This window comes from Schistocerca cancellata, chromosome 5 (genome assembly GCF_023864275.1).
Source record: "Schistocerca cancellata isolate TAMUIC-IGC-003103 chromosome 5, iqSchCanc2.1, whole genome shotgun sequence".
NCBI classification, from domain to species: Eukaryota; Metazoa; Arthropoda; class Insecta; order Orthoptera; family Acrididae; genus Schistocerca; species Schistocerca cancellata.
Window position 1 is genome coordinate 170549353 of NC_064630.1, and position 144179 is coordinate 170693531.

Genomic DNA, 144179 nt, shown 5'->3' on the forward strand with positions numbered 1-144179 from the left:
GTGAAATGGTCGTACGGGAAAATCCCCAGTTCATCGCCACCTCGGATATGCTGTGCCCCAACGCTCGTGCGCCGACTGCAACACCATATTCAAACTCACATAAATCTTGATAACCTGCCCTTGTAGCAGCAGTAACCGATCTAACAACTGCGCCAGACACTTGTTGTCTTATATAGGCGCTGCGGACCGCAATGCCGTGTTCTGCCGGTTTACATATCTCTGTATTGGAACACGCATCTTACGAAGGAAAAGAGAAACTGCGCTACATACCAGACACAGCTACTGACATATATCGGCAAATAAACGAAGGGGAAAGCGGAAATGCTATGTAGAGGAAATAATTTAAGCGTATTCTTTATTTATTATTTTATTAACTACTGAAATGTCGTGTGGCTAGGGCCTCCCGTCGGGTAGACCGGTCGCTTAGTGCAAGTCTTTTTTTTTTTTTTTTTTTTTAGTTGACGCCGCTTCGGCGACTTGCGCGTTGATGGGGATGATATGATGATGAGGAAGACGACACAACATCCAGTCCCTGAGCGAAGAAAATCTCCGACCCAGACGGTATTCGAACCCGGCCCCCATTGCATGGCATTCCGTCGCACTGACCACATTTTTTTTTTTATTTTATCTGATTTCGTTCGTGATTTTTCGTGCTGTTTGATCGAGGTGGACGTCCCACGGCGCTTGCTCAAGTTGATCGGCGTTCCATTAAGTCAGTTTTTTATTACAGAGGGCGGCGATCCCTCTAACCGAACACGCTGAGTGACCGTGCCGGCTGGATCTTTTCCGGACCCCTCAAATATCGAGGTGGATCTATTAACTACTGATTCTCGTGTACAGTAATAATTTTGAGAAAATCAGTACAAAAAGGTTTCTTATTGTTTCTCAAAGTAAGAAAAGTTTTTTGTCCATGACGAATTGTGCAACGTTATCTAAATTCAATTCATAAGCACACTAAATGCTACACTCCTGGAAATGGAAAAAAGAACACATTGACACCGGTGTGTCAGACCCACCATACTTGCTCCGGACACTGCGAGAGGCCTGTACAAGCAATGATCACACGCACGGCACAGCGGACACACCAGGAACCGCGGTGTTGGCCGTCGAATGGCGCTAGCTGCGCAGCATTTGTGCACTGCCGCCATCAGTGTCAGCCAGTTGCCGTGGCATACGGAGCTCCATCGCAGTCTTTAACACTGGTAGCATGCCGCGACAGCGTGGACGTGAACCGTATGCGCAGTTGACGGACTTTGAGCGAGGGCGTATAGTGGGCATGCGGGAGGCCGGGTGGACGTACCGCCGAATTGCTCAACACGTGGGGCGTGAGGTCTCCACAGTACATCGATGTTGTCGCCAGTGGTCGGCGGAAGGTGCACGTGCCCGTCGACCTGGGACCGGACCGCAGCGACGCACGGATGCACGCCAAGACCGTAGGATCCTACGCAGTGCCGTAGGGGACCGCACCGCCACTTCCCAGCAAATTAGGGACACTGTTGCTCCTAGGGTATCGGCGAGGACCATTCGCAACCGTCTCCATGAAGCTGGGCTACGGTCCCGCACACCGTTAGGCCGTCTTCCGCTCACGCCCCAACATCGTGCACCCCGCCTCCAGTGGTGTCGCGACAGGCGTGAATGGAGGGACGAATGGAGACGTGTCGTCTTCAGCGATGGGAGTCGCTTCTGCCTTGGTGCCAATGATGGTCGTATGCGTGTTTGGCGCCGTGCAGGTGAGCGCCACAATCAGGACTGCATACGACCGAGGCACACAGGGCCAACACCCGGCATCATGGTGTGGGGAGCGATCTCCTACACTGGCCGTACACCACTGGTGATCGTCGAGGGTACACTGAATAGTGCACGGTACATCCAAACCGTCATCGAACCCATCGTTCTACCATTCCTAGACCGGCAAGGGAACTTGCTGTTCCAACAGGACAATGCACGTCCGCATGTATCCCGTGCCACCCAACGTGCTCTAGAAGGTGTAAGTCAACTACCCTGGCCAGCAAGATCTCCGGATCTGTCCCCCATTGAGCATGTTTGGGACTGGATGAAGCGTCGTCTCACGCGGTCTGCACGTCCAGCACGAACGCTGGTCCAACTGAGGCGCCAGGTGGAAATGGCATGGCAAGCCGTTCCACAGGACTACATCCAGCATCTCTACGATCGTCTCCATGGGAGAATAGCAGCCTGCATTGCTGCGAAAGGTGGATATACACTGTACTAGTGCCGACATTGTGCATGCTCTGTTGCCTGTGTCTATGTGCCTGTGGTTCTGTCAGTGTGATCATGTGATGTATCTGACCCCAGGAATGTATCAATAAAGTTTCCCCTTCCTGGGACAATGAATTCACGGTGTTCTCATTTCAGTTTGCAGGAGTGTATTATAAATTTTCTTCTTTTCCTGTCTCATAGGTTGGAATATAGTGAGAATGTCCTCTTTCCTTGTTTCACTCAAGACTTCTACAGTGGCAAGCATGAACATTCTAGTGATCTCACATTATGGTCAGCAGATTCTCGATTGAGCATAAGGTCCTTCCTCCGTTGAAGCAGATACCTACATACCTTTATGTCTTCTCTCCATAAACAACTCCTGGACGTTATAGAAGCTGCGACATGGTTTTTAGTAACGACACTGATCCAGAAAGTATAGTTTTTTCTCTTATTCAGTATAAGCTTATCAATTTCCCATCGCTCCTTACTCACTTTGAACACCTACAAATAACTTGCACCTTCTGCATACTCGACTCCAATAATCCTCTAGTATCCTCTCTCCTTTCCAGTCTTCATCCACTGCCATGCCCCTACTAACACATCCTATCTACCTCACACCTACACACCCTCCAGATACTCTCCCAAATAAATTTCAACCAGCTCTCCCAGACAATGAGATCTGCCCTAATATCTACCCCTCCTACAAACTTCAACTATTCCCCACATATCCCACTCTATAACAGAGCTCCTCCTCCCTATCCCTACATGTCCACCCCTTTCCTCTTAATACCGCTACCCTGCCCAACACCATACTCCTCACACTCTGTCTTCCCCAGACCCGTCTCCCCACTATCAACTCCAACACCTACTTTCGTCCCCACGGCTCTCCATCTAATAGACCCTATCTTTTCTACTGACATTCATTGGGACTGGATGAACATATTCTCTTCTCCTGAAATCCTTCTCTCCCAGCGCAGGTACTCAGATTTTAAGTGAAAGTGCAGTGCTTTTTCTTTGAAGAATTTCATCCGTCTGCAATGAGGTTTTATAACGTAGATATTTTCGCTTTTCAGCTATTTGGTCTTTTGGCCTTTTAATTTTAAAAAGAGAACAGTCTCCTTGTTTTTTCTTTATGTAGTCACCAAAGAGTTTCATCCTGTTTACTGATTTTAAAACTATGTGTAACGTCTTTCCCGTAATAACATTTACTATTACCTTTGTTATAGTTTTAAAAATGCTCACGGCTGAAGAGTGGAATATTGTACCGTTGCAAGCCCATCCCACACCCATATAATATGTAGTCAAGCACTATCCGAAAATATATGGATAAAAGTTAATCAAATATTCGGTCAGATTACAACACAGAGGGATGGTCAACATAAATTTAAATAGTGCAAAGTGTCGACCTAATCTAGCTATGAATGACCTCAAGTGCGTCAAGATTAATGAATAACACGACTGGGGTTCTGAGGAAAAATCAACAAAATTGATATCATACACTCACCCTGTACGTTTACTCAAGCATACAAAAAACAGGTTCAAGGTAACTAAATACGTATATTTACTACAAGTATATGCACCAATTTTGGTGGATAATAAATGTATATGCACCCTGAAATGCTCTCAGTCGCTGGAAATACTTTTGATCGCCAAATCCATCTACTCACATAATACTGTAAACAAACAAACCTGAAACACTTGTACCCCAACCGTCAGACATGAACACAGCGTCTGTTGCAATTCACATCCAATCAGAACAAACACAGTATGCATGCACACCGAATAATGGCGGTTTCTAAATCTGCCCACTTCCCAAATCAAATTACTTACTACGAGAGGAATCAGAGTCTGCGGAAAATGATGGATGAACTCAGTGTATGGGAGCGTGTGTGACTACAATTTTACAGATTAACAGAAAAATTGCAGGAGGGATGTGGAGCAAATACTACATTTTTATGTTAGTATTGTTGAGGCAATTCGAGACAATATAGTGAACCTAAGATAGTATTATTAGTGGATCAACATTTCATTTTGTGAGTCTGATACCATTTAGCAGCTCTTTTGATAAATCTCCGCTTTTTCTGCGTGGCACCTCATTCCAGGCTGGCGAGATAGTGTGACGATGATGGCGCACGATGCTGGTATTTCACGAGTCTGCTTTCAAAAATAACGTCCCCAGATCCGTTATGTATCTCTTCCAGATAACGATACGACTCTCATATTGTGGCAGCTGTTATCGGGAGCCTGATGGCGCGGGATTGCTGTTCCAGAATGCACACTATTTGAAATATGCCGCACTGATATGTGTATTGAGTATGTCCGTCTATACGATGTCCGATTCAGTGGCATGAGCGAAATGGTTGCAGGACGGTGGGTGACACGACACGGTTAAAAGTTTATCCACTTCAAGGCACAGTACTCGAGATGTTCAAACCTGATACTGTGCACATGCTTTGTTCCATCAGCGACCCACCGATTTTCATCCGCTGCGCACTTTCTTCCAGAAAGAAAACAGCAGTAGATAGTTTAATGTAATCACTGTCTTTCTCGTCAAACACCAAAGTCGACATATCAAGCATGCTGGCACGACAACACTCCGCCAGCTATCTTATTCACTCGATTGTTCAGTTTGTCCACAGTCGCAGCAAGCTCTCTTATTGCAGGCAGACATAAACATTCTGAGCGCGTGGGGTTGATCTGTTATTCTGTGCAACGGATTAATCTGAGATGTACCCTTTACCCTGTGGCTCCTGCAAGATGCAATTTCCACCCCCACTCTACTACAGAAGTCAGACAGACGCTCCTAACGTTCTAAAGAGAAATGCTTGAATAACTTTCAGCAATAATTATCTTCTGGAGTCGTCCGCTGTAAGGAAATGACACAAAAATTCACAACATTTCTTACGTAACTAGTGGGATACTTGGTTACTGGAGTAGTGCTAGTTAGTGTAAGAAAAACATGAAACTAACGAAAGTTATTATTTATTTTGCAAAAATTCTGAGAAATCACAATGACACTTTTAGATGTGAACTAAACAAGTTATATCCTGTTTCTTTTCGGAATGTGAAGTTACCTTTCAAGGATAGGATTCGCTAATGAAATTTCTATACAAAGTTTAAGATGCTTGTTGCCTTGGCAGATTGGCTGAGAGGCGCGCCTACTCAACTTGAATAATTATCCTTTAGAATGCTGCTAGGTACGGTCGAGGCTGTCGCGTGTGAAATGCAGTGAAGTGTATGAAATGCAGTGAAGTGTACTGTTGTGGAGGAAATATGGGGCCCGCAATAGCTGTAGCGCACAATACCGTAAGCTGCGATGACTGCTGTCTGCGCCGCTCGCTGCTGACAAATAAGATGACTCTCGTTCTATCTGGATTGACCTTCGCCAATCATACTCTCCTTATGCTTTGATGAAGTCAAGGATTCCTATTCGCCCCTAGTCTAACTATTGGCGTGGTACACTGGTCAGATAACCAGTCCACCGTGATGCCACTCAAAATTCGCTCGCAGGCGTTTAACTATAACTCTGTCCGTTCACACCGCACAATTAGTGTGTCGGCCACAATAAGTGTGTCGGAACAACGCTTAATCGCAAGGACTCAATATAGAGTCGCCCTTTGATTCGCTCCGACAGAGGTGCTCTTCCAGTGAAGTACTGAGGAGAGACTTGTTCCTCGCTCTTTCGAGTACACGTACGAGCGCGCACGCTCTCGTTACGTGTTCTCGCTCCAAGAGCGACAACGGAACGGCGCCTCTCCACGCCAGACGAGAAGGGGTATATCTTTAGGTCTCTTCCATTATTCCTTCAGCTCAAGGCGTCAGAAATATCGTCCGCCAATCAGCATTGCTCTTCTAAAACGGGAGAATGACGTTTCGTTTAAGGCGACCAATCTGGAAACTTGTAGCTTTGGCGTTTGCGGTCTTCCCTGTGAATATCTCTGAAACTGCATGTTATGTGTAAAGAATGCGTAGCCTGGCCGCTCCCACATAATGTAGCGGAATTTGCTTTTAAGCCGAACACGGGGTTGTTCCCCCCTTTCCACCCGGGCCCACGCTGTCCACTACGGGCGGTCACTGGCCGACACGGGCTGGGTCATCCTCTGAAGGGCCTGGCGTTTCGTTGTGCGGCCCCTCTCCCGAACTAAAAGGCTCTGTGACCGTCGTGTCTGGAATGTATATGTGCACGCCAGCCTCGCATATTTCAACCACGGTGCGCTCACTTGTCAATTGCATATCGCTTACATGAATTCATACAACATTGACTTTATCTTATCGAGTCTGGGTTCGAATGAAGCGTCTTGATGTGCGGAACATGATTGTGAGGGCGGAACATGTAAGCAATGAAGGTCAGGAGACCACGACGTCTTACAACATATCATGAAAGCTTCATGTTCAGGTAGCTGTATTCGTAATATTTGAATGTACTGATACTTGTTACTGAATGTAATGAATAAAATAAAGTAATGAAAGGAGGAAAAATTATATAGGCTCCCTAAAGCAATAGCCTTACCAGATCTTTATAGGATTTCGAAGTGTTGCAAAGACTAACAACTTGTTTTAAATGTTCAGTAATGGAAAACTGTGTAATAGTTCCAAATTATTCGCTGAATGCGAATTTTATAACATCAGTTGCCATGGGTATAGTTCTATTATCCGACTGTAACATACGAAAATTTGCACCGGATCGGGACTCGAACCCAGATTCCCCACTTATACAGATTGGTCGCTTTAACGACTTCGACTATACATGCACGCTTCCCAGCCCCACCCAAAGCTTCATATGTCACATTCCACATACATATGTCATAGTCTTATGTAAGTGTCCCTTCAAGCTCACAACTTCCATGATTCCTGCTTACGTAGAATGACACAACCACAAGGAATCGAGACTATTTTTATGGTCGCATGCCCCTTCTTGATTCGATGTGGTGGTGTCATTCACACTAAGCAGGAAACAAGTAATGTCGCGAGCTTAAAGGGAGACGTGCATAAGACTACGATATAAGGACGTAGGCACTGGGATATGGTGGTTTGGGTCAGACCGGAAAGTGCAGATAGCCGAATTCGTTAAGGCGACCACTCAGGACAAGCTGGAAATCTGGTTTCGAGTACCAGTACGGCAATACCCACGGCAGCTGATATCGTGAAATTAGCATTCAGCGAATAATTTGGGATAACATTTCATTCATCTGCTGATCGCCATATCATACATAAGAAAACTGTATACTTAGGAAAACGTAGTATTCCATAACCAAAATATTAGTGACTCATCACACGTAAATATCTGACTGTAACAATTTGTGAGGATATGAAGGAGAATGATCACATAGGCTCTGTTGTATGCAAAGCAGGGGCAGACTTCAGTTCACTTGTAGGGCATTGGGAAAATGCAATAAGTCTACGAAGGAGATTTCTTACATAACTCCCAAGGAGCCCAATCTGGAATATTGCTCAGTTGTTCGGCACCCTACCAAAACCGGCCTAGGGGAATGAAATGTATACAAAGAAGGGAAGGACCAGTCATTACAAGTTCGTTTGACCCATGGCACAGCTACATAAAAAAACGCTGGCACAACTGTACCGACAGTCAGTTTATAATAGATGCCAACTATCCCACGGAAGCTTGCTAATAAAGTTTCAAAGGCCACAACTAACACGAATCGAAGAGAGTGCTACAGCCCCCTAAGCAAGCCTTCCGCAGTGAGCACAAAGACAAGATTAGGCTAATTACACCACACTGTCATTCTTCCTGTTCTCCATATGCGAATGGAACCGGAAGAAACCATAACTGGGAAGTACCCCCACCACACACTCCACAGTGGTTTGGAGAGTATGGATGTGGATGTGTGTTTGGAGTAAGTTTGAGACTCGACTATAAATTAAGATTCCTCCAGTTTTCTGCTCGTTTAGTGCCGTCTAGTCCTCTGTTCTTCACGATCGCTCCAAGAGTCTGTCGCTGTAGTCATGTACCTTCGTCAAATCGCCGAAGGTTACTATTGCTTCTTCGTTATTTAAAGCCCTTCGTTGTATCAGTTGTTTCAGGATAAACACCTATCCTAAGCATTATCTTTCCTTCCTAGATCGTCCCTGATAGTTTCCAACTGTATCTCTGTCATTTTACTCTGTTGAGGAGATATTCATTCATGTAGAAGACACAACGCCGCGAAACCGCACGAATCCTTCTAAGACACATTAAATAACTAAAAAAGACAGTGCGATATTCATTTACTATTCTTGGCGAATAATGCATAAATTGCTTACGAGTAGTAGTATAAGGGCGTTTGTAGCGCAATATTCATATCAAATTGATATGCAAATTAATTAATCCCTCTCCCCTGCCCATCCCCACCCCCGACCACGCCCGCCCCGGCGGCCGGAGTAGCCGAGCGGTTCTAGGCGCTACAGTCTGGAACCGGGCGATCGCTACGGTTGCAGGCTCGAATCCTGCCTCGGGCATGGATGTGAGTGATGTCCTTAGGTTAGTTATGTTTGAGTAGTTCTAAGTTCTAGGGGACTGATGACCTCAGAAGTTAAGTCCCATAGTGCTCAGAGCCATTTGAACCAATTTTGAACGCCCACCCGACCAGGCCGGAATGGTCGTGCGGTTCTAGGCGCTACAGTCTGGAACCGAGCGACCGCTACGGTCGCAGGTTCGAATCCTGCCTCGGGCATGGATGTGTGTGATGTCCTTAGGTTAATTAGGTTTAATTAGTTCTAAGTTCTAGGCGACTGATGACCTCAGAAGTTAAATCGCATAGTGCTCAGAGCCGTTTGAACCATTTGAATGCCCACCCCCACCCCTGATGACGTCAAGTGTTTTCTCAATTGCACGTGTGCCCCAGCCCCCTCCTCCCCCTCTGCCTCCCCACCCCATCCTCCCTCATACCTACCCTATTGGCGGCAATTTGAGAATTTTGGCAGGAATTTCGAATTTTGGAGGGAATTTTGGTGGGAATTTCTTTGTGCGAGGGCTGTGCTGACATCGAACAACCCCCCCCCCCCCCCAAACAGGAATTGAGGGAAATTAAAAATGGTGGTGCCCTTTCTGGGACTCGAACCCTGGGCCTGCTGGGCGAAAAGCCCAATTGTACCCATCTAACACAATTAAACCGCCAGAGGCGCTTGGAGTTGGTAGTAGCCAATAGGAACGCAGCATCCGATCACAACGGGGATATAAGGCAGGCCCAGCAGCTCTGCAGCCTCAGTTGCTGTCAGTCACCCAGAATGAAGCGCCAGTCGAGATCGTCCAGCGACGTCCAGCCACAGCAGCAACGGAATACGAGGAAGCCGCAGAAGAGATAGTACCCCTTGTTAATGTCTGTGTTTACTCCCGTGTGAGGGTCTTTGTGCTTCTATCATCGCTTGTAACGGTTTTTCTTGTTCGATCATCGAGCCTGTCGGGGTCGGCAACAGCGACGTGTCCCAGCCCGTCGGGACCCGCAGCAGCGGCAGCACCCTGGGATCCTGTCGCGCACCTGTTCAGCTTGATGGAGCAGGACAATCAGCTATTATTGTCGGTTGAAGACACCCAGTCAGTCCCAGACTCGCTGAAGTGCACCGGGTGTCCCAATCAGCAAGACGCAGGTCGGTACTGGCCTCCATCACAAGCGCCATCGCAGATTATTCTACTGATACTGCATGGACAGAATGAGGATGTAGTAGATGAGAAGGTACCAGTTAAGCCTTGTGCACAACTACTCTTCTCTTCTGCTAGTGGTTCGAAACGTTTACATATTGATATAGAAGCAACCACAGACAGAGAGTGGCGCATTGTGATACAGATCGAGCATGCAGCTAACAATATTAAAGTGCGGTTTACGGAGGTGGAATGGGATGAACTCTGTCGTGCAAAAGCGTTTATCGTGCAGAAGTTGACTGCCGAGTATCACCCGAGCCGTCCTCCGCCGAACATTTACTGTGCTGCTCTAACTCTATCCATTACAACAGTGTACAATGACTGTGCACTCAGTATGAAATCAGGTAACACATCAATTTATCTACAGCACTCGACCGTTCAAAACTTTTTCCGTCTACAGATGGTACTATCCATTGTATTGGAAAGACTGAGCAGATGGCTGCCTTGTGTCAAAGCTGTGTATAGAGACATTGCAGAGTATCTAAGTATGAACAGTGTGCATCTAGATGGCATCGAACAGTGGGTCAGTATGGTGCCGGCGAAAACTAATGTACTGCCAATGAGTTTGAGAGAAATACATGAATAGTGTGCATGTAGATGGCTTCGAACAGTGGGTCAGTATGGTGCCGGCGAAAACTAATGTACTGCCAATAAGTTTGAGAGAAATACATGCTGAATTCTGTACTTACAAGAAGTTTATATTTTTTATATACTGTACTGTACTGTAAAGAAAGAACCAGTTGATGTAGTGCATCCTGTGTATGATTACTGAATTAAAAAATGTATGTAACCATGTTTTTTTTTATTTCCTACCTCTTATTACATCACAAGTACTAAAGCTATTGCTCCATTATTTTCACTGGAAGCGTGCAACAGCAGAAAATTATGTCATTTAACTAAATTCTCCATAAAAGCCCATTGCACGCCAGGACCTGAAATGGTCGGTATCATGGAAAGGGCAAAGTGTTCATTATTTTCTACAAAAACCCACTGCACGCCAGTATCTGTCGTAGTATGTATCATGGCAGGGTGGGTGAAGTATCAGGACTTTGTTGTAAGCAACTGGTGCACTGTCGTGTTATCTCTGGAGCGACCGCTGATATATCCGGGTCGTCCTCTGTGGGGAGTTCATCCCGGACGCAGCAGCAGTGAAGTCGGGGACGGAGCGCCAGTTGGGACGCAGCGCCAGTGAGGTGCGGACAGTCAGTACTCGCCGACTGCTGGCGACACACATGCACTGTCCGACGGAAGGAGATTGGAGCGGGACAACCGTTGGTTGGTAGTTCGCTTGGTCGTCTCATTGGTCGACGTGTATTTGGTCTTTTGACCATTTCTGGGCCTCGGCAGTTGGTCATCTTGCCAGACGTTTGTCGGTTCCTTCCTTGTGCAGAGATATCGTGGTCAATGGGCAAGAGTTACCTCTGCAAGGTTGGGTCTGAGCCATTGTGCCCGGGTCGCCGTGTCTCCGAGTTCCCAACGGACATGGAGATGAGTCGGGTTGGAGCTGCAATGAGCTCCGGACAGCCAAGACTCGCCCGACCGTTGCCGACACACATAATTTGAGTGGAGGCGACCTTGGTTGGTCGTTCGGTCGGTCGTCTCATCTGAAGATGTGTATTTGGTCCCCGACCCCATATGGAAAGTCTTTGTGTGTGTGACTTTTCACTTCTCCTTGTTGTTCCACGGTGATAGGTTATAGGATTGTCGGAGTTCTTGGTGTAAGTGTTTACGTGGAACTGTGTGAGTAGCTTCTGTGATTTCCGCTGAGCAGATGAATGCTGTCTGCGTACTACAGTACCCAGTCAGTAGGTTGCGAGAGAGTGTCCCTTGACTGTGTTTAGATGACAATTATCAAGACGTAGTGCTGCTGCGATCTTCGTCCTCGCTGATGTTTTCGGTTGTCGTGCCGTTGGTTGGGTGGAAGGGAACTGGTTAGGTTGTTGGTTGTTTCTTCAGCCGTCCCTAGGTCGTACTGCCACCTTGGCTACCTCTCTCACCTAACCTGTTGTTAGAGTTTCCTGCTTAGGCCGACCCTTGGAACACTTCTGAGCACCACTGTTTGTTGTTTGTGATTGTCATTTTATTTGGTCGCAGGTACTGTGCCAGGTATTCAGCCGTGTATTAATGTTGTCTGTTTTATGTTTAGTATATGGCCTACAGCCGAACTTCATAATAAGGTTAGGCCTTCAGCCGTGTTTTATTTAAAATTCTTGTTGCTCTGTATTTAGGCCTTCAGCCGAATTTGTGTCAGAATCAGTGGCTTTGATACGTAAATCCTTGCCTGTAAGGTTTCCCTTTAATTTTCTTGAATTCTTGAAACGGCCTTCAGCCGTGTCCTGTAAATGTTTACCTTAAGGTTGGTTGTTTGGGGGAAGAGACCAAAGAGAGAGGTTATCGGTCTCATAGGATTAGGGGAGGATGGGGAAGGAAGTCGGCCATGCCCTTTCAAAGGAACCACCCTGGCATTTGCCTGGAGTGATTTAGGTAAATCACAGAAAACCCAAATCAGGATGGGCGGACGCGGGAATTGTTTGGGCCTTCAGCCGACAAGATACTTCAAGTTTTCTTAAGATGTTTTTTTGTTGTACTGTGTAAAAGCTTATCTTTAAAGTCTCTCTTTTATTACGTAAAAAAAAAAATTATTGGGCCTTCAGCCGAAGTATTAACTTGAATTTTCCTTCATATGGCCTTTACTCGGAATTTGTAAATGCTTGGCTTTTAAATAATTCCGTAGCTGATCTGAGATTTTAGCTGGTCGTAGGTTGTGTTCCGAAAATGAGCAACATAGAGACAGAAGTGATGACACTTTCTGCAGGTCCTGACCATCATTTTGCAGGACAATGCTCAGGGACGTAAAGTGCAAGCTGTTACTAATTTGTTTGACTGATGGGGCTGCTAAGTGCTACACCACCTACTGCAGTTCCCTGACTTAAGCCCTCGTGAGTTCAAGTCAGTTTCTGCACTGAAGGAAACACTTCACGACATTCGCTTCAGAACTGCTACAAATTCGTCGGGCAAAAGACCGCACCGCTCAAACTGTGAACAAACTGGCACTGCTACGACAACGGGTAATACACAATTCTGGTGACTACTTTGAAGGTCAGTAAAATTTTGAAACACATATCTATTTTGTACGACCTGTAAATAAATAGATGCCACTATTAAATTTCTAATACTCGTACTTCGTGTAAGCAATACTGCCGCCATCTGTATATGTGCATATCACCATCCCATGACTTTTGTCACTTCAGTGAAGATTCACTAAAGTGCGTGACAGGTACAGCTAGCCGGCTGGAATGTGAAACCCTGATTTAAGTTAACTAGCTTCGTATCCCCCAAGGCTCAGTGACCGCATCGATGACTCACGCTTACCACTCTAAGATGGAATGAGTATGGAAGACGGCTGCGGTAGCAGCTGGAAATTCTGTCCAGCACAACCTCAGTACCTTGCTCTGTGAGAGATATTCCTCCTACAGTTCTCTGCAACAACCTCGAGCAGGACTACTCTTCGATGTTCCTGTAGCAAGCGATTTACGACTTGATTTTCGCAAACTTAACTGGTTCTGCCTGCGTAGGAAACTCACCATCCAACTCCATCAGGTCTTGTTAGTTCCAACCAATAATAATTATAATAATTCTATAAACAAGTTCAACAAATTCCTGCTCTCATGGATTCTGTCGTAGTTAGCCAGTAATGGTGTGAGCTGGCAGAAAATCTCTCCAACTACATGACATGTTTCCAATCCTGACCAACCAATGCCTTGCACATAGACATGCATGGAAAAACTTATTCTGAGCGAGTCACAGTCGCCTTTACTCATATTGAAACTAACAGCCACGTGTGGTGTGGCTGTAGACAACGGCTGGTCCTAGATCTCAAGTTGTGTGCGCTTAAACTAGTTTTCGGACCTTTATCTCGCCAAAAACGACTCCTTCTAGCGTCTCGCACATTACAGCTTTATTGAACGCAGGTTGTCCTTCTATACCTGCTGTGTAGAAAAGGGACATGGTGACTTCCATGTTCGTTACCTGCTCGGACGTTACTTCAAGGGCCACGCAGTTTGGGAATAAAGTGTCACTTTGGTCTCCAGAGCCTCGTTAATAGAATAATAATGTAATAGCGATTTATTTGGTTTGTCATCTTATTTACCACTGTTTCTGTGAAAGTACCTCCATAACAGTGAAAAAAGCGTGTAACATACTATTTTTCTAATACGGAAGAGTATGGCTTCTGCTGGGTGTGTATTTATCCCTACATGACATCTATCTGGATTGCATATTTAAGCTGGCAGAGTGCTCATTGAACCACTTTCACACTATTTCTCTACTGTTGTATTTACATGTTTTCTAACGTTTTCAAATGAGGTTTTGAATACACGTTTTCTAAATTTTTGTTGTTAATCCAGTAAATCGTTGTATTCTGTAGGACTCATAATAAAGGATAACTTTCAAGAGAACTGAGGATTGTTGTGGAAGCTAGAAAATAGTTTAGCAATAACGCAGCTCTGATACTAAAGACGTGGAGCACAAATGGAGAAAATACAAAAGCAAAATTTTGAGACCCGTGTTAGGAAACCGTCAGTACAGCAAAGAGAAAATAATTATTGATTGAAGCAAGCTCCGAACTTAATTGACGAAAAAAATTAACAAAACCAATGAGAGCGAAAGAAGCGTTCAGTGAATTTGCTCGCTATATACCGCTCCCGTATACATCACGAACACGTTTTTAGGCAAAATACAGCGCCTGAGCGGTCATTCCATTCGCTCTCTATGCATGAGTGGAACGGGAAGGGGTCTTAATGTTTGGTTCAGTGAAAGTGTCCTCTTCCATGTAACTCAGTGTTTTGTAGAATATGGACGTAGATATAGATGTAACGCTGATGTAGATGTTGATGTATATGTTGATATAAATTTAAATGGAGACGTAGAACACATGTCAAAGGATAGTACTAGAAACTAGAGTTCTTTCTATCGTATGTGTAGCTGATACTTTTGTTGTTTCGTTCATGAAAGTTGGGATTTTAACAGCCTGTTAGAACATGGAATCCAGAGCGCTGCCATTCCTTCCTTGATGTGCTGCTCAAGAGGACAATAGATGGTCCACTAGGGAATAACGTTTATAGGAAGCCAACTCACATTGATTTGTATCTTCAGGTTGACAGCTGTCAACATCAGGCTCGGTTCATACAGCCTATGTCCTCTCAGATCCTGAAAGTTTGCCAGCTGAGCTAGCCCAACTCGAAATCATAATAAATATAGTGTAAGACATATCAGTCACGCGTTAAGCTACTGACTAAACGAGGATAGAGTGAGTGGTGAAAATAAGAAGCTGGCACCCAAGTCTACAGTCTTTTTTTGCTGGTAACACTCCAACATGATTTGTCGTATTCTATGGAAAAAAAGGTTTGAAATGGCACTTTTAATGTCAGTGAAGGATGATCCCGGTTTGCTTAAGGCACGAGTCCACCACGCTCCGGGCAGTTGTGGCATCTCATACACCGATCGTAGCATCAGCACCACAGGCGATTGTTGAGCATAAGCGCTACACACTCTTACAAAAGCCAAACAAATCTATTACTGCAGAACATATACTCTGTACCACTCATCAGTCTTCTTCTTCTTCTTCTTCTTCTTCTTCTTCTTCTTCTTCTTCTTCACTCCATCGATTAGGCATACCTGCCTGTTCCGGCTTCACAGTTGTCTCCAGCGTGTACATTTGGGTCTTCGATCGCCTTTTCCCCTCGGCATGTGATCCAACGCTGCCTTTGCAATTCTGGCTAAAAATGGCTAAATGGCTCTGAGCACTATGGGACTTAACATCTATGGTCATCAGTCCCCTAGAACTTAGAACTACTTAAACCTAACTAACCTAAGGACATCACACAACACCCAGCCATCACGAGGCAGAGAAAATCCCTGACCCCGCCGGGAATCGAACCCGGGACCCCGGGCGTGGGAAGCGAGAACGCTACCGCACGACCACGAGCTGCGGGCTGCAGTTCTGGTATTTTCCATTATTTTCCAGTTCAATTATGTCTCATTCAGTATTTTACTATGTAATTATTATATATTTAATTCTATATGTAGCTCACAGAAGGACAAACAGAAATTGTGAAAGATTGGTTGATGTTTCTGAATCATTTGGAATGAAAATTATGTCCATCCAGTTTAAGAGGGCTCCAAAACAGATGAAAACATGGCGATCGCCCAATCCCATGCTAGGAGAGTTTCAGATTCATCACGTAGCGACCACCAGCCCGAAGTAAATAATGAACGTCAGAGTGCAGAAAGGTGTTAATTTTGATTACGACCATTATCTGACAAGGTCAAAGTGGAACTAACCCATGATAACCGGAGAAGGAAAACCCTCAGAATACAGACGTACAGAATTGAAAAACTGAAAATCAGTGAAAAAATAGTTGTGAAGTATCAGCATGAACTTGACACGTTAAACTCCAACGAGTGGGACAAAATGGCTCAGAGGTTTCAGCAAGCAGCGAAACAAACAATTTTCCCTGCTAAGAAAAACAAACATCCATGGTAGGATGATGAATGTGAAGATGCCTTACGGAAACGTTTTGAAGCTTGAACAAGTGGAATTCTACCAAACAGAATTTTGAAGAATTTAAAACCCAATGGAGGACGACAAACAAAAGTATTTCGGAACACCAAACGAAGGTTGGAAAGAGATCAATTAAAGGAGGTAGAAGAGAATTTCCAGAACAGCAACACCAGAAGCTTCTATCACACATTTAAATCAAAACTTAGAAGTTACTCATCACCCAGCATCTGTTTCAAAAATGATCAGGGAAAATTGATTATGAACAACAAACATAATTGTAAACACTTGGCTAGATACTTCAAAGAATTTCTCAACTGTGACCCACCACCAGAAACGTTAACCTTCCAGAAACCGCAAAACAAACTTCCTAATTCCGCCCCACCATATAAAGAGGAAATACGAGAGATCATGAGGGGTTTGAAATACAACAAAGTGCCTGTGCAAAGATTCAACTGTTTCAGAACTTTTGAAGTACGCAGGATACAGTTTCCTGGAACGACTTGAAAGACTCTTTCAGAATCTTTGGCTCAAGGGATAGATCCCAGAAGAATGGAGAGATGCTGTCATCCACCCACTGCACAAGAAAGGAGACAAAGCCATTGTCAATAATTACAGAGAAATATCACTTCTACCAGTAGCATACAAGATCCTTGCCATTGCTCTCAAACAAAGAATTGAACAACACATAGATCAGCAACTAGGTGAATATCAAGCCGGCTTTAGGACAGGAAGATCGTGTGCAGAGCAAATCTTTACCATCAAAACTTTAATCAAAACAAAGCCACTAGTAGGTGATAAGAAAGTGATCATGACATTTGTGGACTTTAAAAAGGCGTACGACTCCGTAGATAGAGACACATCAATAGAAGTGCTGAAAGAATTTGGGATGGATGATATGACAAAGAGGCTTATTCAGCAGACACTAACAAACAACCGATTGTAAATTAAATCTTTAGGAGACCTGTTAGAGCCCTTTGAAATCAAAACAGGTTTGAGACAAGTAGACAGTCTCTATCCGATCTTGTTGAACTCTGTTGTAGAAAAGTTCTCAGAAAATGGCAAAAAGAAATTAGTCAGTTCAGCTTTGCAAATGGAATTACGCTAGGCCGCAAACAATCTGGGCTTACATTTTAATGTCTCGCGTTTGCAGATGATATAGTGTTTTTTGCAGAGAATCTGCAAATTGCAGGTAAACAGATTAAAAACCGCAAGGAAACAGCAGTGAAAGCAGGACTGAAAATATCTTTTGAGAAGACACAATATATGAACATAAATGCAACTGACCCAGTCTGAACAATGAGGACCAAGTATGGCGACATCAAAAGAGTTCAGAACCACAAGTACCTAGGAGAGATTTTGACTCCAAACAACTATGAAAATTTAGCAATTGAAGAACCGGCAAGAAAAATGGAAATAGCATTCAGATTGTGTCAGAACACATACAAATCTAAATCACTCTCATACCAGGCCAAATTACGACACTATAGCACAGTCGTCAAATCTGAATGTTCATATGCAGGAAGGGATTGTCAGACTTGGAAAAGAAAGAAAGGAAATTCCCTAGAAAGATTCTTGGACCCAGGAAAATATCAAATGAAGTTACGTTCCGCCTAACAACTTTAACAACTGTTTGAAAATATCACCACCACGATGAAGAAAAGAAGACTGTCTTTCTATGGACATATTAAACGAATGGAATCAGAGAGGCTCGCGAAGAAGATTCTTCTCTTACAGGAGAACGGGAAGACACTAGTTCCATGGGTGAAAGAAGTGCATTGGGATCTAGAAAAATGCGGGATAACGGCAAAGGAATTTGTGAACAGGCAGATCCTTAGGAAAAAGGTTGCAGAGGTGAAGGATTTCTTCGAGGAAAAAACGAGTAAGAACAGAGTATTCTCGGCAGAAGAGCGTCCACGGGTGAGCCAACGGATGAAGGAGTACTTGCGAAAGAGCAAGGAAGAGAAGCTTAGAAAGTGAGGGAAGTTGTGTAAACGTAGCCCATAAATGGCTGTAACGAAAATAAATAAATAATAATTTAATTCTTTTCTGACATCTTAATTTCAAATCTTGTCCATCATCTTACATCCTAATACATGTCATAAAAATCTCATTTAAGCCGACTCTATGTCATTCATTTGTTTTAGAATGGACACCAAGGATTATCTGCCATGAAATGTCAGTAAGGCCATTACTGTATAAAATTTCATTTTCATTTCTTTCCTAACTTCATTTTGAAGGTACCTTTAAATGTCCCACATACAGTTTAACTTTGTAAAGTTTCCGGTTAATGTCTCTCTCACTACAAAAACTGATGTCACAATAAAGACATTTAAAATTCGATACCTGTTGTACAGTGTTTCCCTAACACTACTTTTCATCTCACTGGAACTTGGCGTCTAAATGCCATAACTCTCGGTTTGTTAATTGAGATTTTAAAATCATAAGGTAGCTATAGATCATTTAAAACAGACATGGATATCTGGAAGTGTGTCTCATTTACTTTAAATAAGAGTGTATAATAGACGCTGTCTGGTAACTGACTTCCTGGATCTTCTAGGAATGTTAATTTATATATACACTGAAAAGCCAAAGAAATTGGTACACCTGCTTAATATTGTGTAGGGTCCCCGCGAACACGCAGAAGTGCCGCAGGAGGACGTGGCATGGAAGCAGTGCTGGAGGGAACTGACACCATGAATCCTGCGGGGCTGTCCATAAATTCATAAGAGTACGTAGGGGTGGAGATCTCTTCTGAACAGCATGTTGCAAGGCAGCCCAGATATGCTCAATAACGTTCATGTTCGGGGAGTTTGGTGGACAGCGGAAATCTTTAAACTTAGAAGAGTGTTCCTGCAGCCAACTGTAGCAATTCTGGACGTGTGGTGTGTCGCATTGCCCTGCTGGAATATCCCAAGTCCGTCAGAATGCACATTGGACATGAAAGGATGCAGGTGATCAGATAAGATTCTTACGTAGGTTTCACCTGTCAGAATCACATCTAGATGTATCAGGGGTCCCCCACCACTCCAACTGCACACGCCCCACACCTTTTCTCAGCCTCCGCCAGCTTGAACAGTCCCCTGCTGACATGCAGAGTCCATGGATTCACGAGATTGTCTCCATACCCGTACACGTCCATCGGCTCAATACATTTCGAAACGAAACTTGTCCGACCATGCAACATGTTTCCCGTCATCAACACTCCAATGTCGGTGTTGACGGGCCCAGGCGATGCGTAAATCTTTGCGTCGGGCAGTCATCAAGGGCACACGAGTGGACCTTCGGCTTCGAAAGCCCATATCGATGTTGTTTCGCTGAATGGTTCGCACGCTGACACTTATTGATGGCTAGCATTGAAATCGGCAGCAATTTGACATTCTAATGTCATATTTCGTTGTCAGTAGCATTTTCATTGCCTTTGTAGTGTTCAGTGAGAAGGAAATGACATAGTAGGGTGTAGGTGAAGCTACTGAGCGGTCTGGAAATAACTAGCAGAACACAGATATACAAATCCAGAGAATGTTGCTTTTTGAAAATATGATTTAGTAAAGAGTGATTTGAGAAGTGCGAAGATATTCGGGTAATGTTTTCACTGTATTACTTCACCGCACGTAATTATCATGAGTGTTGGAAAGGCAAGTATTAAGCATGATTTTGTCTTCATTAGTTCGAGTTAGTTATTGTCGAGACGTGACCAAACAAAATTATCTGCTCATATAGCTTCGACTCAGATTTACAGCTTCGTCGCTCCTTTACCATTTTATTAACTAATCTCACGGCAGTCATATTTGTTATAAGAAGTGATCTTCATCAAGATGATTGTAATTGTTAATGAATAAGATTGATAATACGGTTTTGAATGCTTTTTTTTTCAGTCATTCAGTAAGTTTAATTTCTTCCAAAGTCTCCTAACGAAAATTTTGTTTAGAAGTTGTGTGTTGCCGCTTTGCACTGAGCGAACACAGTCACTCGAAGTAAAGAATGATGTGCTTAGCACAGGTGTTGTTCCTTGTATTACATTTGCAAGGTTTTTGTTTAGCTGGTTTACTACGGGGATGTATTTTAATACTGAATACTTTCGAGAAGTACCGAGTTTCCATTGCCACAAGGTAAGCCATGGAAAGGCCAGTTTAACACCACTCAGAACACAGTAAAATCGTTCAATCAAGCTTTGCATTTCGAAATTATTATCATTTACAGTTTAGGTAAAGTTCAGTACAGGTTTCATATTTTTGGAAGACATTGTTATTCTTACCGTTTAACGTTAGGTGTTGCGATTGTCCATCTAGAGTTCGGAATTTTATTTAGCCAGTATTGCCACGTAAATTTTCCGGGAAATTTTTACAGGAGCATTTTTGACAGTTAAACTTTCAAAGTTCTGTTAGTAATTTTCAGTCTGTTAGTTCTTGTGTGTTGGAATTTCAAGGCATGTACTCTGACGTCACGCTATGTAGCACTTTTCCTCGCAATGCGCAGTTTGCAATTTTACAGGACAGATTCTTTAAGATACAGTTTCCACGTTTTCTCATTATCTTCGGTACAAGTTACAGGCAATACAGCCACAGTTTGAGATGGCTTTGGCGACTCTTTTTATCAGATGGAGTTTACGTAAGCCCACCACTTGTGTCCTTCAGATTCACATTTCAACACAGGCATACACGATTGATTAAAAAAAGGAAACCAGTTACAGATCGTGACCACAAGATTAATTACAGCGCACACACGAAGGCATTTAAGCAGTCATTCTTCCCGCGCTCCATACGGAAATAGAACTGGAAAAGACCCTAATAACTAGAACAATTGCATGTACTCTCTGCCAGAATCTTTAGTGGTTTGCAGAGTATAGATGATCTGTAGATGTCGATACTATTGTGTAGCTGGTAAGCCGAAAAATTTTAAAGCATTACGATCAGCTGAGTAAAGATAAATAAATAACGTTACACTGTGAAAAGCAGAGAACTTTAACATTAACAAATAAGTTCGCATGTTCCTAGCTTCTTCGATAACAGAGTTACACTTCCTTTTTTTTTGTGATATGTTACAATACAGCATCACCGGTCTATTGCGGTCTAACTGTGTTGCTGAGGCAGTAAATTTATCCACAGGGCAGTGACTGCGTCACTGCAATTCACTTTGGAGGTGTGGCGGTGGGACTTGTAGTCCCGTACCACCCTCTGACGGTGACAGTACTACATGAGTCAGGCAGAAAAATTTAGCCTAACGTGGGCAGGTATGATTGGAAAGTATTGGACGTAGAATGGGGGCTAGTCCCGCCAAATGATGCGTCCGTGGTGGGCGTGCCAGACCTATCGTTAGCCATGGTCGGAATCCGATTCCTCTAGGATGGTTAGGGGAACCGGATGTCGATGCCAGCGGCGTGGAAGTGTGGTCCCAACGTGGCGTAACCCATGGACAGTGTCCCGCAAGGCATCCACTTTCTCATAGAGCCGCCGCGCGTTGTTGCGTATGGTCTTTAGGGGGACGATATCAGCTTCCTCGTGGAGAGTGACAATTCTCGTGAGTGGCGGGGCGTGCAGACTCCACCTGAGCACCTTGTTCTGTAGGCGCTGCAATGTCCGCATCCTGGTGACACTAATCGTGGCCCATGCAGCAGATCCATACGTGAGGGCAGGCAGGATAACTGTTCGGTAAATGCGGAGCTTGGTACGCAGGTTAAGTTCCCTACTGCGAAAGAGCGGATACAAAGCCCTGGTTAGCTTTTGCCCCTTGTTGGTGACATACTCCGCATGACAGTGGAAGAGCAACTTGTGGTCCATCTGGACCCCGAGATAGGTGGTTGTCGGGGACCAGGGCACCTGCACACCTGCAATCGAGATATTGCGGCGGAGGACTGGGCGCCGTTTCGTGAAGTAAACTGCCGTAGTTTTGGCGGCGTTGAAGGGTATTTTGTTTGTCCGGCACCAGGTGATAGTGGCGTCCACCTGTCGCTGGAGGCGGGCGACGACGGCGTCAGTAATGCGGCCAGTGGTGTATAGCGCTGTGTCGTCAGCGTATTGTGCAAGGTGGCACTCGGGGATGACCGGCATATCATTCACATAGATATTAAGCGCCGATCCCTGCGGAGTGCCTGCCAACAATTGGCGAATAATGCGGCCAGTGGTGTATAGCGCTGTGTCGTCAGCGTATTGTGCAAGGTGGCACTCGGGGATGACCGGCATATCATTCACATAGATATTAAGCGCCGATCCCTGCGGAGTGCCTGCCAACAATTGGCGAATGCCAGAGCGCATTCCCCGTTGAGCCACTAGGGGTCCTGCCGCGGAGGAGGTCATCAACGATCTTGACATAAATGTCCGGTATGGGGGTCTGTGTCAGCATCTTGTGTACAAGATTTTCTTGCCAGATTTAGTCGTAGGCATTTGGCCTCAACACTGCCAAGTTACACTTCCTTTTTCTTTGTTTAAATGGACTTGTAGTCCGGGGTGATAGGTTACAATACAGCATCACCGGTCAAACGACTGAAAGAATTTGATGACTCGTGTTTCTAATGTGCCTGCGAGAAACAAATTAAATCCAAAATAAATGTAGAGTCAGTTATGCTACTATGCAATAACGATCGAAAAAATTTCGACGGATGATAAAAACTGCAAAGTAGTAAGCGAAATCTCAAATAGTGAAGTTAAATACTTTTTAGTTTAGACTGCAAGCTTACAGAAAACGGTCGCCAGCACACGGTGTGAGCGAATAATATTGTATAGATGTTAACCAATTTGGAAAAATATTTACGTAATAAGTAATGCAAGATAATCAGGCGGGAACGGGTGCAAGAATACTGTCTCGAGCACAGATTCAAAATTATAGTTAGCAGCATGAACTAAATCTTATCGTGAAATCAGTGAAACAAATTGCGCTAAGCGTATGCAGTTGACTGCTAATTGTTTGGCACTCAGTTTGCTTAATAAACAGATTCGAGCACCCTGCTGTTAATATTTCTACTGTTGTAATTGTTCTTAAATAGATATTTTCTTTTAAGCAAAATATGTCTTATTAGCGCGTAACTTTCATTGAATAACTACCGATTAACTTTCACATAACACTATCACGTAGTTTGGAAATGAGAGCAGAAATTATTGATCATACAAAGAAATTGAACATTCTAATCTTGAAGAACTCACTGAAATTACTTTCCCATAATCACTGAATATCAATACTGATTCTTTTTAAGATTTCGCTGAGCAGCAAAGTCAATTATCTTTAACCACAGTCTCTATTTTTTTTAAGTTTTGGTAACTTTTACTTTTTTAAACAAATTATCGAAATTAAATTAGTTCAGCAATTTTAGTCCTTTTTATCATCAACAGTGACACCCGGTTTTAATTAATAATACAGGATAGGACCTTACTTGGTAACTGTTCATGTTTGAGCACTTGTAACACAGCGTTGACGTTAAGTTGGTAATTACTCATAAAATGAAACTGTTATGCTGGCTAGCCTTGATACACTTCCAAATATTAAAGTTAGTGTGGTCTTGCTTCAGTGAGTAGCTGCTGGTGCTGCGTAAGTTAATAACCACCGGTAGCGCATGGCAACACGCTCTTCTTAGCGTCGCTTTGCAGTAACCAGTTTTGGTCCCACAGTGCTCTTCTTTCACATTAATTCCTCTTGATGATTTTTGCACTATGTACAATTAACGCCGTAATTATGCTGGCCATAACATACAATTCTTCTTGTATGGTTAACTTACATTTTGCTAGCAACCACAGTGACTAAGCGATTCTGTCAGACGCTACTCCACAAGAGTTCGCGCTAGACACAACTGCACAGCCCAGCTACAATGTTCCTTACTTCAAACATACACTTTGACTATTCACAATAGCAAATCGCCCCGACTAGACTAACGTGTCTAGTACATGTTATTACATAATTCTTTTTTAGATATTGCATTTAAATTACATAATCATATTCATTCAAAGAAAATATTTACAAAATAGTGACTAAATATATTACGTAAGATATTACCCAATTATCCAAAATTACAACAGTAAAACTGCGAAAATTTCTTATGTCAGGCATTGTATTTTCGTGTTACATGTCATCGTGTAGAAAACATTAACACCAAGATGACAGTGTGTACTTCCAACTATTGGGACAGTGTTATTAAAGAAACAGTTGAGATTAAATTGCAAGGTGATCTTATACTGGAAATAAATTCGGTAGTGTTCACTTAAAATCTGCTTGCAATCCTGCCCTCTTCTTTGTCAAACAACGGAGGGTAGAGTGAACGTAATTGCTCTCCCGTAGGTAATTAATATTAACTATCGGTAACTTCTCACGTTGGTCATCTTTTGTTCTGCGGCGCCGGTTGCTTACGGTGAGTGTGTGCTACTTTTCTGCATATGCCGTATTAATATCAAAAAGGAAAACACTTCATGTTCTGAAAAGCTATACTTACTAGGTCACGCATCGACTTTCGGCTCCTCAGACCTTTTTAGAAGACAGCCGAATGTCGCAAACCCAGATATACAGGATGTGCAACTTATACAGATATTATTTGTGCAGAAGATACAAAAATGACAATGTTTATTTAGGAAAATATTGCTTTTTTGTCACATAGAAATACGAGGGTCACTCCAAAAGAAATGCACAGTATTTTTGTAAAAATATAGTTTTCATTCTGCATGTGTGAAAGTTCTACAGTTTGTAGATACATCCTTCACGCTTGTTTTCAAACTTAGTTCAACCTGTTCCCGCGAGTATCGCAGTCACAGCATTTCTTCAAGATGGCTGCTACACTTGACGTTTGTCAGAAGCAACGTGCTGTCATAGAATTCCTGTGCTGTGAAAACGAGACAAGGTTGAAAAAGGTACATGGAGATGCTGCTGTCGATCGCAGTACAGTTAGTCGGTGGGCAAGCATGTTACGTGATGATAGCGGGCAAGGCAATATTGAGGATTTTCCTCGCAGCGGCAGGCCTCGTACTGCACACACTCCAGACAACGTGCAGAGAGTTATCGAATTGGTGACTGCTGACAGACGCATCACAGTGAACCAATTGTCACGCTACGTTCGGATAGGGGAAGGAAGTGTTTGCAGAATACTGAAAGTGTTGGCGTTAATAAAGGTTTGTGCCAGGTGGGTTCGCAGGATGTTGACAGTGGCTAACAAAGAAAAAGAAAAACAGTATGCAGCCAACTTTTGGAACAGTACGAGAATGGTGGAGATGAATTTCTTGGAAGAATTGTGACAGGTGATGAAACATGGCTCCATCATTTTTCACCAGAGACGAAGATGCAATGAGTGGAGTGGCATCATGCAAATTTACCCAAGAAAAAAAATTCAAAACCACACCTTCTGCTGGAAAAGTTATGGCTACAGTGTTTTTCGATTCCAAAGGAGTTTTGCTTGTGGACCTCATGCCAAGTGGAACCACAATAAATTCTGATGCATATGTGACGTCACTGAAGAAACTTCAAGCTCGACTGAGTCATGTTCGACCACATCGGCAACATCAGGATGTTTTGCTGTTGCACAACAATGCACGGCCACATGTCAGTCAAACCACCATGGAAGCGATCAGAAAACTCGGATGGACAACACTGAAACACCCGCCTTACAGTCCTGACCTGGCTCCATGTGACCATCATCTCTTTGGGAAACTGAAAGACTCTCTTCGTGGAATAAGGTTTGAAGATGATGACTCCTTTGTACACGCTGCCAAACAGTGGCTCCAACAGGGTGGTCCAGAATTTTACTGTGTGGGTATACAGGTGCTGGTTCCAAGATGGCGTAAGGCAGATGAGAGGGATGGAAATTATGCGGAGAAATGAAAATATTGTTCCTAAAGGATGTATCTACACACTGTAAAACTTTCAAACATGCAGAATAAAAGATGTATTTTAAAAATATAGTAGGCATTTCTTCTGGAGTGACTCTCGTAATTACATTAACTAAAAATGGGGTTAATCGAAGTTTTTATGTTAAGATACATTTAACAATTGGTGAGTAATAAGATGAATTTACAAGTGGAATATAGTAATTGTAACGTAAACTTAACTTAAATAGCGGAAAATGGAAACTGAGTCTGATCGGTTAAAATCAGGATCACATTTTGGGCCATGTGTTTTTGATTTCCAGTAATAATGTAAAGTTTCACATTCTACATCGCATGAATACTCTTCCTCAAAAAGATGATCAGTTCTGGTTGAATCATTCCTCCTTACTCCCTAGTTTCTTTTATGTTCGCATAGCCTAGTTGCCACAGCTCTTCGTAACTGATCAATATGCACTTTTTCATACTGCTTGCAAATGATTTTATATACAGCACTCTGTGACATGGGTTGCAGTTTGTGTTTACTATTGAATAAAAATTTTCATATACCTCTTATCAATTATTAAATGTATTCCACTTAAGATTATCCGGGCTGTTATGCCGTGGTCGGTTGATGAATTCCGTGTCGATTCCCAACGTTTCGTCTCCGACTGCGGGAGACATCTTCAAGGGGCCAGTGGGTGTGTTGGACCTTCAATTGATCTACGGACCCCCTTGAAGATGTCTCCCGCAGTCGGAGACGAAACGTTGGGAATCGACACAGAATTCATCAACCGACCACGGCGTAACAGCCCGGATAATTATAATGGACATGATATTTCCGCCCGTGAAAGTCTACATTTTAGTATCATTCCACTTAAGAACACTTATTTTTGTTGATGTAATTATTTCTATGTGACAGAAAAATGAAATGTTTGCCCATACAAACACTCCGTCATTTTTATCTTCTATAGAAATAATACCTGTGTAAGTAGCACATCATGTTTACCTGAGTTGGTGACATTTCCTTGTTATCTTAAGATTGCCTGAGGAGCCGAAAGCCGGCCGCTGTGACCGTGCGGTTCTAGGCGGTTCAGTCCGGAACCACGCCGCTGCTGCGGTCGTAGGTTTGAATCCTGCATTGGGCATGGATATGTGTGATGTCCTTAGGTTAGTTACGTTTAAGTAGTTCTAAGTCTAGGAGACAGATGACCTTAGATGTTAAGTCCCATAGTGCTAAGAGCCATTTGAATCATTTTGAGTAGCCGAAAGACCGTTCGTAACCAAATAAATATACTTTTGCAGAAAATTAGGAAGTACTGTCCTTTTTAATGTTATTATCAAGTTCTGCCAAGCACGACGGAAAATCCTGTTAACATTCCGTATTATGCCTCTTGACTGGCTTGCCCCGCCTACCGAGGGTTCACATTCCCTCGCTAAGTGCTCTCTCGTTGAATTTTTCCCTTGAAAATGATGGGGTATTCACCTGTCGAATTATCAGTAGTTGTCGAAAACGTCACCCGTTGGCGTTCCCCTATGTTGTTTAGTCATAAGTCACGTACTGATACACACTTCTGATTCTTTGAAGAAATTTTTCTCCCGCAACGCTTGCATTGACTCGAAGTGATTTTCTCGGCTTTCGTTTGTCCCAGTTGCTGACCGTGTGACGGACAAACAGATAAATCGCGCCACACGAGCGAGCGGGCCACTGCCGCGAGAGTTCCGTGTTTGCAGGCGATAGACACGTGTTTCCATCAGTGGCGCGACCCGTGGGCGACTTTACACCTGCCCTGCGCGCTCCAGCGGCCGGTCGATGCGACACGCCCGATGCATTTTCGTGTCGCCTTTTTTTTTTAATGCTGAAATACGGCCGCTGTCCGAGAGAGGCCATTACTGTGAATCTTTTTTGCAGCCTCATTTTTCCCCCACGACGGTCCGCAGGCAACGCAGAAAATTGGGGAGGGGCGTATCTCGACCAGTGACGGGGAGAGGCATAGCACAGCATACTGGTGATTTCCATCCCGCTTCTCTCTCTCTCTCTCTGTCGCAGCTATCGACAGGTTCAGTGCCAGAACCGTATCAGCGGAATAGTCGAACGACAGTCGTTATGCAGCGACTTTCCGACTGCGACTTGCATGAATTATTCAGTCTGACGAGGTTTTTCCAGTGTGTTGTATTTTTTTTTTTGTTTTTTTTTGTTTTTTGCCGGCTGGACAACATACGAAGTCCTCGCTTGGCGAATTCGAAATGAACTGAAGCGCGGAACTGTCCTCTCCACGTGTATCGCCCCTATGCACGGGAAAACATTTACGAGGGTAAGTCAATTATTATCCGTACTTTAGTTATATTTTTGTACTGTCGTTTTACGTTGATGACACATGCTTTGTGTATTTGTTGTTATATCTTGGCAATTTTCAAGCTACTACGTTAGTTTCGTTATCGTTGCCGTGCTTTTAATCATGGCTGCTCCGTTGTCTATTTGCACCAAAGAAGAGAAACTCAGTCCGGAACCGCGCGACTGCTACGGTCGCAGGTTCGAATCCTGCCTCGGGCATGGATGTGTGTGATGTCCTTGGGTTAGTTAGGTTTGGGTAGTTCTACGTTCTAGGGTACTGATGACCACAGATGTTAAGTCCCATAGTGCTCAGAGCCATTTGAACCATTTTTTGAAGAGCAACCATCAGTGATCCGTTTTTTGTGGTCGGAAGGCGTATGAGAGGCCGAAATTCATCGAAGACTTTCGGTACAATACGGGAACAGTGTTTTGCCACAACATAGTGTCTACCATTGGATTGAAAAATTCCGAAATGGTCGCACAAGTGTTACGCACGATAAAGGAGCGGAACGACCGTTTACCGCCACAAATGAAGAAACCATTGAGCGTTCACGAGAAATGATTCTCTTAGACAGACGATTAACTATTGACGAAGTGGCACATCGACAGCAAATTAGTGACAGTTCTGCCTCGGAGGTCCCGGCGGAGGTTCTAGTCCTCCCTCGGGCATGGGTGTGTGTTTGTCCGTAGAATAATTTAGGTTAAGTGGTGTGTAAGCTTAGGGACTGATGACCTTAGCAGTTAAGTCCCATAAGATTTCACACACATTTGAACATTTTCTGCCTAGGAAATCATCCACAACAGACTTGGGTTTCATGAAGTTTGTGCAAGATGGGTCCCAAAAGAACTCACACAGTTGCATGAACAAATGCTCTTGGACATCTGCAAAAACTTTTGGATAGCTATGGTAACGAAGGGGACAGCTTCTTAGACAGGATCCTTTCTGTTGACAGAGTATGGAATGGAAACATCCAAATTCGCAGTGCAAGAAAAAGTTCAAGACCCAACCGTCCACAGGAAAACTGATGCTTACGGTTTCTTGGGACGCACAAGATCCAGTACTGGAACGTTATGGGGAAAGGGGCACAACAACAAACAGTGTACATTACAGTGAGATCCTTACTTCCAGACTAAAGCCTGCAATTCGAAGCAAACGCAGAGGATTTCTGTCAGAAGGTGTTGTGGTGTTGCACGACAGTGCCCGTCCGCATACTGCTACGCACACTGCTGAAGCGCTCCAGAAACTCAAATTTGAAGTTCTGGATCATCCTCCATACAGTCCCGATCTTGCATCTTTTGACTGTCACTCGTTTGGTCCACTCAAAGAGGCATTAAGGGTCCGTCGATTTGCCTTGGATGAAGCAGTGAAAGAAGCGGTGCCTTCCTGGCTCTCAGCCCAACCGAGAACCTTCTTTTATGAGGGCATCAGGAAGTCTGTACAACGATGGAGCAAGTGCGTTGAAACGCAAGGAGACTATGTCGATAGAGGATGTTCTTGGAAGTTTCCTATTTGGTTACAATAAAATTTTATAACTGCTTTGCGGATAATAATTGACTTACCCTCGTATTTAATCACTAGCTTTCTCTCGCATTAAGAGAGACAAACTGATTCTGAGGTTTTCGTTTTAATATAATGTTGTGGCCAGGCGAAACTACAATCGTCAGACCAGATCTGTGGGTTCTTTGGTTGCTCTGGGAGAAAGCTCGTCAAACACGAAATAGCATTTCGGTTTATTACATTAATGAATAAAAGATTTACTTATATTTGACACAGTTCTTTGCCACAGGATTGCTTGATAATTTACAACTGTCATTGACTATGAAATCATCATTTGATTCACAGTTTAACAAACTGATTTCTTTCAGTGCATAAATCAACATTTAAGAAAGTACATTTCAGCAGAAATTTTAATTGGCACCATTCCATATTATGATTTTGGCTGCTGTAGCTGAGGTCTCGAAGTGGACTGAGCTCTTGCATTCTTGACACTGTATTGACCTCAGTCTAAGAGTGTTGCAATGCTGAGGATATAGACCTGGTCATCAGGACGTCGATTAGCCACTGCGGATTGCAGAAAATACTCACTAATGTCTGTGGTATCGATTAGCGTTGCCGGCTTTGGTGTGACACTACGATATCTGAACGACACCACGTGTGCCTGATCTAAATGTTTAGTAAGGCGGATTCTACGAGTAGGAACACTCTTTGTTGTTGTCGTCGTCGTCGTCGTTGTTGTTGTCGTTGTTGTTGTCGCCGTCGTAGTCCTCAGCCCGGAGACCGATCTGATGCAGCTCTCCATGCTAGTCTTCCCCACGTAAGCCTCTTCATAGCTGTTGCATAACTATGGAAACCCACAGCCATTTGAACCTGCTTAATGCGTTCCAGCCTTTTCTTCTGAAGACAACAGCCTTCTGAGTAGCCCACTTCCCAGATATCTGAATGGGGGACTTCTTCACCCATAGGATATTTTACCCTAGAGGATGGAATCACAAGTCATTCAGTTGAATTGTATGCACTCGGGAAGAATATGCCTGTAGGCTCCCCTTGCTTTGAGCTGTTCGCGCAGTACCAACACAGGAAGGCCATGTTGGCTAGAGTTACGAAGGGACTTCAAATTACACATTGTTATGGTAGGCAAAGCGTTTTTATTGAATGTCGCATTACTCTTCTAAGTGACAAAGTCAGGTGACACTGTTTTGCAACTGAAGTCTCTAAATTACGGATGGAACGCTCTACCAATAGTTCAATTCCCCCGAGACAGATATCAGTTTCTTGGTCACGGAGCCATTCGACAACCGCTGCGTGAACGACCTCATCGTTGGAATATGTTTTCCTCTGAGATATTCGTTCACACCGTCGAATAGAAGGGAATCGCATGGTGCAAGATAAAGGCTGTGTGGCGCACCAGCATCAACTACGTACGTTTCTGCGGCCTTGGTTTAATTGTTGACACCATTTGATTACGGCTGGACGCGACATTGCCTTTGGTCCACATACCGCCGGAATTTAACGGTGAACCTGTGTGCAGTTTATGCGTTTTTCCCCACTAGAATCGTACTGCCCCGTGCTGTTAATCTTAAGCGAAAATTTCCAGTTGCCGCGCAAATTCACACCCAAACCGTGATCCACCTGTTATCTCTATCGCAATAGAACGGTGCCTGCAGGAGACTCAGAGCGCATAATCTCCTCTGACAACGCGCTGCTTTTGTTGCGCAATGGTATTACGACATTTCTGAGCTACTTTCTGAAATCCCTACGTGCAAGCCAGATCAGTCAATCATCTTGCACCTTTAACTACTGAAAAAGGCTTGTGTCCCAGTTTAGCAACCAAAGTTACCTCTCGTTGTGATTACACCTGTGGTACGGCTGTCTCTATGGTTGAGGCGCACAAGTGTTAAATCAGTCCTGTACGTCGCTAATTTTAGGAGTTGGTACTTATCAGTTCGCAATTTGTGATATCCCATCATCCAGCAGTGAGGCATTTACACTATGTGATTAAAAGTATCCGGACACTTGGCTGAAAATGACTTAAAAGTTCGTGCCACCCTCCATCGGTAATGCTGGAATTCAATATGGTGTTGGCCCACCATTAGCCTTGATGACAGCTTTCACTCTCGCAGGCATACGTTCAGTCAGGGGCTGGAAGATTTCTTGGGGAATGGCAGCCCATTCATCACGGAGTGCTGCATTGAGGAGAATCGATGTCGGTCGGTGGGGCCTGGCACGAAGTCGGCGTTCCAAAACACCCCAGAGGTGTTCTACATGATTCAGGTCAGGACTCTGTGCAGGCCAATCCATTACAGGGGTATTACTGTCGTGTAACCACTCCGCCACATTTCGTGCACTATGAACAGGTGCTCGATCGTGTTGAAAAGATGCAATCGCCATCCCCGATTGCTCTTCAACAGTGGGAAGCAAGAAGGTGCTTAAGACATCAATGTAGGCCTGTGCTATGACAGTGCCACGCAAAACAACAAGGGGTGCAAGCCCCCTGCAAGAAAAACAAGGCACACCATAACAGCATCACCTCCGAATTTTGCTGTTGGCACTACACACGCTGGCACATGATGTTCACCGGGCATTCGCCATATCCACAGCCTGCCATCGGATCGCCACATTGTGTACCGTGATTCGTCACTCCACACAACGTTTTTCCACCGTTCAGTCGTCCAATGTTTACGCTACTTACACCAAGCGAGGCGTCGTTTGGCATTTATCGGCGTGATGTGTAGCTGATGAGCAGCGGCTCGACCATGAAATCCAAGTTTTCTCACCTCCCGCCTAACTGCCATGGTACTTGCAGTGGATCCTGATGCTGTTTGAAATTCCTGTATGATGGTCTGGATAGATGTTTGCCTATTACACATTACGACCGTCTTCAACTGTCGGTGGTCTCTGTCAGTCAACAGACGAGGTCGGCCTGTATGCTTTTGTGCTGCACGTACCCCTTCGCGTTTCCACTTCACTATCACATCGGAAATAGTAGCCTAGGGTTGTTTAGGAGTGTAGAAATCTCGCGTACAGACGTATGACACACGTGACACCTAATCACCTGATCACAGTCGAAGTCCGTGAGTTCCGCGGAGCGCCCCATTCTGCTGTCTCACGATGTCTAATGACTACTGAGGTCGCTGATATGGAGTACCTGGCAGTAGCTGGCAGCACAATGCACCTAATATGAAAAAACTTATGTTTTGGTGTCTGGATACTTTTGTTCACATAGTGTACATGTACGTACATACTCCGCAAGCCACTGTATGGTGCGTGGCGGAGGGTACAGTGTACCACTCTTAGTCATTTCCTTTCCTGTTCATCTCGCAAACAGAGCGAGGAAAAAACGATTATCTATACGCCTTTGTCTTTTTTTGTCATTATCCTTCTAACTAGTTTAGTGCGACCGCCACGAATTCCTCACCTGTACCAATTTTACAGCCTCTCCATCTCAGATTAGCAATTGTAACATATATCCTCAGTTATTTGCTGGATACACTAATGGCCATTAAAACTGCTACATCAAGAAGAAATGTAGATGATAAACGGGTATTCATTGGACAAGTATATTAAACTAGAACTGACATGTGATTACATTTTCACGCAATTTGGGTGCATAGATCCTGAGAAATCAGTCCCCCGAACAACCACCTCAGGCCGCAATTACGGCCTTGATACGCCTGGGAATTGAGTCAAACAGAGCTTGGATAGCGTTTACAGGTACAGCTGCCCATGCATCTTCAATACGATACCACAGTTCATCAAGAGTAGTGACTGGCGTATTGTAACGATCCATTTGCTCGCCCGCCATTGTTCAGACGTTTTCAGTTGGTTAGAGATCTGGAGAATGTGCTATCCAGGGCAGCAGTCGAACATTTTCTGTATCTAGAAAGGCCCGTACAGGCCTGCAACATGCTGTCGTGTATTATCCTGCTGAAATGTAGGGTTTCGTGGGGATCGGATGAAGGGTAGAGCCACGGGTCGTAACACATCTGTATTGTAACGTGCACTGTTCAAAGTGCCGTCAATGCGAACAAGGGGTGACCGTAACGTGTAACCAATGGCACCCCATACCATCGCGCCGGGTGATACGCCAGTGTGGCGATGACGAATACACGCTTCCAATCTGCGTTCACCGCGATGTCGCCAAACACGGATGCGACCATCATGATGCTGTAAACAGAACCTGGATTCATCCGAAATAATGGCGTTTTGCCATTCGTGCACCCAGGTTGGTCGTTGAGTACACCATCGCAGGCGCTCCTGTAACCGCAGCCATGGTCTCCGAGCTGATAGTCCATGCTGCTGCAAACGTCGTCCAACTGTTCGTGCAGATCGTTGATGTCTTGCAAACGTCCTCATCTGTTGACTCAGGGTTCGAGACGTGGCTGCACGATCCGTTACAGCCTTGCGGATAAGATGCCTGTCATCTCGACTGCTAGTAATACGAGGCCGTTGGGATCCAGCACGGCGTTCCGTATTACCCTCCTAAACCCACCGATTCCATATTCTGCTAACAGTCATTGGACCTCGATCAACGCGAGCAGCAGTGTCGCGATACGAGAAACCGCAATCGCGATTGGCCACAATCCAACCTTTATCAAAGTCGGAAACGTGATGCTACACATTTCTCCTCCTTACACGCGGCATCACAACAACATTTCACCAGGCAACGCCGGTCGACTGCTGTTTGTGTATGAGAAATCGATTGGAAACTTTCCTCATGTCAGCACGATGTAGGTGTCGCCACCGGCGCCAACCTTGTGTGAAAGCTCTCAAAAGGTAATCATTTGCATATCACAGCATCTTCTTCCTGTCGGTTAAATTTCGCGTCTGTAGTACGTCTTCTTCGTGGTGTAGCAATTTTAATGGCCAGTAGTGTATATTCCAAACTCTGTCTTCCTCTTTAGTTTTACCCTCTACAGCTCCCTCTAATTCATGGGAGTTATTCGCTGACGTATTAACAAACGTCCTTTCTTCCTATCCCTTCTTCTAGTCCGTGTTTTCCACTTATTCCTTTCCTTCCCGATTGTGGACACAGGTCTTCGTTCCTTACGTTATCAGTCCATCTAATTTTCAACACCACATCTCAAATCCTTCGATTCTCTTCTGTTCCACGTTCCAGTTTCGCCACAGTCCATGCTTCACTACCATACAATGCACACATAGGTAGCAGAAGTCTTTAACTTCGTCTAACTCATGATCCCCAATTCTTATGTTTAGATCTCGCTCTTCGCTGTTCTGTTGCTTCTCATCACGTGCTCTCTCCTTCCTTCGATTTACTCTCATTCTGTATTCTGTACTGATTATATTGTTCATTCCACTCAACGGCTCGTATAATTCATCTTCTCCTTCACTGACGATAGCAGTGTCATCAGCGAATATTATGATTGATACCATTTCACCTGGAATTTTAATCCCGTCTTTCTGCCTTTCTTTTACTTCTGTCATTGCTTCTTCGGTGTATAGACTGAACAGTAGGGGAGAAAGCTTACATCCCAATGTTACAACATTTTTAATGCGGGCACTTCGTTCTGGGTCTTCGAGTCTTATTGTACCCTTTTACACATCGTATATTACTCGTCTTTCTCTATAGCTTACTTCTCTATTTCTCAGAATTTCGAACATCTTGCTCCGTATTACATTGTCGAACGCTTTTTCCAGGTCGAAATATTCTACGACTTTGTCTTCATTTTTTTTTACTCTTGCTTCCATTATCAACGGCAACGTCAGTCCTGCGTCTGTGGTACCTTTATCTTTCCTAATGCTAAACTGATAGTCATCTAGCAGGTCCTCAATTTTCTTTTCCATACCTACGGGTACCTAACCGTAAACCTAAGTGACAAAATAGAAAGTCATCAGTGAAACGATAGCTAAGAGTGTGTTTTTTAATTGGAATCCTTATGTTTCCCCAAGTGCCAACGGTGATTTATACAGAACTTCTTCTATTGTTGTTTTTATCATCATCTTTATTATTATCATTACTAATAGTTGGAAGAAGTGATAACTTCAGATACTAACATGAAAAATAAACTGTAACATGTCATGTAATTGAAAAAACAAGGACAGCGAGTACCAAAAAAATATTACCGAAGAGGATATTCTGTAACCCATTCAAAGACAAATTAAGAAAAAGTTCAATGGCATTTATTGCATGGAAAAGTTCTTAGAGGCTTTTACCATGTGGATTTAGAGAAGCGTGAAATTGAGGAACGGGTAGATAAAAAGCAAGTAAGGGGAGGAAAAGAATGCTAGGACAAAGGACGAGTACAGACAGCTTCTTAAATGACGTACTAGAAGGAATGGCGACTGGGAGGAAGACCATCTAACTGACGACATCAAGATTAATGCATAATACTCAGACATGAGAAGACGGCTGAACTGCAGAAGGACAGGAGAACACTGAGATTTCACTGATGGACCTGTCTTATAGGCAGAAGGCTTCATCATTATTGTTACTAGTAGCATAGTACTGAAACACAAATTACTTATTAATTATATCACATGAGATGGTCTAAGAATATTGTAAATATGGTCAAAATATAGCAATAAATAAACTTTCCCACATAACCGCTATTTAGATTTAAAAATATATCTTATCTCATAAACAGTTGACAGATTTCCTATTGGTGAATCCCTGATGTGGCTGGCATATAAAAGCCTCTAGATGTTCTCCGTCGGACTTAGGCATCTGGGACATGGAAGTCAAGATTAAGTTTAAGTGTCCAGGACTGTCATATTTATATTGCCTTTGTTGACCTAAGAGTGTCACCGAGTACTTGTCGCACAAAAACACAGCACGGGCAGTCAAGAAATATCGACGTCACTTATCACTGACGGCTTTTCTTAGTCTCCTCCAAGTGATATCTCCCTCTCTGTGTAAATTAACAAATAGGGGCTTGGATTCCTAGGCTTTGGTCTAACGAAGAACTTCAAGAGTTTGTCACATATTGAGTTCAAGCTCATCCTACAGAACTACGTGCAATGGGTGTTCATCGACTAGTTATGGCTTACAATAAACTCTTAGGTCTAAATAAATAGTATATAAAAAGTAATTATAAGCTGTATGTTTCCACTGATTTTTTAAATACTACGGCATTTTTCTTACAGCGTAAAGTATTTGTTCTCCAGATAGCCCTCGTACAAGTGAGATGTAGTGATAAAGAAGTTCTTAAAGGAGGCAGAATATTTTAACAACTGCTCGTTCCCATGTCATGAGAAATATGAGAATTGCTAATGATTGTGTGAAACATTTAAAGTTTGTCCCCAACACAAGTCAAGTAAATGTGAAAATACCCCTCTTCTGAAATTGTGGTGTCTTTACTTTGTCAATAGCCTTTAAAATTAGCTATAACAAGAGACGTAGATATAACTCCGAAGAAGTTCCTCGGGAGCGGAATGAAAGTCACTTTTTATTACCCTGCTAGAATAAGCTGCCTAGTAGAGAAAACGCGGTAAACGGATATGAAACAGGCGCAGTACCCCAGCTTTCCGTGAAATTATAGATATGCTCCTTTAATTAGACCAAGACCTACATTAAAGTCCAGGCATTAACTCCCTCATTTTCTACGATGGCCGCTGCTTCGTTGTTTTACGACTTTATATCAAATGTTCTAGTAACTGTGACCCAAGATACGGCTAATTTAATTATTACTGCAGTGGCTTAAATAGTCGGGTGAAGGATAGTTCGCTGAAAGTTTTTTTTGCTCGTTTCTTCCTTGCATTGCGCTTCTGCAGAAGATTCGGTACTCTTAAAGACTGAAACATCTGCTAAAATAGGAATGTTTTCTATGATTACGTCTCTTTCTTTCACGTCAAAGCTCTGAAAATTGTCCTAACATTTCCAAATCTTCGATGTTGCGTGTGATTAAACAAGCATCTTCACTTCGTCTGCGCATCTAAACACATAATCAAGATGTTACTTCCATCAGTAGTAAAGAGCAAAAACTGTCTGTACTGTTGAAAGTGTTCCATGTACCGTTTCTTGTCGGCGGGCACTCGAAAGCACTATGGCGCAGAGGAGGCAGTAATTAAGTTCTCTGCAATAACACTGAAATAATTGACTTTGATTAAACTTTTCGCAGCACAATGACGTAATTTAAGACTGAAAAATAGTTAGGCACAGATACTTTACGGCAAACAGTTTTTATGAATGCAAATTATCAAATTTCTTTCCTAACAAAAAGAAGTACAGAAAATTATCTATTTGTAGCAATGAAACATAGAAAAATGACAGTACGCGTGATAGGTTTTTAATTATACTAATATTTCAGTTCGTGACACTTTAATGTATACACCGCTTCCAATTAAAATTAAACACTAGGAAGGACATCTAATGACAACATTATTAAGGTGAAGGATATCTGTCATGGTAACAACTGCATGGAGCTCCGATATAGTAAAGATTTAATACAACAATTGGCTTTCGTTGGCAAAAATTTTTTAACCACATAATCCATTTACTTTAAATAAACACAATTCAAACGAAGCACTCTGAAAAAGGCATCAACTAAAATTACGAGGGTTGCCCAGAAAGTAATGCAGCGCACTTTTTTTTCTCCATCGAAAATAATGCTATGCATGCGAAACGTTACGTATGTTTTATTTGAAGTCTCCTGAGAGAGCGCGGCAAGTTCACGTTACTTCCGTCAGATAGCGTAGCTGCAGGGCGTTACAAAATGGCATCTGTAAGAGCTGTACGTTGCAAGCGACGTGCCCTCATTTAACTTCTCACTGAAGAGAAAGAAACTGTGGGGAATATTTACAAACGCTTGTGAAACGTCTAAGGAGCATCTGCTGTCGAAGTTAGGAGCAGAGCACGGAGGGTGAGGTCATCAGAAGGCGGTTCGGTGGAGCTCCAAGATTTGCAGCGGTCGGGGAGACCATCCACGGCTGTCACACCTGACGTGTTGCAGCAAAGCTGGTGTCATTCGCGAAGACAGACGCATTACGACTCGGCAGTTGGCGCTGCATCTGTTAATCAGCAAAGGAACTGTGCTTGCAATTATCCGCACTTTTGGATATTCAAAAGTATGTTAAAGATGTGTCCTACAGTGTCTAACGGTGGATCACAAATTGCACACAAAAAAAGTTTGTCTTGATTTGTTGCAACGTTTTAAAGATGAGGGGAAGGCCTTCTTGTCCCGGATTGTGAGGGGTGATGAAACCTGGGTTCACCGTTCTGACTCCGAAACAGAACGACAGTCGACGGAATGGCGCCATTTCCACTCCCCGCTGAAGAAAAGGTTCAAAGTAAATGGTTCTGCCAGTAACGTCATGATCACCGCGTTCTGGGACTGTGAAGGTGTCATTCTCATTGATGTGATACCAAGAGGGGGTAACATTAATTCAGAAGCATATGTCAACACAGTAACAGAATTCAAGACGCGCTTCTGGAGACTTCGACAGCACAGCAACCCGGGAGATGTTCTGCTGCAACACAACAACGCTCGGCCCCACAAAAGTTTGAGGACTGCTGAACACATCGTAAAATAGGGTTGGACATTGTTACCCCATCCACCCTACAGCCCTGACCTAGCCCCCTCCGACTTCCACTTGCTTGGGCCATTAAAGGATGCCATTTGTGGAAGACATTTTGAGGACGATGAGGAGGTGATTAACACAGTGAAGCACTGTCTCTGCCAACAGGATAAGGATTGGTAACGACAGGACATAACCGCCCTTGTTTCGCTCTGGAGGAAGGCCATAGAACAGGATGGAGACTACGTGGAAAATACGGTGTGTAGATAAAACACCATTCTTTCGTGTGTGTAATTCTCATTATGTTCAATAAAGAATTGTCGAAGAAAAACATGCGGTGCATTACCATCGTACATAACAAAAATATTAAAAATATCTTGAGCATTAAGGTAACAGCTTGAAATAAGGAATCAGAGACATCAAAGTAGTTTAAACCAATAAAAAATAAAGTAATGTACTTCAAATACAGCTTGATAGGTTTCAAAAGCAATAACTCTTCACAATCAGCTTCTCTATAGCGGAACATCCAATAAACATACTAATTAAACTCAGCTCCGAACAGATGGCGCTTTTACCTTACAATTTACGAATATCAGTAGCGTCAATGGAGCACTTGACTACCATATAAAGGAGAATTGCACAAGTGCCACATACCTGAATGCCAGGAGATACCCAAGAAAAACAGAATAACATTGACGAGGGCGGAACTTGTGTAGTACACATTTCTGCCGCTAGGCGTGTATAGCGCACCTTATTTCCAGTTACGTGCTGCCTGTGTGTCGACCTGGCTTGTTCAGTTCACCTGCAGTGGTAGTTTTTTCTAGCGCTGTTTTTTCTTGTTTCGTTTTTTATGATGGCAAGTGTAAGTGAACAACGTGTAGCTATGAAATTTTGGTTTCTATTCGGTAAAAATGCTGTTGAAACTGTTTTAATGTTGAAAATAGCTTATGAAGATGACGCTAAAGGGAAAATTAAAGTGTACAAGTGGTTTGCTCGATTTAAAAATGGCGACATGTCTACTGACGACAGACCTCGTTCTGGACGTCCGTCAGCTGCCCGAATAGAATAAAATATTGAAAAAATTTTAGGGCTTGTGCTCACAGATTGTCGACAGACAGCAGATCAACTGTCAGAGATTAGTGGATTATCTTGGAGGTTGGTTCAGCGAATTTCAACAGAAATGGGGAATGAAAAGGATTGCTGCCAAGTTTGTTCCTCGGGTTGTGACTGACAATCAAAATGAACGTCAAGTTGAAACATGTAATGCTTTGACACAACACCTTGAAGCTGATCCAGATTTTCTGTCAAAGGTAATTATTGGTGATAAGTTATGGTGCTATGTTTATGACCCAGTAGCAAAGCAACAGTCAAGCCAATGGAAGGCGTCATCGTCATGTCGTCAAGGCAAATCAAACATCAAAACAATCCTGATTTGCTTTTTTTATGAAAAGGGCGTAGTTCATTTACAGATTATTTCCCCATTTCAGACAGCTAATTAAACCTTTTATTTGTAAGTTTTAAAAAGATGGTGCAACAGTGTTTGTCAAAAAATACCCGATTTGCGTCAGACAGAAGACTGGTTCTTCCTCAACGACAACGCCTCTGCACACAAAACCATCTCTGTTAGGCAGTGTTTGGCTAAAAATGGCTGCCCCAGGCACCCAACTCGCCTGATCTGGCTGCGTGCAAATTTTTCTTATTTCCATGCATGAAAAGGGGCATGAAAGGACACTGAGTTTACAACATTGAAGAAAAAAAGAAAAAAAAACAGGGAAGAGCTGTCAGCCATTTCTAAAGATGACCACAACAAATCTTTGAAACAGTGGAAGAACCGGTGGATACATGTTTTAGTTGTAATGGAGAGTATATTGAAGGGTATAAGGTTGTTTTTGCTAACTGTTAACTTTTTGAAAATATATAGCTTTTAAAAATTATTCCTTTTTTTTTATACCCCTTCATACATAAGAAATGTTTTCACTCAATGGACGCTGAAAAGCGAAATTCGTACCAATAATAGTTACTATGTATTTAAGCTAGCTTGGCAGTACACGGGACTTAATAATCCTAATGCACAATGCCAATGCGTAGTTGACTCTTACCTTACGTTAATAGACTTCTGGCAACAAACCTGAATACAGACTGGTTTCATCACAAGAAAAGCCATTTAAAACAAAGTTAAACAGAAATACTTCTAATATCGCCAAAGCGCGGCCAGGGACATTACAATTAAAACAGGTATCCCATAGAACAAGACACACTGGCTCAGATGAACAAATGAATCTTCACCAGATGAAACACAGCCCTGCTGCGCAGATGAAACATCCATAAAACACTGGCGAATATGCCTCCGCAGTCTGCAACAAGTTTAGAACTTTCCCGGCGGAGATCTTCCTGGCAAGCGAAGCAACATGCTATCGGACGACGCTAATTGACAACACCATACCTCATGATTCACCACATCCCAATAAACAGCCGTTACAACCCATCCACTGCAATTCCAAACGCATCAGCTATCCCTCCCCCCCTTCCGCTCTGTGCGCCGTGGGCCTCAAATCCTCTTTTCTCCTTAGCGCGCCTCCTGTCTTGGCCGCGGCAAAGACCATCGTTTCGCAGTCCAGCAACACTGTATTTGAATCCGCTCGTCAGGTATCGATAGGAACCGGCGCACAACTCAGATATTTTACTTACTATGGGTGTACAGCACAGCAGAAAAATTCGTATTTAAATTTGTAGGTGATAGTACCCCTGGTCTAGGGATAGCGTCTTTGATTCATAGTCAAAACGTCTTCGGTCCCGGGTTCGATCCCCGCCACTATCTAAATTTTGATAAATAATCAGCATTGGCGGCCGAAGACTTCCGGCATAAGAAGTCAGCCTCATTCTGCCAACGGCCTTGTCAAAGAGGGCGGAGGAGCGGATAGAGGTTCAGGGCACTCTCTTGTCCTAGGGGTGGGAAATTGCCCCTAAAGGCGGAAGAATCAGCAATGATCAACGACATGAGGATGCAGAAGGCAATGGAAACCACTGCATTAAAGACACGTAACTTGTATCCACAGGACATGTGGCCTGTAATTGAAGAAGTGTCATGATGATCTCTCCATTGGCAAAAGATTCCGAATAGTCCCGCATTCGGATCTCCGGGAGGGGACTGCCAAGGGGGAGGTTATCATGAGAAAAAGATTGAATAATCAACGAAAGGATAACGTTCTACGAGTCGGGGCGTGGAATGTCAGAAGCTTGAACGAGGTAGGGAAACTAGAAAATCTGAAAAGGAAAATGCAAAGTCTCAATCTAGATATAGTAGATTAGATTAGATTAGATTAGATTAATACTAGTTCCATGGATCATGAATACGATATTTCGTAATGATGTGGAACGAGTCAAATTTTCCAATACATGATATAATTAAGTTAATTTAATAACATACTTAAGTTAATATCACAACTCTTTCATTTTTTGTGTTTTTATTTTTTTTTTTTATTTTTTATTTTTTTATTATTTTTTTTTTTTTTTTAATTTATATCTAAAAATTCCTCTATGGAGTAGAAGGAGTTGTCATTCAGAAATTCTTTTAATTTCTTCTTAAATACTTGTTGGTTATCTGTCAGACTTTTGATACTATTTGGTAAGTGACCAAAGACTTTAGTGCCAGTATAATTCACCCCTTTCTGTGCCAAAGTTAGATTTAATCTTGAATAGTGAAGATCATCCTTTCTCCTAGTATTGTAGTTATGCACACTGCAATTACTTTTGAATTGGGTTTGGTTGTTAATAACAAATTTCATAAGAGAGTATATATACTGAGAAGCTACTGTGAATATCCCTAGATCCTTAAATAAATGTCTGCAGGATGATCTTGGGTGGACTCCAGCTATTATTCTGATTACACGCTTTTGTGCAATAAATACTTTATTCCTCAGTGATGAATTACCCCAAAATATGATGCCATATGAAAGCAACGAGTGAAAATAGGCGTAGTAAGCTAATTTACTAAGATGTTTATCACCAAAATTAGCAATGACCCTTATTGCATAAGTAACTGAACTCAAACGTTTCAGCAGATCATCAATGTGTTTCTTCCAATTTAATCTCTCATCAATGGACACACCTAAAAATTTGGAATATTCTACCTTAGCTATATGCTTCTGATTAAGGTCTATATTTATTAATGGCATCATACCATTCACTGTACGGAACTGTATGTACTGTGTCTTATCAAAATGCAGTGAGAGTCCGTTTACAAGGAACCACTTAGTAATTTTCTGAAAGACGGTATTGACAATTTCATCAGTTAATTATTGTTTGTCAAGTGTGATTACTATACTTGTATCATCAGCAAAGAGAACTAACTTTGCCTCTTCATGAATATAGAATGGCAAGTCATTAATATATATTATGAACAACAAAGGACCCAAGACTGACCCTTGTGGAACCCCATTCTTGATAGTTCCCCAGTTTGAGGAATGTGCTGATCTTTGCATATTATGAGAACTACTTATTTCAACTTCCTGCACTCTTCCAGTTAGGTACGAATTAAACCATTTGTGCACTGTCCCACTCATGCCACAATACTTGAGCTTGTCTAGCAGAATTTCATGATTTACACAATCAAAAGCCTTTGAGAGATCACAAAACATCCCAATGGGTGGTGTTCGGTTATTCAGATCATTCAAAATTTGATTGGTGAAAGCATATATGGCATTTTCTGTTGAAAAACCTTTCTGGAAACCAAACTGACATTTTGTTAGTACTTCATTGTTACAGATATGTGAAGCTACTCTTGAATACATTACTTTCTCAAAATTTTTGGATAAAGCTGTTAGAAGGGAGATTGGACAGTAATTGTTGACATCAGATCTATCCCCTTTTTTATGCAAAGGTATAACAATAGCATATTTCAGTCTATCAGGGAAAATGCCCTGTTCCAGAGAGCTATTACACATGTAGCTGAGAATCTTACTTATCTGTTGAGAACAAGCTTTTAGTATTTTGCTGGAAATGCCATCAATTCCATGTGAGTTTTTGCTTTTAAGCAAGTTTATTATTTTCCTAATTTCAGAGGGAGAAGTGGGTGAGATTTCAATTGTATCAAATTGCATAGGTATGGCCTCTTCCATTAACATGCTAGCATCTTCTGATGAACACCTGGATCCTACTATATCCACAACATTTAGAAAATGATTATTAAAAATATTTTCAACTTCTGACTTTTTCTTCATAAAGTTTTCGTTCAATTTGATGGTAATACTGTCTTCCTGTGCTCTTGGTTGACCTGTTTCTCTTTTAATAATATTCCAAATTCTTTTAATTTTATTATCAGAGTTGCTGATTTCAGACATGATACACATACTTCTGGATTTTTTAATAACTTTTCTTAATATAACACAGTAGTTTTTATAATGTTTGATAGTTTCTGGGTCACTACTCTTTCTTGCTGTCAGATACATTTCCCTTTTCCGGTTACAAGATATTTTTATACCCTTACTAAGCCATGGTTTGTTACAAGGTTTCTTACAAGTATATTTAACTATTTTCTTGGGGAAGCAGTTTTCAAATGCATTTACAAAAATGTCATGAAATAAATTATATTTTAAATTGGCATCAGGTTCACGGTACACCTCATCCCAGTCTAACTGCTGTAGGCTTTCCCTGAAATTTGCAATTGTTAAATCGTTGACTGAACGTACTACTTTGGAGGACTGTTTCGTATTGCTGAATGGAGCTATGTCATATATTGTAACTAGCTGTGCACCATGATCAGAAAGACCATTCTCAACAGGCTGAGCATTTATCTGGTTAAACTTATCTTGGTCTATAAAGAAGTTATCTATCAGTGAGCTGCTATCCTTTACCACCCGAGTAGGAAAATCAATAACGGGTGTCAAATTGAAAGAACCGAGTAATACTTCAAGGTCATTTTTCCTATTACCCTCTTTCATAGAATCTACACTGAAGTCCCCACAAATAATAATTTGCTTCCCCCTGTCTGACAGATAGCACAACAAGGAGTCCAAATTTTTCAGAAATAGATGAAAATTTCCTGATGGGGACCTATATACAGTTACAATTATAAATGTGCCTTTATTTAAATTAAGCTCACAGGCACATGCTTCTATATGTTTCTCTACACAAAACTTTTTTGTTTCTATACTTTTTGCACAATGATAACTTTTGACATATATGGCAACTCCTCCTTTCTCCATATTTTCTCTCATTACATGTGCAGAGAGCTTATATCCACTTAAATTTACCTTATCCATATCAGTAACAATGTGATGCTCAGACAGGCATAGTATATCTATTTCATCCTCACCTTCTAAATCTTCTCAACAAACCAGAAGCTCATCTATTTTATTCTTTAAACTCCCAATATTTTGATGAAATATACTTACATTATTTTTAATTATACTTTTATGAGAACCTTTCCTTATTCTAACATTTGCAGTACTCTCCTGTCTGAGTTTCTCATTGTGCTTAGGCCTAGTTGCTATACCAGTAGTCACATGGTGTTCAGACAGGCAGATTATGTCAACTGGGTTGGGTGACTTTAATTCATCAATGCAGTTACCTAGGACTGAGATAAAACTTGGTGGAGATAAAATTTCTGGTGATTGGTGAAAATTTATAATTGACAGCTGTGATTGGTGATCCAATGAGCTAGAATTGTGCTGTTTTTCTTTCCTAAACTGAAGATTTGTTTCAATCCTGACCTCTCGCAGAACTTGACATCTTTCTGTCTTACCTATCCTAAAAAAGGTGCTGCTCCAACACCTGTAACCACTGGTATTTTACCATTCATGGCAGTGCCTCCCCCCCTTAAATTTCCTGCTATTACCCCAGCCAGTTTCCCCTTCCCTTTCCTGTTGAGATGTAGGCCGTGCCTGGTATAGTCCCACCTACTGAGAGAATCAACAGGAACCACACCAATATGAGCCCCCGCACCCGACCCAAGCAGCTGTTCCAACTCCAAATTAACTCTCCCAACAGAAGAGTTCAAATGAGGCCGGTCATGGCGTCTCAGGACAGATACAAATTCAACACTGGTGTGTCTCGATGCCGACGCAATCTTTACCAGGTCACACTCTATACTGTACCCAGGATCTCTGTCGATGCTGTTCCCTGGCCCTCCCACAATAACCACGGTGTCTTCCCTGGTAAATCCTTTACAGAGTGAACCTAAATCCTCTGTCACCTGATCCAGACTAGCACTTGGTTTGAAAAAATTTGTGACCTGGTATTCTGGTCCTAATTCCTCCTGCAGAAGTTGGCCTACACCTCTGGCATGAGAACTACCTAACAACAAAACTTTCTTCCTTTTTGATGGCTTTCCTACATTCTTTTTCAATTTCCTATTGAAAGTTTGTTGTGTCCTGTCTACATCTACCTCTGCTTGAGGCTCATCAGTTTCTAACTGAAGCAACAGGTCAAACTTATTTTTGACATTCACCACAAAACTGTCAGACTTAGTTCTAGGCCTGTTCCTTCTACTACCTGTTGGCACTTCCCACCTCTCTTTGCCCTTCTCCCTCCTTAACCTGTCCAGATCTTCCCTAGCCTGATCTAGCTCAGCCTGAAGGGCGGCAATTTTCCCCTCCTGTTCCACTATCTTCCTATCTCTGCTGCAAATTCTACATAACCACTGATGAGCCTGATCCACTTTCCCGACACCCACGCCACTGCAGTCCCCCCAGTGAAAAAAAACTACTGCATCCATCACACCAAATCCCGGAACTAACAATTCTACGGCAAGTCAGGCACTTCTCACTCATGGCAAAAATAATACTTTAGCTAGAATAAATCAATTAAATTACCGAAAATCAAAGGGTCATTGAAGTGAAGTGGAAGGAAGACAAGGATTTCTGGTCAGATGAGTATCGGGTAATATCAACAGCAGCAGTAAATGGTATAACAGGTGTAGGATTCGTTATGAATAGGAAGGTAGGATAGAGGGTATGTTACTGTGAACAGATCTGTGACCGGGTTGTTCTAATCAGAATCGACAGCAGACCAACACCGACAACGATAGTTCAGGTATACATGCCGACGTCGCAAGCTGAAGATAAACAGATAGAGAAAGTGCATGAGGATATTGAAAGGGTAATGCAGTATGTAAAGGGGGACGAAAATCTAATAGTCATGGGCGACTGGAATGCACTTGTAGGGGAAGGAGTAGAAGAAAAGGTTACAGGAGACTATGGGCTTGGGACAAGGAATGAAAGAGGAGAAAGACTAGTTGAGTTCTGTAACAAGTTTCAGCTAGTAATAGCGACTACCCTGTTCAAGAATCACTAGAGGAGGAGGTATACTTGGAAAAGGCCGGGAGATACAGGAAGTTTTCAATTAGATTACATCATGGTCAGACAGAGATTCCGAAATCAGATACTGGATTGTAAGGCGTACCAAGGAGCATATATAGACTCAGATCACAATATAGTAGTGATGAAGAGTAGGCTGAAGATCAAGACATTAGCCAGGAAGAATCAATACGCAAAGAAGTGGGATACGGAAGTACTAAGGAATGACGAGATACGTGTGAAGTTCTCTAACGCTATAGATACAGCAATAAGGAATAGCGCAGTAGGTAGTACAGTTGAAGAGGAATAGACATCTCTAAAAAGGGCCATTACAGAAGTTGGGAAGGAAACCATAGGTACAAAGAAGGTAGCTGCGAAGAAACAATGGGTAACAGAAGAAATACTTCAGTTGATTGATGAAAGGAGAAAGTACAAACATGTTCCGGGAAAATCAGGAATACAGAAATACAAGACGCTGAGGAATGAAATAAATAGGAAGTGCAGGGAAGCTAAGACGAAATGGCTGCAGGAAAAATGTGAAGACATCGAAAAAGATATGATTGTCGGAAGGACAGACTCAGCATACAGGAAAGTAAAAACAACCTTCGGTGACATTAAAAGCAACGGTGGTAACATTAAGAGTGCAACGGGAATTCCACTGTTAAATACAGAGGAGAGAGCAGATAGGTGGAAAGCATACATTGAAAGCCTCTATGAGGGTGAAGATTTGTCTGATGTGATAGAAGAAGAAACAGGAGTCGATTTAGAAGAGATAAGCGATCCAGTATTAGAATCGGAATTTAAAAGAACTTTAGAGGATTTACGGTCAAATAAGGCAGAAAGAATAGATAACATTCCATCAGAATTTCTAAAATCATTGGGGGAAGTGGCAACAAAACGGCAATTCACCTTGGTGTGTAGAATATATGAGTCTGGTGATATACCATCGGACTTTCGGAAAAGCATCATCCACACAATTCCGAAGACGGCAAGAACTGACAAGTGCGAGAATTATCGCACAATCAGCTTAACAGCTCATGCATCGAAGCTGCTTACAAGAATAATATACAGAAGAATGGAAAAGAAAATTGAGAATGCGCTAGGTGACGATCAGTTTGGCTTTAGTAAAAGTAAACAGACGAGAGAGGCAATTCTGACGTTACGGCTAATAATGGAAGCAAGGCTAAAGAAAAATCGAGACACTTTCATAGGATTTGTCGACCTGGAAAAAGCGTTCGACAGTATAAAATGGTGCAAGCTGTTCGAGATTCTGAAAAAAAGTAGGGGTAAGTTATAGGGAGAGACGGGTCATATACAATATGTACAAAAACCAAGAGGGAATAATAAGAGTGGACGATCAAGAACGAAGTGCTCGTATTAAGAAGGGTGTAAGAAAAGGCTGTAGCCTTTCGCCCCTACTCTTCAATCCGTACATCGAGGAAGCAATGATGGGAATAAAAGAAAGGTTCAGGAGTGGAATTAAAATACAAGGTGAAAGGATATCAATGATACGATTCGCTGATGATATTGCTATCCTGAGTGAAAGTGAAGAAGAATTAAATGATCTGCTGAACGGAATGAACAGTCTAATGAGTACACAGTATGGTTTGAGAGTAAATAGGAGAAAGACGAAGGTAATGAGAAGTAGTAGATATGTGAACAGCGAGAAACTTAACATCAGGATTGATGGTCACGAAGTCAATGAAGTTAAGGAATTCTGCTACCTAGGCAGTAAAATAACCAATGACGGACGGAGCAAGGAGGACATCAAAAGCAGACTCGCTATAGCAAAAAAGGCATTTCTGGCCAAGAGAAGTCTACTAATATCAAATACCGGCCTTAATTTGAGGAAGATTTTTCAGAGGATGTCCGTCTGGAGTACAGCATTGTAAAATATGGACTGTGGGAAAACCGGAACAGAAGAGAATGGAAGCATTTGGGATGTGGTGCTATAGACGAATGTTGAAAATTAGGTGGACTGATGAGGTAAGGAATGAGAAGGTTCTACGCAGAATCGGAGAGGAAAGGAATATGTGGAAAACACTGATAAGGAGAAGGGACAGGATGATAGGACATCTGCTAAGACATGAGGGAATGACTTCCATGGTACTAGAGGGAGCTGTAGAGGGCAAAAACTGTAGAGGAAGACAGAGATTGAAATACGTCAAGCAAATAATTGAGGACGTAGGTTGCAAGTGCTACTCTGAGATGAAGAGGTTAGCACAGGAAAGGAATTCGTGGCGGGCCGCATCAAACCAGTCAGTAGACTGATGACCAAAAAACAAAAAAAGGTAATTTTGGAGTGTAAAGGCTGCAATAATTGTTACACAGAGCTGAGCATTGAATCGAACTGAACTTGATTGACATGTATGGGTACATCATTCCACGATGCTTGAGCTCTATGCTAGAGTCCGTCAATCGAGTCTTTCGATAACCCATGATCAGATGTTTCCGATCAGATGTTTCCAGGGGGTGAGAAATCTGAAGAATTAGTTGGCAAGCTCATCAGTCAAACATTCTCCGCATCAAGGTAGGTTTCAATAGCACGGGAAACATGTACTCTCGCGTCAGCTTCTTAAAACAAAGTGTCATGAAGATCCCAGAACAGGGCACAACCACTGCGTGAACGTGTTAGAAATAAAACACTTACTGTCCAATAGTAAAGGGTATTCGAAGCAGAGGTGATCGTGTTCTGTACACAGTGGCACCCCATACCATCACCACAGGTTCTGAATCTGTATGAAGGTGACGAATGCAATCAAACAACGTTCGTTCTCCTCGGAGCCTTCACACGTGGATATGTCCATCGTTGTACCGACAGCAGAGCTGGGACTCGTCTGAGACGACGTGGTGCCGCTCTTGTGTCAAGATTTGTCACTGCGCGTACCACAATCGGGGCGTCTCTCTCTACTGCTGCAGTAATGGCCTCCTGGCCGACAGTCCATGGCGCTCTAGATGTCGTAGCGTCGTCGGTGTGGATAATTGTCTTGCACCAATTATCTGACTCGAGGTATCTGACGTGGCGTACGATCCTGCTTGGGCGAGCGAAAGATATCTCTGTCGCCTCTTTCGCTATTCGTGTGGGACTCAGAGATTTTCATGGCATTTGGTATGGCCCTCTGAACCCATAGATTCCGTATTCGTGTGACAGTCGTGGAATCCCGACCTACGCGGTCTCCAATATAACTGATCGACAACTGGCTGTCTCTATAGATCACGATTCTGCCCCTGTCGACATCCGACAGTGCCGGTAGACATTTCTTCGTCTCACACGAGGCATAGTACGGTTTTCTCACAAGTGAACAACATTTACATCAGCATGAATACTCTGCAATTTACACGTAGGTACCTGGCAAATTGTTCGTTGAACTACCTTCACGCTATTTCTCTACCGTTTGACTCTGTAACAGCGCGCAAAAAAAAAAAGAAAAAAAAACAAAAACAAAAAAAACAGTTAAATCTTTCCGTGCGATATTTTATTTCCCGCGTTTTATTACCATGGACATTTCTCCCGATGTAGGTGGCACTCAACAAAATATTTGCACATTCGGAGAACACTGGAGAACGAAATTTCGTGAATAGATCTCTACGCAACGAAAGACGCATTTTGTTTTAATGATTGCCTCCTCAACTAACGTATCACATTGAAACTCCTACTTTTTAGTCTGAAACTGCTGAATGCAACTGAACGTACAGTCTCTTTGCTATTTTATCATTTCATTTCAAACACTGACATACAGAACTTTCCTTGACAAAGTTCTACGTTTTTACTTAAACTACTGAAATATCTGAACCTTAGTGAATGCTGCTGTCTCGTTACTTATTTTTATCATTTCAACACTGATCTACAAAATTTTCCATGACAAATACAGTTCAAACTTATCCTACTCATTTATGACCCACAGTATACAAACGCAACGCAATCTGACTGCAAGTAATTAATACAAAAGAATGGCCCTGAATTAGAAAAAATCCTAACATTAACCCATACATTTCACTAGTCACTTACCTCACAGAAAATCTTCACGACTCGAACTAGAGCGATAACAGCAAGCAGCACTACAGCCAGCTAAATAAAACGATTATGACTACAATAGGCTCTAACTACTAATGGGCATGTGGTTAGCAAAGGAGAGATTTTGTTGCAGAGCAAACAATGTATTTAGCAGATTTTACCTTATTCATGTGACATCCAGTCCCAAAAATTATATAATCCTCAATAATTCCAGTATCCAAACATTAGCAAATGCATCCCTTTTCATTTTCAATCCATATCCAACCAACACTAAATCCCCATGACAGACACACGTCCAAACCGTCCGCTCGCGCTAACAATCCTCAACGCTAACTATTAACTTCTAACTGCAAGTGCTCTTAGAGAGGGCGCACTATGCTGTCAGTGATATTAATGCAGTCTAAAGCGCTGCCAACATACAAACATATAAACAGGCCACTTACAACATCCATGACTCTCTCTCTCTCTCCCTCTCCCTCTCTCTCTCTCTCTCTCTCTCTCTCTCTCTCTCTCTCTCTCCTATTTCACAATAATATACACCGAGCTGCCCTTCTTTGAACTTTTTCAGTTTTCTCCGTCAATCCTATCTGGTAAGGACCCCATATTGCACAGCAATAATCCAGAAGAGGATGGACAAGTGTATTGTAGACAGTCTCTTTAGTAGATCTGTTGCATCTACCAAATGTTTCGTCTCCCTCCCCCGAAAACATTATCTGTGTGATCATTCCAGTTTAAGTTGTTCGTAATTGTAATCGTAGGTATTTATTTGAACTGAAAGCCTTTAGATTTGTGTGATTTATCATGTAACTGAAATTTAACGAATTCCTTTCAGTACTCATTTGGATGCCCTTACATGTTTCATTATTAAGATCAATTGGCACTTTTCGCACCACACATGTCTTAATCATTATGCAGTAGGGTTTGATCTTCTGAGGTCTTTGCAAGACCGTAAATGATAGCCTCATCTGCAACCAATGTAAGATGACTCCTCAGTTTGTCTCCTATACCATTTATATGCGAAGCGCGTTCAGTAAGTAATGTAACAGTTTTTTTCTGAAAACAGGTTGTTTTTATTCAGGATTCCAATAAGTCATACCCTTTCCACTCTTCTGGCTAGAAAATCCTATTTTTCAACATAATTTCCGTTCAATACAACGGCCTTACGCCACTTTACTGCAAGGAACTGTATGCACGCATGATACCAGTCTACTGCCCGACATTAACGTCACCGCCTTGCTCAACAACCAGCCCATTATCGACATTGCTTCCCACGGAGGAAACCCTTTCACTCGGCCAAACATATAGAAGTCGGAAGTTGTGAGATCCGGGCTGTATGGAGGATGAGAAGTTTTTTGAGCTGCTCTTGGATACACAGACTTGTGTGAGGCCTGGCGTAGTCATGGAGAGGAGGAGTTCATTTGTGGTCCATCGATGAACTCGAACGAGAGTGTCCGCACGTTCCAACAGTGCACCAGTCACAGCTATGTGAAGCCGGCCGGCACGTTTGCGCGGCCTCGTTGGGATGATGACAGACGCCTCGCTCAACGACTCACCGTGGTTTTGTTCACTGCCAGGTCTCCATTGACATTCTGCAAGTGCCTCTATCTGCGATGTTCCGGTTTTGCCGCCTAAAGCAACTCAATGACAGTTCTCTGTCGGGAATGCACTTCTGTTACAGACGCCATTTTGAAGGCTACGTATAGCGCCACCACCTAAAGAAATTTCATGAAACTATAGGGCCTGTAGCGAGAATATTTCTCTATGACCTACAACAAATTCCACATTTTTTCAACCGAAATTGGCCGATAAAAAAGTGTTGCGTTACTTATTAAACGCCCCTTTTGATTAGGAACAGCGGAGGCCTACTGCACCTCTTTGGGGAACGCCACGTATCACTTCTTTTTTACTCGATGACTTTCCGTCAATGAGTACGAACTGGAATCTATCGGACACCAAATAATGAATCCAGTTGCACAACTGAGACTGCCTGCACTACACTTGTCGTTCTCTGCTAGGGTATTACTGTGCGTTATGGGTTCCTTACCATACAGGATTGGTGGAGGAGAACCAAAAAGTAAGTAGGCACACAATTTGATTGTAAGTCGCTTATCAAATTTAGAAATGTGGAATCAGTTTAAGATCCCTTGTCTATAGCACTAATTATCTCGTGAGAATAAAGAGCTAGTTGTGTTTCAAAAGAGCGACATTTCCTGCTTCCGTGCTGTCTATGTATCAACAGATTGTTGTCCTCGTAGTAATTCATAACGTTTGAACACAGTATACGTTCCAAAATCCTAGGTCAGTGATATGGGTCTATAAGTAATCGGATTACTCCTACTTCCTTTTCGGGTATTGGTATGAACTGAACAACTTTCCAGCCTTTAGGTACGGATCTTCCTCCCAACGAGCTGTTTTATATGATTTTTAAGTACGGAGCTGTTATAGCAGCATACTCTAAATGAAAACCACTTGATATTCTATCTGGACCGGAGAACTTTCCTTTATTAGGTGATTTAAGCTGCTTTGCTATACCGAGAATATCTGTCCTAAATTATTCTTGTTGGCAGCGGTTGTTGATTCGAATTCTGGAGCATTCACTTGGTCTCCTTTGGTAGAGGAATTTCGGAAAACTGTATTTAGGAACACCGTTTTAGTGGCACTCTTGTCGGTAACATTACCTTCTCTATCACACAGTGAAGGTATTGATTGTGTCTTGCCGCTGGTGTACTTCACATAAGACCAGAATCTCTGTTAATTTCAGATAGATTTCCGGACAGAGCTTCGTTGAGGTAACTATTGAAAGTACCTCGCTAAATTTCGAGCTTCTGTAAGTTTTCACAAATTTTTGGGATTTTGTATTCTTTTAAATTTGGCAGTCGAATTGAATTACAGAATGAAGAACCACCAACGTTATAGGCGAATCTGTTCTGATACCTCTGACAGTGGAATACGTGTACTGGTACTGTTGTTGCTAATATTTTAGAGTAGTCAACTTTCAGAGCTGGTGGTATGGAACAAGGACAGGAAAAAATCTCCAGTAAAGATTGGCTCTAAAATGCCTACCTGAGGAACTATGAGCACTTGTTGAACAGAGGTTTGTTTCCCAACAGCTCCTCAGGTATACATTTTAGAACCATGTTTACTGGTCTTTTTTTTCCGTACTACCACCTCTCAAAGTTGCCTACCCGACAACCTTACAAACGACTATATCAGTACATGTACTCCACTAACAGAGGCATTAGAACGGTTTTCACTTATAAATTGGGACTATTTCGTTTTTGGTAGAAAGACGTTTACCTCAAAGTGATACATTTATCCTACTCCGTCATTCTAGGAAGTTGTTAACATCATCACGGAGCTACCCTGTATGCCGGCGCCCATAACTTTGACGCTCTGTAGCGTCGTTGGATGACGTTTCCAGAGATGTGTTCTTATGTAAAACTTGACCTAATAAGCCCCCTCTACAACCTCTAGAAGTATGTAGCATGAATTGTTAAACACCCTGTAGATAGCGTCAGTGTGGTTGCTTTTACATATCCAAGCATATAGCAAATTTCATGTGGCTCTGATGGTGCTGTAGTTACAACGGCTAGCGGATGAATTTCTGTATTTTTTTGGACTGCTGCTGCTGCATTTCGATGAAAGTTCCAAGATAAAATGAAACACTGCCTTTCGAAAAGTTATTTCTCTAAGACAATCTTGACAACCCATAGAAGAGAAGAACCATACTTCATATAAGGAACCCTGTTACATACTCTCAGCTGTGTACTTCGCATGCATCTCTGACAATCTCTTCATCTTAAAGCAGCACTTGCAACATACATTCTCAGTTATTTCTTGGAGCTTTTAGCCTCCACAACTCCCTCTAATACGATGGAGGTCATTCCCTTCTGTCTTAACGCATGTCTCATAGTCTTTTTGCTTCTTGTTTCCAGAGTTTTCAGCTTGTTCCTTTCTTCACAGTTTCTGTGGAAAACTTCCTCGTTTCTTACCTTACCAGTCCAACAAATTTTTAACATTATTTTGTAGCACCACATCTCAAACGCCTCGATCCTCTTCTGTTGTGGCTTTTGCAGAGTACATGATTCACTATCACACAATGTTGTGTTCCAAACGCACATTCTAAGAAATTTCGTCCTCACCGTAAAGCACATGTTTGATACTACTAGCCTTACTTTTGCCAGGAGTGCCCTCTTTGCCAGTGATAGTCTGCTTTTTGTGTTCTCCTTGCTTCGTCTGCCATGTGTTATTTTGCTTCTGAGACACAGAATTTCTTAACTTCGTCTACTATATCATCACCAGTTTTGATGTTAAGCTTCTCGCTGTTGTCATTTCTGCTAATTCTCATTACTTTCATCTTTCTTCGGTTTACTTTCAATCTATATTGTGTACTCATTTAGACTGTTCATTCCATTCAACACGTGATGACTGGGTGTTGTGTGATGTCCTTAGGTTAGTTAGGTTTAAGTAGTTCTAAGTTCTAGGGGACTGATGACCATAGATGTTAAGTCCCATAGTGCTCAGAGCCATTTTTCCATTCAACAAATTCTGTAATTCTACTTCACCTTCACTCGGGATAGCAGTATCATCACGAAACCTTACAGTTGATAACCTTACACCCTGAATTTTAATCCCACTCTTGAACCTTCTCTTTATTTCCGTCGTTGCTTCTTCGACGTGTGGATTGAACAGTAGGACAGAAAGACTGTATCCCTGTCTTATACTCTATTAAGGATAAGAAAATACTATCGGAAATCACAGCTTCGTACAGGGTATCTCGTTGACCTTCACGCTTTCTTCTGTAACTGACGTTCTTTGCTTCAAATCACATACTACGAGTCCATAGATACACATACCACCCTATTGTGCCCCCCGACGTCTACGTAATAGCAATTTCTAGAAGAAATTTTGTGTGTGGCAAGTTAAAGGCAAAGTTAGACTGAAGATGACATAGAATGATAATGTAATCAACAGACACGTCCAGAAAGGCTGGGAATACCAAAAACTGCCCGCCCAGGGATATGCTAACCTGTTTGCTAGACCTGGAAGGCAATCTGCAGCGCATTGTCGTTCAAGTCAACAGTGATGTTTTTAATTGCTATGCTTAGAAGCTAACGAAGAACCAATTTATTTTGTCTTGCACGTTATTTATATTACAATGGTTAAGGTATCATCTATAATGTGCAAACGTTTTAGAAACTGAAGGATTTTCTTTTATTCACTTCATCTAAAGCCATATTTAGGGAATTCTTATGAAGCGTGTAGCAGAGGGCTCTTTGTGATCAGTCTCTATGGAAACACTATGGGGGGGGGGGGGGGGAGGGGTCCGGGAGAATACTATTCAGTTTCTCTCCTGAAAGTTGGTCTTGAAGCTTTGTTGCGAGATTTTTATAAAAGTGGTTCCCTAATCAGATCCCTCTCCTCTTCAGCCGTCTCGAGGATTTGACTATCGGTGTCGCTTTATTCTGTGTACGCTCGATGTCGTCTGATCTGATATGGAACTCCCTCACATGAAAATGTACCAGTATTAGTATTTATGTCCCTTTCCCAGGGAGTTTCTCAGTATCCTGCCACTTTATCGAAGCCTTCCATAATTATGTAGTACCTATAGTTGAGCCTGTACTATCGTTCCACAACTACATACACTCATCATGTCTCACAGTTACTTGCACGGTATGACTTACTCTGTCGATGAATCATTAGCACCGCAGTCAAAATTTCCTAAATTCATACGTTTCCATGAATTTCTGAACTTACCTCTTTGCAGCAGTATAATAATAATTCCGCGTGGCTCTGTAATTCCGTGTGGGTCGCCCGACATCAATCCCATCGGACATTTATGGGACATAATCAAAAGGTCAGTTCGTGCACGAAATCCTGCACCGGCAACACTTTCGCAGTTATGGACGCCTATAGAGTCAGCATGGTTCAGCATTTCTGCAGGGGACTTCCAACGACTTGTTGAGTTTATTCCAGGTCTGTCTGAAGGGGGTCCGACACGACATTAGCAGGTAGCCCACGACATTTGTCACCTCAGTGTGTGCTTGACAAGGAATCCGAACGGAGTGTCCAGCTGGTTGCCAGTCTTTGTCAGCTGGTAGGTTTTTTTCCGAACATTAAAACAAATTAAATCGGTTAGAAAATCACATCACTTCAATGGTTTTGCAAGGAAACACGTTGGAAGAAGGACAGTAGAAAGAACGACAAAAGCCTACCTCAGAACAAGTGCAAAAATTAGTAAGCATTGTCTCATCTATGATGGGCAACAAGGAAGACAAAAAATTTCAGATAAGTTTGTATAAGGAACTATCGATATTGAATATTTAAGCATGATTCATAACATGTAAACTGAGATTCATTCAGTTCCGCCCAAAACTTTTGAGATGTCTTTGAGACTACACCAGACCCTATTTCACTGCTCTATGAAATGAAAACGACACATGCAAGAAAGTAAACTGTTTATTATTTCAAAATCAGTCGCCATAACTTGTAACACCATAGCTGTACTGCTCTACTGAATTATTTTGTCTTTTGTTTTATTTAATGTTATATCGTTGAGTTTCTGTAAATGTTGTTGGATTGAATCCATACCATGAGAGTGTTTATTATTTTCTCTGATGTCTTTTGGAATGTCGGAAGTTTGACCTAGGTAATATGTACGATATGAGCAAATTATATGTTTGTCTTTCTCACTTTATGTCTTTGATTACCTTTGAGATTGAATAATTTTGTTTAAATAACTTTTTGTAGAAGTACCAATATGTGCAAATGTTCTGTATTAATTAATATGTTTGGTTGTTGTTATGTAATTGCTGATCCTCACTTTGAGTCTTTAGTTATGTCATATGTACAAGGTGTTGTGGTTCCACTCGGGAACAGAACTGAGTAGTGTGCGCAAATTGTGGTTGGCATAGGAAGAAGAGGTGGAACCAAGAGTCAGTCGAGGACGAGTTACCAAACTGTGCACTGATCATGTAAAAGGTGTGTATTGTGTTGTTTCTGAGAGAGGCTTTTCCTGGCGCTTTCCAATGCCTCGGATGGATGGATAAAGAGCTGGAGCTATTCTGGAATTGATGTCTGTCATCGCCACCAAGAAATGACAGAGTCCGGGAATTCTACCTGCAAATCCACCTACCAACATGCAATCGCCACCACATTGCGCAATCACTGTAATGGAACACTATAGTAATGTACAGTGAAGGATCAGCTCTTTGCATGTTGTAGTGTACTCAAATACAAGGTAATTTTTAACTGAACTCTTGTACCTACCATGATTTATCCTCAGTCACATATCCACTTAGGTTCCCTCTCACGCTAAAGTGCTTACCGAGTGTCCTTTATTGAAAGAAAGTTAATGTGGCAAGAGAGTGAGCTAAAGTACATGATGCTTGCTGAAAATAATTTTTCTATTAAAACTGATTATTAATATGTTGTTGCCAACTTCAAAATTAAAAGTTCTTAAAACTGAGGCTGATAAAGTTTTGCTTAGTTAATGATCACAGTGGTGCCTGTTGCAAATCGCAGGTTTCTTACCGATATGTCAAGTTGTGTTCTACTGCAGTAAGAATTGAGAACTAATACTGTTGAAGGTTATATGCTCATGCTTGCTAATTACTTGTTTCTCTAGTTATTGGAAGTGTGTTTAGTTTGCTCTGCTACAGTAGCCAAGATTAAGGGTCCCCCTCCATTGAAGGTAGTTCAAATGCACAAAAGTTACTTAATTATGAAAAGTTTTAATTACTCTTGCTAGTCAAGCCAATTTCTGTACAATATTGGGTTCCTCTTGTGTATTGAAAGTTCATATTAATAATGTAATATGATCCACAGTTTATCCTTTATGCGCATGATAAATAACAATTAATAGAAAGACAACTATCTATGAAAACAGTAACTTCTTTATTCAAAAGACAGTGAGAAGTAATTTGTTAATGAAATACATTTAACTTTCATTCTAAATAAAAAAGTATTTAGTTGAGAGAGACTTTACCTATTACCAGTTCATAATTTTGCAGTAAACTACATTTACAATTTTTTGTCAGATAGAAAAATGTTTGAAAGGTAATACTTGTAGCGACGCTGCCGCGCGCTAATTCAAGCTCTCCGGTGTGTGTGTGTGTGTGTGTGTGTGTGTGTGTGTGTTGTGTGCGCGTGTGTCAGTGCAGTGCTGTGCGGTCGTAATTACTGTACACGACGTCTGTGTAGTTCCGCGCCCAATCTCTAGAGGCGCTGTGTTTTCTAGCTTTTATATACGTTCTGTTTGTTATTATTATTCCTTGTTTTTTGAGTTAATTGGTAGTTCCGTGCCTCCTGGCTTCTGTGGACGAGTACTGTTTTCTCTCCAATGACTACGGAAGTTTCCCCAGGATTAAGGATCTTTCTGTAGAGGATGGAAGCAAATTTTGCAAGTCCGATCAGTCCATGCATGCCGGGCGTCGTCAGATACGCGCTCGCAATAAAGTTATTGTTGCAGAACTGAAGGTCTTTATTCTTCTGAATCACGTTAAGCAAAGGTCGGACAGCCACCAGTTTAGCTGAACCCGACGTACTGAACCTATGTCCAATTTATGATTCTACAGCGAATATTAATAGCAATGTTATAAAGACCATTCAATTTGAATAAGCCCTGAAAGTAATAGTGTGTATTGTTATCTGTTATATTTATGCAAATTGTTTGTTCTGCTCTGGCCGATCCAACCTTACCGTTAACATACTGTATTCAGGTGCCAGAGTTCATTGCACTCGCGTCTGGCAAAGTATAGGTTGTGTTTGTCCGTTAAAGTTACTCATAACTACTTTCTTAAAGAATGATGTTAATCATTCTCACGCCTAATTAGGCTGGCGACCGTTTTCTTTTATTTTTATTCTTTGAACGGTGTGGATAATTAAATTATTGTTTGTTACTGTTTGAATATTTACGTAATTCTGACTTTCACTTCCGATAATCCACGTCCATTAGGTACAACACTGTCAACATAACAAAATTACTTTCAGAGGGTAACACTGCTCTGCTTCTTCGTACTGTAATTACTTGAATAAGAATAATTTCATTGCACAAAACTGCCTTCAGCTTTGAGGTTATGGTATAATAGCAGCAGACAGGAGTGTTTCACGTGGCTTTTCCGTGACAGGACTGCTTTGTTCTGTAGGGGTATAGTATGTAATAAGCCAAACTTGGTGTTTGATTGTATAAGCTACGTAAATGCAATTGCAGTGTTATAAACTGTTAACATATTTATCGCCGTATTTGACAAGATGGTCTCTGCTCTCGAGGAAAAATGTTTGCGTCTGCCTACGAAACCGTGATTGTGCCCAGGCGTGCACCTTTTCCTTCGAAACGAACCGACGGCCACGAATCTCTTTCGTAAGGACACCAAAAATATGTAAATCGCATGTGGAGAGATCGGAACTATACGGAGAATGTGCAAGAGCTTCCCAGTGAAACTTCAGTAGAATAGGCACATCAGCTGCGGGAGAGTCGTGATGACCTTTTTCTTTTTCTTTGTCTGCAACGGTCCGCTGCTCATTGATTAATATAACACGATGTCACAATTAACCCACAGCGGAACGCGGACACTGTACAAATTGAAGCGTTCCATCAAGTCCAAACGCCCAGGACTGTTGACGGGGATCATCATGCCATTGCAGGATAATGTCTGCCCACATCTTGCCAAGGTTTTGTCGATTACGCTGCAGACGTTTGGCTGGAAAGCCCTTACGCTCTTCCGTAAACTTCCTATCTCCCCCACGCGTTATCCATGATTTTGGCGCCCTCGAAAAAGATATTAGCTGCCTTCGATTTGCTTCGGACGAAAAGGAGTACGCCCGGGTACAATCATGATTCAGCAGGAAACCGCATTCGCTTTTTAATGAAGATATTGTTTTATCTCTCAATTGTATAAATGTGTTAACAGCTATGGTGATTACTTTTGAAGTAGTAAATAGTTTATTTACTTTTCTTCCATCTATCATGTTTACATTTAACTGTCCCTTATATATCTCAATAAAAATTAAAATTTCATAGTGTGAAAAACTATATGTGCAGGTTGTTTCAAAATATTTTTACAAACTTGGGGACAGATTTCTTTTACAAAAACAAGAAAAAAATGCATACCGTAAAATGCATACCGTAAAAGCTATGAGCACTTCTTACTGCGAAACACAACTCTTTCACTGCAAGTTCATTGCTTTCCATATTTTAGGAAGAGGTAACACACACCAAAATAAGAAAAAAAAGTAGTTAAAATGGGGTGTAGAATGCATACCTTAAGAGCTATCAGCCCTTCTTCAGTAGAAGAGTTGTCTTTGACACCTTCTTAGCCGGCCGGGGTGGCCGAGCGGTTCTAAGCACTACAGTCTGGAACAGCGCGAACGCTACAGTCGCGGGTTCGAATCCTGCCTCGGGCCTGGATGTGTGTGCTGTCCTTCGGTTATTTAGGTTTAAGTTGTTCTAAGTTCTAGGGGACTGATGACTTTAGACGTTGAGTCCCATAGTGCTTTGAGCCATTTGAACCTTCTTTTCAATTGGATTGCCTCTTTATTTGTGAGCTGATGGAAGTAGAGACATGACTCAAAACTGAGAGAAATCAGGCTAATGAGTCATAGGACATGAATCAGTGGGTCATTTTCTTAAAAATAGTTGCACATGGTCTTAGCTCATTGTAATAAATTCTAACCAATTTATTGTAAACTGATGATTATAATTTTCTGCCACATTCAAGAAAATATTAAATAAAGGTGAAGAACAAACGTTCTAGCATTTCTGCTTCCTAATTTTCATAAGTGCATAACATCATTTATAACCTTATTCTGTACACTTCCTTTGGGAATCAATGTACATAGGAACAAAATTTTTGGTGTCAGGTCTGTCCTGATCTGCAGTGTGACTTAAGTTACGTATCTGTGAGAGACTGCGCTACCATGACGTCACAGACTGTACTGTTGCAAATAATAACGTAACGTATCTACTGATATTTAAATTCACGGTCCTCCAAATAATTAACTTTGTTTACAGTGTAGTTCAGACTACTTAAGATTTTTGCTTGACATTATGAAAATTTCTTCACGAATCCGCCAGATAAAAAACTATTGAGATTGTATCGTATTAGTCTTAAATGGGAAGCAGTATACAGACGCTGAAAAATGTAACGTAGACGCCACACCTGTCCGGCACGAAATTATATGAGCGCTATTCGCAAAAGTAGGGTCCGATGGGTCGCGAAATGGAAACCTTAGTGATAACCAAAAATGTGTTATTTGCAACAGTTAGCTACATCTCCCAGCTACTTAAGGAATTTGTCGTTGCGTTGTACCAACTTTCCTATACCATCGTCATAGAAGGCAGCCGTCTGTACTTTTGCCCAATTCTCTATGCTATTCCGCAGCTCGTTGTCCGTGCTAAAATATTGCCTTCACAGCCAGAGTTTCATGTGAGGAGAGAAGAACATAGAGGCAATCAAGCCTGGGCTGTGAAACGCTGCATGAGTGTCCTCGTTGCCCCTGCAATGTGCTGCCGAGAATTGTCATGAAGAAGGAAATGCGTGACAGTTACGTTATGTGGTCTACATAAAATCAGGCGAAATATCCTGGCAGGCATCCATATTTAGCGGGAGACATTGTCTTCTAGGAACTTGACCTGCTCACTGCGCTCTCACATGGAAAAGAGCGATGTGAAGCGATCGATGTGCGTACTATAGACATTGCCCAACACATATTTGCAAAGATTCATGGAATTTTCACTGTAATTTACATTTTGCTCCCGATTGGACCTTCGTTTCCGAACAGCCTTTGTAGACGTTAGCCTCATTCGACGATGTATGTGTTCCTGGCGCTAATTATCTGATAGGCAGGCAATTATTCCCGCCGTTAATCCAAACTCCCTGAAAAGTGAACGAAGTGTAGACTCTGTCCACCATAGACCAATCAGTAACAGCTGTAAAATAATTGTTGGGCTTACGGCAAACAATATCAGTGTGTATTACTAGGACCCGTTGGGCTTTGTGGTCTTTTGTTAATCTCTGACTGTCGCGCACCTTTATTCCCCCACTCTGTTCACGCCGTGTTGATTGTACGACAAGTTCGGACGTGTTTTCTGCGGAATCGTTTTATCCACGGAGCTGGCTTGTTTGACTGATTCTCTGTCATCTAAACGAAGCAAAACTGAGTCATCTGCATCAAACAAGAAACGAAAATCACTATCCCTTGAATATAAACTTAAAACTATAAAAGACTTCGATAACATAAAACTTGCGAACTGTCAAATAAGTTTGATCTACCGGAATCAACAGTCAGAACAATTATAAAAGGCAATGAAAATATTCTAGAAACTGTCCAAAATGCTCAGCCTTTCAATTTCATATTCGATCTATCATTTTGCACGATAAATCGTCATGACGTGGAACGAGCCATTTTACATTCATATTGCAAATTAATTTGTACATCACTATCTAAATGTTTCATTTTTCTTCCCCCCCCCCTCCCACCCCAGCAATGAAAACAAGATACACGATTTCAGTTAGCAATTCCTACCCACCACCATTTACAAATTACAAACATAGAAATTCTTCTACGGAATAGGAGTTGTCAAGGAGAAACTTTTTTAATTTATTTTCAAATTTTACCTTGCTGTCTATCAGACATTTTATATATCACTGGGTAAGTGTTCAAAAATTTTTGGTGCAGCATTGTGCATCGCTTTCTGTGCTAAAGACAACCTTAATGTTGAGTAAAGAAGGTCTTTTTTTCTTCTAGTATTGTAATTATTTACCTAATTGTTCCTTTTGAACTGAAATGGATTATTTACAGCAAACTTCATGAGGGAATAAATATACTGTGAATTAGCAGTCAGAATGCCCAACTCCTTAAACAGATGTCTACAAGATGATCGCGAGTGAGAACAACATATTATTCTTACAGCACGTTTATGGGCAACGAAGACCTTCTTTCTTAAAAATGAGTTACCCCAGAACATTATTCGATATAACATTACTAAATGAAAATAAGCAATATATTTCAGCTCACTGAATTCTCTCTCCCCAAAATTTGCTCTGATTCTAAGTGCAAATGTAACTAAACTGTTTTAGGAGTTCCAAAATGTGTATTTTCCAATTTAAACTCTCATCAATATGGACACATAAGAATTTTGAAGTTTCCACGCGATGTATTATTTCATCGCCGTGTGTTACCACTGGTGCAATACCCCTAAAGGGGCAGAACTGAATATCACGTGTCTTTGTGAATTTCATTTTCTGTATATATAATGGGAGTGCTTACAATACTGGTGCCATCTGCAAAAAGAACTAATTCTGCTTGTTGTACATTATACGGTAGACCATTTACATTTATGTCAAAACCGTAGTGCACCTAAAACTAAGCCTTGGGGAACACCTTTCGTGATTTCTTCCCAATCAGAATTATGTCGCTGGAATCTGTTCGTTGAATTACTAATAAGTATAACTTCATGCATTCTTTTGGTTAGATATGGAATGATCCATTGGTTGGCTATACCAACAAACTCCTACAACTTCAATTTATCTAGGAATGAAATGCCTTGGATAGGTCACAGAAAATACATACCGGTACTGTTTTGTTATTTAATGCTTGTAATCTCTGGTGTGAGAACAATTAAATGAATTCTCAGTAGAGCAACCCTTCTGAAACCCAAATTGTGATTTTCTGAGGATATTATTGTTGCCAGTGTGAGATACAATTCTAGAATACATCACATTCTCAAATGTTTAGGAAAATGATGTCAGCAGTGAAATATGTCGGTAGTTACCGACGTCTTTATTATCACCTTCCTTAAAGAGGGGTTTAACAACGGCATAATTTAGTCTCTCTGGAAAAATGCCTTGAGATAGTCATGCATTACATATTTCGGACAATACCAGACTTATTATATGAGAACAAATCGTTAGTGCTCTTTTGGAAACATCATCAAAACCAGAAGAGCTTTTACTCTGGGGAGAATGTATGACACTCTTAATTTCAGAAGCAGAAGCTGATGGTACATTCATATGATGTAATTTTATGAGAGCTACATCTTTAACATATTACTGTGATCTTTCTCTGGAACTGTTGGTCGCAGTGCTTTCTACTGTATTTAAGACATGATTTTTAAATCATTTGCTACCTGTGACTTGTCATTTATAACCATTCCATTCAATTCAGTAGTAGTGTAATCCTCCTCTGGGGTTGGTTGTCCTGTCTCTTGCTTCACTCTATTCCATACCGCGTTAACTCTGTTGTCAGACGTAAACATCATTGTACAGGGTGTTTTAAAATGGAATTTACAACTTTTAAAATTCATGTAAATTAATTCATAGTACCTACAGAGGAGATTGTAGTGTCAATTCGTAGGGAAATACATCAAGTTTTGTCTCGCAAAGTGCCGAATCGCACCCTAAGGAGCGCTAGAGGCAGTTGCGTTACAGATGGCTATCTCCACTAGACCCGAGCATGCTTGCTGTGTGTTTTGGTTTGAAGAATCGAATTTGGCGACAACAGTTCAGTGTGATTCCCGTACCAAGTGCGCTAAAGATCCTCCTAGTACGATTGCACTTCGTGAGTGGCATAGATGTTTTGTAGGAACAGGGTGCTCGGTAAGACATGGGAAATCATCAGATCGTCCGAACACACCTGACGACGTCGTTGAGCGAGTGAGACAACGTTTTGTCAACAGCCCTACGAAATCGACCCGGCGTGCATCTCATGAACTGCAGATCCCACATACGACTGTTTGTCGCGGGTTGCGAAACCGTTTGCATTTCAAATCGTACAGATTTACGATCCTACAAGCAATAAAAGACACTGATAAAATTGAGTGCAAGAACTTCTGTGCGGATATGTTAAATCGATTACGTAAGGATTAAAGTTTCTTGGACAAAATCATCTTTTCTGACGATAACAGTAGGATTTTGGGCAGTGAAAATCCATATCAAACATTGCAACATGTTCGTGATAGCCCTAAACCGAACTTTTTATGTGCATTGAGCAAGAACAAAGTGTATGGCCCCTTTTTTTGTGACAGATCGATCAACAGGATAGTGTGCCTGAATATGTTACAACAATTTTTTTACCACAGATAGATGAGGATGACCAAGAATGACATGTTTACTTCATGCAAGATGGTGCCGCACCCAACTACTTGGCTGATGTGCGGGATTTTCTCAGTGACCGCTTTCCAGCTAAATGGATTGGCTATGATGTGTCAATTGCATGGCCCCCTCGTTCCCCAGACCTGACTCCACTCGATTCTTTTTTTATCAGGATTCATCAACTTCCGATGGGATGTGTGCAGAATAACCAAAGGAAGCCACACACAACAACTTTAGTTTAAGGTAAAAAAAACATGATGTGTTTACCAACAAAATAACATTAAACCCAGCTGTATATCTTCTTTTAATAAATTTAAGTGAATTTTTAAGGTTGAAAAGTCCTTTTTAAAACACCCTGTATTATCGCTCAGATGGAAGCAATGTTAAAATTATGGGTGTGATAGTCAAGTAAGGGTGAAAAATTCTACTGTTGATCAGTACATGGTGTACTGTCAAAAAGGTGATTCTTTTGGTGTCTGAAAGAAGCAACTGGAGAGGCTGCCAAAGATGAAACTTTTGAAGCTAGTAACGGTTACTTTGGCCGATTCAAAAATCGTTATAATTGACATAACATTGCGGAAAGTGGAGAGGCGGCAAGCGCTAATAAAGAGACTGAGTTTCTCTATCTAGAGAAACTCAAGACAATGATAGTAGAAGGTGGCTATACCAGCAAAACCATACTCACCATAGACAAAACTGGTATGTTATGGAAGAAGATGCCTAAAAGAACTTCCATCGTGTTTGAAGAGAAAACCTTTCCAGGTTTAATCGACAGTGATGGTCGGCACGAATGCAGCTGTTGATTGTTAATTAAAACCTCTCGTAGTCTATCGCTCATAAAATTTAAGAGCATTAAAAATACATCTAAAGCTGAGTTTCCCGTGATTTGAGAGTCAAATGCTAAAGCTTGGATGAGAGCTTGCCTTTTTGAGGACCTGAAGTTGAACGTTATTGCCAATTAAAACAAATCAGTCCCATTTAAAGTGATGCTATTAATCGATAGCGCACCAGGTCATCCCCCTGTTAGTCTTATATTAAAAATGAAAAAAATTCCTCGAGCTGTATTTAAGGTGTCTATTTTATTTTGGCAAGTAGTTTCAACGTTGTAACAGCGTCGTCTTCAGGCTCATACACTTGTTGACGTCAACTGCACGCGGTTGATAGTTAATCTCAACCCACGTGTTAAAGTTGTATTTTTCCACTTAATGCAACCAGCTCGCTTCAGTCGATGGACCAGAGGGTCATTAGATCTTCTATAGCTTACTACACGAGACGATTGTTTGAGCATCTACATGAACCTGCCAGACAAAACAACGAGTCCTCTTCTGAAGACTTTTGGAAGCAATTCAGTGTTCAGATCCCGCGAGAATTATTGGACAATCTTGGAATAAAATTTCACAAAAAGCTTTTAAATGGTGACTGGAAAAATTTGTGTCCATTTTTGCACCGCTGAAACCCAGAGGGAATCAGAACAAGATTCAGATCAAACTGATAATGGGGTCGATCTTAGCGGGCAATTAATTTTTTGAGGTGGATGGGGACGTCATTCCAGAATTGCTGGAGTCACACAGGCAGGAGCAGAAAATTGAAGAATTTATAGAAATGCGTGAGCGAGAGCAAAACGTTGACCAATCCGATTCTTTAGACCCAGTTCAATCAGAAGATCAAAAGCTGGTTGCGAACTTCACCGAAGGGCTCAATTCAATTGAAAAGGGGTTACAAAACTGAGAAAAGACTGGACTCCTACGAAATGTACATTTCTGCTACAAAATGGGGAATAATTTATTAACGTGCTACGAGGAAATTTTGCGCGACAAGAGAAAAAGTTTTCTCGGCAGACGACATTGTTAGATTTTATGAAGTCCTCTTCGTCACAATAACTTCGGTCACATAGTTGTAATGGATTATACTGTACTATAGCATAATTTGTTGTAGTGTTGATCGTTTTATTCTACATTTTTCTTCTAAATTACGTTATTTTCTTTAGCCTCTGGTCCAAATGAACATAATTTGTATGTATTTATATGCAAAATTGGAACCCGACTTACGCGAATTCGACTTAACATGGTTATCGCTTGGTCTCACCTATCGCATAAATCCGGGGTATTATTGTACTGAAATTTTTCTCACTTTTTGCCGAGCCGTTTCTTACAGGCAAGCAGTGCTCTTAGTTACTTCAACCGACTCTGCGTGCCGTTGTGCAAGTAGGGCACTGTACTGCGCAACTCGTCAGTTCTCATCTGCGCGTTATGATTTAAACAGCACAGGACTAGGATCACTCCGCTAATGTGAGTGCAGTCTGACGTCTACAGTTAAGATATTTGTTAAAATTTTTAAACTAATTTGCGTACGTTGCAGAACACTGAGAGAAAAACATAGTAGCGAAGATTTTTAATGTCCGCAGTTTGATGCTAAAAATTACACCGTAAATTGGGACTCACCGAACAATTAGCAATTATTGCACCAATGGATAGATGGAGCAAGGACTAATTGTTCAAGAGGCAGATTGACACTTTCAAATATTTATTTAAACTAAACACTAACAAATTAATCAGCAACTACTAAATTATTAACAATAAATGTTAAGTATAATATTCTCAGTATAATGCCAACAAACCCAGAAGTAATGACATTTAATTGACAGGTCTAGGTGGTGGCACATGCTGATGCCATAGCACCAATTGCAAGAGATACCAAAACCTTGAAGGATAATTATGCTGCATCGGAAGGAATAGTGCGGAAACTAGAGCTGGAAGTTAATACCGATAAAACAAACATATATAATGGGAGATCGTGGTGGGGAAACAGGAGACACTCCAATAAAAATAAATGGGAAAGAGTACCAAAGAATGGAAAAGTTAAATACCTAGGTTCGATAATAACAGAAGATAAGAGGACAGCAGCAGAAATTCAAGAAAGGATTGCAAGTGGAAGCCGATTTTATTATTCCTTGAAGAATGCACTGAAGTCCAGAAGTGTTAGCAGGAATACAAAAATTCAACTATAATTGACAATATTAAGACTTACAATAATGTGCAGGCTGGGTAACGACCACAAAGAAAGAAGGCTGGTTACTGAGGTGGGAAAGGAAGATTTTGAGAAAGATATTTGTGGCAAAGGGGGAGGATGGAAACTGGAGAATGACGATAAATGCTGAATGGCAGACACTTTTTTGACAGATGAATACTGCAGTAAGGAAGAAAAAGATGGGTTAGATATATACGGACAATGTTTGTAAGTGTTGCGAAAGTGTTGATAGGAAAACCCGAAAGGAGAAGGAGCAAAGGAACACCTGGGAAAAGGTGGACTGAAGATACGAAGGAGGATCTGAAAGCAATGGGGGTCAGGAACTGGAGAAGGAAAGCATTGGACTGAGAAGAATGGATGCAGATGGCAAAGAAGGCCAAGGTTCTACAAAGACAGTAGTGCCGACCAGTGAGTGACTGATAAGTGAGTTTAATGTTAAATGTATACTGTAAAGATCAGATGCGCCGAAGAGTTAGCAACTATTGCGCTAATGGAAAGATGGAGAGAGGACTGGTTGGTAAAAAGGCTGATTGACAGTTCCAAACATTTATTAAAATTAAAAGTTACAAATTAATCACAGGCTATTAAATTATTAACCATGAGTATTAGATACACTCTTCTCAACATAACGTCCCAGCGGACAAATTAAGGAAATACCATATTAAAATAATTCACAAGGATCTTGAATTCAAAAGTACAGTTGATTTTTTTTTTAAGTTTTCAAGCTTCTTAGATCCTCTTGGTAAGGAGAATTTAAAAACAACACTAATATTTAAACCAACTCACTCAGAATAACAGACATCAAGTTTTGTAGCCAATGAGTTAATAATCACTAATGTATTTTCTTACGACCGAAGCTCGGCCAACACTATTGAGACACCCTAGTCACCTGCAAAGCCAGTAATGTTAATGGTCCTCTCTCATTATTCAGTGGGAAAGGGCGTCGGATTCATTCTCCTTACAAAATTTACCAGACATCCAAGAAGATCACACATCTGACACATTTCTTTAGACTATCTGAAAACAACTTTAATTAATTCCTCGAAATAAACACCACTAACAGCTGATAGGCAAACGAAATTACCAAAGTTATAAGACAATCACGATGATAGCGTTGATGAGAATAACCTTATTAAGTTAACACAGCTGTCACACGTCGTAAGTTAAGCAATGACCTAACATACGGTCCTATATGCATCAGCATACAGAGTTTACTCAAAAGACATCGGATGCAAATTGCTATCATTTCAGTAAATTTTCACTTAATTTAATAGTGAAAGCACGCGTTTAGCATACTCATAACAAGTTTCTGTGAACATCTGCATGATATTCTTGCCAGTGCAATCCAAGGATTCACACTCGCAGTGCTTGTGCCACACACACACAAGGTACTAGACGCCGTATCAGCCCACCAAGGCATGGCCTGTAGCACTTACAACGGAAAGGCCATAACGGAACGAGAAACTAGCTGAGCTAGCACACGAATAATACCTTCTGCTAATACAGTCAATTCATTGGCTCAGTTACAACCGTTCGAAGGTAAGGATCTCGAAAGAGAAATAATTTGTCGGCTACTAGTGTGCAACGACACTTGAGCCACATTGAACACAGCAGAAGTATAGGGCGGAGGAACACTGAAGTTGGCACATCGTATCATTCCTTTATTAGACATAGGTCTGTCAACATATTACTGCCGTAAAGAAGTCCAACAATTTCCGCCTCAGGCAAGAGTCACAAGATATCTCCATATGCAAATTAGGCAGTGCATTCGGGTAAGCACTGACGCGTCACAAAACCAAGTCAGTACCGTTCGCCAATCAAACTGCCAGCACTACAATGTACAGAGAGGACACCAGCATTCTTCCGAACCTACTGCCGCCAACAGACTTGCCCTCCAAGCACCTCCTATTTCGATCAGGTATGGCGCCACCACCAAACATCAAAGAGGCGCTAATGGTCCCTCCAGACGTAGCCAATTAGCAGCGCTGCCAATGGCGGACGTCACAGGTATATGGGCGGTTTCACACGCGGCCACAGCCATTGTGCGGTGGCGCTGCTGGCCGTCCGGTTGTCGTCCTCGCCACGAGCGACAATCACAAAATGTTGCCCCGCTCGTGTCTGTGCAGGAAACGTAGTGGTAGCGTTCAGACTGCGCCACAGCCACACCACTGTTTCGAACGCTCGAGCGCAGCGCTGCAACGCACGAGTCGGATGTTTTGTACCTATCGAAGTAGCTGCTGAGCCGAGGAAGTGCTGGTTAGCACTGTCGCACATAATGGCGTATGATACGAGAAAACAAGGACCAAAAATCAATACAGAAGAGTTTGTCATTTAGATGTCCGCAAAAGAGAAAAACTTTGCCGGTAAGAAACGTAATGTGTATTTCCACCAACTATCAGTAATTCGGGGAATACTGTAGCAGCTAAAATAATTTACACATTCACTGCATGCAAAGTTGTATTTCAAGCAAACATTTCAGCTGCTCGTTAATCCTGATTCCCAACATAAATCTTTTCCAAGCCCCATAATTCATGACGTAATCATCACATGCTGGCCGGCCACTGTGGCCGAGCTGTTCCAGGTGCTTCAGTCCGGAACCGCGCTGCTGCGACGGTCGCAGGTTCGAATCCTGCCTCGGGCATGGATGTGTGTGATATCCGAAGGTTAGTTAGGTTTAAGTAGTTCTAAGTCTAGGGGAGTGATGATCTCAGATGTTAAGTCCCATAGTGCTTACAAGGGAACCTCCCCATCGCACCCCCCTCAGATTTAGTTACAAGTTGGCACAGTGGACAGGCCTTGAAGAACTGAACACAGATCGACCGAGAAAACAGGAAGAAGTTGTGTGGAACTACGAAAAAATAAGCAAAATATGCAAATTGAGTAGTCCATGCGCAAGATAGGCAACATCACAGCAAATTTTAAGCTCAAAAGCGCCTTGGTCCCGTGGATAGCGTGAGCAACTGCGATACGAGAGGTCTTTGGTTCAAGTCTTCCCTTATTTTTTCTTTCTTTATTTTCGCAGGAATATGTTGTCGACCCACCTAACTTGTACACTTGGCGAATGGGTAAAAAGATTCTTCTACCTTGCCCAATTTAGGTTTTCTTGTGGATGTGATAATCACTCCCAAAGAAGTGATGAAAACATAAGAGTTTGTCACATAAACTGCAACAAATGGATCCAACAATTTCACAGTTGCACAGTTTTCCCTGTGTTCTGTCAAAACATACGTTTTTAACGTTTTCAAATTTTTCCTTTCGTAAACCGTCAAATACTGCATATGTCCAAGCAAATCCGAACATGTCCTGGAATTTTGGAGAGCGAAGTTGATTATGTTTGAGTGCCTGACCTTTGATAATTGTCTGAAAATAAAAAATTAAACTTCTCACTCGAGGGAAGATTCGAACACAGGATCTCTCGCTCCGCAGCTGCTCACGCTAACCAGAGGACCACGGCGCTCCTATGCTTACTATATCCTTAATGTTGCATATCTTGCACATGAACTACTCAGTTTGTATATTTTGCTTATTTTTTTCATAGTTCCACACAACTTCTTCCTGTTTTCTCGATTGATCTGTGTTCAGTTTTTCAAGGCCTATCATCTGTGCCAACTTATAACTAAATCTGAAGGGGGTGCGATGGGGAGGTTCCCTTGTTAGAACCATTTGAACCATCACTTGCTGTTCGAATGCATTTATCAGCATTTCCAGGTAGAGAGCAGTTTACTGGCATCTCATTCTCTAGTCCAGCAAAGTAAAGTGAGTCCTCGAAAATTATAACCATCTCTTTCGCTAACGAAGTTATGCAGAAGGAGCAAGTCACTATTGTAATGTCTGCCAAATCTCGTTGAACATTTAATGAAATATCCTCCACTTACTGCTCCGTATCTTACGCAAAGTGAGCAGAGCTCGCAGCGACACTGACGTGCATTCGGAACGTCACTCATTCTCTGTAGCAGCGCCAATAGCGTCAGCGGAAACACTGCTTTCGAACCGCTGAGCAGCGCTGCAAAGTGGCCCCGTGTGAAGCCGGTCTTTCAGATGTCCAACTAATCGGCACACTACAGATACTGCATAGTGAGCATGCTTGGTCTAGGTTATCCGTGGCCAGGCCTCCAAGCACGACTCCTGCCCACTCTACCTCTGACCTATACCTTTAAAAAAATGACTAGCGTTGCTGCATCTAAAAAAAGTAAACAGGAAACTATTAAAGAAAAAAAAGGGGGCAACGTCTTTGGTTAGTACTCAAAACGTCGTCGATCTCGGGTTCGAACGCCGCTACCGCTGAAACTTTGAATAAAAAATGTCAGTAGTGGCGACCGAAGACTTCCATCATATGAAGTCATCCTCATTCTGTAAAAGCCTTCTACAGAGGGCGGAGAAGAGAACAGAGATCCAGGGCACTTCCTCGCCTTGGGGCGGGAAACTGCCCCTAAAGGCGGGAGAATCGCAATGATCAGCGGCATGAGGATGCAGAAGGCAAAGGAAACCACTGGCTTAAAGATACATAATGTGTATCCACAGAAAACGTGGCCTGTAGTTGAAAAATTGTCATGAAGATCTCTCTACTGGCCAAAGATTTCGGAATAGTCCCCCATTCGAGTCTCGGGGAGGGTGCTGGCGAGGGGAAGGTGGCCACGAGAAAAAGATTTAATAACGTTCTATGAATCGGGGCGTGGAATGTCAGAAGTTTGAACGTGGTAGGGAAACTAGAAAATCTTCAAATGAAAATGCAAAGCCTCAGGTTAGATACAGTTCGGTTCAGTGAAGTGAAATGGAAAGAAGTCTAGGATTTCTGGTCGAATGAATACAGGGTAATATCAACAGCAGCAGAAAATCGTATAACGGAAGTAGGATTCGTCATGAATAGGAAGATAGGGCAGGGAGAACCTTACTCTGAACAGTTCAGTGACAGGCTTGTTCTCATCAGAATCTACAGCAAACCAACACCGACAACAACAGTTCAGATATACATGCCAATGTCGCAAGCTGACGTTGAGGAGATAGAGAAGGTATATGAGGATACTGAACGGGTAATTCAGAACAGAAAGGGAGATAAAAATGTAATAATGATGGGGGAGTGCAAAGCGATTGTAGGGGAAAGAGCAGAAGAAAGAGTAACGGGATAATATGGGCTTGGTTCTATGGATGAGAGAGGAGGTTGGTTGGTTGTTTGAGAGAGGAGACCAAACAGCGAGGTCATCGGTCTGAGAGAGGAGGAATACGAATTGAGTTCTGCAAAACTTTTCTGCATCTACATCTACGTGATTACTCTGCTATTCACAATAAAGTGACTGGCAGAAGGATCGATGAACCACCTTCAAGCTGTCTCTGTACAGTTCCACTCTCGAACGGCGAGCGAGAAAAACGAGCACTAAATTTTTCTGTGCGAGTCCTGATTTCTCTTATTTTATCGTGATGATAATTTCTCCCTATCTAGGTGAGTGCCAACAGAATGTTTTCGCAAACAGAGGAGAAACCTGGTGACTGAAATTTGAAAAGGCACTAAATAATGTTGTAGTTTAATCTCAAAGATAGAAGAAGAAAATTTGTTCGACTGTCATACCAGAGGAATACTCTAAAAAACTTTTTTATCATTGAGAGACAAAGGACTAATTTCGAGATTCTTTTATTACTTCTAGTATTAACTACCTTTTTGTTCTGATGTGCTGGCGTAAAGACGTACTGTATAGTTCATGTCTACGTGTGTGTTAAATGAAGGTGTTAAATGATGAAAAATGTGTTTTATAATTTCTGTCAAGATCAAGCCTAAATCCCATACCAATGGAGTACAAATTATTCTATTAGTTCGAGAAGGGGAATTTTAGATGGAGGCGACGAGCTTTACGACGGCGCTGCTCAACAATAGAGGTACGTGACTGTGCTCACTACTTTCGTTTGGTGGCCGCTAAGATTAATTCCGATGTGTTTTGCCGAGACATTCAGAACCTGCAATCTTCCTTTTCGTATAAAAATAGGAGTCCGATTGAAAAAGAAATATTCTTAAATTTAAATAATTGCAATTCTTTTACCCAGGCCGCGGGAAATGATAGAAAGTACGTGCCTCTACCCTGATTGTACGTTCGCAATCTCCGAGTGTGTTACGACGTAATTATTTTACACAAAAAAATTTAAGATAGATCTTTCTCATCAGATCGCATGCTCTCGTACGCAAATGTACGTACCCTCTGAATGTGTCTAGTCAGTCGTGCGCATTGTTCTAAAGCTTTTCTGTTAATATTATGTGGATTGCATCTCCGCAATTAATTTTTGTTTATGCCGCAAATCGCACTTCACGCGAAGTATTTATTACGCAAGTTTCAGGCTCCATTTAATGTCAAAAAATTCCGAAGTACGGCTGACTAAGCAAACCGCTACAATAATTTCATATCTCTACAAATACAATAACAAAACACAATAACAAAAAAACAAGAACACTAACAGAGAGAGGGTAAAAAGAATAACAGAGAGGGTACGTTACAAATTTTATGAACGGAAAACGCCTTTGTTTTAATGATTGCCACTTCAGTTCACTTATCATTTCTGTGGCACTATCTCCCCCATTTCGCGATAATACAAAACGAGCTGCCCTTCTTTGAACTTATTGTCCACAGACTTGCGGCCTCTTGTGTCCTCACGCCCCAGGTTTTTGGGCCCATCCAGACTTAGCATAGAGGGACCGAGCGTCCCGCTGTAGAACGGTCGTCAGGGCCAAACACTCGTCTCAGCTCCCTCCTCCGCCCTGGGTACGGCACACAGCGCCTCCTGCCAGCGGGCGCGCTAGCAGCGCGCTCACGGAGGCTCCGCAACGCTCTCTAGGAAAGCGCGGAAACTCCAGACAGGAGTAAACCAAGAGAAAAAAAAAAACAGGAACCGTGGCCAACGACACGGTTCAACAGGATACTACTCTTAGAGTGACTCCGATGGAGGTTGAAACAAGGATTGCAGATCGATCAATGTGGCCGATTGCTCAGAACTGCTCTCTGTAGGAGAGGAGACAATCACGATTCAGATTCTGCGTACAAGGGATCCGACTGTTCGTTGGTAGGTTCGTGGAGGTATGTGGTATTAGATGTACAGGTCACGTAACTTGCGTAAATAAAGGGCCGCTGATTTGTGTACGCAGTACAGCGACCCAGACGGGTTCCATAGGATTTACGTCCGGCGAATTTGGTCTCCAAGACATCAATGTGAGTTCACTATAATGCCCCTCAAACCACTGTAGCACGTTTCTGGCTCCGAGACACGCCGCCCAACTGCTGAAAGATGACATCGCCGTCGGGGAAGACATCAAGCATGAAAGGATGTAGGTGGTCCACAGCTGTCAGCGTGTCTTCCATTACTACCACAGGTCCCATGCTGGCGCAAGAGAATGTTTACTATAGCATAAACTACTCCCACCAGCCTTGCGCGTTTCAAGCCGCCGTTCACCTCAGTGACGGCGTTTGTGGAGATGACCATCGACGCAGTGTAGCAAAAATGTGATCCACCCGAGGAGCCAACACGTGTCCTTGATCGACGGTCGAATTCCAAGCGTCCCATTGCCCACTATAACCGCAAATGAAGATATCGTTGGGTCATCATGTGAAGACGTAGAGGTTCTATCCCACTTTACAGAGCAGACAAGCCTCCGAAGCCCACGTTCTGTGAAGAGTCCTGAGCAACCAACCATCTAGCGCCTAATGGTGGTTTTACTGCCGCTCTTCCTCTTTCCGTAGATGCTCACGACAGACGCATTTGAACATTCGACCAGTTTCCACCTTTTCGAAATACTCATTCACAGGCTCTGCGTAATAATAATCCCTTTGTCAAAGTCACTTGTCTCGATCGATTTCCCCATTAACAGCTCATATGTTCACTAGGGTGATCCCCCATCTGTGTCTGCTCCGCTTACATACTTTTGTTACCACGTCACGTGGCACAACGCCACCACACGGCATCCATCGTCGCGTTGGGCAGTGGTCACAATGTTTTGGCTCATCAGTACATATTACTGACACATCAATAGATGTTTCCGCGGCGTTCAGTGTTGGGTATGTTTAAGCTTTGGCGCTATAGCCATAACAACGAGTACTTATGTGAGCTACGGACAGTGGGTGGTAAAGCTCAAAGATGGCCATCTCACCACCAGTCTTACCTACAGTGGACCACTATCACATTCAGGGACTCAACAAACATACTTACAGTATCCAACGTAGCGTCGGAAACAGTAGGATACAAGGATACAACATGAACAAGAAGGATACAACATGAATAAGAGAAAATGGTTTAATAGAGCTTGGAAAGTTGCAACCTGAAACGTTAAGGGAATTGCTCTTACGAAAGTCGAATTAGCTAAACATCTGTAATAAAAGGAAATAGATTTTGCAGCAATTATAGAAACAAGAAGAAAACATCTGGAACCAGATATGTAGATGATTACATTATGATTAAAGTGGAGTAAAACAGGAACTAAGAGCAAGTAAATATGTTACCCTCTACATTCACAGAAAACTGGAAGATAAAATACTGAACTGTGAACATGTAAATGAAGGCATTCCACTAGTAAGAATTAAAGGTCTAAGAGAAATCCTGAGAATAATAGCAAAAATGGTTCAAATGGCTCTAAGCACTATGGGAATTAACATCTGAGGTCTTCAGTCCCCTAGACATAGAACTACTGAAACCTAAGTAACCTAAGGACATCACACACATCTATGCCCGAGACAGGATTCGAACCTGCGACCGTAGCTGCAGCGCGGTTCTGGACTGAAGCGCCTAGAATAATTGCAACTTATGTCGCAGAAGAAGGAAAAGCTGACGATTTCAAGGCCTTTTACAAACAATTACAGGTGCTCTTAAAAAGATACGGTAAAAATCAGATTTTACTTACGGAAATTTCAGTACCAGAATCAGAAACATCCCCACACCAAAATTAGTACGCATATTTGGAGAATACACGTGTAATGAAAACATAAATATGCTCAGAGATTTTGCTACCTTAAGTCATTTAAAAATTACCAATAACTTCTTTAGGTGAAAGCCATACATAAATTCACCTTGTCAGCAAGAGGATGTAGGTCTATTATAGATTATATAATAATAAATGAGAGATTTTCTGGACAGGTTACACATACCTGAGTTTATCGCGGAGTGGACATTGTATCAGACCACTTCTTATTTGTGTCAATAATTGACATCTACGTAGATGTAGAAAACCAAAGAAACCAATGAAGGGTCAAAAGGAAGAACAAGTAGTTAAAGTCTACCTTTTAGATGATAGTAGCATAAGAGATCTCAACCAAAAGCAAATTACAAAAACGTTAGCAAATTTAGAAACGGTAGAAGAATTGGGAGAAGAATGGAATAACTTAAAAACAGTCGTATCAAACATAGCTAATGAGGCTCTGGGGAAGAAAAGGAAATGCAGAAAGCGTAGACGAGTAAGGATTTGGACGCTGGAGATGGAAACAGTAATTAAAGAAAAACAAGATGCTTTCAAGTCCTACATATATAGCCCCACCAATGAAAAGCATAATGAATATAAGAAGTTATAGAGATGGGAATTTAACAACAAAGTCAATGAGACAAACAGAGAGGCTGCGACAAGGATGCTGTATTTCTCCAACTATATGTATATAGCTCTTTTAGAAAGTGGCACTAGACCTATGTCCTATTGAAGAGGAACTGATGATCTCGCATGTTGGTCCCTTCCCAAAAATCAACCAGCCATCTTATTACAGGGAATGAAGGTGGTCTTCAGGTGGGAGTCTGCCTCAGATCACAACCTAACATTGTCGGTAGACAAAAAGAAGGTGATGGCATTTCAGGAAAGTCAACCAGTACGATCTAAAATAGACTTGAATAACAAAATTTTGGAGCAAATTAAACATTTTAAATATCTAGGATGCGACGTCACTTACAAATATAACCGTGCCTTGAATAAAAGTTAAATACATTTGCTTCCGTATGTGAAATTACAGCATAAAGTTTGCAGAATAAGGCCAACAAAGATACCCAGCATTTTCTTTTATCAAACAATAGCAGTGCCAACCCTTACTTATGGAAGTGAAGCGTGCGTAACAACGAGACACCAGGAAAGTTGAATATAGGCTCTGAGATTTCTAAGAAGAATGGAAGGATGTACAAGGCAAGATCGAAAAAAATTAGGACTTAAGGAAAGATTAAGGAATATATAACTAAAAATAAAAATAAAGAAAAGTAGGACAAACTGGAAAGAACGTGTAGACCTTATGGGTGAACAAATATTTCCAGTAAAGGCTCTCAATTATAAACATACCGAAAGAGGAAATATGGGAAGACTATACAAGAGATGGAGTACAAGCAAATCGTAGCTTGAAATTCAGGGTAGTTTACAGTTTTTGGCCCTCTGCAATATTTCCTTGATGAAAATACAGTTTGCAAGTTTTTCTGCAATACAGTGAAACGCCGTTTATTAGATTCTTGCAAACGACACTTTTTCCTCTGTTCTCTATTACATACTCCCTTCACAAAACGAATAACTGCGAGTTTGAAATTTGTATCAAAACTTTGTTTATGAGAGTCCTCTGATGTTATCACTCATATTTTAAGACTAAATGCCCTGTCGTGTAAAATAACGGAACTATAAACACTGTAACAGCCACTACCTAAAAAAAAGTTATCAGTCGAAGGCTGTTAGACTGTCACCTCAAATAAATCAATTCATATCCAAAGCTTAGCCATACTTTTACTTCATTTGGACTACGGAACGAACACCCCTAGTGAAGATAAAATACGGGGTGTATCAAAAAGAAGCATCCGATTTGGCACGTCTGTATTTCTGAAACAGATAAACGTATAGAATGAATTTCGTTTTTTGATGAACGGGAAATTCAGAAAGTTTTTAAAGTTTTTTGTTTTTTGGTTTTTCATACCTTTTCATAGGCGTTCAATATCCCCCTTGAAATACACGGCATAAGTCAATGCGAATTCAAATTGTTCCCACACCGTAGCGAGCATGTCTCGAGTTACAGGTTCTGCAGCTTCTGTTATGCGATGTCTCAGTTCATTCTTTGTTGATGGTAATGGAGGCACATAAACTGAGTTTTTTATAAACCCCCACAAGAAATAATCACATAGTCAGGTCCGGTGAACTTAGAGGCCAGTAATGTACGGCTCAGTCATTTGGTCCAGTGCAACCGATCCATCGTTCAGTAATTCTTTGATTTAAAAATTCCCGCACTTTTAGATGCCAGTGTGGCGGTGCCCCATCCTGTTGATAAATCAAGTCTTTTGGATCCGTCTCGAGCTGTGGGAACAGAAAGTTCTCAAGCATATCGGCGGTCGGAGTGGCCGAGCTGTTCTAGGCGCTACTGTCTGGAACCGCGCGACCGCTACGGTCGCAGGTCCGAATCCTGCCTGGGGCATGGATGTGTGTGATGTCCTTACGTTAATTAGGTTTAAGTAGTTCTAAGTTCTAGTAGACTGATGACCTCAGAAGTTAAATCCCATAGTGCTCTGAGCCATTTGAACCAACCAAGCATATCGAGATATGTGCTTCCTGTAACAGTGTACTCAGCAAAGAAAAATGGACCACACCGTTTTTCTGTGAAACTGCACAAAACACATTAAATTTTGGCGAGTCCCTCTCATTTTGTGCAATTCTATGTGGTTGATCAATACCCCATAGACTCACATTATGACGGTTCATCTTTCGATTTAAATGGAACGTTGCCTCATCACTAAACACTGAGTGTGGAAGAAAACTATCATCCTCCACCTTGCCAAGAACGAAATTACGGAACTCCACACGCTGTTATTTCCTCGCCTTCATAAAGAGTTTGCAGTAGCTGAATTTTGGATGGTTTCATATGTAAAGGTCGACGCAGCACACGCCAGACGGAGATCGGGGGGATGCTGAGCTGTCGAGCTGCACGGCGAACGGTTTTCTGTGGACTCCTTGTAAAACTATGGCGGATGCGTTCAATGTCTGTGTCAGACACTCGGGGACTACCCAGAGTTTTGCCTTTACACAAAAAACCTGATTCTCGGAATTGTTAATGCTCTGTGCATTATACTTATACAGATATGATACTGCGTGAAGAGTTTGATAGAGCACTGAAAGACCTAAGTCTAAACAAGGCTCCGGGAGTAGACAACATTCCATCACAACTACTGACAGCCTAACAAAACTCTACCATCTGGTGAGCAAAATGTATGAGACAGGCGGAACACCCTCAGACTTCAAGAAGTATATAATAATTCCAATCACAAAAAAAAAGGCGTTGACAGATGTGAAAATTACCGAACTATCAGTTTAATAAGTCACGGCTACAAAATACTAACGCGAATTCTTTACAGACGAATGGAAAAACTCGTAGAAGCCGACCTTGGGGAAGATTCCGTAGAAATATGGGAACACGTGACGCAATAATGACCCTACGACTTATTTTAGAAGCTAGATTAAGAAAAGGCAAACCTACCTTTCTAGCATTTGTAAACTTATCGAAAGCTTTTGACAATTTTGACTGGAATACTCTCTTTCAAATTCTGAAGGTGGCAGTGGTAAAATACAGGGAGCGAAAGGCTATTTACAATTTGTACCGAAACCAGATGGCACTTATAAGAGTCGAGGGGCATGAAAGGGAGGCAGTGGTTGGGAAGTGAGTGAGACAGGGTTGTAGCCTCTCCCCGATGTTGTTCAATCTGTATATTGAGCAAGCAGTAAAGGAAACAAAAGAAAATTCCGAGTAGGTATTAAAATCCAAGGGGAAGAAATAAAAACTTTGAGGTTCGCCGATGACATTGTAATTATGTCAGAGACAGCAAAGGACTTGGAAGAGCAGTTGAACGGAATGGACAGTGTCTTGAAAGGCGGATACAAGATGAACATCAACAAAAGCAAAACGAGGGTAATCGAATGTAGTCGAATCAAGTCGGGTGATGCTGAGGGAATTAGATTAGGAAATGAGACACTTAAAGTAGTAAAGGAGTTTTGCTATTTGGGGAGCAAAATAACTGATGATGGTCGAAGTAGAGAGGATATAAAATGTAGACTGGCAATGGCAAGGAAAGCGTTTCTGAAGAAGAGAAATTTGTGAACATCGAGTATAGATTTAAGTGCCAGGAAGTCGTTTCTGAAAGTGTATGTGTGGAGTGTATGGAAGTGAAAAATGGACGATAACTAGTTTGGACAAGAAGAGAATAGAAGCTTTCTAAATGTGGTGCTACAGAAGAATGCTGAAGATTAGATGGGTAGATCACATAACTAATGAGGGGGTACTGAATAGGATTGGGGAGAAGAGGAGTTTGTGGCACAACTTGACTATAAGAAGGGATCGGTTGGTAGGACATGTTCTGAGGCATCAAGGGATCACCAGTTTAGTATTGGAGGGCAGCGTGGAGGGTAAAAATCGTAGAGGGAGACCAAGGGATTAATACACTAAACAGATTCAGAAGGATGTAGGCTGCAGTAGGTACTGGGAGATGAAGAAGCTTGCACAGGATAGAGTAGCGTGGAGAGCTGCATCAAACCAGTCTCAGGACTGAAGACCACAACAACAACAACTGTGCTGTTGGAGGATCGACACCATACCAAGTACGCAAGTAACGCTGAACAGTTATTACTGACCCGCGTAAAACGTAGAACACAAAACGCTTTCTTTTGTCCCGACACAATTTTTACTAGAACTGAAGCGGGCGCACACTGCTGCTATCTAGCGGGAACCACGTAAAACTCGAGAGTTTGCTCTTTCCTACAGTACGTTGCTCACGCACATACCTCAGCTAACATATTACGAGTTATTTATGGTTTTTTTTAATTGGATGATTCTTTTTGATACAGGGTGTTACAAAAAGGTACGACCAAACTTTCAGGAAACATTCCTCACACACAAAGAAAGAAAATATGTTATGTGGACATGTGTCCGGAAACGCTTACTTTCCATGTTAGAGCTCATTTTATTACTTCTCTTCAAATCACATTAATCATGGAATGGAAACACACAGCAACAGAACGTACCAGCGTGACTTCCAACACTTTGTTACAGGAAATGTTCAAAATGTCCTCCGTTAGCTAGGATACATTCATCCACCCTCGTCGCATGGAATCCCTGATGCGCTGATGCAGCCCTGGAGAATGGCGTATTGTATCACAGACGTTTACAATACGAGCCCGAAGAGTCTCTACATTTGGTACCGGGGTTGCGTAGACAAGAGCTTTCAAATGTCCCCATAAATGAAAGTCAAGAGGGTTGAGGTCAGGAGAGCGTGGAGGCCATGGAATTGGTCCTCCTCTACCAGTCCATCGGTCACCGAAACTGTTGTTGAGAAGTGTACGAACACTTCGACTGAAATGTGCAGGAGCTCCATCGTGCATGAACATGTTGTGTCGTACTTGTAAAGGCACATGTTCTAGCAGCACAGGTAGAGTATCCCGTATGAAATCATGAGCGTAGGTCGAAGGTTGTACAGTACATACTGACGAAACTTGTTGTGACTTGACGGGACAGCCAAGCCACTAGGAGGAAGCCGAAAGGCACGCGTTTAAGCTCACGCAGGCTGGCGTGAGGTCTGGAACAGGTAAAGTAATTATATTAGCCAAAAAAGGTACGTAGCTTCTGGAATACTTTAATTCATAATTGGTGAACATCAGTCTGACGGTACATGCATCACAAGATAAATAGCAAATGATAATGGCACCTTGCTAGGTCGTAGCAAATGACGTAGCTGAAGGCTATGCTAACTATCGTCTCGGCAAATGAGAGCGTAATTTGTCAGTGAACCATCGCTAGCAAAGTCGGCTGTACAACTGGGGCGAGTGCTAGGAAGTGTCTCTAGACCTGCCGTGTGGCGGCGCTCCGTCTGCAATCACTGACAGTGGCGACACGCGGGTCCGTCGTATACTAACGGACCGCGGCCGATTTAAAGGCTACCACCTAACAAGTGTGGTGTCCGGCGGTGACACCATAAAACTAAAATGAGCTCTAACTGGGAAGTTAAGCATTTCCGGACACATGTCCACATAACATCTTTTCTTTATTTGTGCGTGAGGAACGTTTCCTGAAAGTTTGGTGGTACCTTTTTGTAACACCCTGTATGTGTATTACTAGAGTGGTGTAGATTAGCTGAACTCTGATTTTTCGTTGCCACATTTTGGGAAAATGTGTAGCTGATATTCGAGTCAGCACGAAGTATGCAGCTTTCTGACAGTGCCACGTTAGTTCATGTAGTAAACATAAAAAGTGTTGGACAGTTCCTGTTCAGTTTATATTTGTTCTGCAGATAACAAATAACGCAACCAGTACTTCACACAAATAATTCATAATTTATATAAATATTATTGTGATTTTAAAAGTTCATGCTGTCGTTTTCATGTGCTCCCTCCCGTGTTAACTCGCAAAGCGTTTGTGCCGACCCGCCTCTCCTGGGGGCCAGTAGCCGAGTCCGCCTTTGCCCCCGCCCACAGGGATGGCCCGCTTGAGGAATGCCAGCTATGCTTTGATGTCCATCACTCACGTCCCGCTAGCTGAAAGGTCCCGCAGATTCCTCGCACGTCTCACAAAGACCTCTACATCACTCTCACGCTCAACGGCGTTAGGCGTATTCAGTCAGTTCGAGTCCGTCATTCCTTTGTGAGAGTGTCGCCACTGGAAGACGTCAAGCTGCCGTATGAGCAAAATTTACCTTAATGGTGCTATAAGTGATTAATGTAAGGAGGGAAAGTCAGTCTTCGCATGAGATGTGGAGTTACTCCGGTAACTTCACGTACGAGGTCTGACATTAAACGAACGAGATCGATACTGCAGACGTCTGCACTTACCAGATATTTTCCATTTGTGGTAGTCGCCATCAAAGCAGGTCTCATAAAAGTACACACATTTTTGCTTTCCTTCTTCCCAAAGCTGCATGTCCTTTCCACGAGTCCGGAAGAACACGAGAACCGATATGTAGACACATGCACGTCCACCGCCACGGTGCTGATCTATTTTGACTAAACTTGTTACAGCATAACTACATAGTTCAAAGTTAGAAAACAGTCATACACAAATACGTCAGTAAAAATGTTTCCTTAATAGCGTGAACAGTGTTTTCATTTCTCCGCTACATGTATTTCTTCGTAAAATATACAATGTTTCACGGGTTAAATATCGACAATATCAAGCAATAAAGCACACAAATGCATGCAACCCATACATATTTCATCGTGTATGCGATTACAGCTCCTTAAAGATGACACATGCAATTGCGATACGCACTGTAAAATACGTTACAGATGATTAGAATTCATAACTGTGATATTTGAACTAAACGACTATATAGTTTCCAACTAATTTCCCGCAGTTATTCAGACCTTTAAACAAATTGCCACTTGTAATATAGCAACATTTGTAGGTGTAGTAGTGTAATAGCTCGAGCTATGGGTGAAGAAATCAAAAGACGAATTCCAAGGCGCAGAGTCGTTACTTACGTTTTCAACCAGTGCAGGTCCCATCACACGGATTTCTCCTGAGCATCTAGTTGAACAAAATCTAGATGAAGTAAAAGTTACAATCACCTTAGCCACATAAGCAAAGCTGATAAATAATTTCAGAAATATCTCAATTTATGATACGTATTTATACTAATGGAAGTTATTATGAGAGTGTACTCTTCATTCTTCTTATCTTATCGCCGGACTAGCATCTGCTTTACAGAAGGCAGAATACCTATTGTAATAATTTGATCTCTGGCATATAGTGCTTCACAAAAGCTAATGCGACATATCATTTTAAATATCATTTTAGCACATATCAGAAGCATTTACTCATAACATTTATGTAATTATCCAATAATATAGCTGTGCTACCCAGCATATATACAATGTAAGAGAGTAAAACGACGCACTACGAAGGAATTATCTGACTGAAACAAAAATATTTAGACATGATGTACATGTACAGACAAACTAATTATTACAGTTTCAGAAACACTGGATTATTTAATCAAGAGAAAGAGTTTCACAAATTGAACAAGTCAGTAACGCGTTGGTACACCTTTGGTCCGTATCCAATCAGTAACTCCGCTTGGTATTGGTTGATACACTTGTTGAATGTGCTTCTGAGGGATATCGTGCCAAATTCTGTCCAATTGCAGCATGTTGTTGTCTTCTGTCCTGAGACTGGTTTGATGCAGCTCTCCATGCTACTCTATCCTATGCAAGCTTCTTCATCTCCCAGTACTTACTGCAACCTACATCCTTCTGAATCTGCCTAGTGTTTTCATCTCTTGGTCTCCCTCTACGATTTTTACCCTTCACGCTGCCCTCCAACGCTAAATTTGTGATCCCTTGATGCCTCAGAACATGTCCTACCAACCAGTCCCTTCTTCTTGTCAAGTTGTGCCACAAACTTCTCTTCTCCCCAATTCTATTCAATACCTCCTCATTAGTTATGTGTTCTACCCACCTAATCTTCAGCATTCTTCTGTAGCACCACATTTCGAAAGCTTCTCTTCTCTTCTTGTCCAAACTATTCATCGTCCATGTTTCACTTCCACACATGGCTACACTCCATACAAATACTTTCAGAAATGACTTCCTGACACTTAAATCTATACTCGATGTTAACAAATTTCTCTTCTTCAGAAACGCTTTCCTTGCCATTGCCAGTCTACATTTTATATCCTCTCTACTTCGACCATCATCAGTTATTTTGCTCCCAAATAGCAAAACTCTTTTACTACTTTAAGTGTCTCATTTCCTAATCTAATTCCTTCAGCATCACCCAACTTAATTCGACTACATTCCATTATCCTCGTTTTGCTTTTGTTGATATTCAACTTATATCCTCCTTTCAAGGCACTGTCCATTCCGTTCAACTGCTCTTCCAAGTCCTTTGCTGTCTCTGACAGAATTACAATGTCATCGGCGAACCTCAAAGTTTTTATTTCTTCTCCTCGGACTTTAATACCTACTCTGAAATTTTCTTTTGTTTCCTTTACTGCTTGCTCAGTATACAGATTGAATAACATCGGGGACAGGCTACAACCCTGTCTCACTCACTTCCCAACCGCTGCTTCCCTTTCATGCCCCTCGACTCTTATAACTGCCATCTGGTTTCTGTACAAATTGTAAATAGCCTTTCGCTCCCTGTATTTTACCCCTGCCACCTTTAGAATTTGAAAGAGAGTATTCCAGTCAACATTGTCAAAAGCTTTCTCTAAGTCTACAAATGCTAGAAACGTAGGTTTGCCTTTTCTTAATCTAGCTTCTAAAATAAGTCGTAGGGTCAGTATTGCCTCACGTGTTCCAACAATTCTACGGAATCCAAACTGATCTTCCCCGAGGTCGGCTTCTACTAGTTTTTCCATTCGTCTGTAAAGAATTCGCTTTAGATCTTGAAAATTCCGAGCTAGTAAGAGGGTCCTGCCCGTGACGCTCCAAACGTTCTGATTTGCAGGGATGTATGGGGACGTTGATGGCCGAGGTTGTGTTTGTCTATCACGAAGATAAGCAGCACCGACACTCGCCGTATTCAGGAGGGCACTATCTTGTTGAACTGTAAGTCCAGGATGGCATGACATGAAGGGCAACATAATGAGGCGTAGAATTTAGCTCCTGGTTGTCGGGCCGTATGACAGACAACAATCGGTTTGGTAGCCCTCCACTGTCCAGGGTGTCCCCAGACAAATCTTCAGCCTGAATCTCACTGACTGTTGTAGAATTGTTTTCGGTGATGAGTCCCTCTTCGAAGTGAGCTCTGATGACCAGCGAAGACGTGTCTCGAGACGCCCCAGGAAGCTGTGGGCTACCAACTTGACTGTCGCCCACCATACAACCCGACAACAGGAGTGATGGTGTGGGGCATCATTTTGTAATCTCCGCGTGTGACACAGTACTCGTTAAAGCCTGTGCTATGGTAAGTGAGCGGGGATCACCTCATGGGAAAGGATTTTCGTATAGTTATTGACCGCGTGTACCTGAATGATGGCAAATCAGACTTACATCCACTCTGTGATAACAATGATCCGTCAAGTAAGTTCGAAACGCAATTACACGTCAGGATGGACCAAAAGCAAACCAGAAGATGTTACCAACGTGACAATAATACGGTCGCCAGCCTAATTAGGCATTAACTGAGATTCTTCCCTGTACAAGTTGGTATATATTCATGCAAAACAACAAGTAGTAACACTGCATAATACAGTAGAATTTTAGAACCAGAAAATTTATTGAACTGATAGTTTCACGTTCTGTACTGATATGGAAAAACTATGAATACATAACACTACACTATAATGTATACTACAAAACTTTATACTGTCTATCAATCTATCTAAAATCGGGCATAGGTTACCCTAGAAATATCACTTTCATGCCACACACAAAATGTCAATTTTGATAAAGATAAAACTGATAAATTTTTACTTTTATATTGTCTTTAGCTTTTGCTGGTCAAACCAATTTAGAACACTTCAGAAATCAAATGAATGAAAATGGGGGGGGGGGGGGGGGGGGGCTGAAACTGTTATGATCGCTGTATTAAAAAAAAGATTACTGAATTTAATATGCGTTCACGATATCCAGTATATAAGTTACTACTCTTTTCATCTTATTTACTGCTCATTTAAATACCTTTATATCTGTCTCGAAGTAATTAAACTTCATTACTATATCAATATTAAAGTTATCTTTCCACTTCGTTAGACTTTCGTTATGTATTTACTGGTTCATTAAGGAAACATTTCTTTAAACACCAGTCTAACATAGCTATATCTGCAAATAATTATTATTAACACAAATTTTAAATTTTTATTTCGGGACACTCGGATTGCACAACACTTGGATAGGATCCTGTCTAGGTTAGTTGTGAGGATAATTAAATGATGGGAAAGTTCTGGTAAAATTTAGGTTATTATTGCACAGTTCACTCTCTGATCCATACGAATACAGTACGAAAAGTTTCAACCTGCTAGTATCGATGCGGCGGTTGGCGAGCGGCGAGATGACGAGGCACAGAGCACACATACAACCACAGCTATGGCTCTTGACGTATCGACACTTTAATTCTTCTTAGCGTCGCAATACTTTTCCATTTAGTGCCTATGGAATTTTGCCATGCTGTGTGGGCGTTGGAACGGCATACCCGAGGCTCAGTAAGCTATGTCTTCCAGGAGAGCCTCCTCGCTCCACAAGGTGTTGCTCAAACCAGTGCCGAACTCCAACTACTACTACTGAGCCCGTTGTGCCGTGCAGTGCCCGTGCGCATTTTCCCGCGCTCGCCTGCCATCCACCTTTTACCGCTCCCTGACAGACCGGGTATTCACCCGAGGTTTTGCATTCTACATATCCTAAAACATTGCCTACGTATGGACCAGACGCACAGTTACAATTTTAAACATCTTACAATAGTTCCAAGATTTGTTACAATTTCAATTCTACCACAATATTACTTGACATTTGACATAAACATTAATAGTCACATTGAAACTTGTTTACAGTTTGCTTAACACAATGGCATGAAACAAAAATGAAATGAAATCAGAACATCAATTACACACGTTTATCGAAAATGGAAAAAATTTTATTTACACTCCTGGAAATTGAAATAAGAACACCGTGAATTCATTGTCCCAGGAAGGGGAAACTTTATTGACACATTCCTGGGGTCAGATACATCACATGATCACACTTACAGAACCACAGGCACATAGACACAGGCAACAGAGCATGCACAATGTCGGCACTAGTACAGTGTATATCCACCTTTCGCAGCAATGCAGGCTGCTATTCTCCCATGGAGACGATCGTAGAGATGCTGGATGTAGTCCTGTGGAACGGCTTGCCATGCCATTTCCACCTGGCGCCTCAGTTGGACCAGCGTTCGTGCTGGACGTGCAGACCGCGTGAGACGACGCTTCATCCAGTCCCAAACATGCTCAATGGGGGACAGATCCGGAGATCTTGCTGGACAGTGTGGTTGACTTACACTTTCTAGAGCACGTTGGGTGGTACGGGATACATGCGGACGTGCATTGTCCTGTTGGAACAGCAAGTTCCCTTGCCGGTCTAGGAATGGTAGAACGATGGGTTCGATGACGGTTTGGATGTACCGTGCACTATTCAGTGTCCCCTCGACGATCACCAGTGGTGTACGGCCAGTGTAGGAGATCGCTCCCCACACCATGATGCCGGGTGTTGGCCCTGTGTGCCTCGGTCGTATGCAGTCCTGATTGTGGCGCTCACCTGCACGGCGCCAAACACGCATACGACCATCATTGGCACCAAGGCAGAAGCGACTCTCATCGCTGAAGACGACACGTCTCCATTCGTCCCTCCATTCACGCCTGTCGCGACACCACTGGAGGCGGGCTGCACGATGTTGGGGCGTGAGCGGAAGACGGCCTAACGGTGTGCGGGACCGTAGCCCAGCTTCATGGAGACGGTTGCGAATGGTCCTCGCCGATACCCCAGGAGCAACAGTGTCCCTAATTTGCTGGGAAGTGGCGGTGCGGTCCCCTACGGCACTGCGTAGGATCCTACAGTCTTGGCGTGCATCCGTGCGTCGCTGCGGTCCGATCCCAGGTCGACGGGCACGTGCACCTTCCGCCGACCACTGGCGACAACATCGATGTACTGTGGAGACCTCACGCCCAACGTGTTGAGCAATTCGGCGGTACGTCCACCAGGCCTCCCGCATGCCCACTATACGCCCTCGCTCAAAGTCCGTCAACTGCACATACGGTTCACGTCCACGCTGTCGCGGCATGCTGCCAGTGTTAAAGACTGCGATGGAGCTCCGTATGCCACGGCAAACTGGCTGACACTGACACCGCGGTTCCTGGTGTGTCCGCTGTGCCGTGCGTGTGATCATTGCTTGTACAGCCCTCTCGCAGTGTCCGGAGCAAGTATAGTGGGTCTGACACACCGGTGTCAATGTGTTCTTTTTTCCATTTCCAGTAGTGTATATGTACACTTGACAACAAAAACAGTGGGTCACTGCCGAATACAACCAACATAACGTAGCTGTGTTGCAGGTCCTCTAAACAGCAAAACCCCGTGGGGTACAGTCGTTTGACTGCACACAATGGGTACCGCAAGAGACTACTAACAGACCAAAGGTCTTTATGGCAGTTAGTCTAAGCGTCATCTAATATCGTCATACAAAACATATTAGAAAACACGTTCTTAGCGATGAGACACCCCATAACACTCATAAACTAACCTCAATTGCAACAAGTGACATTCCAAAAGTTCTGAGAAAACTGATTATTTTACATATATCTTACAGTAATCATTAGTCAGAATGAAATACTTGAGACAATATATAGAGTTACAAAGCTGTACGACAATTGGAAAAAAGTTTTTCGCTCTCTAAAAGGTTTTCCATCCACGTGCTGAAGGTCGCTCAACGGCGAGTGGCTGTGGAAACTGGATATTGGACGAACCAGTAAAAAAACGCGATTAACGACAACAAGCACTCTAAGGAAATCTCAACATTAACAGCAAATTACCAGAAATATTATTGTTCTCGTAACACACCAACAGATACGTGTACACTAATTTGAACTTTAAATGACATGACCAACGTCGTCCTTCTGGACCTGGATTCAAACCCAGCACCTATAGCCATTGCTAACTAAGCTAAGCTTTGTTTGTGCCTTATTGAGACCGGATCACTAGGAATAAAGAGATGTGAAGTATAGACGTTTGCACCAGTATCGGTTATCAACTCAGATCCTGAAAATAAATGACGAAAATGTTTGTACTGAACTTGGAATCCTGTCATAACAGTTACCGTCCTGTGAACTACCCCCAACGACGTTTAATATGGTGTCATTCACAAGGAAAAAGGTATGCTCATGTTTAAAATTGAAATGCCATCATATAAAACTTTTGACATGGATGCGAACCCAAAACCTAATCGGATTGTAAACGAAGTACAGTCACGCTCAAAAGTATCCGAACCACCTGGATTGCATTTCGCCTGATTCCCATGCAACCCGCATAATGCAGCAGTCTAGCAGGTCCTATAATCGCTCCTTCATACAGTCGTTTGACTATTTAAAATGGTTCTAACAAGTAACCACTAGAAAACACTGCTCTGTGTCGCAATAACTCAGGATGTAAAGTAATAACACGATACTAAAAATATCAGGGAACACCTCATCACAGATAAGACTGTCCTAAAGGCTTGTAAGCTCGCATTTATTGCAATAACTGACATACCTGAAATGTTAGCACTCTCATTATTACGTCAGATAGGTAATGCACGTACTAAGTTCGTCGTATTTATGATTTCCTCTTCAAAGTAACATACCATACTTGTTTCTTAACACAAAATGTCACTAAAAATTTACTTTATTCACCAGCAGCTAGTTGAGAATATGTATGAATTTCAAATGACACGACGAACCGACTCGTTCTGCATATGGATTCCAACCCAGGTCATGCAAACTAAGATTTCGTGACTGCCGGAAATTAACAGTGATTCCTGACTACGCATAGAGAGAGTGATATACCTCGATTTTAGACAGTATCAGTTAACAAATATCAACTTTAAATTAAATAACGTAAACATTTTTAACGGTCGCGAATTTCTACCCAGCATCTATTATCCTGTTAACGAACTACGAGAGATGTTAAATACTGCTTCTTCACAAGTAACTTACTTGAAATGCAGTGAGGTAAAGCTTTGTGTTGGACAGGGATTCGAACCCAGAACCTAATCGGATTGGTTTCGAAGCACAATCAACTTTGACATATCGGATTTTCTCGGCAGTAGCTAGATGTATTAAATGAAATGACGACACGAAACGTTAATTTTTTTCCTTCCCAGGACTCCAACCCGCCACGTATCGTTGTTATTTTCTAGAGAAAACGAACGTTAAGTATGGGTTTGTTACACCAGCAGCGACATGTAAGCACGTTTGAATTAGAAATAATATGACGAAGTGTTCAGTGCTGACTGATAATCGAACCCCTAACATATCGTTGTTGACTACACACAAAGAGACGACAGCTACCGAATTTTTCTCCACCAGCAGCTCGGAATAACATCCTTGAACATACAGTGATCTCGCAAATAGTTCTGTGTGTCACTGGGAGTCAAAAACGTCAGATATCGTTAATGTTGACGACGAATGAAAATGCATTAAAAATAAAAATTATTATAGGTGTTCTCATGCTAGAGCTTGATAATACATAGTGAAAAGTTTAGTGCTGGGCCAGGATTCCAACCCATTCATGCGCAATATGTGGAGATGTTGAGGAATCTGCTGTTTTGAACAAACAACAAGATGTAGTCGAGCTGTATTGTCACGAAGGGATCAAATTCCGCCTTAAGGGCGGTCTGAGTTGCATTCCCAGTTCAGAACCAATTTTATCGACGTACAGAAGCACAAATAAAAGATGGAATAAGTGTCCTGTGACCCTACATAGCGTTTGTTTCGTCACTAGAAATAAATAACTAGTATAAGAGAGGTTACTTGTGATAGAGTTTATACATGTTGCCACTCCTTACTTTATTGTGGTTCCACCTAACGTCTACTTGGTAGAGAAGGAATATCATGTTTAATGTGATTTTCAAACCACAATGCCATTATACCTTCTTCACTTGGCGTAGCCAGAAGAGAATAGAATCTGCCTCTCCCTATCAAAAAACATCCCCAGAAGTTGGAGTCGAACCGAGACCAACATCGTATGAAACTACCATCATTCCAACTGACCACCAAACCCACGTTGCTACTTATCATTTCTCTATCAGAACAACGTTGCGGCACACAAGATGAGATTTCTGACACACAGGTTCCCTGTAGTGGTTTGCAGGATGTTCAGTACACTCATTTACTTGGTTGACCGAATTGCCATGAACTAGCTGCCTTGGCTATCCAGTGCTTACATTCGACTCTATTTTGTAATCACCGAAATAAAATATCTTAACTGCCACCTACACAGAACTGCCAACAGTGTAGGATTCAGAAATTTAAATAAGAATTGTTCCTTTCAATTTGAGCTACTCTATTGCGCTATCTGTTTGTTGAAACCATCGTGCAGTGCATAATAAATGCTGTAACTGTCTGCCTCTCAGAAGTCTAGATCCGGCCATATGCATTATCTCACAGCACTGTGGAATGCCGAAGTTCTGGAGGAACTGTTGTTCATTTCCATAGTTGCTGTAGCTACGTCACAGCTAGTAGCGTAACGGTAAGTGTCTCGCACCGTTGATAAAACGTCCCGTATTCTATTACATTCTCTACTACATTTTTTAAAAACGCAATTCTGCTGTCTGCTGAAGTTAACAATTTAATGGAACTTTGAACATAATTCTCTTCACTTCTCAACCCAAAATAGTCGCATGTGTAAAAAAGGCTAACTTTTGCGTCATTTTGTTCTTTTCGGGTTTAATAGAGGGCCAGGCAGCAGATGCGCTCGAAGCTTTTGTATTATGCATGGGGAGAGCGCATCGTGCCAAAATAGAAAAGTATTTTCTACATTAGCTTTAAGTGTTCTACAGGCATGTAATCAATAAACTGCATGTGCACTGTCAGACTGTTATAGATAACATCAGAGAATTCGCATATATCGTTGATGATTAATTTCTCTCTCATGTTTAGTATTGTTTTAACAACACTAAAAGAAACCCTACGAAAACTGTGCACTGTATTGCAAGAAATGAAATAAAACTACCCACGATAACCTTACGACGAAAGTAAGTCTGTTTTAACAAAACTGTGTTTCTGTGCACAAGCGTGCCTCTATCTGCACGAATTAGTAAAACACTATGCACTTAGATTTCGATTGGGTCTGTGTTTAATAGGTATGCTGTGTCATACTCAACAGGTATGCAAAGGTGGCATTTCATAAATTAAGTTACGTTTTCCTAGAAACCCAAAATTTGCTTGTCAGCAGCGGAAAGAGGCGTTACCTGTTGTGCAGCATTGTAAGTTTTTCACCATTGCACTATGAGCTGAAAGTATTTTCTTACGACTTGCTTAATAATGTTTGATCTGACTGCTTGCAGCTCTTACACACAAGGGATAAAAATGTTGCGTTCAGCGAGGCTAGAACCGCGAACCGTAACAGTCCGTTTCCACAGGTCAGCACGTCAACACAAAGCTTGCGGATAGATATAGCTTACGCCTTTTTCTTACGATGGCAATAGTGGCTAGAACTCGTAAACCGCTATTTACATGACGAGATTAGTTGCGATTGCCACGTTCAATGACTTTGCTGGGCTGAAAACCGTAAATTTACAATCTTCTGTTACACCTCAAACGATAACAACTGATGTTGTTCAATGGAAATGACACGAGAAATCAAGTGAACTTTGAGGCTTAATTCCGTGCACACCAGGAAGTAACTCGTCGATCACAGAGTTGCCAAACATTCCTTGCCTTGTTGCCAAATCTCAGTTACAGTACCAGAAGGAAGAAGACGAACCGGTGTGATCCTACAGCGGGCTGGGAAGTGACCATAGCTGGCGCCTCAAAGACGCGGCTGCTACGGCCTGGAATACGTAATGCGTCTGATTCGCATTTCTGTAACTAGGTTTAGGGACTGGAGCTTAGTTGCTAATAATAGTCAGAACTGACTGCTACTAAGCATCATAAATCAGTAACTCTCATAGTTGTTTTTATATTTCTTTCGTAACTGTACTCAAAACTAAGAAACTTATTCACGGACGTTTTCGTGCCTCGGCGATAGTCGAGCACAACAAACAAATAAAAATAAAAAGAGAATGTGCGTGTTTGTGTGTGTGTGTGTGTGTGTGAGAGAGAGAGAGAGAGAGAGAGAGAGAGATAGGGTAAAAAATTGTTGTAAAGAAATTGAATGCTAGTATGTAAAGAAATCTTTCATTAAAATGACTCGTTCCACATCATTACGAAATGTCATATTCATGATCTATGGAACAAGTATTAATCTTATCTAATCATATCATATTGCTGACTATCCATGAAGAGTCATGAAGTACCGAAATTTTCGCCTATATCAGTAACCAAATCTAAACTAGAAAATAAAAGACGACAGTTTTTGTAATAAACTGGGACTTCTATCAAGACCCTTTCATCCCTGTTAACTAACCATGAAAGATGTCTGATAAACCTCAATTCAGAAGTAACGAAGTACGTATGAATTTAAAGACGAAGCGCATGATGTGAACTTCTGCGACGGAGATACGAATCCAAGACGTAATCGGATTGTTAACTAAGTAAAATCAAATGTTAGGTATTGGTTTTTCTTGCCTGCTGCTAGGTATTTAATCTAAAATAAGGACACAAAATTTTGTGCCCGAGCGACACACGGACCGCACTCCTATCGTTCTTCTTTATTGTACACGAATATTGGTTAAGCATCAATTGCTTACTCACCAACAGTAAGATGTATGCGTGTTTGTCCAGAAATTGTTGGCAACATGAACAGACATTAAAAATGCACGTTAATTTTCACTAGCAGGCCGGTGTGCACGTGATAGGGCTTGAAATGAAACTATGAATATTTTTGTAATGGATCAGGATTCGGACCCACATATTTACCTTTGGAGGAGACCTAGAGAAGACTGCAGTCTTGGGAAAAGGAATGAAATGATTGAACCATACTGTTCCAAGAGATTCAGATCCTCGAAAGAGGAGATACGAATTCGAATCACAGTCCAGCACCAAATTTTTCAACGTATCTAGTTCAATCACGTACAAGTAAAATAAGAGCCCTGTTCCTTTAGACGGTTATCAGTTCATCAAATAAAATAAAATTTTCTAATGTAAGTAAGTTTACTGGTGACGATATTTCTGTTTACCCTGACCTCCACCTATGTCATTTTCTAACGTAAACCGGCTCTGCCCAGTTTGGAATGAAGGAACGTAATGTTTAATGCGGATTCTGGATTATAACAGCTTTCTCTTGAGGTTACCACAGGTAAAGCAAATCTGTTAGTGCCTCTTAAAAGTAAATGCCTGAACCCACGCATTGCATTTGTGATAGTTCGTTCCATCAGACCATTGTGGCCTCATTTCCCAGCCCCAGGAGTGTGCTGTAATGGATAATGTGCTTAGCTTACTAAACTAGTCACGGTGGAAAAAAACGCGAGTCTATTAAATGGTTAAGTAGAAGCAAGCTTCTGACGTGGAGATTATGCTATTCTCATGTCAGCAGGATGTAAAGACTCTTCTAGGCGTCATAGCCTCGATTTGAAGCCATTTTGAAATTCAGGAAATTTCTTAGTTCGAGAAAATCTACTGTGAAGTGTGAAGTTAACGGATAATTCGATTATCACCGTCATTATTACTATCATTTTCTTCATACCGCTGCTGGAACACATGTGCTTGAAGATCATGTAAGTCCTTTTGGTCATTATAGAAGTAGTTGCCCAAGAACAAGTTCTTTCCCTGTCTACGGAATCCTTTTCATGTTAATATCAAATATCAGCAATTACTCGTAGATCACATTAAAACTAAAGTAATTGATGAAGACGTTACATGATAACGAAAACGCGCTGCCTTTCTTCATTTACTTGCGCCTATAAATGGCTGTCGAATGCTGCCAAACCAAAAGCCAAAGGATCTTACTGCCTTCCAATATACGTCGCTGTCGGTTCTTCCATATGATTTGGTCGACGCGACACGTTTCAAGTTGTGTATGACACAGAATGTTTTAGAAAATCAATTGTTTTCCTTTGCAATAAACAGAAAGGTTTTCATTCTACGCTGTCCAAGTCCAAAATTTTCGCAACATTAGTTCAAATTTAACATTCGCTTCCATAATGTAAGGAAAGTATTTCGCAGTTGCAAAACCCGCATCCGACTCACTGTCCTTACACTTAGTCGCTGGCCATAAATTCTAGCTCAAAGTGATGCCAGTTTAAGTAACCTAATGTAGCGAAGACTGTTTGCCAGTGCTGTTTCTCATCGTAAAATACGCAATTCACTCATTGGGTTCCATAAGTACACTGTAACAGTAATTTCTGTGTGTATGCAATTCATACGGATTGTAGAATTTAGTGGTGCTCTCTCTTCCACTTCTGTATACAATATGCCTGACCTAAACCGGCCCTTTATCATTACAGGCCCTGGGCGTTGCAACAGTAATGTGCATATACTGACAACCTCATTGCTCACTTTACCCGATTTTGTAATCATTTAAGTAAAACAACATGACCTTCCAGTGGGAGACATTTCGTCCCCCTTTTCCTTGTTTGAAATTTGTCAGTAAGCTTTTTACCTTAGAAACAGCGAAATGCGGCAGAGTACGGCTGGTAAACGATTTACAAACCACGATTTAGTGCCGTTAACACGATTTCTTTAAACATTGGCGTAGCTGAAGGAATTTAGTTTCTTCTTAAATCGTCTTATGCAGCAACGTTCACAGATATCTCAAATAGGAAAAGCTATTTATCCAGGTACGAAGGTTGTAAAACAAACTTCCCACAGTTTGTGTCAGGTTCATCTTTTCGTCTGATAGCACTGCGTAAGAATTTTGTGTAAGAGGTATTAAAGTAGTGTTCCTGTAGCTGTGGGAATCATTGGTAGAAAACGAGTTTCACACCAATGGGTACAGTACTGATAAATATTCAAAATGATTATCAACCTAAGTCTGCGTTCATCCACAAACAGAGGCGTATTTGTAATATTGAAGCTAGACTAGGTATCCTTGTCTTCCTTGAGTGGGCATTGGAAGGCGTTTACACACACGTATACGAGGGTAATCCCAAAGGTAAGGTCTCCTAAGGGACACGCAAGTGCCAACGCAGGTACAAACGAGAGATCCTTAATTTTAATGGCAAGCAGAAACCACAGTGTGCATGGTGGCAAGGTGGTAAAGAGCAAGACTATGGATACGAAGGTCTCAGATTCGATCCCTCAACAGTCCCACGATTTTTATGTGCCGTTTTACACATATTTCCCCTGGGGCAGTGTTAGTTGATGTGAAAAATGCCGAGTTGCACTGTGGTCCGAAAGCTACGTAAAATTGTAGGTTCCCCTATAAACTGGCTAGGTAAGTCAACTCAAAGGTCGGATGAAAGCAACAGCATACCACCTCCAACAAGTCCGTGCCTATTAAAGCACTGAGGTGTTCAAACCACTCTTGCGACATATGACTGCTTTACTTTCTATGGATTCCAAAACTAATAATCTACGGATTATTAACATTTTTGTGTTTTCATGCTGTAGCTTTGATACCAGTAAACGTAAGTAATCGGCCGAGCACTGTCACCGTTCGAGTTGTCAAGGTGGTAGACGACGATGCTGTCGACCCCAGTTACAATTTTGGTCATGACTATGTTTCAGTCGAATACCTCTATGGGCCTTTCTGCGTATTTCAAGATATACTTTTATACACTTGGTACGCTTCCAAATTGATATCTGATAGAGGTGTATTTAGCAACATGAATCAGTTATGTTTTCCGTGCAATATATCAGACAACACGTAAGTGCAGCGAGATTTCGTTTATGTGTTGCGCATGGTGCAAGAAATATGTGTGTTTTGCTTGCTTCTGTGATAGGTTTCACCCCACTGAATGCGAGCAAGCTCACGAATAGACTGTCAATAACTGGAATTACGCAATAACACACTTGAAAGTTGTATTTTTGCATTATGTATCCCGATGAAAATAACTGTAAACAGGTTATATGCCTACTTGCTTATTATCGCGCTTCTCGATGCTTTCCTAAAAAAATTAAAATAAAAATAAAAGAGAGAGAGAGAAAACAGAAATGTATTTCAAATATCAGCTCAGTGACGCCATGTTCGTCTCGTGATGTAAAGCAAGGATATGTATGGCTACAGGGTTCTTTGTTTTCTCTCTGCAAACAACTAGAACAGAATTCAGTAACAAAGTGGTAAGAACACCTACTCAGTGCGCCAATTAAACACTCAGCCATTCTTGGTTATTTTGTTAATCGTCTGTAATGCAGTAAACATCCTTGATTATTGATTGATAATTACTACCATTGTTATTGTTATTCGTCACCCCGCAACAGCTTTCCTACCACTCATTGCCGCCGATGCACGTAACGAATGGATCAGGATGAATGGAATGTGGGATGTTTCGTCACGGAGAATATACACATTTATCTCGGCGTCTTGTGTCAGCGTAATATGAAAATCTCAATAAGAAAAGACGACAATAACACCCAACTATTTCTGTCCGCTTAACACCATGATGACAGACAAATTGGCGTCTCACTGTATTTTGATTATAATTCGTTAGCCTTTTTGCGCCTCATTTTAATACCTCGTGGGAGCAGGCATAATATTTTGCTTTTTGAACACCAAACAATAACACACAAAGATAGTAGATGGAAGGATACAAAGAAAAAATCACTCATGGGTGTGGATCCAGTTCATCATAAGAAGACTAAACAAGAGGGAAAAATTACGAAAGCAATGAATACGCTGGTTAGTATACATTATTTGTATAGATCTGAAGATGAAAAAGCGCATATCTGCACAGTGCCCGCATCTGCACTTTAGTTTGTCTTAATGGGCATAATTTTTAGTTTCTTCTCTTCTGAATTATCAAATGAATTGATTATTATGTGGTACAGACTAATTAGGTAACTGTGTTTCTTACAGCTTCCATTCGCACCAACATTTTTTTACATTCTCGTGCAATTCATGAAATTCTACTTGTATGATCACAAGACTGCACATAGATGCAATCGATTTCGAGGTGCAAAGTGTTTGTTATCTTACTTTTCGTGTTGGCAAAGTTGATTTCCAAATACTTTTTATTGTACTGAAATAATCTTTTGTAACAAAGTAACAAGGTAAGTGTTTTATTCGTATATATTTTGTGGGAAGCTCTAATCTTGATGGAAGAATACACACCTGAATGTTTGACACAGCTGGTAGGTGAAAACGCTGCATATTAACCAAACCCCGCGCCTCCTCTCCGTATCCTCCTATGACACGAGCACAGGATTCTCCTCCTATAACGCTACAGAGATGTTCCTAGCACAGCTGAGAATTGGCAACATCGTCACAAACATTTGGCAACACTGTGACAGTGCAATTACTTCCGCGTATGGTACTGAACTGACTCGCTAAAATCACTTGATATTCCAGTTTCATTTGAATGACTCGTGGTATATAATCCTCACGTAAACTAAGACACTGAGACAATTATTTCAATTTTTTGGCTAAAGAAATGCTACTCTTCACATAAGTGACAACTTTTAATATCTTTCACGATGCATTATGAGGCTGAGCGACGAATACCATGACGAGAGTGTCGTGCTGGCAGCAGTGTGTCCGTAGCCCCGTGGTACCGCCCGTGTCTCGTTTTCCAACGGTTAAGAAAATCGTCAGTTCTAACCGTGGTAGGGGGAGCGAGTGCGAGCTTTATTTGTGTATTATTTCATGGAGCTGCGAATTCCCAGAAAAAATTCTGTAACAAAATCAGAAGAACACGTTTACACATCAAATCCTCTTGGCAACTAGACTCAGTAAGTTGTGTTAATGGTCGTAGATCTCGGCTTTCTGACTGCCAAGCTGCTATAAAATACAAGCGTCTCTAAAGAAATTCGAATCTACTGTCAACGATACGAAACTCAATATTGTTCTTCACTTAAGACTCCCATGCCAGGGTGATAAGTATAAAGGAAATAAATTGATTAGCAAATCGCAAGAAAAAACTTTCAGCTCAAAGTGCAATGGTGAAAAACTTACAATGCTGCACAACAGGTAACGCCTCTTTCCGCTGCTGACAAGCAAATTTTGGGTTTCTAGGAATACGTAACTTTATTTATCAAATGCCACCTTTGCATACCTGTTGAGTATGGCACAGCATACCATTTAAACACCGACCCAATCGAAATCTAAGTGCGCAGTATTTTACTAATTCGTGCAGATAGAGGCACGCTTGTGTACAGATACTCAGTTTTGTTAAAACAGACTTACTTTCGTCGTAAGGTTATCGTGGGTAGTTTTATTTCATTTCTTACAATACAGTGCACAGTTTTCGTAAGATTTCTTTTAGTGTTGTTAAAACAATACTAAACATGAGGGAGAAATTAATCATCAACAATATATGCGAATTCTCTGATGTTATCTATAACAGTCTGACAGTGCACATGCAGTTTATTGATTACATGCATGTAGAAAACGTGTTCTGAGTTAAAGCTGTCAAACAAGGTTTGAAGAAGAATAAAATGTCACCACAAGACTACAGCTAATGTAGAAAATACTTTTCTATTTTGGCACGATGCGCTCTCCCCATACATAATACAAAAGCTTCGAGCGCATCTGCTGCCTGCCCTCTATTAAACCTGAAAAGAACAAAATGACACAAAAGTTAGCCTTTTTTCCCCATGCGACTATTTTGGGTTGAGAAGTGAAGAGAATTATGTTCGAAGTTCCATTAAATTGTTAACTTCAGCAGACAGCAGAATTGCGATTTTAAAAAATGTAGTAGCGAATGTAAAAAAACACGCGACGTCTTATCAACAGTGCGCGATGCTTACCGTTACGCTACTAGCTGTGACGTAGCTACAGCAACTATGGAAGTGAACAACACTTCCTCCAGAACTTCGGCATTCCACAGTGCTGTGAGATAGTGCATATGGCCGGATCTAGACTTCTGAGAGACAGACAGTTACAGCATTTCTTTTGCACTGCACGATGGTTTCAACAAACAGATAGTGCAATAGAGTAGCTCAAATGGAAAGGAACACTTCCTATTTAAATTTCTGAATCCTACACTGTTGGCAGTTCTGTGTAGGTGGCAGTTACGCTATTTTATTTCGGTGATTACAAAATAGAGTCCAATGTATGCACTGGATAGCCAAGGCAGCTAGTTCATCGCGATTCGGTCAACCAAGTAAATGAGTGTACTGAACATCCTGCAAACCACTACAAGGAGGCTGTGTGTCAGAAATCTCATCTTGTGTGCCGCAACGGTGTTATGATACAGAACTGACTAGTAGAGAAGAGGGTTTGGTGGCCTGTTGGACTGACGGTGGAGTCATACAATGGTGGTCACGGTTCGATTCCAACTTCTGCGGACGTTTTTTGATAGGGAGAGGCAGATACTATTCTCTTTTGGCTACGCCAAGTGAAGAAGGTATAATGGAATTGTGGTCTGAAAATCACATCACATTAAACATGATATTCCTTCTCTACCAAGTAGACGTTAGGTGGAACCACAATAAAGTAAGGAGTGGCGACATGTAGAAACTCTATCACCAGTAACCTCTCTTATACTAGTTATTTATTTCTAGTGACGAAACAAACGCTATGTAGGGTCACAGGACACTTATTCCATCTCTTATTTGTGCTTCTGTACGTCGATAAAATTGGTTCTGAACTGAGGATGCAATTCAGACCGCCCTTAACGCGGAATTTGATCCCTTCGTGACAATACAGCTCGACTACAACTTGTTGTTTGTTCAAAACAGCAGATTCCTCAACATCTCCACATATTGCGCATGAATGGGTTGGAATCCTGGCCCAGCACTAAACTTTTCACTATGTATTATCAAGTCTAGCATGAGAACACCAATAATAATTTTTATTTTTAATGCATTTTCATTCGTTGTCAACACTAACGATATCTGACATTTTTGACTCCCAGTGAGACACAGAACTATTTGCGAGATCACTGTAAGTTCAAATATGTTATTCCGAGCTGCTGGTGGAGAAAAATTCGGTAGTTGTCGTCTCTTTGTGTGTAGTCAACAACAATATGTTTGGGGGTTCGATTATCAGTCAGCACTGAACAGTTCGTCATATTATTTCTAATTCAAACACGCTCACATGTCGCTGCTGATGTAACAAACCCATACTTAACGTTCCTTTTCTCTAGAATATAACAGCGATACGTGCCGGGTTGTAGTCCTGGGAAAGAAAAATTAATGTTTCGTCTCGTCATTTCATTTAATACATGTAGCTACTGCCGAGGAAATCCGATATGTCAAAGTTGATTGTGCTTGGATAACAATCCGATTAGGTTCTGGGTTCAAATCTCTGTCCAACGCAAAGCTTTACCTCACTGCATTTCAAGTAAGTTACTTGTGAAGTAGCTATATTTAACATCTATCGTAGTTCGTTAACAGGGACAATAGATACTGGGTAGGAATTCGCTTCCGTTAAAAATGTTACGTTATGAAATTTAAAGTTGATATTTGTTAACTGATACTGTCCAGAAATGAGGTATATCACTCTCTTTATGCCTAGTCACGGATGACTGTTAATTTCCGTGAGCCACGAAATCTTAGCCTGCATGATTGGTTCAAATGGCTCTGAGCACTATGGGACTCAACATCTGAGCTCATCAATCCCCTAGAACCTAGAACTACTTAAACCTAACTAACTCAAGGACATCACACATATCCATGCCCGAGGCAGGATTCGAACCTGCGACCTTAGCAGTCACGCGGTTCCGGACTGAAGTGCCTAGAACCGCATGGCCACCGCGGCCTAGCCTGCATGACCTGGGTTTGAATCCATATGCAGAACGAGTCGGTTCGTCGTGCCATTTGAAATTCATACATATTCTCAACTAGCTGCTCGTGAATAACGTAAATTTGTAATGACATTTTGTGTTAAATAACAAGATTGGTATGTTACTTTGAAGAGGAAATCATGAATACGACGAACTTACTATGTGCATTACCTATCTGACGTAATAATGAGAGTGCTAACATTTCAGGTATGTCATTTATTGCAATAAATGTGAGCTTACAAGCCTTAAGGACAGTCTTATCTGTGATGATGTGTTCCCTGATATTTGTAGTATCGTGGTATTACTTTACATCTTGAGTTATAGCGATACAGAGTAGTGTTTTATAGTGGTGATTTGTTGGAACCATTTTCAATAGTCAAACGACTGTACCAAGGAGCGATTAGAGGACCTGCTAGACAGCTGCGTTATATAGGTCGCATGGGAATCAGTTGAAATGCAATGCAGGTCGTTCGGTTACTTTTGAGCGCGACTGTACATAAAATCAGAAGTTAAATATCAAATGTTTTCACCAATAGCGAAATTCTGGAACCTGAATTGAGAATAGAATTGTTATTGCCTGACTGGGATTCGAACCCAGCAAGTAGCACCGTCGTTTTCTAGCCAGGAACAGACGATAAATAGCTATTGTTGATTCACCAGTAACGAGATGGGCGCATGTTTAGCTAGACGTCAGGCGACGAAAAGTTCTGTGCTGAATATAATTGTAACCCCGCACACGTGGTCATGAAGAAACTTTAACTATCAAATTCTTTTCCAATAATAGCTAGGAATGGCATGTTTGTACTTTCAATGATGTGATGGAAAATACTCTGCTGGCTCGAAGTTGAATCCACAACATGTCGCCGTTGGTGATCACAACGAACACAACGTCAAATCCAAATCCGTTTTCACCAATAGGATAGAGAGGAATGTTTGACTTGAAATGATGTAAGGAAATGTTTGATCTTGTAATGTTGTGATATAAAGCTCATCATGTGGCTGTGAGTTGAAACGAACACGTTACAGGTGACAACGCACGAAGAGACGTTAAAATGCAACTATTTTTAAACAGCAGTTCGGAGTGCACATGCTAGGGCTTGAAATGAAATAATGAATATTTTGTGCTGATCAGGATTCGAAACCAGATAGGTGCCTTTGGAGGACGCCTAGAAGAGTTTGCAATCTTCGGGAACACAGTGAAATCGAATTCTAATCCCAGTCCAGCACCACAATTTTCAACGTCTCAGTTTCAAATAGAGCCTTGTGAACTTACATGGCCATTGGCTCATTAAATGAAATACGTTTTCTAGTTTACGACGGCTTGCTGGTGACAGAGTCTCTGACTTACGGGGTTTCTCCATCTGTCACAGCTCAAACGAATGCCCAGTCGGCAGCGAAGGGATGTTATCTTTACTGCGGATATTGAACTACGGAGCTTACTGGCGTTCTGCACTTGGCGTTCCTAGGGGTGAAGGAGAGCTACTTGTGTGTGTTAAAAATCTACGCCCGACGTGAGATGTGCACCTACACTTTTTACACATCAATACAAGATTAATCCACCAGACCACAGAACCCCATGCCAAGCACATAATTATGAATCGCAGAGTATTCATTTAGATGTAGATGCAGATGTCAAGGGACGCGTAACAGGAAGAAGGGCGGGATCTGGGAATGGATAGAAGTGCAGAAGTGCAAAATATAAGCGTGAAATGCTTGCAAAATATTTCTTACTTAGATGTGTGCCACAGTTCGTTTTATCTTAGGACCGAGAGATAAGGAAGGACTCTTCTCAGAATGAAGAATGGGTTACAGGGAAGGGGAGATCAAAGAATACAGTTTCATAAGTGGTGAGAGGAATGATAGAGAGTAAAGACAGCAGCAATTAAAAGAGAAAATGTAGCGTCATTGGAAACCGCTAGATTTGTTTACAAAGTTTTGGGGGAGTGTAATAGAAGGGCGTTTGCGGTGATAGTGTCAGAGAGAGAGAGTGTGTGTGAGAGAGAGAATAGAAGAGATATTAACAACGAGTAAACATAAATGTTCAAATGTGTGTGAAATCTTACGGGACTTAACTGCTAAGGTCATCAGTCCGTAATCTTACACACTACTTAACCTAAATTATCCTAAGGACAAACACACACACCCATTCACGAGAGAGATCTCGAACCCCCGCCGGGACCAGCCTCATAGTCCCTGACTGCAGCGCCCTAGACCGCTCGGCTAATCCCGGGTGGCGAGTAAACATAATATGAAATCGTTGGCGTATTGTGTGGAGGATGGAGGGTGTATTCATGGATGGAGGGGAAGAGAGAGACGTATTTGAAATAACAAAAACTACTGTGGCAGAGTCCATCTGCGCTGATTAGTTTGTAAGTATGTAGACATGGTATAAATGAAATCAAAATAGAATACTTAACAAACTGTATATTCAAAAGACACCCACTTGAATTAAAAGGGCAACTCAAAGGAAAGCTAACCCATATTGTACCTTTTCTGTTGCCACGCGATCTTGCACTAGCTCCCAATGAGGAAACATGACGAAAAAGACGACATAACAAAACATTTTAAGAACTCTAATATTTTATCCAGAATCCTTCATTATTTTGTACTTCTATCACGCGTCTTGGCATAGAATGTATAAGCCGTCGGACGTAACAGCCTGAAGAAGCAACTTCCTCCCAGGCTTCCAGGACGCAGTCCCAAAGAGCGTCCGCAGTAGTTGGTTGGTTTCGCGGTCAGTTCTCTGTTAATGTTCTGGCGACCTCAGCCCACATGTTTTCCATGGAGTTCATAACAGCCACCCGTGGCGGCCAGTCCATGACGTTGACGCCAATCGTGGAGAGCCGCTGCTGAACAAATGCAGACTTGTGAATGGGAGAATGGTCCTCTTCCAATGTGACGTCCCCTTCTGCGTACAGCATTCGCACTGACGGAAGCATCACATTTTCCAATATGTGGGCATACTGCGCGCTGTCCAGAGTTCCTTCTATCCTGTGAAGAATTCCCGCCCCTCTCGCAGAATTCCAACCCCAGCAGGCAACAGATAGCCGGCCTCTTTTTCTCGTCGTGGTTACATATTCGCGTCGATGGCGAGTCCCTTGCGGCCTGAAAACGATTCGTGGACCGTCTTATTGGTGGAAAACACCTTCTCATCAGTGAAAATGACGTTGTCCCACGACGCCCTCAGATGGAGCTCCGCAAATTCTAGCCGGTATAAAACGTTGTCTTCGCTGAGCTCTTGTTTCACGGCGGATCGTCGTGCATGCAGTCCAGCGTCCCTCAGCCTTCGGCGAATCGTGTCACTGGAGCCGGTTGGTCTCCCGCCGCAACTGCTTCGCTTTCAGAAAGGGATTTTCTCTGCTCCTAGACACTAGGTGCCTGTCTTCCTGCTGTGAGATCACTCTCTTCCTGCCTGAGCCAGGCGCCCCGTTGGTGGTGCCTCTTTCAAGTCAGATCCTCCACCATCTCGCTGCAGTGGTATGTGGTACGCCGTACCGTATGCCAGCTTCTCTGATGGAACATCCTCCTTCCTCAGTGAGAGCGACGAGTCTACCTCGGCCGGCAAAAATGGCCGAGCGTTTCTAGGCGCTTCAGTCTGGAACCGCGCGACCGCTACGGCCGCAGGTTCGAATCCTGCCTCGGGCATGGATGTGTGCGATGTCCTTAGGTTAGTTAGGTTTAAGTAGTTCTAAGTTCTAGGGGACTGATGACCTCAGATGTTAAGTCCCATAGTGCTCAGAGCCATTTGAACAATTTTTTGAATCTACCTCGAATAGACCTCTCCCAGTGAGCCATTACGGCAGACAGCCGGATGTGTATTTCTGCTTCTCGCTCTTATACTGGTTCCAGGAGAGGAGAGGCAGAGGCATGCGGCGCAGCCGTGCTGGCTCGTCCCGGGCTGTTGTCCCACCAACGCCATCGCCAGCTCGTTCACTTGCGTCTCGCCTCGGCCAGCCTGGCTGGCCCGTAGCTCGCGAGCCGCGGCTAGTACAGACCCCGGCCGCATGGCCACGATCACCGCTTGAAGGATCAAAAGTTACACCTAACCTACCCAAGTCTGTAGTACAAACTAACGCAGCTACAGCTATTATACTATAACATGTGCAGTCACACCTACAGTTGACGATTTATTCAAATACTTGACGAACAATACTTTCAAAAATACATTGATTTTAAACATAGCTACCACAAAATATTTCACCTAGCCAGCAATAGCATGACGCAGGAAACTTTACTTTCTTGTAAGCGCTGTGCATTATATGTAGCCTTAAGAATACCTGTATTCAACCACGACAACTATGCAGAATGTAAAAGTAAACAGGTTTGGCGGCAGCTTCCCCAAATGATAGTATATACTTAGTATATAATACACGTTTTGCGCACTTATAACATGTACTCAGTGTCTCTGAAACAATACGTGCTGCACGACGGAAATTACTTTCTGCTGAGGCACTTCATTTACATCTCAATGATAAACGACTATTAGAGAACATTGCTCTTTATGGCAGTCAATCCACTTGTACATTAACACCATGATATCGCAGATATTAGGCAACACGTTACTAGGGATGAGTAAGGCCTTAAGGTTTGCAACTAAACATGCTACTCCTCGCTACTACTGAATATGAAGTTGATTATTAACGTGTCTTCATAACCATGTGTGCAGCGTTCCACTCTCAGTCAGCATAGACGTTTTCGTCACCTTATTTCTAGTTAAACGTGAGCACATCTCGCTGATGGTGGACCAACATTGGACATTTCTCGTCTGTTCCTGGTTGGACAACAGCGGCGGTAGGCGCCGGGTTCGAATCCCGGTCAGGCAATACAACTTCAGTCGTTATTTAAGGTTCCAACCCCTCTACTGGTGACAAACTGTGATATCTACATTCTGATTTTCGGTACTTATTCAACAATCCAATTAGGTGCTGGGTTCGCATCCTTGTCCCCAGCATTACAGTATGGCATTTCAATTTTAAACATGTGCATCCTTTGCTCCTTGACAATGCAACACTATACAACGTCTTTCGAGGATAATTACCAAGAAGGTAATTGTCATGTTAGGGTTCCTGCTTACGTACAAACATTATCGTCATTTACGTTCAAGTTGAGAACTGATAACTGATACTGGTGCAAACGTCAATATTTGACGTCTCTTTCTGCCTAGTGATCGAGTCTCGATAAGGCACAAAGCTTTGATTGGTTAACAACGGCTTTACGTTCTGGGGTTGCATCCGGATCCAGAATGAAGACGTTGGTAATGTCATTTAAAGTACAACTTCGTGTACAAGTAACTGTTAATGAGTAATGTGAACAATGATATTACTTGTGATTCGCTGTTAATGTTGGGATTTCCGTAGAGTGGTTGCCGCCATTAATCACGTTTTCTTTTAACTGCTTAGTATTACATAAAGTTGATACGAAACCACTCCCCGCTGAACGTTGAACGACGTTCAGCATGTGTTGGGTAAACCTTTTAGACAGCAAAGAACTTGTTTCCAATTTCCATACAACTTTATAAATCCATATACTGTCTCAAATATTTACTGAACGATTTATGTGACAAAACTAGTTGTCCCATAACATATGAAATGTCACTTATTGTAATTAAGTTTAGTTTACAAACGCTCTTCTGTACTATCGTGGTGTTACTTTACATCTGGACGGACTGTCATAAAGACTGGTGTTCTGTAGTAGTCTCTAGCGGTACCCATTGTGTATCTTACAACGACTGTAATGTGGAGGGTTGCGACTATGTGCAACACAGACATGCAATGTTGGTTGCAAACATTCAGGTGCAGCATACACGTTGGAATTTAGGCGTGACCCACTTTTTTTGCTGTCGAGTGTACAATAGTACAGCGTCATTGTTGTTGCAATTTCACACCATAGCAGGACCCCTTGGTTGTCATCTGCGGCACCCTAACAGCACAGTGGCAGGTCGATGATATTTCACACCTCATTTCTGGTGGAATTTTGCACACTCACCTCCTTACGTGACTAACGTATGAGCAGTTCACCTACTGTCAACATTTGTAGCATCTTTCAAAGGCTTGTCAAATTCTTAAGTAACCTGTTATGTCCGCAGCTCGTGGTCGTGCGGTAGCGTCTCGCTTCCCGCGCCCAGGTTCGATTCTACATCTACATCTACATCTATACTCCGCGAGCCACCTTACGGTGTGTGGCGGAGGGTACTTATTGTACCACTATCTGATCCCCCCTTCCCTGTTCCATTCACGAATTGTGCGTGGGAAGAACGACTGCTTGTAAGTCTCCGTATTTTCTCTAATTTCTCGGTTCTTTTCGTTGTGATCATTACGCGAGATATATGTGGGCGGTAGTAATATGTTGCCCATCTCTTCCCGGAATGTGCTCTCTCGTAATTTCGATAATAAACCTCTCCGTATTGCGTAACGCCTTTCTTGAAGTGTCCGCCACTGGAGCTTGTTCAGCATCTCCGTAACGCTCTCGCGCTGACTAAATGTCCCCATGACGAATCGCGCTGCTTTTCGCTGGATCATGTCTATCTCTTCTATTAATCCAACCTGGTAAGGGTCCCATACTGATGAGCAATACTCAAGAATCGGACGAACAAGCGTTTTGTAAGCTACTTCTTTCGTCGATGAGTCACATTTTCTTAGAATTCTTCCTATGAATCTCAACCTGGCGCCTGCTTTTCCCACTATTTGTTTTATGTGATCATTCCACTTCAGATCGCTCCGGATAGTAACTCCTAAGTATTTTACGGTCGTTACCACTTCCAATGATTTACCACCTATGGCATAATCGTACTGGCATGGATTTCTGCCCCTATGTATGCGCATTATATTACATTTATCTACGTTTAGGGAAAGCTGCCAGCTGTCGCACCATGCATTAATCCTCTGCAGGTCTTCCTGGAGTACGTACGAGTCTTCTGATGTTGCTACTTTCTTGTAGACAACCGTGTCATCTGCAAATAGCCTCACGGAGCTACCGATGTTGTCAACTAAGTCATTTATGTATATTGTAAACAATAAAGGTCCTATCACACTTCCTTGCGGTACTCCCGAAATTACCTCTACATCTGCAGATTTTGAACCGTTAAGAATGACATGTTGTGTTCTTTCTTCTAGGAAATCCTGAATCCAATCACAAACCTGGTCCGATATTCCGTAAGCTCGTATTTTTTTCACTAAACGTAAGTGCGGAACCGTATCAAATGCCTTCCTGAAGTCCAGGAATACGGCATCAATCTGCTCGCCAGTGTCTACGGCACTGTGAATTTCTTGGGCAAATAGGGCGGGGTCTGGGATTTTCTCTGCCTCGTGATGACTGGGTGTTATGTGATGTCCTTAGATTAGTTAGGCTTAAGTACTTCTAAGTTCTGGGGGACTGATGACCATAGATGTTAAGTCCCATAGTGCTCAGAGCCATTTTTAACCTGTTATATTTCTTAGTTTTAGACGAATCATTTCAGGAAACATTTGACTGGTTTCTTTCTTTTTGAAATTTTTTAGTGTTCGTATCTGCCGCATTATGACACACTTTCCTTTAATGAAATTATGTGCTGACATCATCTCATCTTTGTTGAGACTTTGCGAAAGGTATCTAGACGCTATATTCCTAGAGGCTGCAGAAAACACTATATCCTAGGGCTCTCAAATGCCTCAAAGGACATCCTGGAGAAGTATCAAGTATTGTTCGCGGAAGACCCATTCAGCGACGAAACCATCACCTGCGGCACAGCTTTAATGTCAGCCCTCAGCGAGGCACGCGAGAAGAAGTGGATAGCAACCCTAGAAAGAATGGATATGTCCTACAGTAGCAAAATAGCCTGGAACCTGATTAAGAAACGGGATGGTGACCCAAGGCTAAGCAAGGCCCCAGCCAACGTAACTTCAAACCAGGTGGCCAAACAACTCCTAAATGGCAAGTTCAACTCCAAACGTCAGAAAACTAAAATCACACGCCTACTGCCAACGGAAAACACCAACTTCCAGAAACCATTTACCATGAGAGAGTTGAACAATGGCATAAATACCATGAATAATGGGAAAGCCGCTGGGTTTGATGGTATTTGCGTGGAACAGATTAAAAACTTCGGCCTTGGCGCCAGGGACTGGATACTTGGACTTTTGAACGTGTGCCGTGACACCTTTCAAATCCCGAAACTGTGGAGGAAGTCAAAAGTGGTGGCTCTCCTTAAACCCGGGAAGGACCCAGAGTCTCCGAAGAGCTACCGACCCATAACCCTTCTCTGCCATCTGTTTAAGCTCTATGAAAGATTGATCCTCAACAGAATAGAGAAGATCGTTGACTCGAAGCTAATTCCACACCAAGCAGGTTTTAGAGCTGGAAAGTCCTGTACCAGTCAAATTCTGCCATTGACGGAACTTATTGAGGATGGGTTTGAGAATAAACTAATCACCGGGCTGGCACTAGTCGACCTAAGTTCCGCCTATGATACAGTAGATCACCGGACACTACTGCATAAAACCTACGAGACCCTGAAAGACTACCAGTTAGTCAAGATAATCGGATCCCTGCTCCAAAATAGACAGTTCTTCGTAATGCTTGAGGGGAAAAAGAGTCAATGGCGGAATCAGAAATATGGGCTCGCCCAAGGGAGCGTGTTGGCGCCAATCCTATTCAACAAATATACAAATGACCAACCAACTCCAGACAAAACCAAAACTTTTGTATATGCAGACGACCTGGCAATAACGGTTCAAGGCAACAGGTTTGAAGCCACCGAGGAGAAACTAGAAACCGCCCTTTCTACAATGTCAACCTACTACAAAAAGAATTCTCTAAAACCCAATTCCTCCAAAACTCAAGTGAGTGCATTACATCTGAACTCGAGGCAGGCAAAGTACAGGCTCAATGTTACCTGGGATGGGACACTACTAGAACACACACATACTCCCACCTACCTTGGCGTCGTGCTGGACAGAACATTGACATACAAATATCATTGCGAAAAAACACGCAAAAAAGTAGAAGCACGAAATTCCCTAATAAGAAAGCTGTCCAATAGCAAACGGGGTGCCAAACCTACCGTGGTCAGAACTTCAGCCTAAGCTTTGTGCTTCTCAACTGCTGAATATGCCTGCCCGGTATGGTGCAGATCCGCTCACGCGAAAAAAGTAGATATTAGCTTGAATGAAACATGCAGGATAGTGACAGGCTGCATGAAACCAACCCCCATAGAAAATCTTCACAGGGCCGCAGGTTTCACAATCCCTGACTCAAGTTGGAAAGCTCATGAACATACCGAGAAGCTAGAACAAACCTTTGATGCCCGTCACTCAATATTTGGCCTAGAGTGTGGCCCCAGCAGACTCAAATCCAGACGCCGTTTCCTAAGTTGTGCCTTAGATGGGCCCCCCATCTACTGTCCACTAAGAGAGGACCCACCAAGCGGCGTTTCTGGTGATTGGAATACCTGGAGAATGCTTAACCGCATCAGGACTGGGGTGTCTCCTGTGAAATCTAATCTGATCAAATGGGGTTTGTTGGACGAAATTGGCGACAAATGCGACAGCGGCACTCGACAGGACATGGAACATCTTCTACAATGCCTTGCCTGCGCCCCACAGATGCACCCTCGACGATATATGGCTGGCTAAAGAAGAAGCATTGGACACTGCCCAATACTGGGGAAACAAATTGTAGTTTCCGGACACGAAAAAGTAAAAGTAAGTATGTGCTGTACTTTTTGTGAATTTACGAAAAGAGCGTTTTAAGAGGACATTAACGACGCAACATGTGTGGAACTTAGCAAACAATAACAAGGTAACAACGATACAGTAACTGTCTCACCGTCAGGAGAAGAGGTATGATAAGCCTCTGCCTCATTGTGCCAAATATAAGCAGAAACGTGACTCATCTGCAGGTTTACCTGTATACCTGAAGATTAGCAGTCTGTGATGTGACGTTGCACCAGTCTAAAAACTTGCTCGTGAAACTGTTCAGACGGTCTTCACAATATATGTGACAGCTGGAGAAGCACATATGTTTTATGATCAATATCGACAAACTGTTAGACCAATGGAAATGTATTCTCGAAGGTATTCCGATCTTGCCATCCCCTCATGAACTACATATACGGACAACATGAACCAAAAATTCCAGAAAACTATACACATCTTGGTCTTGCAAATTTGTGTTAAAAATTCCATGAATGGTGAATAGGAAGAGTAGGTTACGGTCCGTGACCTACTCATACATCTGATCCAACCCCCCTGATTTATTCTTCGTATGTCACATGAGAGGTTTTCTGCATAAAATGGACTTTCTGGGTCGGTCTTTTGAACCTTTAAGGTAGATTAAAACAGACGGCTACGACAGAACTGTTGTGAATATCATCGTGTGAAAGTTATGTAGGTAAAAACTACTACAAATTCGTTGACTTGGGCACTTTAAAATTGTCTCGTTTTCCCTTAGACCTGACAATTTAGTCATATTTGGCCTAATGTTTCTTAAATTAATGCATTTACTGTTCTCTATCCAATCTTGATGTTTATATCCATGGAGTCAACCTAGATAAATGAAGCAGACAAGTTGCAACTTTCACAGAAAAGATGAACCGTATGTTACGAAGGGTGCTCCTCAAACCACTACAAAGACCAGAACGTAATTTTAGATTACACTGTTTATTAAGATCTCTTATGTCGACGATATAAAATATTGCAAGATGTTCCAAATTCTATGAAAAATAGGAATAAGCTACAGGGAATGACAAGTAATATAAGATACGTACAAGTGATAAGAGGGAATAATGAGAGTGGAACACCAAGATCGAATTGCTCGGATTACAAAGGGTATAAGACAGGGATGTAGTCTTTCACCCCTACTGTTTAATTTGTACGTCGAAGAAGCACTGAAGGAAATAAGAGAAATGTTGAAGAGTAAAATTGAAATTCAAGGTGAAAGGATATCAATGATAAGACTGGCTGATGATATCGCTATCGCCAGTGAAAGTTAAGACGAATTACAGGATTTGTTGAATGGAATGAACAGTCTATCGAGTATAGAACACAGAATGAGAGTAAATCGAAGTAAGACGAAAGTAATGAGAAGTAGCAGAAACGAGAAAAGCGAGAAATTTGACAACTGGATTGCTGATCACGAAGTAGATGAAATTAAGGAATTCTACTACCTAGGCAGTAAAATAACCCAAGACGGACGGAGCAAGGAGGACATCAAAAGCAGACTAACACTGGCGAAAAGGGCATACCTAACCAAGAGAAGTATCAAAAAGAGGCCTTACTTTGAGGACGAAATTTCTGAAAATGTACGTTCGGAACACAGCATTGTACGGTAGTGAGTCATGGACATGGAAAAACAGAACAGAGGAGAATCGAAGCACTTCATATATGGTGCTACAGACGAATGTTAAAAATTAAGTGGAACGATAAGGTAAGGAATGAAGACGTTCTCTGCAATATCAGCGTGGAAAGGAATTTATGGGAAATGCTGACAAGAAGAAGGGACAGAATGGTAGAACATCTGTTAAGGCATCAGGAAATAACTCCTGTGTTACCAGGGAGAGCTGTAGAGCGTAAAAGCTGTAGGGGAAGAGGGAGAAGTACATTCAGAGGGAGACAGGACGTAGGTTGTTGTTGTTGTGGTCTTCAGTCTTGAGACTGGTTTGATGCAGCTCTCCATGCTACTCTATCCTGTGCAAGCTTTTTCATCTCCCAGTACCTACTGCAGCCTACATCCTTCTGAATCTGCTTAGTGTATTCATCTCTTGGTCTCCCTCTACGATTTTTACCCTCCACCCTGCCCTCAAATACTAAACTGGTGATCCCTTGATGCCTCAGAACATGTCCTACCAACCGATCCCTTCTTCTAATCAAGTTGTGCCACAAACTCCTCTTCTCCCCACTTCTATTCAGTACCTCCTCATTAGTTATGTGATCTACCCATCTAATCTTCAGCATTCTTCTGTAGCACCACATTTCGAAAGCTTCTATTCTCTTCTTGTCCAAACTATTTATCGTCCATGTTTCACTTCCATACATGGCTACACTCCATACAAATACTTTCAGAAACGACTTCCTGACACTTAAATCTATACTTGAAGTTAACAAATTTCTCTTCTTCAGAAACGCTTTCCTTGCCATTGCCAGCTAAATTTTATATCCTCTCTACTTCGACCATCATCAGTTATTTTGCTCCCCAAATAGCAAAACTCCTTTACTACTTTAAGTGTCTCATTTCCCAATCTAATTCCCTCAGCATCAGCCGACTTAATTCGACTACATTCCATTATCCTCGTCTTGCTTTTGTTGATGTTCATCTTATATCCTCCTTTCCAGACACTGTCCATTCCGTTCAACTGCTCCTCCAAGTCCTTTGCTGTCTGTGACAGAATTACAATCTCATCGGCGAACCTTAAAGTTTTTATTTCTTCTCCATGGATTTTAATACCTACTCCGAATTTTTCTTTTGTTTCTTTTACTGCTTGCTCAATATACAGATTGAACAACATCGGGGAGCGGCTACAACCCTGTCTGACTCCCTTCCCAACCACTGCTTCCCTTTCATGTCTCTCGACTCTTATAACTGCCATCTGGTTTCTGTACAAATTGTAAATAGCCTTTCGCTCCCTGTAGGTAGCAAGTGCTATCTGAGCTGAAGAGGTTAGCTCAGGAGAGGAATTAGTGGCGGACTGCATCAAACCTGTCAGAAGACTGATGACTCAAAGAAACAAAATTGTTAGAATCACCAGTAGAAGTGGAATACTTATTTTCTACATGCAGTCGTTATTAAGGTAAACTTAACTTCATTATCTGTGCCCTAGATGTGCGTAGGAAGTGGGTGCACGAAAGTTTCGGATGCATGGTGCTCAGCAGCTTTCATAAAATAAAAAAATAATTTCTGTGCAGTATTCAAGGGGTAGCGTATTTGACTAGTAACCAAAACGTCGAAGATCAGGGGTCGAGCCTCACCACTAAGTAATATTTCAAAAAAAATCGTCAGGAATGGTGGCCGAAGGCTACCGGCATCAAAAGTCATCCGTGTTCTGACAACGGCCTTGTCAAAGCGAGCGGAGGAGCGGACAGAGGTTCAGGGCACTCTCTTGCGTTTTGTAAGTCAACATGTGTCTGAAAGAACAGATACTGGTACCCTAGATACCCTACCGTGTTCAAACTTCTGACATTCGACACACCGACTCGCAGAATTTTTTAGGTTTAAAAAACTACGTGACCTGTGGATGATATGGGTTTAGTACAGGATCAAGCCGTTTATCATTGCTGATTCTTCCGCCTTATAATGGCGTGTGCTCATCGATATGTACCGTCGAGGATGAAGCAGTACGGCACTCCAGAATGTATTGGCGGCAGTGTGTTGATACGTTTCCGCCAGCACCAGGACGTTTCTTGAACGTTCGTAAAAGAAGCCAGGAAGTCAATCATTATTGTGATGACATTATAAGGTGAAATAATAGTAAAAGAAATGCCTAAAAGTGTAGTACCGTAATAAAAGATTCTAGACATGGAATTACTGAAAAACGTGGCATAAGGATCTTACTATGAAATGAATACCCCTGGCAGTTTAAAATGTTTGCCGTGACCGGGACTCAAACCCGGGATCTCCTGGTAGCATGGCAGTTGCTCTATCCATCTGAGCCACAGAAGACAGAGGATACTGCGACTGCACTATCTCTGGCACGCCTCCTGTGAGACCCACATTCGCAGCTTACTGTCCCGCACTATATTCATAGTGCCCCTGCCAATTATACTCATTACTCGCGGCTTTACTGCCGGTTCCCGTAAGAGTTCGGGCACTCTTTGTGAGGGGTGAGCCTTAATTATATATATACCGGCCATGACCTGTGGATAAAATGGGTTTAGTACAGGATCAAGCCGTTTATAATTGCATCAGTAAGTTGCGAATATGGGTCTCACAGGAGGCGTGCCAGAGATAGTGCAGTCGCAGTATCCTCTGTGCCTTCGGTGGCTCAGATAGATAGAGCGCCTGCCATGTCAGCAGGAGATCCCGGGTTCGAGCCCCGGTCAGCGCACACATTTTCAACTGTCCCTGTTGACTTATAAAACTCCAGTATGCAGCTAGGGGTATTCATTTCATTGTAAGATCCTTATGCTTCAGATAGCCACGTTCTTCAGTAATTCCATGTCTAGAATCATTTATTATGGTACTACACTTTTAGGCCTTTCTTTTACTATTATTTGTTTTTCGCCTTATAATGTCATCACAATAATTACTGAGTTTCTGGCTTCTTTTACGAACGTTCCAGAAACGTATCAATACACTGTCGCCAGTACATTCTGGAGTGCGTTACTGCTTCATCCTCGACGGTTCATATCGATGAGCACACGTCATTATCATAGTAACGTACGGCGCCCTCCTGTTACATCTTTGGTTACCAGCGGTCTTCTTCAACACGACGTCTCTGTGGAAACAGTGTCCCAGAGGGCACCAGACACTGCCGCCAGGCGGCGATCGATTACCATACAGCATATCACATTGGATCTTTTACAATAATTTGAAATGTTTTTAGCTAACATTATTATTGTCAACGAACTGATATATTTATCTGTAAGCTACTTTTCTACTTTTACATTCCAATTACAGTTTTATTCGTTTATTTGAACGCATCTTAAGTAGCTCATTACTTATTGACTGAGGGCTAATCTCATGCTGCTAGAGGGCGCGTTTTCGAATCTGTTTAAACTGTGATAGATTAGCCATTAGCATCAGTAAACCACCGTGACTTTAGACAACTGTTTCGAACAACACCTGCTGCAGCCATTTGAGGAGATGATATATTATTTTAGCTCTTTTTGGTCTTTATCCTCACGCATACTATTTTCCCTATTTAGGTTGGCACTCTTTACAAATTTACAATGTCTTAGATCTGAAGATGGCCAGCATAAAGTCCGAAACCAGTCATCATTTTAAATAAATGCTTACTGCGATCTCGACTGTTTCATTAATTGCTAATGGACGACAAACTTCATTTCCAGACGCCACAAAACAGGTTTCGTGTAACTCAGAAAGGTTAAATCATTATCAGCTGTTTCACGTGCACTGCCGAACAAAAGTCTCCTCTTCATTTTTCTATTCTTTACCTACTGTCTTCAACTCTACGCATCCATTTCACTACTGAATGTTCTCTAATGTCGTCTACACATCTTCCAACAGGTCGTCGTATCCGTGTCTTTTTTTATTTCTTGGAATCCCACACAGAACTTCCTTGATCCATCTGCAGCCTCTTCCCTTCGCTAAATATCTGACCAACTTACACTTAATTTTCATTGCTCTCGTAATTACTTCCACTGATTGATCCATTTTTTTATATCCCCACCTCTCCTAATAATTCTCAACATGCATCTATCCATTGTTCACCGAGAAAGCGTCAAGTTTTCAATTTTTTACTCTTAAAAATTTCGGGAATCAAAACTGGTAATACAGATATATTCTACCTGCTAATCAGGCATATCGGAAACTTGGTGAAAAAGGATGTATTTTATCAAAAGCACCGAAGGCCTTTTTTACTCTTCCATTCAAATTCTTTTAGAACTGAATCATAAAGTATGCTCATTAGAGGCCATTTTCATCTTCAGCGTCCGAGGTAGATACGATCGTACATGGTCATCGGCGACGAAATAACGCACAAAATCGTAACGGTGTGCTGTTTGGAGGACCTTCGCTCGTGCAAAATGTACCGGAGAAGAGATGGAGCATCTCGCCGGACACTCGGCCAATGACCATCTTTCGGGCAGGCGAACATGTTGCGCTGTTTCTGCAGATAAGAGCCCTTTACGTTCCGGTTATTGAGAGCGGTGTAGCTCTGCGGTCGCAGTGGAACGGGCAGAGCTGTTAATTCCGCAACGGCCGACCGCACCCTACTCTCCCATCCCTCTCCAGCCTCCACCTGCCCTACGTACACACACACACAAACACACACACACACTCATTGCACATACCGCCGCGAGAACTTCTCGCAGACGCACTCACGCCACAAACGTTCCACGCTTTTACTCGCCCCCTTTCCCTCGGGCTGCATACCGCAGCCGCAACGCCGCTCCTCTTTAAAACGTACCGCCGGACGCGTCGTGCGGAGTAAGGGGTGAGCAGAGGGAGGGGAAAACCTGCCCGCTATAAAATATAACGGCCGCTTCGCTAAATCTCCGACGACGCAGAGCGGTTTCAATTACTTTGCGCGTCTCTCGCGGAGGAAATTGGGTATCGAGAAGGCTCTCTGGAGCTGCGCGCTCCTACATTGTTCCTACCGCAGCTGAGCAGAGGAGATTCCCAACGGGTTTTTATTACTCATGCAGAACGCCCGGAGACGGTCGTGACGTCATATTCGCGCCTGAATAGTGGAGGCGGCAGCTGAGCGGAACGCGATCGTATCGCCCCACATTGGCAGGAACGAGGCGTTATCGCCATCGTTCGGAAGGTTATAAAATTGACTTCTCTCTCTTTCTCTAGAAAACGCGTGGGAGGCAAATAATATAACTGGAGCGAAGGCTCATCCATTCTATGTCTCAAGAACTTCGTTTGTCATTCTTCGCTACATTTTTCCACGGAGATACTTTGGTGAAAGAAAACTGCGATCGATGTTACATCGCAGATCCCCCAGCACTAGGTCGCAAAAAGTTGAGGGAGAAGCTCCTGCAAGTACTCTGCGGGATACCAGGCTACAAGGGCGATGGATGCGGTTACGACGTGTCAGTTGCAACTATGTGGTTTCTGTGACGATGACATCACGACAGAACGGCGCACAGGATCAGACATTTGGACAGAGAGATTTCATGAGAACGTAGTGCTTCGAGGCGCCAGCTTTGAATAAATACTTCGTGCAATTGTTGCCGCGTCAGATTTGTCACTCACGAGCTTTTTTCGACTTTCTCCGTACTCACCATCAGGAGACTAGACTTCAGTATACCGTTAGGATATTTTGTTGGTCAGTTATATCATGGAGACGTCACGAAGTCACGGAATTCCATACGCTATCAGACAATTTTTCAATATCTATGAGTGAAGAGTATTGTTAGCGACGCTGATTTCGTCAGATGGTGTATGATTAAACTGCCTTTCATCATCAAGTGGGCGTTTCCAGGCACCACTAAGGGTTTAGCCACCACCACGGTTCAAGTTCGTACACATTCTTATCTTAACAAATTCTTTAATGCCAGAATCCCAGTTGGTAGATGCTTGGGATAGTATTTCCGCTTAATGAAACATAATTTGCTGTTGCAGAACGCAGACTCATGAACAAATATACGATTATGTTTGATTAAACGAGAACGTTAAACCATGCACCTACCTTCTGGGAGAAGCCATTGAGCTCGGTATGTATAACAACAGGCTACAGCCTTAGTAGTGTATGGAAACAGGAACTCCCCCGCCCCACCCTTTCAATTGAAGTTAAGTTATTAAGACTGAATAATATCTAGTTTCTTGGATGGAAACTTTTAGGCGAGAGAAGTCGCTTTCCCAATATTTTAACACAAATTTCTCCCACATTCACAGGTATACATTTAATTCCTAATTGAAATCTCAAATCTATAATAAATATGATTAGACAGTTACAGTTCATAATCATACAACGCCTGCTTCTCGATGTCGAAGTCAACACCTGGTAAAATTTCTGTGGCTTTGCAGATTTACCACCGAGCGAGGTGGCGCAATGGTTAGCACACTGGACTCGCATTCGGGGGGACGACGGTTCAATACCGCGTCCGGCCATCCTGATTTAGGTTTTCCGTGATTTCCTTAAATCGCTCCAGGCAAATGCCGGGATGGTTCCTCTGAAAGGGCACGGCCGACTTCCTTCCCTGTCCTTACCTAATCCGATGAGACCGATGACCTAGCTGTTTGGTCTCTTCCCCCAAAAACCATCCAACCAACCTTTGCAGATTTCCGGCGATCGTGGACTCTGAAAATCCTTGAAACAATCAATCGCACGCCGTGTGGAAGCCGTCTTGAATGCTATGTTGTACTCACTCTGCAGGGTGGGAATAGTGTCCTAGTTGTGCATTAATTTCGATAAAAGTCCAAACATTAGTCTCTCAAAGTAGAACATAAACAACTGTGTTGCAGGCTTTACTGATTTCCCAGGATACAAAGTTCCCTACGAGTTACGACACACCAAATAATGTTTCGAGTCCCAGACAAGGGAGAAGTTAAAATAACCAAAGAATTAAACATACTTTTTCCATTCATGAAACTATATTTTTCCAGAAATGATTTTCATAGCTGCATTTCAGGATACATCAGTCACTTGTACGAGATGAAATGTTATTATAATTAATCAAATTCCATTCCGTATTCAAAATAGCAGCTTACAACTATGCCGCTAATTACAGTTCCTCTGCGATCATATTCTCCACAGTTCTAAATCAGGAGTAAGTCTGTACACGTAATTTTCCACACTATATCAACAGTTATTTTATATCATGAGTCAGAGATAGTCTGTCTCTTGCAGTCGTATGAGTGAATGATCTATGTAGACCATTTGCGCAGTAACGCACAAACATCTCCGCTAAATGATAGAAAAAGGTTGATACTACACACCATGCAGCGAAGTCAGCGCCGCTGCCATTGTGGAAAGGACATTGATATAATCTCTGGTAGCGTATGGAAGTCCCGTGACATCTGTATTAAATAATTCGGCTGCTAAACCTGACGGAGAATCAGTCAATCAAGCCAGCTCCGTGGATAAAAGGATTCCGCAGAAAACAAGTCCGATCTTGTCGTACAATCAACACGGCGTGAACAGAGTGGGGGAATAAAGGTGCACGACAGTCAGAGAGATTAACAAAAGACCACAAAGCCCAACGGGTCCTAGTAATACACACTGATATTGTTTGCCGTAAGCCCGACAATTATTTTGCAGCTGTTACTGATTGATCTATGCTGGACAGTCAGACACTACACTTCGTTGACATTTCTAAGGTTATGGATTAACGGCGGGAATAATTGCCTGCCTATCAGATAATTAGCGCCAGGAACACATACATCGTCGAATGAGGCTAACGTCTACAGAGGCTGTTCGGAAACTAAGGTCCAGTCGGGAGCGAAATGTAAATTACAGTGAAAATCCGATGAATCTTTGTAAAGATGGGTTGGGCAGTGTCTTTAGTACGCACATCGATCGCTTCACATCGCTCTTTTCCATGTGAGAGCGCAGTGAGCAGATAAAGTTCCTAGAAGACAATGTCTCCCGCTAAATATGGATGCCTGCCAGGATATTTCGCCTGATTTCATGTAGACCACATAACGTAACTGTCATGCATTTCCTTCTTCGTGACAATTCTCGGCAGCACATTGTAGGTGCAACGAGGACACTCATGCAGCGTTTCACAGCCCAGGCTTGATTGCCTCTATGTTCTTCTCTCCTCGCATGAAACTCTGGCTGTGAAGGCAATATTTTAGCACGGACATCGAGCTGCGGAATAGCATAGAGAATTGGGGAAAAGTACAGGCGGCTGTCTTCTATGACGATGGTACAGGAAAGTTGGTACAACGCAACGACAAATTCCTTAAATACCTGGAAGATGTAGCTAACTGCTGCAAATAACACATTTTTGGTTATCACTAAGGTTTCCATTTCGCGACCCATCGGACCCTACTTTTGCGAATAGCGCTCATATAATATCGTGCCGGACAGGTGTGGCGTCTACGTTACATTTTTCAGCGTCGTGTATACTGCTTCCCATTTAAGACTAATACGATACAATCTCAACAGTTTTTTATCTGGAGGGTTCGTGAAGAAATTTTCATAATACAAGGAAAAACCTTACGTAGTCTGAAGTACACTGTAAAGAATGCTAATAAATTGGAGGAGCGTGAATTTAAATATCAGTAGATACGTTACGTTATTATTTGCAACAGTACAATCTGTGACGTCATGGTAGTGCAGTCGGCTACGTCCTCGCGAAATTTGTCTCTCACAGATACGTAACTTAAGTCACACTGCAGATCAGTACAGATGTGACACCAAAAATTTTGTTCCTATTTACATTGATTTCCAAAGGAAGTGTACAGAAAAAGGTTATAAATGATGTTATACACTTATGAAAATTACGAAGCAGAAATGCTAGAACGTTTGTTCTGCACCTTTATTTAATACACTCCTGGAAATTGAAATAAGAACACCGTGAATTCATTGACCCGGGAAGGGGAAACTTTATTGACACATTCCTGGGGTCAGATACATCACATGATCACACTGACAGAACCACAGGCACATAGACACAGGCAACAGAGCATGCACAATGTCGGCACTAGTACAGTGTATATCTACCTTTCGCAGCAATGCAGGCTGCTATTCTCCCATGGAGACGATCGTAGAGATGCTGGATGTAGTCCTGTGGAACGGCTTGCCATGCCATTTCCACCTGGCGCCTCAGTTGGACCAGCGTTCGTGCTGGACGTGCAGACCGCGTGAGACGACGCTTCATCCAGGCCCAACCATGCTCAATGGGGGACAGATCCGGAGATCTTGCTGGCCAGGGTAGTTGACTTACACCTTCTAGAGCACGTTGGGTGGCACGGGATACATGCGGACGTGCATTGTCCTGTTGGAACAGCAAGTTCCCTTGCCGGTCTAGGAATGGTAGAACGATGGGTTCGATGACGGTTTGGATGTACCGTGCACTATTCAGTGTCCCCTCGACGATCACCAGTGGTGTACGGCCAGTGTAGGAGATCGCTCCCCACACCATGATGCCGGGTGTTGGCCCTGTGTGCCTCGGTCGTATGCAGTCCTGATTGTGGCGCTCACCTGCACGGCGCCAAACACGCATACGACCATCATTGGCACCAAGGCAGAAGCGACTCTCATCGCTGAAGACGACACGTCTCCATTCGTCCCTCCATTCACGCCTGTCGCGACACCACTGGAGGCGGGCTGCACGATGTTAGGGCGTGAGCGGAAGACGGCCTAACGGTGTGCGGGACCGTAGCCCATCTTCATGGAGACGGTTGCGGATGGTCCTCGCCGATACCCCAGGAGCAACAGTGTCCCTAATTTGCTGGGAAGTGGCGGTGCGGTCCCCTACGGCACTGCGTAGGATCCTACGGTCTTGGCGTGCATCCGTGCGTCGCTGCGGTCCGGTCCCAGGTCGACGGGCACGTGCTCCTTCCGCCGACCACTGGCGACAACATCGATGTACTGTGAAGACCTCACGCCCCACGTGTTGAGCAATTCGGCGGTACGTCCACCCGGCCTCCCGCATGCCCACTATACGCCCTCGCTCAAAGTCCGTCAACTGCACATACGGTTCACGTCCACGCTGTCGCGGCATGCTACCAGTGTTAAAGACTGCGATGGAGCTCCGTATGCCACGGCAAACTGGCTGACACTGACGGCGGCGGTGCACAAATGCTGCGCAGCTAGCGCCATTCGACGGCCAACACCGCGGTTCCTGGTGTGTCCGCTGTGCCGTGTGTGTGATCATTGCTTGCACAGCCCTCTCGCAGTGTCCGGAGCAAGTATGGTGGGTCTGACACACCGGTGTCAATGTGTTCTGTTTTCCATTTCCAGGAGTGTATGATGCAGCGAGAATTCCGTGATGTATTTATTCACGAATATTTACTCTTAGTCTTCATATCTTTCCTAGCAATAACCCGTATCTTCACGAGGTTAGCGTGTTAATCTCTATTTGGCAATGTTAGTCGTAAGATTGTGACCGGATGCCCTTCGCTTCACCACACCTTCTCTCTGTGGACGAATTTGTGTATCCAAACTCTCAACGTCCGGTGTTATCCATGTGAAAATGTGAGAAAATTTTTGAAATCTTTCTGAATTGAAACCTTCTAGCAGCTTAATAATATGTGCCACTACGAGACTCGGATTCGGAACCTTTGGCTTTCTGGGGCAAGTGGTCACCGAGTAAGCTGCCCAAGTGCGACCCGCAACCGGTCCTCACAGCCTTACTTCCACCAGTCTCTTTTCTCCTACCTTCCAAACTTCAAAAAAAGCCTCCTGCTAATCTTGCAGGACTAGCACTCCTGGAAGAAAGGATATTGTCAGAGACATGACTTAGATACAGCCCGAGAGATGTTTCCAGAACAAATTTTTCATTCTGCATCGAGTGTGCACTGGCATGACAGATTAAAACACTGTGCTGACGGAGGCTCAAATTCGAGACCTTTGCCTTTTGCGCGCAGTGTTTGTGGATTGCTTTAACTGAGGCGAGTCCTCATTACCAGTTCGATATCCTCTTAGTCCGATATGCGTAAGCACATTCGCGATGGCGGGCACATTGGCCCTCGTCGTTAGTCCGAGGGGCATATTCGGTCCGGAACCGTTCATGGAGATTTCATGCAAATCTGTGATGCAACTGGCCTATTCCCATATTTACCATTCATCCTGAGTTATATGACGGTTTGTTGTGTGACGGCAAGTAGCATACGCACTATTTCTACACTACAGGCTACAAATGTAATTTGGAAATTTGTCGTAAGTTCCTATGGGACTAAACTACTGAGGTCATCGGTCCCTAGGCTTACACACTACTTAATCTAACTTCAACTGACTTACGCTAAGGACAACACATACACCCATGCTCGAGGAAGGACTCGAACCTCTGACGGGGGAAACAGCGCGAACCGTGGCAAGGCGCCTCAGATGTAGTTTGACTCTTTTGATGAACCTGTTTACCGTAAAGTGTACGGATGTCGTAGACTATAACAATTTTAAAGGTTAGTGTAATGAAAGTCACTTTATACATATGGGTACTCGGCTCGTTTAATTGACGTAAATTCTCTTACGTACTGAATTAATAAGTGTTTCTGTGCGGGCACATATACAGCTAATTGTAATACTTAATTGATTTAGGGGAGATGAAAATAATGACTCACCACAGTTAGCCAGGATGACTCGGTGACATAAGTCTTTTGGTATCTTTTTCTTGGGGGGAGGGTGGTCATCAGTCTTTTGACTGGTTCGTTTAATGCGGCCTGCCACGAATACCTCCCTGGCGCCAACCTCTTCATCTCAGAGTAGCACTTGCAACCTACTTTCTGTACGTATTCTAATCTCTGTCTTCTACAGTTTTTGCCCTCCCGCTAGTACAATGGAAGTCATTCCCTGATGTCTTAACAGATGATACGGGCAAGTATTCAGGTCCAGATTGTATACCGATTAGGTTCCTTTCAGATTACGCTGATACAATAGCTCCCTACTTAGCAATAATATACAACCGCTCGCTCACCGATAGATCTGTACCTGCAGATTGGAAAATTGCGCAGGTCGCACCAGTGTTTAAGAAGGGTAGTAGGAGTAAACCATCGAACTATAGACCTATATCATTGACGTCGGTTTGCAGTAGGGTTTTGGAGCATATACTGTATTCAAACTTTATGAATCACCTCGAAGGGAACGATCTATTGATATGTAATCAACATGGTTTCCGAAAACATCGTTCTTGTGCAACGCAGCTAGCAGTTTATTCGCACGAAGTAATGGCCGCTATCGACAGGGCATCTCAAGTTGATTCCGTGTTTCTGGATATCCGGAAGGCTTTTGACACCGTTGCTCACAAACGACTTCTAATCAAGCTGCGGGCCTACGGGGTGTCGTCACAGTTGTGCGACTGGATTCGTGATTTCCTGTCAGGAAGGTCGCAGTTCGTAGTAATAGACGGCAAATGCTAGAGTAAAACTGAAGTGATATCAGGTGTTCCCCAGGGAAGCGTCCTGGGACCTCTGCTGTTCCTGATCTACATAAATGACCTGGGTAACAATCTGAGCAGTTCTCTTAGGTTGTTCGCAGATGATGCTGTAATTTACCGTCTAGTAAGGTCATCCGAAGACCAGTATCAGTTGCAAAGCGATATAGAAAAGATTGCTGTATGGTGTGGCAGGTGGCAGTTGACGCTAAATAACGAAAAGTGTGAGGTGATTCACATGAGTTCCAAAAGAAATCCGTTGGAATTCGATTACTCGATACAGAGTACAATTCTCAAGGCTGTCAATTCAACTAAGTACCTGGGTGTTAAAATAACGAACAACTTCAGTTGGAAAGACCACACAGACAATATTGTGGGGAAGGCGAGCCAAAGGTTGCGTTTCATTGGGAGGACACTTAGAAGATGCAACAAGTCCACTAAAGAGACAGCTTACACTACACTCGTTCGTCCTCTGTAACAATATTACTGCGCGGTGTGGGATCCTTACCAGGTGGGATTGGCCGGCCGCGGTGGTCTCGCGGTTCTAGGCGCGCAGTCCGGAACCGCGCGACTGCTACGGTCGCAGGTTCGAATCCTGCCTCGGGCATGGATGTGTGTGATGTCCTTAGGTTAGTTAGGTTTAAATAGTTCTAAGTTCTAGGGGACTGATGACCACAGCTGTTAAGTCCCATAGTGCTCAGAGCCATTTGAACCATTTTTTGAACCAAGTGGGATTGACGGAGGACATCGAAAGGGTGCAAAAAAGGGAAGCTCGTTTTGTATTACCACGTAATAGGGGAGAGAGTGTGGCAGATATGGTACACGAGTTGGGATGGAAGTCATTAAAGCAAAGACGTTTTTCGTCGCGGCAGACTATTTACGATATTTCAGCCACCAACTTTCTCTTCTGAATGCGAAAATATTTTGTTGAGCCCAACCTACATAGGTAGGAATGGTCATCAAAATAAAATAAGAGAAATCAGAGCTCGAACAGAAAGGTTTAGGTGTTCGTTTTTCCCGCGCGCTGTTCGGGAGTGGAATGGTAGGGAGATAGTATGATTGTGGTTCGATGAACCCTCTGCCAAGCACATAAATGTGAATTGCAGAGTAATCATGTAGATGTAGATGTAGATGTAGATGTAGATGTAGATGTCCTATCATCCTGTCCCTTGTCCTTGTCAATGTTGTCCACATATTCCTTTCCTCTCCGACTCTCCGCAGAACCTCCTCATTCCTTACCTTATTACACCACCTAATTTTCATCATTCGTCTGTAGCACCACATTTCAGATTGTTCGATTCTCTTTTCTTCCGGTTTTCCCACACTCCATGTTTCACTACCACTATGCTACAGACGTATATTCTCAGAAATTTCTTCTTCATATTAAGGCCTATGTTCGATACTAGTAGACTTCTCTTCGCCAGAAATGCTCTTTTTGCCAAGGCTAGACGCTTTTTGATGTCTTCCATGCTCCGTCCGTCATTAGTTATTTTGATGCCCAGGAAGCAGAATTGCTTTAACTTATTTCCTTCGTGACCATCAATCCTGATGCAAAGTTTCTCGCTGTTCTCATTTCTGCTACTTCTCATTACTTTCATCTTTCTTCGATTTATTCTCAATCCATATTCTGTATTGATTAACTTGTTCATTCCATTGCATATCATGTAATTCTTCTTCACTTTCACTCGGGATAGCAATGTCATCAACGAATCGTATCACTGATATCCTTTCACCTTCAATTTTAATTCCACTCTTGAAGCTTCCTTTTATTTCCACCACTGCTTGTTCGATGTACAGATCGAATAGTAGGGGGCAAATACTACATCCCTGCCTTACACCCTTCTTAATCCGAGTACTTCGTTCTTGATTATCCACTCTTATTATTCCTTCTTGACCCTTGTACATAGTGTATATTACCCGTATCTCCCTATTGCTTACCCCTATTTTCCTCAGAAGTTTTTAACATCTTGCACCATTTTACATTTTCTAAGGCTGTTTCCAGGTCGACAAATGTTATGAACGTGTCTTGAGTTTTCTTTAGTTTGCTTCCATTATCAACCGCAACGTCAGAATTGCCTGTCTCGTGCCTTTAATCTTTTCTAAAGCAAAACTGATCGTCATCTAGCGCATCGTCAATTTTCTTTTCCATTCTTCTGTATATTATTCTTGTCAGCAACTTGGATGCATGAGCTGTTAAGCTGATTATGCGATAATTCTCACACCTGTCAGCTCTTGCAGTCTTCGGAATTATGTGGATGATATTTTTCCGAAAGTCAGATGGTATATCGCCAACTCATACAACGTGAATTGCCGTTTTGTTGCCACTTCTCCCGATGATTTTAGGAATTATGATATTATCTATCCCTTCTGCCTTATTTGATTTTAAGTCCTCCAAAGCTCTCTTAAATTCTGTTTCTAATACTCGATTACTTGTCTCTTCTATATACACTCCTGTTTCTTCTTCTGTCACATTCGACAAATCTTCCCCCTCATACAGGCCTTCAATCTATTCTTTCCACCTACTCACTATCTCCCCTGCATTCAACAGTGGAATTCCCGTTGCACTCTTAATGTTGCTACTCTTGTTTTTAGTGTCACCAGAGGTTGTTTTGACTTTCCTTTATGCTCCGTCTGTTTTTCCGCGTCTGTTCTTCTGACAATCATTTCTTTTTCGATTTCTTCACATTTTCCTGCGGGCATTTTATCTTAGCTTCTCTGCACTTTCTATTTATTTCATTCCTCAGCGACTTTTATTGCTGTTTTCCTGAGTTTCCCTGAACATTTTTGTATTTCCTTCTTTCATCGATCAACTGAAGTATTTCTTCTGTTGCCCATGGTTTCTTCGGAGTTCCTTGTAACTATGTTTTTCTTTCTGACTTTTGTGATTGGTCCTTTAGAGGTATCCATTCCTCTTCAACTGTACTGCCTACTGAGCTATTTCTTACTGCCGTATGTGTAGCCTTAGTGAACTTCAAGAGTGACTCCTCATCCCATAGTACTTCCGTAGCCCACTTCTTTGCGTATTAATTGTTCCTGACTAATCTCTTCAACTTCAGCCTACTCTTCATCACTACTACATTTTGATCTGAGACTATATATGTTGATGGGTTCGCCTTACAGTCCAGTATCTGATTTAATCTCTGTCTGACCATGAAATATTCCCGTATCACCTGGTCTTTTCCAAGTATAGCTTCTCCTCTTCTGATTCTTCAACAGAGTATTCGCTATTACTAGCTGAAATTTATTACAGAGCTTGTAATCTCCCCACAAAATTCTTTCCTTCACATTTGTAACCTCCCTACAAAATTCTTTGCCATTTTTACCTCCCCACAAAATTTCGTTACCATTTTAGTGTAACCTTAAAACAGAAAAATTCCTAAACCTCTCAATTAAATTGTCGCTCACTTATAACTTTTCAATAATTGACTGTGAATTTAACCTGGTAAATTTTGGACGTCAGCAGTGCTGCGTCATGGCCCTGAAAGATCATTCTGAATAGAAAGAGAAAAATTCTTACCTCAATGAAGTCGCCGGATAACACATATATATCTGCTCTTACAATACCTTTTTCTTAGCACAGCCCTGTGCAATGCTGGCCAATAGATTTGTCATTTATGAAAGGAAGCAACTGATTTTTCTTTTGCAACAATCGGAATGATCATGGTTGGAGAAATTAGTAAATTCTTTAAATTGAAATGAGTGCTTGTTAAAAATTACTTTATATGAGAAAGATTATTATTAGGACATTTTTAAAACATTTACATGGGAGTTCAGATAACATTACTAGATATGCGCGAGGCTGCTTTTTACCTTATACAATAATACTCAGGCTCCGGCATCGCTGCATTGTGACCGGCCCAGCCAACACGATACACTATACCAGACCAGAGTAGACTGCAGACTAGCCACTAGCAACAACTTACTGCTACAGCTACACAGTTCCTACTCAGTCAACACTGCTCTCTGGTCAGCGATTCTCTTATACCTTGCATATCGCAGGCAACGCATGACCAATTACATCGAAATTACATCTGCTCGGACTTCTTACATAACTCTCCACTGGGGGGGGGGGGGGGGGGGGTCAAAAATTTGGCAGCGATGGTGAGTAAACTGGACTTGCCATGAGCAACAAATTTCTCTATAATTTACTTAATTAACTAAGTTTACAGTCACAGAGTATATACATATATATAAGTGCAGAACATGAAATAAATAGAGTGCACATGCACTGAGTACAGAACATATCAAGAAATCACAAAATGTATACGCAATGAGTACAAAACATATTAACAAATGACATAAAGTTCACACGCGCTGTATATATTTTTACCATTTTACAAGAACTAGGAAAGGAAAGGGAAGGATTGCATCATGGTTGTAGCACAGTAGGTTACACGTAGCTGCACTGAAAGTCCATATCTTTCTACAGAAGCACAGCACCAAGTGAGACAATCTGCAGTTCTCTTCCCTGAAGTATTAATCAGTGTAGCCAAGACACTGAAATGTTATATTAATATTCAATGTATTAATTTGGTAGTACATTAGGTACACCAAACAGTGGGACCATAATAACATCTCCATCGTTCAAGGTGGTGGACAGCATGATGTGCCAACACCACACTCTTGTAGAATCCATACTCTTTCACCAACGTAGAATTAGTGCAAAATCCAAATATAGTGCTCCATGATCATGAGGATGGACAGAACAAACGGATATTGCAGTAATTTCGGGTAATTAGGTCAGAAGGTGAAGGACATTAAGTCTTATGCTAGTCATCATTGAGAACTACACTAGTCTATCAACCAATTTGAGTAATTGTTGGCACTCATTGCTTAGTTACTAAACATTTCTGTACTATGTATGGAGTCTCACATAACATTATTCATAAGTCATCTGATTACAGTAAATATTGGCACTCAATGGGCAGTTACAAACCATTTTTATGCATTATTCATAAGTGATCATTCAAAGCAAGAGTTAATTAATGGCATAGCATTTACATAAATCATCTAATTATAGTAATCATTGGCATTCATTGGCCAGTTACTGAACATGTAGCAAGTATTGAATATTACAAAACACTATTCATAACTCATCTGATTGCAGTAATTATTGGCACTCATTGGCCAGTTACAAAGTATTCATATAGTTTTATAAAACATTATTCAGTATTATTAAGAAGTCATCATTCAAAATGAGAGTTAATTATTGGCATAGCATTTATAGAGTACAACAAAAATATTATTTACAGAAATTATTGGCATAGCATATATTCTTTATTACAAAACATTATTCAGTATTACTCAGAACTTATCATTCAAGTGACATAGGACATATTTAAAATGTAACACACTGTAACTCTTACTAAAGGTCTGTGGACCAATAATACATAGATATAATGGATTAATACATCTGAGAAATTTGCATTATATTTAGAACTAGAAATATCTCTTAAACTGGAAGCATTACTTGGGACTGGTAATACATTTTTTTTTTGTGCTAGCAATGCATTGCGTTGAGATCGATAATTAATTGCTGGGGCATGAAAATATTAGCTTTAGACTTATTGCTGTAAATGAGGATTAATAACGTCATTCGTCATGAGTCAGCTGTAGCAAGGTTATGAAACAAGTGGAGTATATGTGATCACATTCATGAATGATACACACAAATGGGTAAAATAAAATGCAAGTACTAGAACAAGTTTAATGGCTAACTGCTAATAGCACATTAATTTTATGAATAGCTTCTCCTGAAAAAATACAAAATGGATTATTCAGCTGAACGAAGAAACGCATATTATGCTGAAAAGTAGTGAACTTCGAATTAACAGGTAATGAAACGTGTACTCAATATGTATGTACTCTAGCTGTCCTTTCCAAAACATTCAGTCATTATACCATGCGACATAAGACATACTGTCAAAACGAACTGCAACAAATACTTAAATAACTACATAGCATCTATTAACTAATAGTAAATATATAAACTTCATCATTATTCTCATCTGCAAGGAAAAACTTCATTATTCGTATTATCATAACTTCATTACTATCATCACCTGCAAAGAAAAACTTCATTATTCATATTAGCATATTCTTCATATAACTATTCATCACCATTCATTATCATCTGCTAAAAAGACACTTCATTATTCTTTATTCATATTACCATTTACTTCACACAACTATTCATACTATACAGTTTCTTATTTCTAGCATATTTCATCACTAAAACTAAGATGTGTGGTTCTGTCTGACAGCCTGCATCAATCGCCTCGTATTCTGAAAGAAAAATAATTAGTTAAGACTGCTATCATACGATGTGTATAGTATATTCTTGTTAATGTTTGTTAATTCTGATCCATTTACTCTTCGTGACAAGATATTGCATTTTCTTTCGTTCGTTCCGAAGGTGAAATTCCCATTTCATAGTAATCCACTGTGGTTTGTTTAATTTGTTTCTTTTACACGTTATTGCTTTCTGAAAATGATGAATAAGAATTAATATTTTGCATTTAAATCATATACTCATTAAATAAAAACTTGTTTCTAGTAATATAATTAAGCCTACAGCATAGCATGACAGAAAACATATTACGTCAAAAACATAGACAGTTTTCAAGTGCAAAAAAAAAATGTACACAGAGCATCATAATGTAGTAGCACAAAATGTAAAATAGTCACGATGTTGAGATATCATAAGGAAAAATGTCAAAGTCAACTGGTGTTTGTTATATCTTAAAGATTTCGCAGTGCATACAAACAAAACAGGAAAACAATCATACATACACGAAAAATGGAAAATGTGCACGGTCTGATATATAACGACAAGAAAAGCGACCTGCTAATCTTACCTTGCCGGGCACTTGCCAGGAAAAAATATGATAATCATCAGTAAGTGTTCATATAAATATAATTGCATAAGGGGTCATATAAAAAATCAGGAAATGGCATTACAGTGTGATAAATCATAAAGTATGTTCATTCAATAAAGGGTTTAATATTAGAGACATGGTGGTTGTTGCCCTTGCTTTTTCTGGTTCTCAAAGTTTCGACGTGTACTACATTGGGGTGAGGAATGCTGCGAATTCGATATTGACCTGTGTATAGAAGCTCAAATTTACTGCATCTGCTCTTTCCTCTGTTGGATAAATAGAGTGTACGTACTAATATCTTCTGTCCAATGTGAAAGTCACGGCGTGTACAAACCTGTTTTTGCTGTCTTCTCCGGCGCTCTGCGGCACGTTTGATGTTGTTGAGTGCAATGTCAATTATTTCATGGTTCAACATTTGTCAGTATAACAGTCGGAGATAACATAGTAGATTCATTTGGTATGGAATTAATTACATCCTGGAATAAGAGTATGTGTGTGTCCCAATCAATATGTCTTTTATGGCAGTATATTCTACACAGTTTACCAATTTCTTTCATTAGACGTTCACAAGTGTTCGAAGAAGCGTGATACCTGGATATATACATCGGAGAAGTGTTTCTTGCTCGTAACATACGTGTCCATGTAGCAGATCGAAACTGTGGTCCATTGTCGGAAATTACTTTCAATACATGTCCTACATGAAATAGAAAATGATTTACAAATGCTTTCGAAACAGATTTAGCAGTAGCTTTGCGTAACGGAGTGAAGGTAACAAATTTCGAAGTGAGTTCAACAGCGACAAATATGTAGCAAAAACCTCTATTAGATCTGGGAATCGGACGAAAAATGTCTACAGCGGCCATGTGTCTCAATTTAACGGGTACAATGGAATGTAACGGAGGAATATGTGAAGTCGTGTCTGACTTAGCTTTCTGGCAGATTTTACATGACGCTAAAACTCGTCAAATACGTTTCTCCATGTTGGCAAAATAACAGTTCTGTCTCAGTATAAGAAAACATTTTCTGGCTCCATAATGTGCGTAACTTAAATGAGTATACCAAATTAATTTGTTAACAAGTTCGTCAGGAATGCATAGTAACCAGTTGTTGCTGTCAGGGTGAGAGCGGCGAAACAGAATGTTATTGCGTACAGTGTAATGGTTTCTAATGGTAACATTATTCCTATCTTGCCAATGGTGTTTACTTTCTTTCCATACGTTGTCTTTACTCTGCTCTTGTGCTATGTCTCGTAATGACGCCGAAATGAATTTTTCAAATGCAACTTGTTGAATATACATGACGCTAAAATTTACTTGGCAAAAGTTGGTTGCGATGTCTTGCTGATTGTTGCTGTGAGAACGGGACAGTGCGTCTGCTACAATATTTTGCGTACCGGGAATATGAACAATTGTAAAATTAAATTCCTGTAAATAAAGTTTCCATCTGCTTAATCTGTCGTGTGTAAATTTAGCGGAAAGTAAAAACTGGATAGCTCTATGATCTGTGTAAACGGTCGTATGTCTTCCATAAAGAAAATGCCTAAATCTCGTAAATGCCCATACAACGTATGCTGTAATGTTTCAAGTTCTGTAACAGAATAATTGCGCTCAGCAGGTGACAGAATGCGACTCGCAAAGGCGATGTTTTTAATTACTGTAGCATCGTCTTCTTCAATTTCCTGAAAAATGTGTACGCCTAAAGCGGTGTTAGAACTGTCGGTGGCAATGGAAAAATTTCTAGTAAGATCTGGATGTGACAATAGTGGTGCATTCAACAAAGCATGTTTCAGGTTCATAAATTCAGAATGTGCTTGCTTATCCCAGGCCCAAATAGTGTTTTTACCTGTCAATTGACATAATCTAGGGGTGTCTAAAGCAGAGTAATGAATAAATTTACGAAAAAAGGTAATTAAACCCAAACAACTGCGTAATTGTTTCTTCGTCGTAGGAACAGTAATGTCACGTAAAGCTTGAAGTTTTTCCGGGTCAGGCGTAATGCCTTCTGCTGAAATTACATGTCCAAGAAATTTTATAGAAGTTTTACCAAAGTGCGATTTACTGAGATTACCTGTGAGTCCTTGTGCACGAAAAGTTTGCAACAGTTGTTCAAGAATCAGATTGTGTTCAGACCAGTTAGCTTCTGCAATAAGAATGTCGTCTACATACGTTGTGATTCTGTCTTTTAGTTCTGTCGGAATTATAGTATTCAAACCGCGAATAAACGGTGCTGAAGAAATAGTTAAACCGAACGGTAATTTACAAAATTGATAACAGACACCAAAACAGAGAAAAGCTGTGTACTTTCTGCAGTTCGGATGGAGCTGAATTTGCCAAAATCCCGATTTCAAATCTAACGTGGAATAAGTAGCAGTATCATGAAATTTCTGTAGAAGTTCTTCTAGTGTTTGAGGGCGATCTGTTTCATTAATAATAATGTCATTGATGTGGCGCGAATCAAGTACGAGCCGAAGTGATCCATCCTTTTTCTTAACAATATGGAGCGGGTTTATGTACGGACTAACTGCCGGTTCAATAATACCGTGGTCAAGCATAGCTTGCAATTCTTTCTTAGCTTGTTCTCTGTGAATATACGGAATGGGATAATGTTTGGCTTTAAATGTATCGTGCTGTTTAATTTGAAATTCATACATAAAACCGGACATAGTACCAGGGATGTTGTAAAAAACTGGAGCTTGCTGTAAAAGAATTTTGCGTAGCTCTGTACGTTCGTCGTCTGTATTTGCACGGCTCTGTTTAACTTTATCAGAAATCATTTGCATAACGTCATAGTCGGCCTCGTCTGGTGTGTTGTAGTTGTGAACATACGTATCTGTGAACAATGTGAAATGACAGTCTATGTTACGTGATGCAGAAATGACCTCTGTACGATTAATTGTTTGTTCTTCTGCAGATAAAGAGTGCTGCAATTCTAATGCCAGTGGTACATTTTCATCCTTTAACATTAAATACGAATTTCGAAAGTCAATAATTGCGTCGTGTTGTACCAGAAAATTCGTACCTAAAATAACGTCTATTGTCAATAAGGGAACAGTCCAAAAATTTTAATTGAAACGTATGACCTGCAATACAAAATGATAAGTGTGTCTGTAATTTTACATCTACTCTTTTACCAGATACTGCACCTTTTACTTTAGTTTTGCCTAATGGTAACGTAGGATAGGTATTCTCTTTGTTACATTCGTTGAAAGTTTCCTCATTTATAACTGACATAGGTGATCCAGAATCGATTACTGCTGAAAATTTGGATGATCCAATCTTTACTTCAATGACAGGGTGGGAAATGGTTTTTTGAATAACTGGTTTTTCCTGCAAAAGAGTGTCTCGGATGTCGTCAAAAGTAATAACATTTTCGTCAACAAGATTCTCTGTGTCAAAATTATTGCTTGCGTTGCTGGAAGATTCATTCTGCACTGTATCTAGTCAAATTCTTTCTGACGTACTGTTATTTTCGGGAGGATGTTGTGGCATTTCAACTATTTGTACTGTTCTGTTATTTACGTTCGGGATGATATCTACAGTCTGGTTCATTCATGATAATATGTTCTTGCGGATGATTTTGCTGTTGGTAAGACCGACTGTTATTAAACGTACGCTGAAAATTGTGCTCATTACTTTTGCGTCTGTCTTGATAGTCATTTCTATACGGTGCATTGCAATACGAATTGAAATGTTGTGTTTTCTGTACGTACTGATTCCCTTGTTGCTGTGCGTTGCTATTTGTTGGAGCTGATGCTATACGTGCAGGCGGCGAAACATTAAAGCCTGGTTGATCTTGTACATTACATTGTTGGTTAGGTATGCTAACCGGCTGGTTTTCATGCTGTTGCGGTGAGAAACCTCTATTGTTACCAAAATGCGGTTTCTGATAATTTTGACGATTGTTGAAAATGTTGTACATACTGATGATTACAATTTTATCTGTTATTAAAATTACGGCGGTAGTTGTCATTTCGGGAGTGTCTAATGAAAATTGTCATTTTCGGTAAAATTTGTCATATCAGGTTTTCTTTACACGTTTCTAATTCTAGATAGATAGATAGTTGAAGAGCTGTTGTGATAGATATAAAGGATAGTAGAAGAGAAGGCAGCAGTGCAGAAAACTAAAGTTGAAATAGCACTACCACGGCTCGGGGCCCTGTGCACGCTACGGCACATATTCATTAAAGCGTAATGAATTCCCTGAGGTCACTTACGCGCTGCAAATAAATTTTAGTTTCTGCGTTACAGGCAATGCCGGTGAAAATTCAAAAGCAAGTTGTTGTATCAAGTCCAAAGCTAGTTTCTGCGTTACAGGCCAAGCTGGTGAAAGTACAAAAATAAATCGTCGTAAACAATTCATAGCGTGTACCTGTGCTCTGTCATTTTTAAATACCTTACATTTTCTCACGGATAGAAAATGTTTGTAATGAAAATTATCGTCTCTGTACGTCTGAACAGGTTCAGGATTGTATGAGAATCTATTTGTCTGTGATTGTTCGGAACCTAAGTCATGTACTCTCTGTAAATTACCTAAGTTACACTGGCTTTGTGAGTGTGACAAATGTCCGGAATGTGCCGTATGCTGTGACGTGTTATTGACTGAAATATTTTTCATTTGTGTCACTTCTTGCTGTAAAGTTGACAATTTTCTACGTAATGTATTATTGGACGAATCTATCTCACTGATCGTCTGCTGTAAAATTTGGAATTCGGGTGTTTGATTAAACGAAACTGGTGACGTATCGTCTGATTTGGTGTCATTATTACTTTCGATAACGTCAATACGACTGGCCAATTCATCATATTTTTCAGTCAGTATTTTTACCTGATCATCGTTTTTATTATCACAAGCATTAATTTATTTTTGTATTTTACGTGTGGTTTCGTTCAACTTTTTAACGTCTGCTTTGATGACATCGGAATCCTGTATTAGTTCCAATTGTTCGAGTCTGTCGGTCACTGTCTGAAAGTCTACTGTGTGTGTATCTGTTTTTGATTTAAGATCGGAAATTTCATCACGCAATTCGGTGTTCAACTGTTTGATTGTATTAATTTCGTATGATACTGTATCAATATTGTTGTCTACGTATGTTTTTGCTTTCGTAAACAATTTACGTTTATCTTCCTGTCTCTGTGCGGTAATTGTTTCCATGACTTGTCGTTTTACTTTATTTTGTTCCTGTATGAATTTACGGTAACGCGTTTCACTGTGTTGTAGGTGGTGATTAAAGCGTTCGTCAATTTGACTGTTCTGTTGGTCGAATTTCGCGTCTACTTTTGCATCCAATGTGCGCGAAAGTTCTGCTGACATTAATTTAAACTCGTCGCGTAACTGTGTCGCGTTTTCAGGGCCTTGTTTACCGACTGCACTAATTTCGTCTCTAAGTGATTCTGTTGCAGCTGCCTGCGTATTCCTTAATTCTTGAGCAACAGATCTAATTTCTTCACTACTTTTCCTAGCACAAGCCTTAATTTCCTCACGTAATTGTTCTTTAGTATCATGACATTGCGCGGCAACGGCTGCAATCTGTTCACTAAGCTGTTTGGAATTGTTATCTAGTTTTTCATTAAGTTGTTTGTTCTGTTCACTAAGCTGTTTGGAATTGTTGTCTTGTTTTTTATCCAGTTGTTTGTGATTGTTGTCATATTCTTTCTTAAACTGTAGCAATACTGCTATAATTTGATCCAAGCCAAAATTAGCGACTCTATTTTCTATGCTGTGTGTTGGTGTATTTGCATTTGTCACGTTATCTGTAACCATTTGGTCATTCTGTAATTCTTGAAAAGGTTTGCTCATCGCATGTGCACTGTTAGTCACTACACCGGAATCAAATAAATCTGTCGTATTTTGAGTACACTGTTCATTTTCGTTAAAAAAATTTATCTGTTCATTACGTAAATTTTGCAAACCGGTTGTGTCAAGCTGGGCAGCGTTCATTGTAACAGAACGAGCCTCGTCATCCATTGTCGTTAAATTAACGGACGACACAATTGAATTTATTTGCTCATCATTAGCATTAAAATCATTACTGGTGGTCGGGATTGTCTGTAAATGGAGGACTGTCATTAAGACACTGAGTGTCACAAGTATTATCGGCCATACTATTCGAGTCAGCTATTTCGCTCATTACACATCGCGACATTTTTACACAAATCGAAATTAAGCACAAAAATGAAACAGACACAATGCAAAAATGCAACAAACACAATCACAAGAAAGAGCAACAAATTGCCGATGATCTGTGAAAGAAAGAGTGACAAATTAGTAAATGCGTTGCGCCAGAAGCAAACTACGTTTAAGTAAATAAGAGCAGATATATGACTGCTTCTCAGAAGATTCACAAAGAAATACGATCCTGCCAGGGTCGCCAAGTGTAACCTCCCCACAGAATTTATTTAAATTATAAGAAACCATGAACCAAGAGTCAAGTGTAACCTCCCCACAGAAATAATATAAAACAAATAAAAATGAACCACGAACCAAGTGTAACCTCTACACAAAAATAATATAATTAAATGAATTTTTTAATATTGTAACGTCTGAACAAAATGAATTTTAATGTAACCTCTGAACAAAATTGGCTCCCATTTATAGTCTCCGTGCAGAAATGCATTCACATTTAATGTAACCACAAAATTCAATTCCTAAATGCGGAAATAATAAAAAAAATTCAGTAACCTGGTAAATTTTATGACGACAGTAGCGCTGCGCCTCGGCCCTGTACTCTGAATAAAAAAAAAGGAAAAATTCTTACCTCAATAAAAACCGCGAATATATATCTGCTCTTATGTAGAACTTTTTTTTTTGGCACAGCTTCGTGCAATGCTGGCGTATATTTTTTTCTGATTTTTGGAAGGAATGATCATGCAATGGAAATTTTCTTTAAATTGAAATGAATGCTTTTCTTTAAAAATATTACTTTATATTATAAAAATTATTATTGGGGGACATTTTTTAAACAAATTGACATTTAATATACATTACTAGATATGCGCAATAATATCTACAATAATACTCATCCTCCAGAGTCCCGACCAGAGCAGACTGCCGACACGCGCAGGCACGCGCCGACTCCTGTCGACTACTGCAGACAACTCAAGACTACTGAAGACTAGCACGGACTGAAGACTACTGCTTACTAGCACGGACTGACGACTACTGCCGACTCACGCCGACTAGAGACAAGCAACAACTAACTACATACTACTCTCTGGTCAGAGACTCTGTCATGCCTCGCCCATCGCCGGCAATGCATACGTCTTACAAGGGCTCAGTGATATCCCACTCTAACATCTTCCGAATCTCTTTAGCCACTACCTCCCTCCTCGACCAAGGGATGGAGTAAGATGCGCGACAGTATCTTTTGTGGGGCATCACCTCTATGTGATAGTGGTACCCCTTGATTACTCCTGGTCGGTCGGTATATACCATTGTATATTCCGATAGCAGCTGCGTCAACTGTTGCTTTTGTATGTTGCTTAAACTTCAGATTCCTGTACTTTGGTTTGAAATGCATCAACATTTGTTTCAAAATTTCTATCTTCCATACTAGGATAACAGGGATCTGCCACATGTGAATAATCATTGAGGTGTAGTACCCAGGGGTTCCTACATTTGATATTAATTCGGTTGCAACATGGCACAAGTACCTCCTTCGATTTCATCATAGACAACTCAATCCTTCTACCTTTAATAACTATGCTTAGTTTTCCCGAGGAGAGGTCGATCACTGCGTCCCTCTCACGGAGAAAATCTACTCCCAGAATGCAGGCCACCTTTAACCCTTTAACAATGAGGAACGAGCTCACTATGGCTTCGCCCTCCTTACAAATCTCCACCTGCACCTGGTACTTGACTAATTGGCTCTGTGCACTTATAGCTCCAGACACCTTGCAATTATTAACCGGGGAAGTCGGTATGCTATGTCCCTTCCCCAGCGCTTTAAACAATTCTGTACTCATTACACTCACTGAGGCACCTGTGTCGATGATTATATTCACTGCAACATCATTGATTTTCGCTTCTATTACGGCTTGCTCATTTTCGTTGCTATCTTTCTTACATTCATGCGGTTCGGTCAGTAGATCTTTATCCATACTGATACCGTCGTTGTATCGCAGCATATGTATTCCGGGCATATTATTGTCATTCGTGTTGCTCTCACTCCACCCCTCGGCCAGCGATGGAGAGCATATCGTGGCCGATTCTAGTTTGTTGGATGGCTTGCTTGCGAGGTACTTGGACGGCTATTGTCCGCGACCTCTACTATGTGTGCCGGCCGCGGTGGTCTCGCGGTTCTAGGCGCTCAGTCCGGAGCCGCGCGACTGCTACGGTCGCAGGTTCGAATCCTGCCTCGGACATGGATGT